This window comes from Chlamydotis macqueenii, chromosome 1 (assembly GCF_036417535.1).
Source record: "Chlamydotis macqueenii isolate bChlMac1 chromosome 1, bChlMac1.mat, whole genome shotgun sequence".
NCBI lineage: Eukaryota > Metazoa > Chordata > Aves > Otidiformes > Otididae > Chlamydotis > Chlamydotis macqueenii.
Genome location: NC_141556.1, coordinates 99,090,532 through 99,214,983, shown reverse-complemented (window position 1 = coordinate 99,214,983; position 124,452 = coordinate 99,090,532). Strand labels below are relative to the sequence as shown.

At 41.8% G+C, this 124,452-nt stretch overlaps 3 protein-coding genes across 4 annotated transcripts; 1 reads left to right on the top strand and 2 right to left on the bottom strand.

Annotated features, from left to right (window-relative positions):
• Nucleotides 1–6,543: 6,543 nt before the first annotated feature.
• Nucleotides 6,544–12,990, bottom strand: LOC147602223 (ADP-ribosylation factor-like protein 13B). Its single transcript, XM_086751293.1, is given in 9 exon segments — nucleotides 6,544–6,648; nucleotides 6,651–6,803; nucleotides 7,859–7,952; nucleotides 8,805–9,007; nucleotides 9,484–9,589; nucleotides 10,166–10,415; nucleotides 11,563–11,633; nucleotides 12,497–12,640; nucleotides 12,950–12,990. Coding segments are annotated over 8 exon segments (1,041 nt in total). The 5' UTR covers nucleotides 12,556–12,640; nucleotides 12,950–12,990.
• An 8,278-nt stretch (nucleotides 12,991–21,268) lies between these two features.
• LOC147602222 (ADP-ribosylation factor-like protein 13B) lies at nucleotides 21,269–27,717 on the bottom strand. The gene is given in 9 exon segments (XM_086751195.1): nucleotides 21,269–21,373; nucleotides 21,376–21,528; nucleotides 22,585–22,678; nucleotides 23,530–23,732; nucleotides 24,209–24,314; nucleotides 24,891–25,140; nucleotides 26,288–26,358; nucleotides 27,225–27,368; nucleotides 27,677–27,717. Coding segments are annotated over 8 exon segments (1,041 nt in total). The 5' UTR covers nucleotides 27,284–27,368; nucleotides 27,677–27,717.
• Nucleotides 27,718–30,410: 2,693 nt separating this feature from the next.
• Nucleotides 30,411–64,638, top strand: PROS1 (protein S). 2 transcript variants are annotated; one of them, XM_086763065.1, is made up of 15 exons: nucleotides 30,411–30,563; nucleotides 34,787–34,944; nucleotides 36,015–36,039; nucleotides 36,368–36,454; nucleotides 40,287–40,409; nucleotides 40,563–40,685; nucleotides 42,522–42,647; nucleotides 49,514–49,635; nucleotides 52,157–52,275; nucleotides 54,950–55,139; nucleotides 56,057–56,224; nucleotides 57,269–57,437; nucleotides 58,964–59,112; nucleotides 59,922–60,135; nucleotides 63,283–64,638. In XM_086763065.1, exons 1-15 carry the CDS (start codon nucleotides 30,485–30,487, stop codon nucleotides 63,426–63,428), a joined length of 1,998 nt encoding a protein of 665 aa, XP_086619191.1. In that variant the 5' UTR covers nucleotides 30,411–30,484; the 3' UTR covers nucleotides 63,429–64,638. The 2 variants fall into 2 exon arrangements, 1 of the variants encoding a protein (XP_086619191.1); XR_015260652.1 differs by lacking the exon at nucleotides 58,964–59,112 and having other exon boundaries at nucleotides 63,283–63,404.
• Nucleotides 64,639–124,452: the final 59,814 nt, after the last annotated feature.

The window sequence follows — 124,452 nt, the reverse complement described above, 5'->3', positions numbered from 1 at the left end:
CGGAGCCCCGCTCATGCTGAGCCGCTCACTGGTCGAAGCCGAGATGTCCGAGGCACCGGCGACGCGTAACCAGGCCGGTAACCCCTGGCCACCGCTAAGCGGAGGCTGTCATGGACCGGCCGCTCGGCAACAGCGGAACCCGAGGGCGCACAGGCGAGGGCAAGCCCGCGGCTAGCCAATAGGAGGTTACCACCCCGCGGAGGACCAGCCAATCAGCTGTAAGGGGGCGAGGCCAGAACGCCCGCCCCTCCCGGTCCCGCTGTCCGAAGGGAAGCACAGGCGCCACCCCTCAGGCGTGCGCGGGGGCGTGGCCTGTCCGCGCAGGTGCGCGTCCGTCCGCGGTGGGCGCTGTCCCGCTCGCTGTGCGCGGCGCCGCGGTAGTAGTGCTGCAGCACGGGCCCTCCATGGGCCACAGCCTCTTTCAGGCATCCGCCTGCCCCAGTGTGGGGTCCTCCCCGGGCTGCAAGGGGACAACCGGCCTCACCACGGGCTGCACCACGGGCTGCGGGGGAATCTTGGCCGGGACCCGCGTTACTCCTCCCCCTCCTTCTTCACTGACCTTGGCACCTGCAGCCGTTCCTCTCACCAGAAATTCCCCACCATCAGGCTCGGGCAGACGCCTCCTAGGGTCTCTTCACATCCCATCTCCTCTCCACTTCTTGCAGCCAGGCCGGGCCCAGTCGGCCGCCCAGAGGGAGGCCAGGGGGTGAGGGCCGCAAGGCCCACCAGGCTTGCGTCTCCCCGTCTTTGCCCACGCTCAGCATCCTCACATGTTGTTATTTTTTTCTTTCCTGTTCTTCCCCTTCTTAAATACACGGTGGCAGAGGCTTTGGCAGGGAACATTCTGTCACCAGCTGGCTCGGCCCTGGCCAGCAGCAGGTCTGCCCTGGGCCGGGCCCAGTCCACTGGACAAAAGGGAAACAACTTGTTACAGAAGCTGCCACCGTAGCCTCCCTCGCTCGATAAACCCAGGACAATTCTATAGGAAGCTGACAGACAGTTTGGCAAAGTTCCTGGGTAGCATGCTGAAGCAACAGTACAAAGTTTTCAACTCAAAGACTGGAATATCTTAGTGGAACAAATACTGTTCGAATTTTATTCAAAAAAAAAAAAAAACCAAACCTGTGCTGCTTGCTTTGTTAGTGTCCATCAGTCTTTTCTAATGTGACATCATTCTATCCAAAAAGAACTGTTCTGAGGAAGTCTGCTGGTTTCTACTGGAGAAGAAAATGGTCAGGAGAACACTCCTGGCAACCTGATTTGAAAAGTCCTCTGAAACAGCCAAGCTGAGAAACCTATTTTGAAGTGACAGACAGGCCTCCAGAGGACAGAGTTACAGATCTTGGGGTCTCAGGGAAAGGATAATCACCACAGCCTTTCTCAAGCTCACACAGAAGGTGAAAGAGAACGTGGGCTTAGAGCCTCTTGCACAGGGGCTTCTCGGCCCCGCTGGTGGCCAGTGGCCAGCGGGGTGACTGATGTGCTTGAGGATGGCCAGTACCACTTGCCTCGTGGCCCTCTCTGCGGATGCCGTGCTGTTTCCATCTTGATCCTCATCAGCAGGGCTCACAAGGGGGCCATGAGAAAGCTGGCATCTTGTAAAGCTGGCGGTAACACAGCTAAAGACAGCAAGATCCAGATTGCACACATCCGCTTTTATGCAACCCCCTCCCTCCACTTCCTGGTGTGTTGGTGTGAAGTTAAAATGATGAAATCTTGAGAATAATCAAATCAAACTGACTGTGTTGTGCTACTAGAATACAACGAAAGTATTCCCGTCCTGACGGTCACACACAAATGGTTTCATCCTCACACGGAACTAGCAGATTTGGAACATTCCTCTCCACCCATTCCAAACATCCCATTCTTACGACGGATTTCCCCCTCCCCCCCCACATAGACCCTTCACAAATCTCAGGTAATAATTTCATTTGGATTGATAGGGTAGGTATTTATTTGTGTAACACACTGCTCTCAGGGGGACCTGGCAAAGATTTCTCATGCCAAAGTGCTGAATATAAACATTGCATTGCTTTGCTAGCTACCAAAATCTGTTGGTAATACCATGGGATGGAGGACTGGGGTGTAGCAGGAGATCAAGGAATGCTTCTTCCAGAATCCCTTTGAAAGAGGGTTTCCATCCTTGCTGTAAGCAGGCGGCATAACGCTGTGGGGTAACGTTCGCAGACTGGTGGGTGTTGCACGGCAGAACTTGCAGCTTCGCAACAAGGCTCCGAGCGGGGCTGGGCTGCACGTGCACGGGAAGGGCTGCGAGCGGGGCTGCACGTGCACAGGAAGGTCCGCGGCGATTTGCGCGCGAGGCGCGGATAGGTCCATGGGCGCAGGGGGCGGGTGTGTTCGCGGGCGCAGGGGGTGTTCGGGTAGATAATGCTGTGTTGCGCAGCATTAAATTGAAAGCTTGGCTCAACGGCAGCCGTGTGACGCCTTGCTTTCCCCGCAGCGGGGCTCCGGTGCATCGTGGGGCAGACAGCCGGACAGAGAGCCGGCATAACGCTGTCCTCGCAAGCAAGAGACCCATGGCTGTCTCCCAGGGAAGAGGAAAAGCATTTAAATAGGCACAGATGCAATTGTAACCCTCGTTGTTTATGTGTCACTTCTCTGTGATTTTTAACATGCAAAACTAACACATGACATGGAAGTATTCTGTAAGTCCTTAAAAATCTGGGGCTTCTTTTGTTTTCAAGATGGCATTTTAGTCTTATCGAGATGAAAAAGCGCAGGAGCTTATCTGCTGCTCTGCACAGCTTCTAGCGGCCTTCCAGTACCTCAAGGGGGCCTACAGGGAAGATGGGGAGAAACTCTTCAGCAGGGCCTGTTGTGACGGGACAAGGGGTAATGGTTTCAAAGTAGAGGGAGGTAGATTCAGATGAGATATCAGGACACAATTTTTGACACTGAGGGTGGTGGAGCACTGGCACAGGTTGGCCAGAGCGGTGGTGGATGCCCCATCCCTGGAAACGTTCAAGGCCAGGTTGCAGGGGACTCTGAGCAACCTGATCTGGTTGGAGATGTCCCTGCTCCTTGCAGGGGGGTTGGACTGGATGACCTTCAAAGGCCCCTTCCAGCCCTAACAGTTCTATGATTCGCTACCAGTTAATGCAGTTTTCCATCAGAGCTGATGACTGAATTAGTGCAAAACTGTCACTGTGTGCAATTTTCCGGGACGTTGTAGTAGACTACACACGATTCAGCTCTGTTTTCTCAACTGAATTTCTACCTATGCCCAACTCAGGTAACAAAACAAAGAAAACCACACATGGGAAGATTTCAGATGATTCAAAATAGCACGTATTGGTAGAAAACGTATTTCTCTTAAACTTCCCTGTCTAACTTCCTCCCCCTTCACATTGCCAGAAATAGGAAGTCTGCGTCTGGTCATGTCATCCCTCAGGAGAGGAATTGCTGCTGTAAGAGAAATGGAAGAGTCAAACATCCTCTGCTTGTATGCATTTGACCATCAGCGTTCTCATGCTTTCTAGGTATCATTTTATTGGCCGTAGGTACGTCTGTCCACTCAAACTTTCAACTAATTCTATAAAAAGTTAGAAAAACAGACTCCATAGTTGTTGCATGACCTTCCTATGTTCACCCCATCATACGTGAATCCTACCAAATGCTTTAGAACCATTGATGAGCTGCAAAAATACCAAGCACTGCGCAGCACCTGGAGAAAGGTCTTGGTGAGCACATACGGTCCAGGATCATGGCATCCTGAAGGTATTTTTCTTCAGGTTTACAGCTGTGTATTTGCACAAGTGAACCCACTGCGTGTTCAATACCATGTTCACATGAGCATCCATGGACACACAGACCTTTCCTGATTTCACGCTAAGTCCTGAAGAAGAGCTGGTGATGTGAGAAGTGAATCACAAAGTCTGAACAACTAGGATAGAACAAACTCCATTTTAATGGTCATAACATCATTTGGCAAAAGCTAACACTGTCATTTTAAAAAACATCTCTGAATTTTTTTTTTTGTAAATTTTTTTAAATGCTGTTTGAGAACCAGTTATGCAATAACATTGTGGGAATCACTGCTGGGTCTTTGGCACAGAGTCTGCGGGAGAGGTTTTCCATAGAAATCTGTGGAAGAAATGTCAGAGAAGAAAAACACATTAATCTCTGTAGACTTACCATCTACCTTGCTTCCAGGCCATTGAAATAAGGAAAATTCTTGCTTCCTGAATGAAAGTCAGGTAGCCTAGAAGTTTAGAGCGAATTCCGACAAGCAACTTTCAGACAGTGCTATTGAATGTCGGGAGGTATATTGACCAAAACAGGTTTAACTCCATTTTGTTCTACGTGCATCAGCGTTTGCAAGATCAAGCTCAATGGTAATCTGTAAACATCGCTAACAATAGGAAATGAGACATCCAAAGTGTACAAACAAGAACTGAAAAAAGGAAGTAGCAACATTGGAATGTTGCTGTAGTCAAGTCAGCATTGCAATACAGTTGTAAGTGACAGTAACGCAATGCAGCATCCAGAATTTTGGGACAACTGATGCATGGCAATGCAAGGAGTCAGCTTACACACGGCAAATGTATCCGGAGGTGGCCTGTGGTTCTCAGAACGACAGAAATACACCAGGCCCATCGGGCTTCAGTCTTGTGAAGTGATGAGCACTGGTCAGTGAGAGCAGATCATCAGGTCCATGTGGAAACAAACAGGCAGCTTCATGCAGAAGCAGCCTGGATGTGGAAGTGCCACTACGGATCCCAAATTAATAAGCCCTGCTGGATCTCTGCAGTCCTGCTTGGGTGTGTCTGAGGACCTCAGACTTCTTCCAGTGTGCAGGTAACCCAGCTCCTGTCCCCACTGCATCAGATGACGATGAACTGTCTACAGATGGACAGTGGAAATACACTCTGCCATTTTTATTTTGAATGCAAGATGTATTTGGACAGATTGGCCCTTGAAAATATTCCAATTTTTAATCACTTTTTCATCAGTGACTAGTCAAGTTTCTGACTCGCTTTTGTGAAAGCAATGACATCTTTCCCCACAGAGCAGAGCAAATCAGTACTGCTGGAAGTCCATACCATGAAGTGGGAAAAGGTATCAAAGAGTTCCTGGAGAGTAAGGTTTAGTAGCCGGTCTCTGTAGGAAGACCATTCCTGTTCCATCATTCCCAAATGTTTAAACGACGAATAACCACCAATTGAGACATCAGTTCTTGTTTGTTAGTACACCTACCCGGTAGAAGAGCTGCTGCTGGTATACAATTTAGGGAACCACTGTCCTCTGTGTTGAAAGGTGTTACTTTGTGGTGTCTTTTGAATTTGGGGATTTTAATTTTTCTCTTCCTGTTACCTATACCAAACAGAAATAAAGCATTACGTATCATCCAGTTCTATTCAGAGAATCTCTTACGTCATCTTTTAATACCATTGAACTGCTGGAAGTCCATACCATGAAGTGGGAAAAAGTACCAAAGAGTTCCTAGAGAGTTTTAGTAGCCTGTCTCTGTAGGAAGACCATTCTTGTTCCATCATTCCCAAATGAAAGTTTTAAACGACGAATAACCACCAATTGAGACATCAGTTCTTGTTTGTTAGTACACGTACCCCGTAGAAGTGCTGGTGCTGGTGCTGGTGTAGGGTTTGGGGAACCAGTGTCCTCTGTGTTGACAGGTGTTACTTTGTGGTGCCTTTTGAAATTGGGGATTTTAATTTTTCTCTTCCTGTTACCTATACCAAAGAGAAATAAAGCATTACCTATCATCCAGTTCTACTCAGAGAATCTCTTACCTCATCTTTTAATACCATTGAACTGCTCAAAGTCCATACCATGAAGTGGGAAAAAGTACCAAAGAGTTCCTAGAGAGTTTTAGTAGCCTGTCTCTGTAGGAAGACCATTCCTGTTCCATCATTCCCAAATGAATGTTTTAAACGACGAATAACCACCAATTGAGACATCAGTTCTTGTTTGTTAGTACACGTACCCCGTAGAAGTGCTGGTGCTGGTGTAGGATTTGGGGAACCAGTGTCCTCTGTGTTGACAGGTGTTACTTTGTGGTGCCTTTTGAAATTGGGGATTTTAATTTTTCTCTTCCTGTTACCTATACCAAACAGAAATAAAGCATTATCTATCATCCAGTTCTACTCAGAGAATCTCTTACCTCATCTTTTAATACCACTGTTGGGATGAGCTACATCAGCATTTTCTGTTTGAACTTAAACACAAATTTGTGTGAAATGTAAAATTTACAGAACATTTTGCTAGAGCAAATAAACCATAAGCATAAAATAGATACAAACTCTATGGTTGAATAAAGAAATTCAACGTAGCCTGGTACTGATGGAAAGTGTACCCCACACTTGATGATGTTCCAAAGGAACCCAGTTTCAGCTACACTACCAGTCACACCAACAAACACACACTTGGTCAAAGCTGATTTTCCAAGACAATCACCTGATGCTGCTTTTTTATGATTTCTGTGGATGACATTGATGTGCGGCATCATGAAAAAAAAGTCAGACATAGGGAAGAACTCTATCAAGAATAACATTAAATGAGACATTAAAAGGAACCAGTTTTATCTGAGACAAGGCCTTTTGAGGCTTCACGCTCGGCCTCTTCTTCGTGCTGCAAAAGCTGCGTAGTTGTAGAATTGCTAGTCATAAAATTTCTCGTTTACCATCATTTGTCTTTTGGCTACTGCTACTTGAGGAGGTCGGGGCATCCATTTGTTCCTGCTCTGCTTCAGCTTTCAGGAGAACTGCAGCCTTCTCAGTCTCCAACTTTGGCTGCTCCTTTTCCTTTTCAATTTGTTTTCCATACTAACAAAAAGTATAAGATGTTTTTAGTAAGTCCTAATGCTGAAAACTCACTAATAAGACAGGGAGTTTATTTTAAAAATCCAAATATTCCTAAAATATTGTTCAGTCCCTCATCTAGCATAGAAAATATTTTCAAATAGGTGAAGAAATTATATTTCCAGTATCTTGTCCAGAGGAAGAAAATACAATTAAGAAAACAAAGAATTAACAGCAAAATAAATTATCTTTAGGTTCATAGCCTCTATTCTTGCTTTCTTTCGAGGCATATAACCAAAAAAACATGCTAGCTATATAAACAGCATCAACAGTCCCGAGCAAAAGGTTAGAAAACTCCTAATTTCTTCAATTATCCCTTTTTTTTTAAAAAAAAAAAAGTGATTTAGTTAAAGTATCCAGAAGGTGCTACCATGATTTGGACAAATACCCCTTGTGTCATACAGACTGAATGCCAGGCTGTTTCCCAGGTGCTAGATCACCAAATCACCATCTCTGCAATACTCCCAGCTGGACCCTTCTCTTCTACTCTGTATGTTATTATAAAGTGTGCTACTGTGCATGGAGCTGACTTTACAAGAGAGAGGGATACGGGTGCTTTTGTCCTGGAGAGAAGCAAATGTTGGAATTACTTAATGGAAAAGTCTGGGGATTAGAGTGTTTCTTGAGATGATGTTCTCTCAAGTCAATCGAATAAAAAAATACGGTACAATAAAAAAGAACACTTTGCAAGAAATTCATACACTTGGAATATTTTCCACTCCTGAATATCCCAGAGTTTAATTAGGAAATGTGTTGAGTCATCTCTTTACAATGCCTTGATGTTACTGTGTCTACAAAAATTTTTGTCCCCAAATCAATACGAGGGGATTTTCTTAACGTGAAAGCTTTGATTCAACGCACACAAAACCAGACTGCCAAGATGAGGGAGAAATAAATAAAATAATGCTGTGCAGACAGACATAGGACAATTCTTGCAATCGAACCATTTTTCTCATTACCTCTCAGACACGTGTTACTGGTAGGTCTAAAAGGATCCAGATTTCCACATCTTCTCCTACCTCAGAGATGACAGCAGATAGATGCTGGAAGGGGTTTCCACAGTTCTCAGGCTCAGGGCTGTCCTCGTCAGATACACGTCCTTCTTCTCTTGCCCTTGGTTGTTGTTGTTGAGTTTATGTAGTTGGTTTAGTGTTTGGGGGGTTTGTTTGTCGGGTTTTTTTGGGGGGGGGAATGGGCATGGAAAGGAAGGGAGATGAACAAAGAGTTATGAAGAAGCCAAGCCATAAATTTTACACAGTAGAGAACACTTATTAGGTCATCTAATTCATTCTCCAGTTTATGCCAGTTGATTTTTACAAGATGCTTCTGGATTTTGAAAAACATTCTCCAAAAATGAAGAGGACAGGCTCACATCACTGAAGCACAAGTATCTGCCGTGGCAGAGGTAGAAACACGTGCTGCTGTGTGCCTGAGTGTTCATCAGCACTTCAAGAATTGGAAGCAATTTCTGGAGATGTGACAGAATACATCTGCAACTGGATAGCCTGCAGTTGATGGAGCACAGTGTTGAATCACGTTTGGCATCTAGTCTTTGATATTCACATGTGGGTTACAAAGTCTAACTTCCGTGAATCAAAGCTGATGTTAGAACACACTTGGAGGGAACAAGATTAAATGACAGGATTTCTTGCTTAGGTTAGCCTCCTGTCAAGTTCTATTAGCAAGGCCCAGTTTGTTCCACAACCACCTTGCCATTCTCATTCAGGGTGCATTTCCAGCACAGAGCCAACAGAATAAAGGGGATGAGCCAGGCAAAAAAAAAGTTTCTGTAGGTCTTAAAGAAAGGCTCTAGCACTCAGGTCTGTACTTTTAATAGGGAGACTCTTGGGTTGTCAGCTTTAAATCCTTGATAGCTTGGTTCTCACAAGGTCTGTGTACAGGAATGAATCCAGTCTCTGAGAGAAAGGGAGGAAGCAGAGGGCGGAAAGATGACAGAGGGAATACCTTTCTTCTCGTATCTTTCTCACTCGCTCAGCCCGTTCTCGTTTCATCTGTTCTTCATAGGCTTTTTGTTCGCTGGTGTCTCTTTGGATGCGCTCTTCTAAGTCCTCAAAATGATTTGCTATGATCCCCAGAAGCCAACAGAAACCTTTTCTAAGTGTTTCATCCATTTTCTTCTGACAGCTAATGATAGTTGAGCAAGGTTCCTATCAACAGAAGGAGAAGGAGGGGAAAATCATTTGCAGTTCAGATCACATTCCTTGGCTGAAAACGAGAAATGAGCCAAACAACTGCTGTTGACTGTGAAGCCTGCAAAAGACTTACAAGTATGGGAAATAAATTTGCATGTAGTTATTTTACACATTTAGGTGCTTTTTGGAATACTAAACTTGCTGTCCAAGTAAACAAGTTTTAAACCACATCAGTAATTATTTTTTTTTACATGGTTTCAGAGTGGACCAGCAGGTACGCTTTGAGAACCGTGTTAGAAAGATTTCTTCAACGGATCCATAAGCAGAACGTCAAGGTGAACAGTCCAATTGCTTGCAAAACAGTAGATGTACTGTGTCGTGGCTGGGATTGCAGGGTTCCAGTTTCGGTTTTACACTCTGTGGCACAATCCCCACCTTCTTGCAAGCATCACCTACCTATTAGAAAATGAAGCATCTTAAAACAGACTTACAATTTGACACAGACACTTGTGTTCATTGGCAAGCTTTTCCAGAGACAAGACTTCGATGATATCTGCTTCTGGCAGAGCTTCTTCTCTGTCCTGCTTATTTGCCAGCCTAAAGAAAAGATGAAAAGAAACAACTTAGCACCCTGACGTGAGAGATTCTCACATCTCCAAAAGCTACATTTTTGAGAAATGGAGGAAGAGGGGGAAGGAGGAGAAAGTCAAGATCAAATGCCTACTTCCAGCTTTAATTCTACTTAATAAACATGTTAGTCCATGCACTGTATTCAGCAGATACTAATAGTCAGTCATTTCTAAGCATCCCTCGGCAAAGCAATTCCGTTTTACACCTGAGAAGGCAGATGGAAAAGACTGTACTGTTCTGCACCTAGAGCTACGCAGCCCCATCTGGTGGAGTCCGGGAATGCAAGCTCAGAACTTTGCAACTTCCCAAACCGTGTGCATTTCCCCACAGAACACTGCTTCACGATCACCTCGGCTCTGCCTGCTCTCCAGAACTTCTCTCCAGTGCCAAACAACTTGATTTGTCATGTTTTGAACTTGCTCTTCATAAGTAACTTTCTACTTACGTTTGTACTAGACAGAAACACTGCTTGAGAAGGTGTACTGAAGGGCAACATTTACCACACTTCAGGCTGTCAGGAGAACATTGCAGAACATTACTTACACTAACATGGGTTTTCCTGATATCTTAGGGTTGTTTAAAACCTCTCTCATGGCTTCTCTGGTTTCTCCCATTCTTGCCACGTCGCTGGAATCCACCACAAATATTACACCGTGGGACTCGGCATAGTAATTTCTCCAGATGTCGCGAATTTCTTTTCCGCCTCCTAAATCAAAGATGGTGACTTCAAAGCGTCCCTGTTTCAGGTTAACCTTGGAAAACCCAACGGTTGGAGCCACGTCTTCAGGAGACTCTGTCAGAGTTCACAGAAAAAATCCTTCAGTCAAAAGTGTCCTGAGTTATTTCAACAGCATTTTACATTGTGATTTGTGTAGCAAAATTCCAGTTTTAAAAACATGGAGGAAACCTGTTCAGTGACAGCATATTGGTAACCACCTATTTTTTTACATTAAGACTTTCCCCTCTCCTCGGGGAATTTCAAATGAAAGCATTGGTCTCTCAACCAGAGTATTTTATATCATTTCACTAATTCAAAGTAATTCTGAATTTAAATGTGGTCTACAGCCTTCAGAGTTTTTGTCCTACACTCTCTTTCACTTCAGGCAACTGATGGAGACAGTCGGCTTCCTTTTAGTGACAATGTTCCTTCAGCTCTTTACTGAGCTACTGAAAAAACCTTCCTCTACTCCCAAAATACACTCTGATGCTCATGAAATTTAAACAAGAACCCAGAACAGATTTTGTTGCCATTTAGCATTCAGCGCAGTTAATAAGACAGGGGTCAACTCAAGGTACAGAAGCATCAAGGGACTCATCATTGGGTCTCGGTGTTCCCCAGATAATTCAGCACCTCTATGCGCCAATTTTTTCCTGTCTCAGTGGAGTAAGGGCTGTAATGCTGCCTGGTGCAACGCCTGAAGAGGCAGCTCTCTCCAGAGTATCTACCTTGCCTCCACACCATCCTATTACCTTTGGCAAAGACGTAGCAGAATGGTAGCCACTTGGTTGAACTACCACGGGTTTGGTCTACGGGAGCTCAACATGATGGTAGGTGCAGTGGCCAACAAGCAAATGCAGCGCTTGCTCTGCTGCTTCTCCTGAGCATTAAGCACGTGATTGGCAGCACCGACCTTTACAGTCACCGCAGTGTGACTTGCCTGATATCAAAAATCAGAATCTTGATCTTACAAAGGTAAGACTCCTTCATTTTTCTCTCATCTGCAGCTCTTCACACAATGGGGCCGGTGACCTGCTCACTTTGGCAACCACCCTTGTCCTACTTTGGGGGGTACCATTACCAGAATTGTCTTTCCACAGTATGGGAGGGAGAGATAAATGAAGAGACGAAGAAACATTTTTAGATTAAAAGGATGGAAAATTAGTAATTACACTCTCTCTTTCAATGCTCCACTGAGGTGATAAACCAATTAATGGCTTACCTCCTTGAATTCCTTGGGTGATAGCAGTTTTGCCAGCATTATCCAGACCCACCATTAACAGAGTCACCTTCCTTCATAAGGAGTAAAAAAGCAAGAAACACATTTCAAACATTTTTCCTCTAGCTAGACATCACTTCTTTCATTCATACACGCCTAGCAAATTTACCACTAAGGAGTAGGAAGAATAGGGATCAAAATACACCATTGTAACAACGCCTGCTGCTTGGTATCTGCTGTTCAAGGTGTCCAACTCTCAGATTAGACAGAACAGCAGAAGAAGGTATGAAATGAGAAGTCTAAGATTGTGCTCCAAGTTTCACAGGAGACACGGATTTTGCTTTCAACCTGTATTTGCCTGCTGAAAGTTAGTTTCACGGTACTGCCAATTTTATCCTTTTCTTTTGGTGTGGTCATGGTCTCAAACAATTTCCGTCATTTCTTTCCCATTCCCCTGTATTTTCACTGTCACTCTGCTTCAAAGTCGTGCCTCTACTCAAAACTCATTTCAGTACACAACACTCGTGTAGACAACAGCAGATGCTGTCAACAAGCGGCACGGGTACTCATTGTGCCTTGGTTTCAAGCAGGAGCAATCTGCACTGCAAATGTGCAAACCAGTGCTGTTGAGCACATAGAACATTTTAGGAAACAGCATCATCCCATAACACTCAACTTGAGGAAACAGTATGTGAAGGCCAAGTATTTTGAAGTTTGTACGTTGCAGAAGTCAGAAACAACACCTGAATTAACTTTTTAAGTTCAGAAGATGTCTTGATTCTCTCTTGGAGAAAAAAAAAAAATACAGGTTTTTGTCTCAGAATTAAAAAATGGGAAATCATGTTATACAGCTAAGACAGCAAAACATAGGTGAGAGGACATGAAATACAGTTTGGGAAGGTCAGCACAGAAGTGTAAAATACTTTCATGCGTTTACCTGACGGGTTCCTGGCGTCGTTTTAACCAGTTCCAGCAGCTGGCCAATAGCCTGAACATCCCTCTTTGTTAGCCAGTCAGAGCCAAGAAGGCTACAGAAACGATGGGGACAGGCCAGGGGAACACAAGAAGACTGGGAGAGAGACTTCAGGATAAAACAAAACAAAACAAAAATGCATAGTTAGCCCCAGTGTATAAGCAAGGCAAGCCATTTCCCTAGCAGCAGCCTGTTTATTCAGAGTGTGTCGTATTCAGTCAGCCCCAGGACAGTCTCATGGTGTCTTTCCCTTTTCCATCCTCTCACTCTTCATCTGCCCCCATTTTACGTATCTGGGCAGCAACAACACGGCACTCTTCCAAAATAAGAAGGCAAGACCACTGCACATAAGGAAACCTGCAAGTTAAAGCAGGAACATACAGGAAGCTCTGAAATCCCAGGGCTTGCCTCACTGACACAAACAGATCCACAACAAGGAAACTGGGTTCTCTGGGTTCCTCTTGCTGAGGTTTCTCTGTGGAGCAAACAATGGAGAATAACGCTGAGATGATGCGCATGTTTCTTTCTTGGTACGCACGCTGAGCTATGAAACACTCCAACTCATAAAAACCGTGCGGTCAAGTGCACAAAGATGCACAAGCTTTGAAAGTCCCTTGGTTATTCAGCTCAAACAACGCTCCTGCAAACAACAGCCGTTGTCCAGGTAAAGGCCTTTCACCGGCAAGCTGTGGGCAATTTTCCTTCCCCAGTTCCCATCCACAGCCTCCCTCCTAGGAGCATGTCACGAGTCTGGCTGCTTTCTTCTGCACCGCACTCCGTGTGAGGCTGTGCTTTGTCTGTTTGGCCAAACCACTGCTGAGAACACACCAATCTTTTGCCTCTCGCTGGACAGTGCTTGCTTCTCTCCTTCCCGCTCTGCCCTGCGCCACTCTCCCCCAGCCAGGAGGCTGGGAGGGGGTACAGCCAGGACAGCTGCCCCAGTGGACCAGAGGGATATTCCATACCAGATGAGATTGTGCTCAGCAAACAGAGCTCAGGGAAAAGAGGAGGAGGGGAAACGTTCGTGGTTGTTGCGCTTGTCTGCACATGCAGTCAGGACGCATGCTGAGGCTCTGCTTGACAGAAGGTGGCTCAGCATCTACCCACTGATGGGCAGCAGTGACCGAATGGCTCTTTTTGTTCTGCTGGAGGACGCAGCTTTTGCTTTCCCCATTCAATGGCCACTATCTCTACCCACAAGTCTTCTCACCCTCCTCCTCTCTTCTCCCTCTCCAGCAAGTCCCTGGCTGTGTCTTTAGCTGTTGGCCAAGGTCAACCCACCACACTCCTTCTTGCTGCCCAAGGTGGGGCCAAGACAATGACAGCTTTGATCTGAGCACGTGAGAGCCATTCAGCCTCAGCTCATAGGCTCCTGTCCTCCGAGGTCCCATTTTGATCAGCAGCTGAAGCTAAAGAACCCCAACTGCATTCCTACCAGAGCAGCCGAGACGCAGACAGATGTTCTCTGCTGCCAGCTTGCCTCCTTGAGCAGATTCACTGAGAGCAGGGATACTGGGAGTTACCAGAGACAGTTTGCTTTTTAAAAACAGACAAATTTTTTTACCTCTTGTAAATGATAACTAACCTCAAGTTAAGGTCATTTCAGATGATGCAGAAAACGGAATCATTAAATAGGAAAACTTTCCAAAGTTGTCATCTTCCCAGTCGAGAGCAAGGAAAGTGGAAAAAACTAGGGGAACCATCCCTCACAGATCTATGTGGTACCTCATCACCTGGGATAACAACCCCTGCTCTTCTGAAGCTTCTGCCTTCACGGGTGCCTTTGCACGGCTCTGCCAGGGCTCCACGGCAGAAACAGGGCAGATTTGTTCCCCAGCAGAGACGGCAGATCCTGTTGAACTACTTAAACCCCGTTCTATGAGATTACCCGAGAAGAGCTTCTCCACAAGCGAGCTCCGTGTGTGCAGAACTGACCGGTCCCTGAAAAGGAGAGCAAGACGGTGACAAGGATCAAAACGGGGCTCCGCAGAAGGCACCGCACTGCCAAAAACCCTCCCGCGCAGGGGCGGACGCTGTCCCAGCCCACGGGTCAGCCCCGGCGGAGCTGGCTCGGAGAGCACGGCCGCGCAAGTTTCCAGCCCGTTCTGCCGAGCGGCGAAATGTAACGGCTCAGCGCGCAGCGCACGGACAGACCGGTCACAGCGCCGGCGCCTGGGCCGCCTCACGGAACCATTTCCCGCCCCTGCCCCCGGCTGCGTGTCGTGGGGGCGGCCCCGCTTCAGCTCCGGCCCTCTCCCGCGGCACCTCCCGACCCCCCGCGGGGCTTGTGGCGCTTTTTGGGCAAACGGGGCCGGGCCGCGCAGCCGGCCGCCTCCCAGCAGCACCGCCAGCAGCGCCAGCAGCAGCTGCCGGCACCAGGCACTCACCGCCGCAGCTCCGCACCGGCCGGCCGCGCGCTCAGGGCTGCCAGCGCGACCGGTGTTGCCCCGGGCGACGGGAGAACGCGGCCGAGCGCGGCGGGCGAGGGGAGTTCGAGGCGGCGGTGGCGGCGGCGTTCCATTTCGGCTTCGCCGCGCCGAACGCGGCGCGCCCGCTCCGGGATCACTGCCCGGAGCCCCGCTCATGCTGAGCCGCTCACTGGTCGAAGCCGAGATGTCCGAGGCACCGGCGACGCGTAACCAGGCCGGTAACCCCTGGCCACCGCTAAGCGGAGGCTGTCATGGACCGGCCGCTCGGCAACAGCGGAACCCGAGGGCGCACAGGCGAGGGCAAGCCCGCGGCTAGCCAATAGGAGGTTACCACCCCGCGGAGGACCAGCCAATCAGCTGTAAGGGGGCGAGGCCAGAACGCCCGCCCCTCCCGGTCCCGCTGTCCGAAGGGAAGCACAGGCGCCACCCCTCAGGCGTGCGCGGGGGCGTGGCCTGTCCGCGCCGGTGCGCGTCCGTCCGCGGTGGGCGCTGTCCCGCTCGCTGTGCGCGGCGCCGCGGTAGTAGTGCTGCAGCACGGGCCCTCCATGGGCCACAGCCTCTTTCAGGCATCCGCCTGCCCCAGTGTGGGGTCCTCCCCGGGCTGCAAGGGGACAACCGGCCTCACCACGGGCTGCACCACGGGCTGCGGGGGAATCTTGGCCGGGACCCGCGTTACTCCTCCCCCTCCTTCTTCACTGACCTTGGCACCTGCAGCCGTTCCTCTCACCAGAAATTCCCCACCATCAGGCTCGGGCAGACGCCTCCTAGGGTCTCTTCACATCCCATCTCCTCTCCACTTCTTGCAGCCAGGCCGGGCCCAGTCGGCCGCCCAGAGGGAGGCCAGGGGGTGAGGGCCGCAAGGCCCACCAGGCTTGCGTCTCCCCCTTTGCCCACGCTCAGCATCCTCACATGTTGTTATTTTTTTCTTTCCTGTTCTTCCCCTTCTTAAATACATGGTGGCAGAGGCTTTGGCAGGGAACATTCTGTCACCAGCTGGCTCGGCCCTGGCCAGCAGCAGGTCTGCCCTGGGCCGGGCCCAGTCCACTGGACAAAAGGGAAACAACTTGTTACAGAAGCTGCCACCGTAGCCTCCCTCGCTCGATAAACCCAGGACAATTCTATAGGAAGCTGACAGACAGTTTGGCAAAGTTCCTGGGTAGCATGCTGAAGCAACAGTACAAAGTTTTCAACTCAAAGACTGGAATATCTTAGTGGAACAAATACTGTTCGAATTTTATTCAAAAAAAAAAACAAAAACAAACCTGTGCTGCTTGCTTTGTTAGTGTCCATCAGTCTTTTCTAATGTGACATCATTCTATCCAAAAAGAACTGTTCTGAGGAAGTCTGCTGGTTTCTACTGGAGAAGAAAATGGTCAGGAGAACACTCCTGGCAACCTGATTTGAAAAGTCCTCTGAAACAGCCAAGCTGAGAAACCTATTTTGAAGTGACAGACAGGCCTCCAGAGGACAGAGTTACAGATCTTGGGGTCTCAGGGAAAGGATAATCACCACAGCCTTTCTCAAGCTCACACAGAAGGTGAAAGAGAACGTGGGCTTAGAGCCTCTTGCACAGGGGCTTCTCGGCCCCGCTGGTGGCCAGTGGCCAGCGGGGTGACTGATGTGCTTGAGGATGGCCAGTACCACTTGCCTCGTGGCCCTCTCTGCGGATGCCGTGCTGTTTCCATCTTGATCCTCATCAGCAGGGCTCACAAGGGGGCCATGAGAAAGCTGGCATCTTGTAAAGCTGGCGGTAACACAGCTAAAGACAGCAAGATCCAGATTGCACACATCCACTTTTATGCAACCCCCTCCCTCCACTTCCTGGTGTGTTGGTGTGAAGTTAAAATGATGAAATCTTGAGAATAATCAAATCAAACTGACTGTGTTGTGCTACTAGAATACAACGAAAGTATTCCCGTCCTGACGGTCACACACAAATGGTTTCATCCTCACACTGAACTAGCAGATTTGGAACATTCCTCTCCACCCATTGCAAACATCCCATTCTTACGACGGATTTCCCCCTCCCCCCCCCACATAGACCCTTCACAAATCTCAGGTAATAATTTCATTTGGATTGATAGGGTAGGTATTTATTTGTGTAACACACTGCTCTCAGGGGGACCTGGCAAAGATTTCTCATGCCAAAGTGCTGAATATAAACATTGCCTTGCTTTGCTAGCTACCAAAATCTGTTGGTAATACCATGGGATGGAGGACTGGGGTGTAGCAGGAGATCAAGGAATGCTTCTTCCAGAATCCCTTTGAAAGAGGGTTTCCATCCTTGCTGTAAGCAGGCGGCATAACGCTGTGGGGTAACGTTCGCAGACTGGTGGGTGTTGCACGGCAGAACTTGCAGCTTCGCAACAAGGCTCCGAGCGGGGCTGGGCTGCACGTGCACGGGAAGGGCTGCGAGCGGGGCTGCACGTGCACAGGAAGGTCCGCGGCGATTTGCGCGCGAGGCGCGGATAGGTCCGTGGGCGCAGGGGGCGGGTGTGTTCGCGGGCGCAGGGGGTGTTCGGGTAGATAATGCTGTGTTGCGCAGCATTAAATTGAAAGCTTGGCTCAACGGCAGCCGTGTGACGCCTTGCTTTCCCCGCAGCGGGGCTCCGGTGCATCGTGGGGCAGACAGCCGGACAGAGAGCCGGCATAACGCTGTCCTCGCAAGCAAGAGACCCATGGCTGTCTCCCAGGGAAGAGGAAAAGCATTTAAATAGGCACAGATGCAATTGTAACCCTCGTTGTTTATGTGTCACTTCTCTGTGATTTTTAACATGCAAAACTAACACATGACATGGAAGTATTCTGTAAGTCCTTAAAAATCTGGGGCTTCTTTTGTTTTCAAGATGGCATTTCAGTCTTATCGAGATGAAAAAGCGCAGGAGCTTATCTGCTGCTCTGCACAGCTTCTAGCGGCCTTCCAGTACCTCAAGGGGGCCTACAGGGAAGATGGGGAGAAACTCTTCAGCAGGGCCTGTTGTGACGGGACAAGGGGTAATGGTTTCAAAGTAGAGGGAGGTAGATTCAGATGAGATATCAGGACACAATTTTTGACACTGAGGGTGGTGGAGCACTGGCACAGGTTGGCCAGAGCGGTGGTGGATGCCCCATCCCTGGAAACGTTCAAGGCCAGGTTGCAGGGGACTCTGAGCAACCTGATCTGGTTGGAGATGTCCCTGCTCCTTGCAGGGGGGTTGGACTGGATGACCTTCAAAGGCCCCTTCCAGCCCTAACAGTTCTATGATTCGCTACCAGTTAATGCAGTTTTCCATCAGAGCTGATGACTGAATTACTGCAAAACTGTCACTGTGTGCAATTTTCCGGGACGTTGTAGTAGACTACACACGATTCAGCTCTGTTTTCTCAACTGAATTTCTACCTGTGCCCAACTCAGGTAACAAAACAAAGAAAACCACACATGGGAAGATTTCAGATGATTCAAAATAGCACGTATTGGTAGAAAACGTATTTCTCTTAAACTTCCCTGTCTAACTTCCTCCCCCTTCACATTGCCAGAAATAGGAAGTCTGCGTCTGGTCATGTCATCCCTCAGGAGAGGAATTGCTGCTGTAAGAGAAATGGAAGAGTCAAACATCCTCTGCTTGTATGCATTTGACCATCAGCGTTCTCATGCTTTCTAGGTATCATTTTATTGGCCGTAGGTACGTCTGTCCACTCAAACTTTCAACTAATTCTATAAAAAGTTAGAAAAACAGACTCCATAGTTGTTGCATGACCTTCCTATGTTCACCCTATCATACGTGAATCCTACCAAATGCTTTAGAACCATTGATGAGCTGCAAAAATACCAAGCACTGCGCAGCACCTGGAGAAAGGTCTTGGTGAGCACATACGGTCCAGGATCATGGCATCTTGAAGGTATTTTTCTTCAGGTTTACAGCTGTGTATTTGCACAAGTGAACCCACTGCGTGTTCAATACCATGTTCACATGAGCATCCATGGACACACAGACTTTTCCTGATTTCACGCTAAGTCCTGAAGAAGAGCTGGTGATGTGAGAAGTGAATCACAAAGTCTGAACAACTAGGATAGAACAAACTCCATTTTAATGGTCATAACATCATTTGGCAAAAGCTAACACTGTCATTTTAAAAAACATCTCTGAATTTTTTTTTTTGTAAATTTTTTAAAATGCTGTTTGAGAACCAGTTATGCAATAACATTGTGGGAATCACTGCTGGGTCTTTGGCACAGAGTCTGCGGGAGAGGTTTTCCATAGAAATCTGTGGAAGAAATGTCAGAGAAGAAAAACACATTAATCTCTGTAGACTTACCATCTACCTTGCTTCCAGGCCATTGAAATAAGGAAAATTCTTGCTTCCTGAATGAAAGTCAGGTAGCCTAGAAGTTTAGAGCGAATTCCGACAAGCAACTTTCAGACAGTGCTATTGAATGTCGGGAGGTATATTGACCAAAACAGGTTTAACTCCATTTTGTTCTACGTGCATCAGCGTTTGCAAGATCAAGCTCAATGGTAATCTGTAAACATCGCTAACAATAGGAAATGAGACATCCAAAGTGTACAAACAAGAACTGAAAAAAGGAAGTAGCAACATTGGAATGTTGCTGTAGTCAAGTCAGCATTGCAATACAGTTGTAAGTGACAGTAACGCAATGCAGCATCCAGAATTTTGGGACAACGGATGCATGGCAATGCAAGGAGTCAGCTTACACACGGCAAATGTATCCGGAGGTGGCCTGTGGTTCTCAGAACGACAGAAATACACCAGGCCCATCGGGCTTCAGTCTTGTGAAGTGATGAGCACTGGTCAGTGAGAGCAGATCATCAGGTCCGTGTGGAAACAAACAGGCAGCTTCATGCAGAAGCAGCCTGGATGTGGAAGTGCCACTACGGATCCCAAATTAATAAGCCCTGCTGGATCTCTGCAGTCCTGCTTGGGTGTGTCTGAGGACCTCAGACTTCTTCCAGTGTGCAGGTAACCCAGCTCCTGTCCCCACTGCATCAGATGACGATGAACTGTCTACAGATGGACAGTGGAAATACACTCTGCCATTTTTATTTTGAATGCAAGATGTATTTGGACAGATTGGCCCTTGAAAATATTCCAATTTTTAATCACTTTTTCATCAGTGACTAGTCAAGTTTCTGACTCGCTTTTGTGAAAGCAATGACATCTTTCCCCACAGAGCAGAGCAAATCAGTACTGCTGGAAGTCCATACCATGAAGTGGGAAAAGGTATCAAAGAGTTCCTGGAGAGTAAGGTTTAGTAGCCGGTCTCTGTAGGAAGACCATTCCTGTTCCATCATTCCCAAATGTTTAAACGACGAATAACCACCAATTGAGCCATCAGTTCTTGTTTGTTAGTACACCTACCCGGTAGAAGAGCTGCTGCTGGTATACAATTTAGGGAACCACTGTCCTCTGTGTTGAAAGGTGTTACTTTGTGGTGTCTTTTGAATTTGGGGATTTTAATTTTTCTCTTCCTGTTACCTATACCAAACAGAAATAAAGCATTACCTATCATCCAGTTCTATTCAGAGAATCTCTTACCTCATCTTTTAATACCATTGAACTGCTGGAAGTCCATACCATGAAGTGGGAAAAAGTACCAAAGAGTTCCTAGAGAGTTTTAGTAGCCTGTCTCTGTAGGAAGACCATTCTTGTTCCATCATTCCCAAATGAATGTTTTAAACGACGAATAACCACCAATTGAGACATCAGTTCTTGTTTGTTAGTACACGTACCCCGTAGAAGTGCTGGTGCTGGTGTAGGGTTTGGGGAACCAGTGTCCTCTGTGTTGACAGGTGTTACTTTGTGGTGCCTTTTGAAATTGGGGATTTTAATTTTTCTCTTCCTGTTACCTATACCAAAGAGAAATAAAGCATTACCTATCATCCAGTTCTACTCAGAGAATCTCTTACCTCATCTTTTAATACCACTGTTGGGATGAGCTACATCAGCATTTTCTGTTTGAACTTAAACACAAATTTGTGTGAAATGTAAAATTTACAGAACATTTTGCTAGAGCAAATAAACCATAAGCATAAAATAGATACAAACTCTATGGTTGAATAAAGAAATTCAACGTAGCCTGGTACTGATGGAAAGTGTACCCCACACTTGATGATGTTCCAAAGGAACCCAGTTTCAGCTACACTACCAGTCACACCAACAAACACACACTTGGTCAAAGCTGATTTTCCAAGACAATCACCTGATGCTGCTTTTTTATGATTTCTGTGGATGACATTGATGTGCGGCATCATGAAAAAAAAGTCAGACATAGGGAAGAACTCTATCAAGAATAACATTAAATGAGACATTAAAAGGAACCAGTTTTATCTGAGACAAGGCCTTTTGAGGCTTCACGCTCGGCCTCTTCTTCGTGCTGCAAAAGCTGCGTAGTTGTAGAATTGCTAGTCATAAAATTTCTCGTTTACCATCATTTGTCTTTTGGCTACTGCTACTTGAGGAGGTCGGGGCATCCATTTGTTCCTGCTCTGCTTCAGCTTTCAGGAGAACTGCAGCCTTCTCAGTCTCCAACTTTGGCTGCTCCTTTTCCTTTTCAATTTGTTTTCCATACTAACAAAAAGTATAAGATGTTTTTAGTAAGTCCTAATGCTGAAAACTCACTAATAAGACAGGGAGTTTATTTTAAAAATCCAAATATTCCTAAAATATTGTTCAGTCCCTCATCTAGCATAGAAAATATTTTCAAATAGGTGAAGAAATTATATTTCCAGTATCTTGTCCAGAGGAAGAAAATAAAATTAAGAAAACAAAGAATTAACAGCAAAATAAATTATCTTTAGGTTCATAGCCTCTATTCTTGCTTTCTTTCGAGGCATATGACCAAAAAAACATGCTAGCTATATAAACAGCATCAACAGTCCCGAGCAAAAGGTTAGAAAACTCCTAATTTCTTCAATTATCCCTTTTTTTTTTTTTAAAAAAAAAGTGATTTAGTTAAAGTATCCAGAAGGTGCTACCATGATTTGGACAAATACCCCTTGTGTCATACAGACTGAATGCCAGGCTGTTTCCCAGGTGCTAGATCACCAAATCACCATCTCTGCAATACTCCCAGCTGGACCCTTCTCTTCTACTCTGTATGTTATTATAAAGTGTGTTACTGTGCATGGAGCTGACTTTACAAGAGAGAGGGATACGGGTGCTTTTGTCCTGGAGAGAAGCAAATGTTGGAATTACTTAATGGAAAAGTCTGGGGATTAGAGTGTTTCTTGAGATGATGTTCTCTCAAGTCAATCGAATAAAAAAATACGGTACAATAAAAAAGAACACTTTGCAAGAAATTCATACACTTGGAATATTTTCCACTCCTGAATATCCCAGAGTTTAATTAGGAAATGTGTTGAGTCATCTCTTTACAATGCCTTGATGTTACTGTGTCTACAAAAATTTTTGTCCCCAAATCAATACGAGGGGATTTTCTTAACGTGAAAGCTTTGATTCAACGCACACAAAACCAGACTGCCAAGATGAGGGAGAAATAAATAAAATAATGCTGTGCAGACAGACATAGGACAATTCTTGCAATCGAACCATTTTTCTCATTACCTCTCAGACACGTGTTACTGGTAGGTCTAAAAGGAGCCAGATTTCCACATCTTCTCCTACCTCAGAGATGACAGCAGATAGAGGCTGGAAGGGGTTTCCACAGTTCTCAGGCTCAGGGCTGTCCTCGTCAGATACACGTCCTTCTTCTCTTGCCCTTGGTTGTTGTTGTTGAGTTTATGTAGTTGGTTTAGTGTTTTGGGGGTTTGTTTGTGGGGTTTTTTTGGGGGGGGAATGGGCATGGAAAGGAAGGGAGATGAACAAAGAGTTATGAAGAAGCCAAGCCATAAATTTTACACAGTAGAGAACACTTATTAGGTCATCTAATTCATTCTCCAGTTTATGCCAGCTGATTTTTACAAGATGCTTCTGGATTTTGAAAAACATTCTCCAAAAATCAAGAGGACAGGCTCACATCACTGAAGCACAAGTATCTGCCGTGGCAGAGGTAGAAACACATGCTGCTGTGTGCCTGAGTGTTCATCAGCACTTCAAGAATTGGAAGCAATTTCTGGAGATGTGACAGAATACATCTGCAACTGGATAGCCTGCAGTTGATGGAGCACAGTGTTGAATCACGTTTGGCATCTAGTCTTTGATATTCACATGTGGGTTACAAAGTCTAACTTCCGTGAATCAAAGCTGATGTTAGAACACACTTGGAGGGAACAAGATTAAATGACAGGATTTCTTTCTTAGGTTAGCCTCCTGTCAAGTTCTATTAGCAAGGCCCAGTTTGTTCCACAACCACCTTGCCATTCTCATTCAGGGTGCATTTCCAGCACAGAGCCAACAGAATAAAGGGGATGAGCCAGGCAAAAAAAAAGTTTCTGTAGGTCTTAAAGAAAGGCTCTAGCACTCAGGTCTGTACTTTTAATAGGGAGACTCTTGGGTTGTCAGCTTTAAATCCTTGATAGCTTGGTTCTCACAAGGTCTGTGTACAGGAATGAATCCAGTCTCTGAGAGAAAGGGAGGAAGCAGAGGGCGGAAAGATGACAGAGAGAATACCTTTCTTCTCGTATCTTTCTCACTCGCTCAGCCCGTTCTCGTTTCATCTGTTCTTCATAGGCTTTTTGTTCGCTGGTGTCTCTTTGGATGCGCTCTTCTAAGTCCTCAAAATGATTTGCTATGATCCCCAGAAGCCAACAGAAACCTTTTCTAAGTGTTTCATCCATTTTCTTCTGACAGCTAATGATAGTTGAGCAAGGTTCCTATCAACAGAAGGAGAAGGAGGGGAAAATCATTTGCAGTTCAGATCACATTCCTTGGCTGAAAACGAGAAACGAGCCAAACAATTGCTGTTGACTGTGAAGCCTGCAAAAGACTTACAAGTATGGGAAATAAATTTGCATGTAGTTATTTTACACATTTAGGTGCTTTTTGGAATACTAAACTTGCTGTCCAAGTAAACAAGTTTTAAACCACATCAGTAATTATTTTTTTTTACATGGTTTCAGAGTGGACCAGCAGGTACGCTTTGAGAACCGTGTTAGAAAGATTTCTTCAACGGATCCATAAGCAGAACGTCAAGGTGAACAGTCCAATTGCTTGCAAAACAGTAGACGTACTGTGTCGTGGCTGGGATTGCAGGGTTCCAGTTTCGGTTTTACACTCTGTGGCACAATCCCCACCTTCTTGCAAGCATCACCTACCTATTAGAAAATGAAGCATCTTAAAACAGACTTACAATTTGACACAGACACTTGTGTTCATTGGCAAGCTTTTCCAGAGATAAGACTTCGATGATATCTGCTTCTGGCAGAGCTTCTTCTCTGTCCTGCTTATTTGCCAGCCTAAAGAAAAGATGAAAAGAAACAACTTAGCACCCTGACGTGAGAGATTCTCACATCTCCAAAAGCTACATTTTTGACAAATGGAGGAAGAGGGGGAAGGAGGAGAAAGTCAAGATCAAATGCCTACTTCCAGCTTTAATTCTACTTAATAAACATGTTAGTCCATGCACTGTATTCAGCAGATACTAATAGTCAGTCATTTCTAAGCATCCCTCGGCAAAGCAATTCCGTTTTACACCTGAGAAGGCAGATGGAAAAGACTGTACTGTTCTGCACCTAGAGCTACGCAGCCCCATCTGGTGGAGTCCGGGAATGCAAGCTCAGAACTTTGCAACTTCCCAAACCGTGTGCATTTCCCCACAGAACACTGCTTCACGATCACCTCGGCTCTGCCTGCTCTCCAGAACTTCTCTCCAGTGCCAAACAACTTGATTTGTCATGTTTTGAACTTGCTCTTCATAAGTAACTTTCTACTTACGTTTGTACTAGACAGAAACACTGCTTGAGAAGGTGTACTGAAGGGCAACATTTACCACACTTCAGGCTGTCAGGAGAACATTGCAGAACATTACTTACACTAACATGGGTTTTCCTGATATCTTAGGGTTGTTTAAAACCTCTCTCATGGCTTCTCTGGTTTCTCCCATTCTTGCCACGTCGCTGGAATCCACCACAAATATTACACCGTGGGACTCGGCATAGTAATTTCTCCAGATGTCGCGAATTTCTTTTCCGCCTCCTAAATCAAAGATGGTGACTTCAAAGCGTCCCTGTTTCAGGTTAACCTTGGAAAACCCAACGGTTGGAGCCACGTCTTCAGGAGACTCTGTCAGAGTTCACAGAAAAAATCCTTCAGTCAAAAGTGTCCTGAGTTATTTCAACAGCATTTTACATTGTGATTTGTGTAGCAAAATTCCAGTTTTAAAAACATGGAGCAAACCTGTTCAGTGACAGCATATTGGTAACCACCTATTTTTTTACATTAAGACTTTCCCCTCTCCTCGGGGAATTTCAAATGAAAGCATTGGTCTCTCAACCAGAGTATTTTATATCATTTCACTAATTCAAAGTAATTCTGAATTTAAATGTGGTCTACAGCCTTCAGAGTTTTTGTCCTACACTTTCTTTCACTTCAGGCAACTGATGGAGACAGTCGCCTTCCTTTTAGTGACAATGTTCCTTCAGCTCTTTACTGAGCTACTGAAAAAACCTTCCTCTACTCCCAAAATACACTCTGATGCTCATGAAATTTAAACAAGAACCCAGAACAGATTTTGTTGCCATTTAGCATTCAGCGCAGTTAATAAGACAGGGGTCAACTCAAGGTACAGAAGCATCAAGGGACTCATCATTGGGTCTCGGTGTTCCCCAGATAATTCAGCACCTCTATGCGCCAATTTTTTCCTGTCTCAGTGGAGTAAGGGCTGTAATGCTGCCTGGTGCAACGCCTGAAGAGGCAGCTCTCTCCAGAGTATCTACCTTGCCTCCACACCATCCTATTACCTTTGGCAAAGACGTAGCAGAATGGTAGCCATTTGGTTGAACTACCACGGGTTTGGTCTACGGGAGCTCAACATGATGGTAGGTGCAGTGGCCAACAAGCAAATGCAGCGCTTGCTCTGCTGCTTCTCCTGAGCATTAAGCACGTGATTGGCAGCACCGACCTTTACAGTCACCCCAGCGTGACTTGCCTGATATCAAAAATCAGAATCTTGATCTTACAAAGGTAAGACTCCTTCATTTTTCTCTCATCTGCAGCTCTTCACACAATGGGGCCGGTGACCTGCTCACTTTGGCAACCACCCTTGTCCTACTTTGGGGGGTACCATTACCAGAATTGTCTTTCCACAGTATGGGAGGGAGAGATAAATGAAGAGACGAAGAAACATTTTTAGATTAAAAGGATGGAAAATTAGTAATTACACTCTCTCTTTCAATGCTCCACTGAGGTGATAAACCAATTAATGGCTTACCTCCTTGAATTCCTTGGGTGATAGCAGTTTTGCCAGCATTATCCAGACCCACCATTAACAGAGTCACCTTCCTTCATAAGGAGTAAAAAAGCAAGAAACACATTTCAAACATTTTTCCTCTAGCTAGACATCACTTCTTTCATTCATACACGCCTAGCAAATTTACCACTAAGGAGTAGGAAGAATAGGGACCAAAATACACCATTGTAACAACGCCTGCTGCTTGGTATCTGCTGTTCAAGGTGTCCAACTCTCAGATTAGACAGAACAGCAGAAGAAGGTATGAAATGAGAAGTCTAAGATTGTGCTCCAAGTTTCACAGGAGACACGGATTTTGCTTTCAACCTGTATTTGCCTGCTGAAAGTTAGTTTCACGGTACTGCCAATTTTATCCTTTTCTTTTGGTGTGGTCATGGTCTCAAACAATTTCCGTCATTTCTTTCCCATTCCCCTGTATTTTCACTGTCACTCTGCTTCAAAGTCGTGCCTCTACTCAAAACTCATTTCAGTACACAACACTCGTGTAGACAACAGCAGATGCTGTCAACAAGCGGCACTGGTACTCATTGTGCCTTGGTTTCAAGCAGGAGCAATCTGCACTGCAAATGTGCAAACCAGTGCTGTTGAGCACATACAACATTTTAGGAAACAGCATCATCCCATAATGCTCAACTTGAGCAAACAGTATGTGAAGGCCAAGTATTTTGAAGTTTGTACGTTGCAGAAGTCAGAAACAACACCTGAATTAACTTTTTAAGTTCAGAAGATGTCTTGATTCTCTCTCGGAGAAAAAAAAAAAAAAATACAGGTTTTTGTCTCAGAATTAAAAAATGGGAAATCATGTTATACAGCTAAGACAGCAAAACATAGGTGAGAGGACATGAAATACAGTTTGGGAAGGTCAGCACAGAAGTGTAAAATTCTTTCATGCGTTTACCTGACGGGTTCCTGGCGTCGTTTTAACCAGTTCCAGCAGCTGGCCAATAGCCTGAACATCCCTCTTTGTTAGCCAGTCAGAGCCAAGAAGGCTACAGAAACGATGGGGACAGGCCAGGGGAACACAAGAAGACTGGGAGAGAGACTTCAGGATAAAACAACAAAAAAAAAAATGCATAGTTAGCCCCAGTGTATAAGCGAGGCGAGCCATTTCCCTAGCAGCAGCCTGTTTATTCAGAGTGTGTCGTATTCAGTCAGCCCCAGGACAGTCTCATGGTGTCTTTCCCTTTTCCATCCTCTCACTCTTCATCTGCCCCCATTTTACGTATCTGGGCAGCAACAACACGGCACTCTTCCAAAATAAGAAGGCAAGACCACTGCACATAAGGAAACCTGCAAGTTAAAGCAGGAACATACAGGAAGCTCTGAAATCCCAGGGCTTGCCTCACTGACACAAACAGATCCACAACAAGGAAACTGGGTTCTCTGGGTTCCTCTTGCTGAGGTTTCTCTGTGGAGCAAACAATGGAGAATAACGCTGAGATGATGCGCATGTTTCTTTCTTGGTACGCACGCTGAGCTATGAAACACTCCAACTCATAAAAACTGTGCGGTCAAGTGCACAAAGATGCACAAGCTTTGAAAGTCCCTTGGTTATTCAGCTCAAACAACGCTCCTGCTAACAACAGCCGTTGTCCAGGTAAAGGCCTTTCACCGGCAAGCTCTGGGCAATTTTCCTTCCCCAGTTCCCATCCACAGCCTCCCTCCTAGGAGCATGTCACGAGTCTGGCTGCTTTCTTCTGCACCGCACTCCGTGTGAGGCTGTGCTTTGTCTGTTTGGCCAAACCACTGCTGAGAACACACCAATCTTTTGCCTCTCGCTGGACAGTGCTTGCTTCTCTCCTTCCCGCTCTGCCCTGCGCCACTCTCCCCCAGCCAGGAGGCTGGGAGGGGGTACAGCCAGGACAGCTGCCCCAATGGACCAGAGGGATATTCCATACCAGATGAGATTGTGCTCAGCAAACAGAGCTCAGGGAAAAGAGGAGGAGGGGAAACGTTCGTGGTTGTTGCGCTTGTCTGCACATGCAGTCAGGACGCATGCTGAGGCTCTGCTTGACAGAAGGTGGCTCAGCATCTACCCACTGATGGGCAGCAGTGACCGAATGGCTCTTTTTGTTCTGCTGGAGGACACAGCTTTTGCTTTCCCCATTCAATGGCCACTATCTCTACCCACAAGTCTTCTCACCCTCCTCCTCTCTTCTCCCTCTCCAGCAAGTCCCTGGCTGTGTCTTTAGCTGTTGGCCAAGGTCAACCCACCACACTCCTTCTTGCTGCCCAAGGTGGGGCCAAGACAATGACAGCTTTGATCTGAGCAGGTGAGAGCCATTCAGCCTCAGCTCATAGGCTCCTGTCCTCCGAGGTCCCATTTTGATCAGCAGCTGAAGCTAAAGAACCCCAACTGCATTCCTACCAGAGCAGCCGAGACGCAGACAGATGTTCTCTGCTGCCAGCTTGCCTCCATGAGCAGATTCACTGAGAGCAGGGATACTGGGAGTTACCAGAGACAGTTTGCTTTTTAAAAACAGACAAATTTTTTTACCTCTTGTAAATGATAACTAACCTGAAGTTAAGGTCATTTCAGATGATGCAGAAAACGGAATCATTAAATAGGAAAACTTTCCAAAGTTGTCATCTTCCCAGTCGAGAGCAAGGAAAGTGGAAAAAACTAGGGGAACCATCCCTCACAGATCTATGTGGTACCTCATCACCTGGGATAACAACCCCTGCTCTTCTGAAGCTTCTGCCTTCACGGGTGCCTTTGCACGGCTCTGCCAGGGCTCCACGGCAGAAACAGGGCAGATTTGTTCCCCAGCAGAGACGGCAGATCCTGTTGAACTACTTAAACCCCGTTCTATGAGATTACCCGAGAAGAGCTTCTCCACAAGCGAGCTCCGTGTGTGCAGAACTGACCGGTCCCTGAAAAGGAGAGCAAGACGGTGACAAGGATCAAAACGGGGCTCCGCAGAAGGCACCGCACTGCCAAAAACCCTCCCGCGCAGGGGCGGACGCTGTCCCAGCCCACGGGTCAGCCCCGGCGGAGCTGGCTCGGAGAGCACGGCCGCGCAAGTTTCCAGCCCGTTCTGCCGAGCGGCGAAATGTAACGGCTCAGCGCGCAGCGCACGGACAGACCGGTCACAGCGCCGGCGCCTGGGCCGCCCCACGGAACCATTTCCCGCCCCTGCCCCCGGCTGCGTGTCGTGGGGGCGGCCCCGCTTCAGCTCCGGCCCTCTCCCGCGGCGCCTCCCGACCCCCCGCGGGGCTTGTGGCGCTTTTTGGGCAAACGGGGCCGGGCCGCGCAGCCGGCCGCCTCCCAGCAGCACCGCCAGCAGCGCCAGCAGCAGCTGCCGGCACCAGGCACTCACCGCCGCAGCTCCGCACCGGCCGGCCGCGCGCTCAGGGCTGCCAGCGCGACCGGTGTTGCCCCGGGCGACGGGAGAACGCGGCCGAGCGCGGCGGGCGAGGGGAGTTCGAGGCGGCGGTGGCGGCGGCGTTCCATTTCGGCTTCGCCGCGCCGAACGCGGCGCGCCCGCTCCGGGATCACTGCCCGGAGCCCCGCTCATGCTGAGCCGCTCACTGGTCGAAGCCGAGATGTCCGAGGCACCGGCGACGCGTAACCAGGCCGGTAACCCCTGGCCACCGCTAAGCGGAGGCTGTCAGGGCCGCCTGCTCGGCGAGGGCGGAACCCGAGGGCGGACAAGCGGCTAGCTCGCGGCTAGCCAATAGGAGGTTACCACCCCGCGGAGGACCAGCCAATCAGCTGTAAGGGGCCGGGGCCAGAAGACCCGCCCCTCCCGGTCCCGCTGTCCGAAGGGAAGCGCCGGCGCCTCCCCTCAGGCGTGCGCGGGGGCGTGGCCTGTCCGCGCAGGTGCGCGTCCCTCCGCGGTGGGCGCTGTCGCGCTCGCTGTGCGCGGTGCTCCGGCAGTCGCTCCGGGGGAGGATGGCCGCACACCCCCGTGTCCCCGACTGTCGCCGCCTCTTGGTCGGGAGTCAGGCCCGAACCGCCCCCCTCCGCGCAGCCGCCGGCCGCCTGTTGACGCTCCCGCAGGGCAACGCTGCCCGACGCTGCCCAGCCTCCCTCCAGCCCGCCCCCCTGCCCCTCCGTCCCGCCCCCAGAGCCTCGCTCGGCCCCGCCGCTCAGAGTTGCAGCCGCGCGGTTGCAGCCGCGGTTCTGGTCCCGGTGGCTGCCGCTCTCTGGTAGCGATGAGGCCGCGGGGCAGGCGGTACCTGCCGGTGCTGGCGGGCCTGGCGGTGGCCGTCGCCCTGGCAGAGGCCGTGACCTGTGAGTGAGGCGAGGGGGGAGGGGCGGGGGGGGCGAGCGAGCTGGGCCGGGGTTCGCGGCCGGGCCCCCTTCGCGCTCCCAACCGCCCACTCCTCAGCGGCTGGGGCGCTGGGGTCCGGGGCCGAGCTGCCGGCCGGGGAGCGGGGACAGGGGTGGCGCAGGTAGCCGCCGTGGCGAAGGGGCGAGCCGGAATGGGGCGGTGGGGGCGGCCCTGCCCACCGCCCCGCTGCATCGCGCCCTGCCCTCCCGGCTGGGTGCCGGCAGGCGCGGCGGCGGCGGGGCGGCGTGCTCCCGCCGGTGTTGGCGGCCTTCTCGAAGCCAGCCGGTACTGGAGGGGCAGCGGAGCTGCGCCTGGGAGGCTGCTCGGAGGCTGCTGGCGGCCGAAATGTTCCCCCTGCAGCTGAGGGGAAATTTCGCTTGGTTGGCACCGAAGGAAAACACTCGCTAGGTTTTGGTTTCGGGAGAGCGGCTGCGTTGTGGAGTCCGGGCAAGCGGCCCTGACTGCTGGAGATGGTCAGACAGAGCATCCTAGGCCAGAACTACTTGCTCTCATGTATATAGGAAAAAAAAAAAAAACCAAACAAAAAAACCAACCAAAACCAAAGCTGATGTCTTTGGCACGAAAGTCTTTGATCTTGGTACTAAAGGAAGACAGGATGTGTCTGGAACGAGCAGAATTGCAGCTCACAGGAAGCCTGTTTTTGATGTGTTTTATTAATGATTAAACAGGCACAAGAAAAACTTCATGTTTACTATTTGGGGTTCTGTTGGAATGCTAGGGAAAGATGAAAGTTCATTTTATATCTTCTTTTTGACCAGGTCCTAGAAATAAAACTTGTAATAAATTTTTGCTTTTTGCTGTGGTCCGTGCACTCCGCTTACCTGTCCCTGGCTCTGAACAATGCCGGAGATTTCCGGGATGGGGGAAAAAACCAGCAAGCAGAAAGATCTTGCTAATGCAGACGGTATCATTCAATAATCATACTGGAAAATTGCCTCTCTGCGAGGCCGTGCAGCTGTGTTTGGTCTGACATCCAGTGACGAACAAGGTTTGGATCAGCTGCAGAAGGAACAGGCAAACATGAGCAGTTGGTTGGCTTTACTTGGTTGGCTGCGTAAAGCTGCTGTCACTGAGGAGCATTCCAGGAGGCTCCGGTCGCTGGATTTCTGGAGCTGATTGCAGCTGTACAAATAAGATAGCGCTGCTTTCTACGGTGGCATCGCATTTCCTTCTTGTTCAGTTTATGGGGTTTTCTGAGTTTCTGAGAGGGAGCGTGAGCCGGCTACCACTACTTTCCACAGCTGGGGTACTGGGTAAGCAGCTCTAAGCGGTGTTTAACCGGCCCACTTGAGACAGGTTTAGAATTGAATCTGCGCTACGAAACAGCTGTAAGGAACCACTGAATCTCATGCCCTCCCCCTATATTTTTGTTTTGTTTTGTTTTTCAATAGCATTAATTCTAAACAAGTGCTTGATAAGTAATCACTGCACAATGTCTGTACAACGTCGATTGAAATAAGGATATTGAACTCCATCAGGCTTCAGTGACAAGCAAAGGAAACACACTGAAGTCATTAAAGGTTAACTATTGGTTTGGCAGGGTCAGAAGTGGGCTGAAGTTTCCTGTAATCAAACCGGCAGCAGTAGCAGTCAGGGTTGTTTGTTTTTTTTTTTTAGTAAAGGTCCTATAATAATCTTTGTAAGTAAAAAAGCATTTTAATAAATACACTGCTAACTCTGTGCATGAGAACTGAAGTATTTGCACTAAAAATATGGAATTTGCATTGAGTTACATTGAGTTGTATTTAAACTCAGAAGTCACAGGAAATCAGCTTAGGAGAAGGCTGAACTGCTGTGATGTGGAGGAAAAGACCTGTTTCCATTACCACACTGTACTGAAGGCATGAGGAAAGCGCTATTGTATCTGGTGTAACATCCTCAAGAAGTTTGCACACTCTTGGAATTTTCTTACGCTTTAGTTATTGAAAAACTGTGTTGAAATGAGAATGGTGTAGCTAAAGGTCAAAACAAGATGATTTAAAGTCAGCTATAAATTAAGCTTTATCTACACCACAGAGCCTCTGCCCCAAAGCTGTATCACCATGCTTGTGCTGGTAGACACCTCCAATGTAAACAAAATCAGCAGCTGTTGAGCACCGTTTTACTATTTGGTTGTCACTCCTTTTCCTGAGAAGAGATGGACTTTCTGCAACCTTATTAGTCTGTTTTTATGGAATGACAAATGCAGCCACTTACCCAAATGAGTGAGAATGACACTGCTAGTAACAGTTGATGATAAATAAATGATCTAAATGTTTTTCTGGGTATGCTTTCCAGTACAGTTAGGGCTCAGAAGGGCTCTTCTGAGGCCCTTCTGGTCCTGTGATCTTGCTGTGCTTTTTTCCATTTTCCTAGCAGATCTGTTAGTGGTGGGCTCGAGAATTGAGGAAAAAGGTCTAGGAGATCCACAGTTGCAGCAGTTTCCAATTCATTGCTCCTCCTAACTGCTGTATGGAGGATAAGTAACAACAGAGAATTCAAATCCATCTCCCGAAGGACGTTGTTAACAGCCCTTGAGATGTACTTCTGTTGTACCTTAAGATCTGTGAAAGTGGAAAACAGTAGAAGAGGAAAGCAGGCTTGAATTGTTTCTTTTGTGGCAAGAATTTCTGGGAGTGGGGCCCTAGAAAGTAAAAGGCAACTTTTATTTTTCTGAGCAGTTTTATTGAGCATCAGTCTTCACCTCACAGAGTTCTGTCCATTCTCCAGTAAGACCACCACATAGGTCAACGTGTATAAGAAGAAATGAATCCGCAAATACCGGACTGCTTGCCTGCTTGTATACTTAGTAGTGGGGAAGGGCAGAAGCTGACTTCTGCTCCTTGCATTTCTAAGCAACTTGCTGGTTGCTTTCTGAGATAAAGGGTGTGCTTCAAAACTTTGGAGGTATGCTGTAGTAGGATCCACCTTATGCTCAGGAAATCTTACCTGTTGCCTTTCCAGAAAGATTAGTCTTACCAGAATGAGAGCAAGTAGATCAGTTTGAAGTGACAAGCTCGTCCCACCTCAGATACATTTAGGATGCTCTAACGGATAGGTTTCTTCAGGTCATCCAATGCTGTAGCACTTTGAAGTGCTTCGGTTGTGTTCCCCATCACTTGATAGAGACCTTTGAAACCATGCCATCCTAAACACATTACGAGTTACGTTTTTCACCTGAAAGCTATTCTCACTTCAAGTTCTGGGCCTCATTAGCTGCTCTTTGTAATAAGCCTTTTAAGTTTTTTCTTTCCTGTTAGTGCACAGACAGTGGCAGGCTGCTGGCATGTCTCATAAAAGGTCTCTGAGTCTGAGGTATCAGGTGCTTATAAACAGCATTGAATTGACTGTGTCTACTTGAATTGATCTTTGTAGACATCTGTGTCCGAAAATTACACCAACAAGGCGGTTTAATTTAGTTGCTGCTCCTGTAGTAGTGTTACCTGGTCTACAAAGAACATTGAAGCAAACAGCCATCTTTCATTTTTAACATAATTTCTCAACTCACTTATTTGTTCACAATTTGTTTAGTAGTCAATAAAAAGACAATAACAAGATACATGAAAATTAAATAATGACACATAACACAATGGCTCTGAAATATAAAAGTTAGCTAGGATTGTATTTTATCTTGGTAAAATGTGAATGTATTTGTAGATTGTCTGCCTTGATGCTTCTCAGGATGTCATAACATTTATGTTACTTACATATAACAGCCTGATTTTGTAAGATACATTTTTGGTCTAATGCAGGTTAAATAGGATCAGACTATTTACTTCTAGGTCACCGAAACAGCTTTACTTTTCACACTGAAAAGGCTTCACGGCTTTTTTTCTGCTTATTGGTCACATATTTCACTTTAGAATATCCATAGCTAAAAAAAAAAAAAAAATCTTGTTCTGAATATGACATTTAAATTATGCTTCAGACATAGCATTGCACAATCTTTTTTTTTCTGACTTGGGATTTTTTTTTTTTTTTGTCTGAAACAGCTATCCCACATACAGAACACAGAATCCTAGGATTTCTTGCCCACATTTCCCAAAATGATCACAAACAGCAACTCCTGACTAAGCTTTTAGTTCAAATTTTTGTGTTAGATTCTCGTATTTGTTCAGTGCTTACAGTGTTTTTCAGCTGTTAAAAAAAAAAATAACAACAGAGCTCCTTTGTTTCTACAAAGTTTTATCCCAGCAGTATGCCTCTCAGTTCCTGGTGAGGAAACGTCGAGCAAATTCTTTTATGGAAGAAAGTAAAAAGGGAAATTTAGAAAGAGAGTGCATTGAAGAATTATGCAATAAGGAAGAAGCCAGGGAAATCTTTGAAAATAATCCTGAAACTGTAAGTATTTGGTGAATATCTATGAGGTAGATAGATAGTAGTTTTTTGCAGAGGGAAAGGAAGAAGTAGATAGAATTCACACTGCGAAGCTAAAAAAATCCCACCACTATGCAGACCAAGAACTGGTTTGAAATTCTTTTGTGTATAGAACCTACACAATTAATAATGAAGACAAAGCAAAGAGAACAGTTGAGTAGAGGTTATTTTAATTTCTGGTATGGATCATCAGTTTTAGACCACAGTTGTCCGCAAGCATTCCATGTGGGGAAACTTTGTTGGCTTCAATTAAAATTTTACAGGGAGGATGTATAGCAGTGCGGCCCTTTTAATGAGGGGATCACATATCACTCCCAGCTTTTTTCCTAGTGGGGAGAGCTCTGTTCCTCAGTTCATTCCCATTGCACATTATTTAGTGTTAGGTATATTTTATTCAGCTTTCTACTGTAAAAGGGTTATTACAAAATATATATGGTTAAAATTAATTCTTGTTTTGCAAACAATGTGGATTCTATGTTCTGTGCTTGATAACATTGCATGTATTTGGATGTACTGTTTGTTGAGATTAGTCAGTTTCTGTAATCAATAATTAGTTGTTGTTAACCCTTTCTATTTTAGTAACACTTTTCACTTTGAAATGAATTGCATGTGAGATAGTCAACCTATTCCAGAGCTTTTTGTTTATTTTAGGGTGCAAAAGGGAAATAGAGGAGGCTGCTCTGCATCCAGTAACAACATTGGGCAAGATCCTCCCATTTAAAGAGACAATGTTCAAAGTCATTTTCACACCCAATTCGTTTTCGTTGCCTTCACCTTGAAGGTGTCTGATTCAGTGCAGTATCTTAATGTCTCCACTGAGACTTGTGTTTATTAAGTAATCTGCTGTCTTAGACTAAATAATAGTGATATAGAAAACTTGGTCTAAATTCTATGAATCAAAGTGACTTTTTATCTTTTGCTTCTTTTGTAGTTATAATACCAATATATTTTAGAATGTATTCAGTGATCTATTTTGCTGTAATTCTATCTACCTTAATTTTTTCTTACTCTTTATTCTTCTTTTCTTTCTGCAGGAGTATTTTTATCCCAAATATTTAAGTAAGTACAAAAAACCTGAACAACTCTAGTATATCATTCACTGGTCTTCTTATTTGGATAATACTAGTTTAGTTATTCTGCCCATAGCACTTGAATTATTTCCGTGCTGATTATAACGCATAGTAGCTCCTGGGCGGTTCTGTGTGCTAGATCCTAGCAGAGGCACTCAAGGCTGGTCTGTGGTCGGCTGTCCTTAATATGCCCAGACAAGTTTTCTGTTTCAAGCTGTGAGAACAGACTCTTTGAAGATGCCATGCATAAGCTGTTGTAATTTCTGTCTAAATAAGTGTTTGTACCGTAAGGAGATTGTGTGGGTTTCCATTTGCAGGCTGCCTTGCCTCCCACCGAGCAGGAGTTTTCAGGGTTACTGCAGTCACTCCAGATTCTCCAGCTGACCTGAGGGCTTGTGTCAATGGTAAGTGCTGCTGTTAGATACTTTACCTAATGCACACCTGTGTGGCTTGAAAGCAATTCACATAAGCAGAAAAGGAGACAAATCTCCATTTAATTCAGGCAAACTCAATAATCTGGAACAGAAATTGACAAAAAAATATGTGAGACATATTTCAGAGCAAGTGGTGTAAGTGGCTGTTTCTAACTTTATCAGTTGTACTGGAAAAGAAACATAATTAAATGCGAAATGGAAGGCAGAATTCTTCCGGAAACACAGAAGTGTGTCCTACACCAACCCACCAATGTTCCCTAGTATGTCTTCTGTACTCTGCCGTATCTTTAATAGATGCCTGGCATCTTAATAGATGCCTGACTCTTTGCATCTAGCAAATCCTGTTCTGTCACTTAAGGGAAGAGACCATGTGGTTAATTCTCCTTTGTGCCATTCTTTGGCTCATAGTTAGACTGTAGCCCTTCATGAAGTGAGTAACATTATCAGCTGAAAAACTGAAATATTAGCTGGAAGACATAGTCATTGACTACTGACACAAGAACGTCATAAAGCATGAAACGTGTGATGTTGCTCAAATAGTATTTTTTTTTTTTAAATGCCTATACATTCGTAAGTCCAGTGTGAATTGTGGTTTTTCTTGTAAGTTCACAGGAAATAATCTGTACTGTATTCCCCACTTGCCAGAGTTTAAACATCTCTCTAAACCTCTTAAACGTTTACAGCCTGGTTACATCAAAGAAGCTTTTAGTTAGTTTGAATAGGGATACTTATCCTTAATCATGTGACACTGTTTTTGTCATTGAAAACAATTGAAGGCAGAAAAATCCATAATAATTACACTGCACATGGTCATAGATGAACATATTTTCCAGATCACTTGGCCAGTGTGACTGCTATCGCAAACTAAAATGTACTCCCATTCATATCATGCTTTCTGACTCTCATTAGAGGTGCTGGGAGGAGAGGATATACCAAGAGTTATGTGAATGTGCAGTGTTTCTGTATTACTCAGTGAAAACAACTAGTTTACTTGATAGTCATTGTATTTCTCCATTTGGGTTCCCATAGTAAAATAAAATTAAATAAACTGTTACTCTTGGTCAGTGACCAGGATGAAGGAGAAGTAAAGAGAGTATGCATAAAATTTTCAAGTGTTTGTAAGGCTTAAATGTTCAGCAAAATTTATACACAAAGTGAAATTTTAAATTCACGTTAAAACTATATAGCATTTTTTTTAAACTGTGTTTTCATTGAGACAAGGATTTTGTGATACTGGTATCAACAGATTTTGTATTAATTTTAAAAGTTTTGTCTTTCTGAACTTATCAATCCAAACTGTTTTGATATTGTCAAAATGAAAAATCCAATTTTCCTAATGAGAAATCATTAAATAATTATAAGAATTAGTTTATAGTAATATAGTAACTAGTTTGAATCTCAAGCTGAAAAAAATCAAGGAATAACAATGCAAACAGAATTGAAAAATAATTTCATAGTTTTCATATTTGTCCAAATGACTTATTTCAGAACACAAGTGAACACACATTTAAGGTGACACGTTTCTGGATAAACAATTACCAAAATTTGGGAATATATTGACTTTTTAATCCCCGACTAGGAAGGAAAAGGAAAATTTTCACAGGAATAAGACCCTTTTTCATACTTTTCTAATTCAAGCAGGTATCTAAGCTGCATCTTTAAGTTTTTAAACATCTGTATCCCATACATCTGCATACTTAATTGCTTTTTAAAATAAACACTTGAAAAATCCCTGCATTTACATCTGTCCAGCTCAGCATGACACATCTCAAGGATACCAGAGCCTCTGAGTGGCAGATGATACAGGTACCACAATACATTTCTTGCCACCTACCCTTTCTATTGCAGGCTGAGTGTATCTTATCCAAAAGCATTGCTAGGTAGTAGGTCAGAAACCACCCTGAACTGGGAAAAGAGAAACACCAGGCCCGATTTTGGAACAAATGGACGCTATGTGACTGTTCCCTGCAGTGGAATCTTAATCATTTATCTGTGGACATATGCTGTGTGTTCATCCAGTCCTATCCATCCTGTCTTGTCTTCTTCTAGTGTATTTCACTTTTTTCCTTCCTTAGTTTCCCCAGTTTTCTTGCCCTTTATTAATTTACCTCATTCCATCTACTTGTGTTTTACACTGCTAGCCGCATCCATCTTCTCTCAGTTCAGACTCTCACAAGCCATCGGTGCCTTTTGCTCAGAAACATTTACAGTCAAGTTTGTTCCCCAGTTGCACACTCTGAGGGTAACTCCATATGTATCATTTATGAAATTCTTTGCTTGTGCCAAGCTTATACCACACTTGTTCCTGGGCCTACAAAAGCAGTAAATAATCAAAAAAGAGAAAAAAGTGTAGGGAGTTCTAGAACTTACATTTAGAAATTGCTGTGAAGGGTCCATACATAAACTCCATTCCTTTTATTTCTTCTGAACGAGTTCTTCTGTAGGTCTTCCACTGCAACTTGAGTCCTTTGGCCTGCAATAAGAATATTTCGTGACATGCAGCATCTATTCTAAAGGTGCACTTTAGCGTTTTGGAGCTTGGCTGGCCGCTAGGTTTTTGGATTTACTTGCAGCAGAATTTAATTAGAGGTAGATTTAATTGACAAGTATACTAACAGAGATTTTGTTAAGCTTTCTTTGTCACAGAAAGCTAGACTTTCTATGGGACTCAGTTCTTTAGTTCTTTTGAGTGAACTTAAGAAACATAAGAAATCCAGTGAGGCCTTAGGTACAGAATCCTAGCAACTTTAGATCTTCAGGAACATTGCCTTTCATTCACTTTTTTGAATCTGAACCTCACAAAATCCTTTATTCTTCTTTTCATTCTGCTATCTGTTCTTTTAGGACATTACTGTTTGGGGTTGTTTTTAAAGCATGCCTCAGAATGACATTCCAGAGCTTTACAAGAACATAACTTTAAAGCAGAAACAAAATATTTGGAATGTTTGGAGGCCTGCAGAAAAATAATCCATTTAAGCTACCAGCATATTCAGAAGATGCAAATAGAATGATTCTTTATGTAGTATGCTGATGTAAAATCATGAAAATGGTGGGAAAAGTTAAAAAATTTTTATATTTTGGTTAGAGCAAAAAGGGCAGTGAATTCTGTGTTCTCTGCCCCAGTCTATATATTTTGAGCCTTGCTTTCTGAGATCTTGCTAGCACATACAAAAAGTCTTCAGTCACTCTTTACGATCCAAATTCCTTTGTCATTGAAGTTAAATATTTGTAAAAGGTAGGAGTATTAGACACTGATGTATCCAGTCTACTTACAGGACCTGAACAGCCAAAGCAACCTGATGTAATAGTTTCTCTCTAGGTGTGACCCTCCTTGAATGGAGAAACTGTTCTCTGTAATCTTGAATTCTTGCTATTCTTGAAACTTTGGTATTTCTGCTGAAATTTGTGGTCATATGATGGGGCAGAGCACTCTTTAAAAAGTGAAATACATCATTAAAATTTAATGAAAATAATGAGTTTGTATTTGGTCACATCTTGCAGAGATTAACATGGCTTAGTGAGTAATTTGTTTTCTAGTTGTTTTCTTTCTGTTAAAGTACTGATGGCTTTGCTTTTTCTTGGTCACTTGCAGATTCTTGCTGACAGAACTAGCAGCAAGATGGTTGTAGGGTACTTGATGTTATGCATCAAGCCCTTTCCTATTTTGTGAAAGGTGAAAGTTACCTGTGTGAAGAGAAGAAGAAAGACTTCCCACAGGTCCTGGAAGAAAAATAACTTCCCACTGATCCTTGAGAAAAAATAACCCCAAATAACAAGTATTTCCAATGTTTCCATCCCACAGAAATTTCAAACCAGTGTAGCCCTCTGCCATGCCATAAAGATGGATATAAGGATTGCATAGATGGACAAGCCAAATATACATGTGTCTGTAAACCAGGATGGCAAGGAGAGAGATGTGAAGAAGGTATAGTCTCTAATCTTATTACAATGTTAGTTCTCAGGAACACAATTACAGTTCTACTAGTATTGAACAGTATCAGATTTTTAAGTATACACACACAGTTGGTCAGCTCATGCCTTCCCCTGAGTAGAGATTTTTATTTTGTTTTCCTTCTAGATATAAATGAATGTCAAGACTTAAATGGAGGTTGTAGCCAACGCTGTTCTAATTTACCTGGAAGCTACCGTTGTTTATGTGAAGATGGCTACTTCATGCATTCAAATAAACGGGATTGCGGAGGTAGGAAGTGAGACTTAAGGAGGACATCATTACATGACAGTACATTGCCTGTTGACTAGAGAGGAAAGAATTTAGTCCAGTAGTTCTACTAATGGTCTAAGTCAGCAGAAGTTTGTATTCCCTCTGAAATATGCAGTCCTGCTTCAACCTGGCTGCTCGGTCCGCCTGCAGCCTTACACCACTGCAAGCATTTGTGCAACTGTATAGAGAACCAGATCAAGGAACTGAGGTGGGCTGAAACCAGTTCAGGAAAGGAAAAAAAGAAGCAGCAAAAAGACAAATACTATATATTAGATTCTGCTTGCTTCCTTGTTTTGGTCACTAACGAGTTTCACATACCCTTTAAGCCTGCTGAAACAAGAATCTGCAGTGTTGTGACCAGCTAACACTGTTATCATGGAAATTCTGTCTAGTAAACATTGATTTAGGCTGAATCATTCCTAATTAGTGGTGCTGCTCTTTTGGGAGTTTGAAGTTAATTGGAGAAGAAACTATTAATGAATCTGAAAATGCTCTTAATGGAGAGAAAGATTTGTCTTGTACTCAGTCAGCATAATTTTTTCTATACATGCTTGTGTCTGTTATTATTAACTATGACCTACGTGCCTCATTCCATTCCAGATAAAGACTATATATTAACATAATTAGCAATTCTTACTGCATAGTTAGAAAAAAATACCACCTCATTCCATTTTAATGTACATATGTTTTATTACTGGACTATGCCAACAGTTTTGGATAATGTCAAATACTATAAGAGGCTGGACTTGAGGGCTATCTCCTCCTGTCCCTTCCTTTAGTGTTTTTTTTTTTGTTTTGTTTGTTTTGTTTTGTTTGTGTTTTTGTTTTGTTTTGGTTTGTTTTTTTTTTTTTAATAAATAATTTCCAAAGAAATTCCAGAAGAACAGAAGATTGCTGTTTTGTCAAAAACGGCAAAAAGATAAGCTGGTTAGAATCTCTGTAATTCTTGGAAAGATACTGGAAAGGTTGGTTAGAAAAATAATAAAAAACAAAAGCACACTAATATACCTTATTACCTAGAGTACTAGTTTGGACTTTTTATTAACTAGATTTAAGTGTTTCATTACATCCAGCTACAAAATTATTTACCCAGGAGTTTGGAGTGCACATGGTAACTGTAGAAAAGTAGGCCAAATTCAAGACAGCTTTGACTTAAAAAATGTTTTGGTGGTCCTAACAAGCCAGTGTCAGAATCTGTTCTCCCTGCACCGCACCATTTCCAGAACTACTACAAAAACTAGAGAGAAAACTAGAATGATCCCTGAACATACAAGTGGGATCTAATATTTTTCTGTCTACAAGACATTTGGTAAGATTGATACTATATGCTGCATCCAGTTGTCACAGCTGCATTTTGAAAATGACGTTGAAAAATTGGAAACAACACAGAAGATAGACACTAAAATGGTTTGAGGGATGGAGAGACAGTGAGGGACTTGAATACCTGTCAGCATAGCCAATTAAAAGATGATTGTGACATGAAATGATCGTAGCACGTAAGAAACTGTTGATGGGATTATCTCTTGTCTTTCTGGATGTCTTTTTTCTAAGATAGGATTTTATTATGCAGTCTGGTTTAGCTTATAGGAAATCTGCAGACTGTTTTTTCTCTCTGCCTTCCTGGACCTGCATCCCTTTTCTTGTTATCCACAGAGTACATGAGAGAATGAGAAAGGTAGGCAGGCAGATAATTATTTTCACTAAGAGCATGCAGAATTGCCTTTTAGAGACCTTATGGCTATAGCTACAGTCTGCTTTGAAAAAAATGGTATGCGGGAGAGTGACTTGTTTTTAATAACTTGTTTGTATTTCTAGATATAAATGAATGTGTGTTACATCCAAACATCTGTGGGACAGCCATCTGTAAGAACACCCTGGGGAAATACGAATGCGAATGTGCAGAAGGCTACACATATAATTCAACTTCCAAGAATTGTGAAGGTAGGTCACAATTTCCCCCTCCATCTCCCGTTTTCTCTTTTTTTTTTCTTTTTTTAATCTTCCTTTTTTTTTTTTTTCGTTTGTTTTAATCCACTGCTAACCAAACTCCAGCATCTCATCTAGTGGCGTGTTTCTTAATCTTCATATTGTCTATTACAATATCACTCAGCTGTTTGTTCTTTCAGAGGTTCAGTCAGGCTGTATTACATGTAGTATATGCAGTTGCAATGACTTACTCCCAGCTGCTGGAGGGTTTTACAGTACACTCCTGTGTCCTGCCTTATGCCAGATAACTTTCTCAGTTCATAGGAGCTCTCCTGTCCCACTGTAGAGAGGACTTCCTGTCCAAGCTCTCTAACAGGCTAGCATGTTTCTTTCCGATAACTTGGAACAACGTGTTGAGCATCCAGACGTTACCTTGTCTTGTACCTTCTTTTTAAGCGTCATTACAGTTATAAGGATGGAGTATTGGATGTCAATCAGTGTAATACATGCCCCTAACTCAAGATAGGTTATAGCAAAAGCAATTTAAATTACTTATTTGGCAATTCCAAACCGGGCGAGACAGTTAGGAAGATTTATAAAGAGACAATTGTCAGAAATAAAAACTGTGGTTAATCAAGTTGCGTCAAAAACCTAAAAAGCTTGTCTTTATCCCTCTGATAGGCTGATAGTTGCTTATTTATCCCTCATGGCCAGGGGCTCAGTCTCTGTCCTTTATATGTCCTTAGATCTCAGATATTGGAAAGAGCCTTTCACTGGGGTAATTGAATTCCATTTAAAATAACATCCAAGTTTCTAATCCTTCCTCGGGGGTATCTAGTTATGCTAGAAAATATCAGCATTAGAGTGAACTGATTTCCATTTTAGGCTGTAAGTGACATCATGACAGTTGTATAAAAGATTTTGTACAAAGACCACACATTTAAAATAAAAGTGTTCCTAAATATCCAGAAAAGGAGCTGTGGAAAAAAGGAGCTGCACCAAAGGAATCTTTCCTCAGGAGTATTCTTTTTTTAAAAAATGAATATCTGTAATAAAGAACTTCAAGACAAGGTTCTGTAACAATTACAGCGAAGTTGAAAATTACTGCTTGCTAGTGGTAAAGCAGTAAGCTATTCATAGACAGGCTATCATAAAATAACTTCTTCAAGTATTGAAAGTATTTGCATAATTACCCTAGAACGTATTTTATTTCTCTCTACTTGTTAAAGCTTCTGTTTAGTACACACATCAAAAATTAAATTTCAGTTGTAGAAGAGACATATAAGCTCAAAGAGTTTATTTTCTACATTGCCAGTTTACGAAAAATGTGTCAGTGATCTATTTTTATTTTAAATGCTGCCTTTATGTTGTTGCTCAAAAGGACACAAAAGTGGCTTCTTGCTGGCTATGGATCTTTGGCTCCATGGCTTTCCACGCAGTTTTCTTGTAACAAAACTCTGCATAGTGGTGCTGATTACATATTCAGATGTCTGCCCTATGTCCAGTTACTATGGAATTAAAATGTTACTGACTCTTTTGTGTCCCTGCATGCACTAAAATGAGAAAAACTTCACAGTAATTAATCTAATTCTCACCTCTCTTAGTACTTTCTGCAGATACATGGGTTGCGCCAAATTGAATTTAAGTGTTGTTTTTCTTCTGAAAGATGGATTCCAGAAGGTTGCAAGATGAAGACATTAAAATGAGCAAAGTCTTACCTCCTAGAAGGAGGATTATACTGCTAAGCTTTCAGACCTTGTAACCACATTAAATGAGTCACCAAATCCTGTCTAAGGACAGGATTGTGCAGACTGACAGGAATGTAGCCTTACAGAAATACTAAACGGCATTAGCTTTTCATTGTCATATTGCATGTAGGTGGCCAAATGTAATTATGCTTAGTAGAAAAATCAGGTTTATATACGTTTCTGCACAACTGTCTCTATGGTGACAGATACAATTAGAGTGGAATAGAAGAGAGTTTGCTTTTTTTTCCCCTGTCACTGATTCCTAGGAGAATGTTGCTACAGTTCTTCATCTCTGCCTTTTGGGAGACACTATCAGTGGAAGATATCTGCACAGTCTAGTCTTTGTTTCATAGAAGACATACAACTCTAGGTACAGAATTTGATTATCTTCTTCTCACCATCTTTGCAATTTCAAACACCTTGCCAAAAAAAAAAAAAAAAAGGAGTAGTAGGAATAACTAAGTATGCTTATTGTGCTAGAGGGGGTCTGTCTTGCAGTTAGTATCAAGGAGAGAAACCAAACTGAACCTATATTTTAAAGAATTACCTAAGTTTTGGCATGTCTTTCCTCATATTGTTCTTCCTGCTCTGAAGGGGGAACTTCTCTTAAAGAAGTAACTGAACCAGTTAATCAAACAGCACAGAGTATATATGTATTTCAGGTATTAGTCCCTCCCTAGAACATAGTCTGAAAATTTGACCCAAGGAATGACAGTTTCCCCTTCCCACCTGAACTGTTTAACACACACAAAACCCTGCTTACCCGCATCCATGCCCTGGGGAAATCACCATTATTTCTCTAGCGTTACATAGAGTAGCTCCCTTCTAGGATGTCGTATGCAGCTCCTCTGTGGCTCGTTTTCTTATACCTTAACAACTTATCCAAAGCAGGCTATTTTTAGCCTTCCACTGAAAGCAGCTGTATGAACCCAGGATGCTGCTGAGATTCATGGGTTTGTGCAGATAGCTTCTGCTGACTGTTTTATGATGTGGGACTGACGTTTGGGTAGATCCCTGAGAAGCCTTTGAAAAAGCTCAAACAAACATGCAAAGATGCTGACTACAACTTGGAAGAAGAAAAGAGCAGGATAATTATAGCAAAAATGATTAAAACTGCCAAAACAATTGGTCCCTTCCAGCCTGTGCATGTCAGCATTTCTTTAGCAGGACAGTTAGCTTAGCACGGGAAGATCCTGCCGTTTGGACTGACCAAGGATTCCAGAACGTCTGCTGAGGAAGGAGACTTCATTGCCTGTCCCTCTGCTGCTACAGTGTACTCTGGAGGGAGACCTTACCCTTGAGCAATGGGTTCATTTTGGGTAATGGATATTTATACCCCTCCAAGACTGGTGCAAGTCTCTGAATAATTGATTTAGTGATAGAAATTCATCTGTCTAAGTGCGTGATAAGCTTTCGTAATAAGGTCATAAGTCTCTGTTTGTCTGCAGGCCCTGGGCCTGAGGAATGTACTCAAATGTAACTGCTGCTTTCAGAGAATTCAGCACTCGGATTTGCTCTAGTGCTACTGGTTAACCAGTGCTTGTAGCTTTACTTTTGTACTGCTAGATGTTCAAGTACTAGAAGGGCTACAGGATCTTTCACAGAGAACAGTACCTCCTGAAGTGTCTACGCAGAGTGATGCACCTCTGGGAAGGGCATGGGAAGAGACGTGCTTCTCAGAGTCTTTCTACTCCAATTACTCTTGGGAGGTGTTGATTTTTTTATTTCCTTCTACATCTCCACAGGGAAGCAGCCTATAGGATTGGGTGTTTTGTAGGTTTTGTTTTTGTTTGTTTTTTTTTTTTTCCTTCTTGTCTCTGCCTGCTTAGGCCTAGGTGGATTTCTTGGCCTTTTCCGATCCCAAAATGATTGTAACTAGAATGATTTCCATCCCCCACCTCCAACCCAGACAGGATAGGAAAGGACACCAAGTGTTCTCCTAACCCATTGCATGATATGGCTAGGCTGTGTTTTGGATTTTGTCATTGCCTCATTTGCATGTTTGCTAGGATGCAAAAACAACAGTGACCAAACCGGCTTCACATTGTAACACATCATCTAGTAATCTTAGTTTTAAATAGAAATCAGATTGACAGTCACCAGAAATTATTAGGAAGTGACTTTCACAGCAGACCCCTTTCACCAAGCTGAGCTTGCAATCTGCTGGGTTAGGCAGCCTCCATCAAGACCATAAACATTTTAATGATTTCTAAATGGAAAGGAGTACACATGCCAAACTTAAGCATAAGAGGTAATCAGCTGTGGTAGCTGGGTGAAATGGAGGGGCCAATCAGTTGCATGGTGAAATATTTTGTAACAACTGACCAAATCCTGCCACCTGACCAACGTGCAAGGATATGGGAAGAAGTTTGAATAAGACTCCAAAATACACACTTAGATGTTGCAACCCACCCTTGTATCTTACTCCCCTAAGTAGTACTACAGGTGACAAAGGCCAAAATGAATGAAATAGGAATTAAACCATGAGTTAGAGGGTTGGTAATTTACAGTTGCAGGAGTCTGCGCATGTGTGCATACATAAGTACATACAGAGTAAGACTTTTAAGTCAGACAGCTTTCTCAAATCTGAGTAAAGATAAAACTCTTAACACTACCAAACATTCACCTCTGCAGAGACTGTAATTTCAGACCCAGTCACAGTTTAATTGATACGCTCATTATTTAAAAAGAATTCGAGTTATGAGGATGCAACACAAAATATTTGCAAAATGTCAGATCAACTTGAAGAAACATCCAGTACTATATTTATATATTAACAATTCCTTTTACTCACTTTGCTGATGTTTGGGATGGATAAGGCACTTGAAGGAGTAGGGAGAAGCAGAAGAATTTCCCATATATGTAGCCTTTTCTGCAGCTATTTACCTAAGACCAGTTAGAACCTAAACAATCCAAAAAGCCAGTCATCAGCTCTCCAGTTATATTTTAGGAACTAGCTCCCAGTATGTATCAAACCTTTCTCCAGAACAGGAAAACATGCTGGCAGCACTTGCTGGTCAAAGTCTTGAGGTCTTCCATGTGTCTTTATGACCCCGTGTATCCACAGAGAGCTCTCCCGGGACAGCGTACAGAGCAGTTGGGTTTGAGCTCACTGCTTATAGAAGTGCTGTGATCTTAATGCAGAGAACTTCCATCTTGTTTCTTTTCCCATCCCTCACCCCCTTGCAGGAGAGAGAGCTCTTCTAGTGAAATGGAAGCAAGGAAGTGGTGGAGCTGGCTGTAGAGTGCTAATGGCATGTTGAATTCTACACACCTTGAACATACTACAGATTTCTGTATTGCATCCTATGCCCTTCAGTAGAATGGCCAAGACACTTGATAGGCTTCTAGCATGTAGTGCAATCATTCTTAAACTTGCTAAGCTAACTCAGAATGCCATTGAAACTCTTTCCAAAAAGAGGTGAAGGATAACCTCACTGTTGTAGCCCATCAGTCTGCTGCACAGCAGGAGATGGTTCTCAGCTTGACGGAGCAGAGGTAAGCGATCATTCTGGAGCCAACAGAAGTGACTCAGAAGAGTCCTCAGTACTTCATGCAAAGAGTGAACGTGAAAGTTGGTATCAAACAGACCAGCCTATATAAAGAGCCATCCAGCTTCTGAAGATCGGAGGGTAGAATGGGAGATGAGTGGAAAGAGGTAGAAATTACACAAACACCAGCAGAAGACTGTATTTGAATCCTATATCTTACACAGCCACACATCAGATGGCTGCGTCAGCAGGAAAACTGACACAGCACGTGACCGGATCTCAAGCAGAACTTTAGTTCTGGCTGTATTAGCTGCAGTACAGAACAGTACAGCTTTTTCTTCTGATAACATCATGTATGAGGGCGTGTAAGTCTGAGGAAAGATCCTTTGCACTGATGACTTACAGCAAAGGTGAGGAAGAGGAGACGTTTTAGTAATAGGGAACTCTTCAGCCAAACATGAGACCAGTTTCTTCAACTTATTCATTAATTGTTGTCCATTTAAATAATGTAGAAACTGCTAGCACTTGCCAGGAAAACAGCTTGCCCATGATCGTTAACTGCAGCAGAGGTAGAAATCAGAATGGCATCCACAAAACATAGTATCCTGTTTTGGAAGGAAATTATGCATACTCACTACAAAAAAACCAGTTTCTCCAATAAGGTCGTTTTTTTTTTTTTTTTCTTGTCTTGTTTTTGTAGTTTTACTTTTTTTTTCTTTTCCCCTCTCCTCCCCCAAGCAACAGAAAAAAAGTATTTTAATCTTAAAAAAACCTGCCATAGTATAAACCAGATTTTTTTTAAATGCACACATTTGTACAAAATTGTTTATTTGCACTAGGAGAGCCATTTGTTTCAAGGCAAAGTATTTGTTCCAAGAATAAGTATTGTGTTTTCTTTAATGTGAGGCTCAAAATCACCCTCATTAGAGTCTCTTATCCAGGAGAAATTTTACTTGTTTCTATATTAGAAGTGTAATGGTTACATTGGCCTTTTACACAGCGTGTCATTTCTAGATTATTTATCGTGTACAGCCTACTAAATAGAAAAATAAAGTTCCTTCAGTTGTTTTAGCTTATTCGCAACTGAAATCAGATTGATCTCCACAAATAGTTGCTGTCTGAAACTCAGTTATTTGTAAGATTATAGTATGTTATATTAAAGGGTATTTTGCCCTGAGATTATTTTGGCTTTAAAGCATGACTTTTCTCCACATGCTTGGCATATATACTCTTAATACTCTAAGTTCTCATGCCATCTATAGGGAAAGGAAGATATCTGGCCCAGAATGGCATTTCTGCCATAAGTGGTAATGATTTATTGATGTCTCTTTCACTAATTCAACCACCTTACAGCTTAGCGTCTTACTGCCTTACAAATCAGGCCAAATTTTCCCCAGCTCTGCACACAAGGCCTCTCTGTCAGATTACTAGGTCTTGTACACCCAGCAGGTAATTCTGGATTGTAAATTTTACATAGGAGACATGCACTAGCATTAGTTTAGCTCTGCAGCGGTCACCTCTGGGATTAATGTTAGCCAGAGAACCCATCTTGTCCATTATTCCATTAATTTATTTTGTTAGTTTTCAGTCTATGCCATAAGTAATCCGAATAAATCTTTCTGTGTGCTTCCATTTCTCCTAGATATTGATGAATGTGCTGAAAATGTTTGTGCTCAACTCTGTGTAAACTCTCCAGGAAGTTATAGCTGCTATTGTGATGGCAAGAAAGGGTTCAAGCTCTCCAGGGACATGAAGAATTGTGAGGTAAAACTGCATTATGTAAAACTCCATGTGGAAAATCACAAAGTCAGTCATTTCTTGATGACAGGATGTTAGATTATGGAAAATAGGAAGCTATTTGAGAACTGGTTCTAAAATCGCTGAGAAAGTGCTGGGGACTCTGAGCTGTGGTTTGGCTCACAAAGCAGACCCGGTAAGGATTTGGATGCCATGCAGTTCATGCATGCTTGTTTACAGGAAATCCTGTCAAGAGACACTTGACTTAGCCAGTCAACTTTATGCCCTGCTTCTTCCAAAATAACCCCCAGCTTTCTCCTATCAAACAAATAATTCCTATTCAGCCTACTCAGAGCCAGAATACTCCATTTGTCCATATGTTCCCAGGTTTTCCTTAGACTGCACAAAAGTTTTCACTTGCTCTTTCCGAATTACTCTATACTTCGCCTGTTTGGTTTGAAAAAAAATGGATTATTTTCCACAGTTCTCATTTGCCATAGCTTAAGAAAAAGCATTTAGCAATACTTGCCAATTGAAGAACATCTCACAGCCAAAATCAGGTATTCTTGCTCACTTTGAAAATTTACACTTCTTAGTAGCAGACAATTTGAAACTCTGGAAAATCCCAGTTTGAGGATTTTCTTGTGAGTGATTCTCTCCATACCTTGAAAGATTCCGACAGGCTGAGACTTGTAAAGTGAGGTGAGCTCAGATAACTACCAGCAGAAAACACCTCTAACACAGTGTAACAAAATTGGGCTTAAACTGTAGAAACCAGGTCTGATGCAAGTTCTAGCATGTGTGTCTTAGATCTTGTTTGTGCTTTCTGAAATCTGATATCTGAACAATGCTTGCAGTCATTATATTTCATTTTGCTTTTTCATGAAATAGGAAGAGCATCTTCTAGCCTCATTACATGTTATTTTCAATACTGTTGTTTGAAAGTGATTAACTCTAAGTTAGTTTCAGCCCTTTTAACTGGAAAAAAATAATAGTTTAATCATTTGAAAATATATGCAGTCCAAAGACTAATGACACTAGCAGACATAAAGTGAAGTAGCCATAAAATTCAGGATGAATACCGATATATTTAATGAAACTGCTACATCGTGAATACAGAAGTCAGAGTTTGGGAGCTGCATTGTTAACTTTTACCAAAGTACAGTATGTCTTGAGAACAGAATAGCCTTTCACATCTGTTCTTGATTGTTCTTTTCTATAAGACTACTATACTACCATCATATAGAAGATATACAAGGAGTGTTTTGAGGTATAACTTCAGATCAAAGAGACTTTTAGGCTTCTACTAGTCAATGAGAAAGGTGCTCTAAGCCACATTCTGGAAGAGTCTTCCCACCTCTTTCCATGTGCAGAGCCTAGTTCCCTCTAGCATCTGAGTGCTTTACTTTTTAAACAAAACTGTAGATATCGTCACGGTTTCAGAAGACAAAGAAGTCAAGAGTGTCTTAGAATGCTTACCTGACATTCTGATCTTATCAGAAGAAAAAGCTGTACTGTTCTATACTGCATTTGTTTGCCAAATGTTTTACAGTTTAAACTTGCCCTACACATAAAATAGACATTAATCTTGAATATAAATGCCTTTGTTTAAAACTTCAGGTAGATGAATACCTGAAAGAATAAGCACCATTTTATTCCCCTCTTATTGGCACTGGACTTGGCTGACTGTGATTACTCACACTGAGATTGGCTAGAGCGTTAGGATTAATCGTAGTTTTACATACTGTTCTAGGCCTTTCAGTTGCCACAAATATTTAGAACTTCTTTTACAGTTTTCCTGAGAATGTCGTCTTAAAAGCTTCATATCCCCAGTAAGAGTTCTCAGAAATATTAATTCAGTGCTATTCCAGCAGGAATTGTGGTGTGGATTTCATGAACATTTATTTCCAAAGCTCAAATAGGCCAATTACATTCAAGAAACAGTCAGACAGAAACATTTTCTATTAATTTGTTACTTAATCCCTTAGTAAATTGTTACTTTTTATTCCAGATAAATGATTCTAGTAGTACTAGAGATTGTTTAGCTATGAGTAAGTTGTACATCAATATTGATAGAGAAAATAGAAGGGTTTTTTTTTTTTTTTATAATTAAATCTTTTCAAGACACAGCACAGGCCCCTTTCACTTCTAACACCTGATCAGGTTTAGATTCAAGACAACTTTAATGATGAATCATGGCAGGTCCCTAGTTGGTGGGTGTCACAGGTCCTTGGTGAGAGGAAAGTGCCTGATGAAAGATTTGAATTCTTGATTCAAATACTAAATATTTAAATATTAGTTGCAATCCACCAGAACTGTGTTTCAACCTGAATTATCCTCTAACAGCTTAAATAAATGGACAGTTCAAGCAAAAATAAAAACATACCCCTTCATTTGTACATACGTATTCAAGTTTAAAAAAAGAAAAAACAGAGGTAAGCCATTGCTTTAAAAAAAGACAAAGGACAGGCTAACAGCCGACAATAGGAGTTGCTTCATGAACTATCACAATGCATTGACAGCTTTTTTTATCCTCTGCCATTTTCAGGCTGTTACTGCGTGTATCCCACTGAATCTTGAAAAGAATTATGAACTGCTTTACCTCGCAGAGCAATTTACCGGAATTCCCGTTCTGTACTTAAAGTTTAAATTGCCAAATGTCACAAGGTAAGCATTTGCTATTGATAAAAGTATGCATTGACATTATGGACATTTGTTTCTATTAATTTTCTGAGGGTTTAGAAAGAGTGCATTGCATGCATAAATTATACCACTGTCTCCCCACTGGTTAAGATAGCTTTATATAAAGAGTGAATTAACTTGAGTTCCTACATATACTAGCACTTAGAGGAAGCTGGAGTCACTTGAAAGTAGACTGGCAGGAGTGACGTGTGTGGAGTCAGTTTACAGCATCTCTTATTGGTCGTACCATGTCCTTGAGCCACCTCATCAGTACAGACGGCAGCTCTCTTACATGGCAAAACTAGAAGGTCAGCAAATTTCTTCCAGATATCTCAGAAGCAGGTAGCAGGCAGTAGCAGCTGTATCCTGGCCAGCAAACACTGCACAGCTAGGTCAAGACATGCACCATTGGCATTCAGATCCTATCACATCTATGAATAACAGAGTTGGACTCTTCCAGCCGTGACAGTCCTGGTTACCAGTGCTGTTGCAGGGAGAGGTATATGGCCTGGGAGAAAGAGTTCAAAGAGATCCAGACTTGGATGGGCAAAAAAGGAAGAGGATTGAGGGCAGAAGTTTAATAGGCAGTTGCTCCTCTTGTTTTGTGGGCAAGAGAGCAAAAAGATTGGTGCTTCCTTGTGACAGAAGCTTACTCTTCCCCTGAAGGAAAGAGCAAGGGCTATGGAAGGTGGGAGGCAGTGATACAGATACAGGAAGGCATTTAAAATTCTCAGCATCCTCAAAAATTATCTTTCAGATGTTATAGGAAAATAATTACTGTACAGCTTCCACTTATATACGGGAATGGCTTTTGTTTGGATGTTGCTGCTGCTTCGCTTCTGCTCTGGGTAGAAGCTGTGACATGCTACACGTGTGCTGCTGAGAAACAAAACCAGTCCAGTGCTTCCCACCCCACCCCAATGCTTCCTTTCACAGGGTATTCCAAGGACACCGATAGAGCACAGTACTTTGTCTAGAGTGTCATCTGTATGATTTCCTTTGCAGCTGTCAGAACAATTGCTAATCTTATTGACCCCTTTACTACTCTTGGTCTTCTTCACTGCAGCAGCTGAAATTGCAGTGTTCCTTGACTTACTGACCAAACAATTTGAGGGTAACAGCAGCAGCAGCTGTTGAGCTGCTGATCCCCAGAGCCTCAGAACCTTACAGAAAGACATAGAATCATAGAATGGTTAGGGTTGGAAGGGACCTTCAAAGGTCATCTAGTCCAGCCCCCCTGCAAGGAGCAGGGACATCCCTGACTAGGTCAGGTTGCTCAGAGCCTCATCCAGCCTAGCCTTGAACGTTTCCAGGGATGGGGCCTCCACCACCTTTCTGGGCAACCTGTTCCAGTGTTCTATAACTCGCATCGTAAAAAATTTTTTTCTAATTTCTAATCTAAATCTACCCCCCTCTATTTTAAAACCATTACCTCTCGTCCTATCGCAACAGGCCCTACTAAACAGCCTTTCCCCATCTTTCTTGTAGGCCCCCTTGAGGTACTGGAAGACCGCTATCAGGTCTCCCCGGAGCCTCCTCTTCTGCAGGCTGAACAGCCCCAACTCTCTCAGCCTGTCCTCATAAGAGAGGTGCTCCAGCCCTTTTATCATCTTTGTGGCCCTCCTCTGGACCTTCTCCAACTGGTCCATGTCCTTCTTGTGCTGGGGGCTCCAGAACTGGACACAGTACTCCAGGTGGGGTCTCACCAGGGCAGAGTAGAGGGGGAGAATCAAGAACTTTTTCCTCTGGCGCTATTCCGAGTTGACCAGGCATTAAGGCTTTCCTGGAAGACCCTTCCAAAATGGTCAATGTTTGAAGCTATCTTAATAGTCTCTCTGTAAATGCAGAATGATTTTTCTGTGGGTCTGCGTGAGAGACAATGACATCTAGTGGACAAAGAACAAGACAGAGTGAAAGCAACTGGAGTTCTTAATTGCGACTCCCTTGTTTCTTTTGTTGCCCTCAGCAAATCTGAACTTGCCAATGTTTTGTTTTTTCCTTTCATCCTTAATTTATTTTATCTAGACCAAAAGTTCTAGGAGACAAGGATGTATTTTTGCTACACTTGGACTCTCTGTCTTCCACTGTACTGGTACTATAATGTATACCATAATCTTGCTACATACACATGTTCAACCAGCTGCCAAAATCCAGACAACAAATCCTCAAATTAGAGAATGGCATGTAGAAGGCAGCAGTAACCAAAACAAATTGCTAGGTTATAATTGTTGTAGGATAACACTTGGCAACCTTGTTGTACTGAAGCACATCACAGATCATGTGTTTTTTCCACATCGCATCTCCATGAAATGCAACAGGAATATTACGTCTGTCTTCTTACTCGAAGGGATGTCATAACCTTCACATGTAAATCTCATAGATGATTTGGGAACTGAACCAAGGCTCTTTCAAATCCCATCTTAGGGCATTAATCTCAAAACTTTTAACTAGATTGGATGAACAAGGCTTACAGTAGATTCTGCTTTTAACTGATTTTGTGCAAATATGACAACTGCTCAGATACAGAGTTACCAAAAGGTTAATATCTATGAACTTTTTTTTTTTTTTTTTTTTTTTTACCCTATTAGTGAGTTGCCCTGGGCTATACAGTATTTCATGTTTCGGGTCTTCTCATTAAGATTCCTTCTTCACTACTCAGATTTACAGCAGAATTTGATTTCCGGACATATGATGCAGAGGGAGTTATACTGTATGCAGAATCCTTTGACAGTACAGCATGGATCTTGCTTGCTCTTCGTGATGGGAAGATTGAAATTCAATTCAAGAATGAATTTGGAACAAAAGTCACCAGTGGGGGGAAAGCCATTAATGATGGACTGTGGCATATAGTAAGCTGGGTTTTCCTCTCCCCTTTCCTTCCTTTAACCCACTATGGGAATGTTCTGTCTTGATAAGTGAAATAGGGAGAAACTAAGCAGCTATTAAAAAGGATTAAAATGATGCCCTCGAATCCCAGATTTAAAAATCAACCAAGAAATGCACAAGAATGCCTTACATCTGGGAAATCGTGGCACCTGTTTACAATTGAGAAAGAGGTAATTACCACTAGCTCGCAACATAAGAATTATTCTTTGTAATCATGAAAAAGGAAGCAGCAGAATATTTTAAAGTGTGATTGCATGGTCAAGTGCATGGCTATTACTTTTTCTAGAGAGCAAGTTTTACATTTGCTAGACCAGAAGTCCATCTTATTCTTCAAGTTTGCATACCTAAGATGAAAGGCCTTGCTCACTTACGCTGTCTATAAATCACATCACATTATTAATATCAGTTAGGTTTTGCTTTTTTTTGTTTTTAAAAGGGGGGCAAGAGAAGCTAGGATTCTGCATAGACCACCTGTTTCAGTTCAGTACAAGTTCTTTGAGATTAAAAATCTACTTTGATGCCTAATAATAGTGGCAGCAAGCATTGAACTTGCTCGTATTTTGTCTACATCCCCTCTGAAGATTCAGTCCTCTGTAGCAGGTTGCAGAGACCTGGAGAACTGTATGCCAAATGGAGATTGGATATAGAGCAATTGCAGAAATCAGCTTCTTGCAAACTCTGTAGTGCAAAAGCAAACTAATCAGCTGCATGAGTATTCCCAGGGGTAGGAAGGGGGTGGAATAGATATGGACCTATTTTACAAGTTAAAAGTTTAGAGAAACATTAGCAACACTTTGTACAGATATATGTAATTAGTATTTAAAATATTCTACCTGTTTGTGTGTGTATATATATATAAATTATTCTTACTTACTTCTAGATATCAGTTGAAGAACTAGAACACAGCATCAGTGTAAAAATAGCTAAAGAAGCCGTGATGAGTATTAACAGCCCAGGAACACTTTTTAAACAATCACAGGGTTTCTTGGAAACTAAGGTGTACATCGCAGGGTTACCTCGCAAAGTGGGCAACACTCTTGTTAAACAGGTAACTAAACAAGAGTCATGTTAGTTAATACCGTTTTGTTATTTGTTTGCTTTTGTATTGTTTACTTAGTAGTCACAGAGGAAGGAAGAGTGGCTTGGAATCCATTTAGAAAATGAAAATCAAGTTATTAAACCATTGTTTTGAGAATGAACATGCATGAAGCTTTGTAGTCTGTCTTCACTTAGGTTTCAGTTCTGAAAACACAGCACTTACAGGATTCTGTAGCTTGTTTTCTAATATAGCTTTAAGATTCCTTACATCACCACCATTTCTACTGCGAAAGCATTTCAGGGTGATTTATATTTCTGGTGCTGGCTTTCGCTGGGCTCTGAATAGGTACGGAATTCACTGTGCAGGCTGCACAATAAGCCTTCATTTTTAATAGGTTTTATAATAACCCAGGCTAGACAAGGCCCATGATTGTTTCAGTCTTCCATCCTCAACAGCTCACTCTTATGCTCAGGATGGGTAGAGAGAAGTTGTTGCGATTGACTGCTTCTCGGTCCAGGAGCCTTCAGACTAATTGGCAGTCTAAACAGAGAGGCAAAAAGTAACTGTGCAGTAGAGGCTACATTTTTTTTTAATTAAAAAAATCCATTTTTACTCAAAAGTGAAGCAGAGAGAAGAAAAAAAGTGAAGCAATACTACATCCCCTTAACCAATAGAAAATAATTGCAGAAATTCCTATGTGCTTTGGTACAAGGAGAAGATGAAACGTTGAACAAGGAACAGTGCTAGTGATCATTGTCTTTAAGCTATAGAAAAGCTGTTGTGACCTAAACAAAAGGAGAGCATGAGCTTTAAAAACTGAAGCAATTTATTTTGTACAGATCACTGGCATCAAAATGGAAAATGTTATTAAATGAGAAATACCTTTTGAAGGCTGAGGTACTGAATGCATGCCTTTTGTTTTCTCTAATCTATAGCGTTGGTAAGGCTGTTACTGGCTACCCAGAAAAAAGTTGGTATGTAAAGAAATGCCTTGTTATTAACATTTTTGAAACAACTTTGAATGCAAACACTAGTGCTGTAATTCTTCTACAGATTAACCCTCGGCTAGATGGGTGCATTCGTGCCTGGAACCTGATGAATCAGGGACATTCAGGTGTAAAAGAAGTTATTCAAGAAAAACAAAGCAAACACTGTTTAGTGGGAGTGGGGAGAGGATCCTACTACCCTGGCACTGGAATGGCAAAGTTTCAGATAAACTATAGTGAGTATTTTTCTGTCTATTCCTATGGTTTTTTTTGCTTCACTGGTGATGGAACTGATGAATTGTTAAAGAAAAAGAAAGAAAGAGAGAGACACAAAATAAGTTATACACCACTACATCCAGCAACAATTCCCATAACTTCTGTTAGAAATTTGCTTGAATGAGAATTCTGATCCCATTGGTGTAGTCCGTTTATTTCTGAAGTGCTTTAGGTTAGGAAGCGTATTTGCAAAGGATGGGCACTGTTGAAGACATTCACTTCCCAAAGATCTAATTCTGTCCCGTGTTTATCAGTGGGGTAAATTATCATATTACTGAGAGAAAAAGATGACTGGGGATGGAGAAAAGGATCGCTGCTAGTTTTGTATATGCGATCCTGCTTCGAAACGAACTTCCTATCTAGAGGTTCCTTTTATCTCCTTCCTGAACCCAGAACTTTGTTTCCTGACCTCCTGCCCTAGTTTCAGAATTGCCAATCCAGGATCTCCTTGTGTACATCTGAGAGCCCCAAATGAGACATTTCTTGAGCATCATCCCAAATCCTGTTGTCATTATACTCTTCCCCATCTCAAATGCAATGCTACCCTTCAGCCCTGCTTTGAGCCCCAGTCCTTTTCATCCCAGGACTTGCTATTCTTTCCCAGGTCTTTTCTTTAAATTCCCTAACTCACTTCAGAAAATTTCTCCAGCTTTTTATATTCTATGCTTCCAACCAGTTTATATCAGAGTTTCCGACGCCACACAAGTTTCCTCCACTTTCCTCCCATTCATTAACTAACATCATGCTGCCATGACTCCTCCTGACCTTTGTGTTTGGAGCTGCTGCCATGACTTCACCCCCTCTCCTTTCTGTTCTCACCTCCCCACACACTCCTAAGTCAGAGAGGCTGCCCACACCTACTGCTGCCCTCCTATGAGCTGCTACAGCACACTTTCTCCCTGCCCATTTGGCTTTGTTTAGGAATATGACCTCGCCTCATGTTTTAGGAACATGAGCTGGGGAAGAGACACCAGAAGAAAAGATACAAAAGATGACAAATGCCTTTTTAAATAGTAATTTTTATATTAGTTTCACTATGAATGCATCATATGAAATTATATTTGCACTATCTGCATATTCACTTTATGTACCTGCATATTCATATTTTAATAGTGGAACTGCTTTGGAATGTGAAGTGTACAAGAACTGCCAATCTTCTACTGAGAGTCAGCAGTTTATGAGTAAATTAGGTTTTTGGGTTTAATTTTGAACTGACCTCTAATGAATGTGGCACCTGTTCCATATTATAATGGAGAAAGCAGCAAAAAAAAAATCCAATAAGCATAGAAGATTAGGGAGGATGAAGGATTAAAGTTTTTCTTTTAGACTTAAAATTTTTTATAAAGGTCTGAAGTTCACAGTTTTTTTCTGGAGATTAGTACTAATTTGTCTACAGTGGGAACAGATTGAATACTAATTATTAACACCATATTAATTTTTCATTAGCAGATGGACTTATTAATTTTAATTTTTTTTTTTAAAACAGATAATCTTGACAGTGCTGAAGATTGGCTAATAAATGTGACTCTGACTATCCGCCCATCCGCAGACACTGGTGTTATGTTTGCCTTGGTTTCTAACGAAACAGTGCCTCTTGCTTTGTCCATAGTGGACTCTAACTCCTCTGACTCACAGGTGATCTTACAGTTACCATAGCAGCTGATATGCATATAAGTTACACCGCCTAGTTTTGTCTCATTTAACTTACTACTCCATTTGTGAAAAATCAAACTAAAAAAAAGCTACTCACGCTTACTTGCAGTGGAGCTGGTAGGCTGAATTAATATTTTGAAAAGCACTTTGATCATTTAGCGATGTGCAGAAAACGTATTAATATTAATGATTGCTACAGCGGAGACTAAACACTAAGCGCTCTTACATCAGGTACTACCCATTACATCATGTCTTCTTTAACCTTTCCTTCCAAATGCATAAAGCAGAAAGGGGAATATGGCAGAAGTGGGATGATGATATTGTAGTAATTTCATCATAGCAGTTCCAGTTTATAAACAGATCTTTTTGTCCTTAAGTTTCCATTTACACCTGTTTACATCAGACATCACAAGATAGAGCATGATTATACACCAATGGCTAATCCATGCTTTTGCCTGCAATAAGGACCTGTAGCGAACACTTGGTTAGCTTTGAAGCTGTAGCAGTACTCCTTTTGCGTTTAAGAGAAACAAAATTTCACCTCAGAACCGTAGCCAAAGATTTTTTACAGTGAACATTCTCACTTATAAATTTAAGAATATGAATGAATGGCATTCGTCACCAAAGGCGATGGTTATACATCAACTCTGACAACTTTCCCAGCTTAAGGTACCTGTTTTTAAAATGTGGCTCTAACATTTCCTTTTCTTCTACTTCCCAGTATAAAATGCATCAGAACTAAGTATACTTGTGTGTGAAAGTTACATGTGACCTACCATTCTTCCATTTAGAAAATCATTGTGACCATTGGAAACATCACTGTTGCGCATCTGGAATCCAAGAAGTTATGTACACCCAGAAGAGTGCTGGTTGCACTTCTAGTAACCAGACAGCAACTTGAACTGTCTGTTGATTCACAGATAGACAGAAGCAATTCAGAGCAACTGTCTATTCTGCATCAAGCAATGATGGCAAATGTTGTTACCTACTTGGGCGGCCTGCCAGGTGAATTATATTTATTTTTATTAATTTGATTGTTTGTACAAGCTTGATTATATTCAGCCCTACTGTACAAGAAAAAAACATTTCCCTCCCTCCCCAAGTGCTGCTTCTTTCATCTAGTCTATTGAGCTTTTGAGGGAGCCTGCTTTTCAACAGTAGCATTATTAGGCCCATTGACAGGCATGAGTCTCTCTAGAGGTTTGATTTTGGAAAAGGTCTTAATTTTTGAGCTGAGGAGGAGTATTTTGCATGTTTCTGAAATGCCACCAGCTGGCACAATTTAGTAACTGCATCAAGCATGTAAGAAAACCAGGCATTTGTAAGTAAATTAAGAATTAGAAGTGCAGAAGAAGTCAGGAATATGATTTCAGAAATTAAACTCTGGGCAATAGGTGATTGCCATTCTTTATGAGACAGAAAGTGTGTTGAAATAGCAAATACTTTGTTCAAAGCAAGCTGCAGGTGTATCCCCTGTCTTAAGATGTATGCAAGCATTATTTGGTACAGGAAGTGTACACATGCTTATCTATAAAATAGTTTGACTTCAGGGTGAATCATGAAGAAAAGTAGCATTGCCACCCATGAGGAATTTTCAAAGCCTAAGCTCCTCAAACTTGAAAAGTGGTAGGGGAAAAGACACCATGGTTACAATGTTACTACTGGCAGAGCTTTTCTGTATCCTTTATTAAGGTTATTTTAGGGAGAAAAAGTCAGAATTCCTAAGGAAACTCTAAGAGTCTGACCAACCTAGTCTTGAGTGGACATCCATTTTACACGTAGGCTGCAGTGTCATAGCACTGCCCCAGATCTAGCTGATCTTCATCTGCAGCGTTTCTTCTGCAGGAGACAAGGGTGCACAGGAGTAGAAAGAGGCGAGGAACTACATGTCCATCGGAGATAATCTCTTTAAACATTTTTTCCAAGGTAGTGTACACAGGGGAGGTTGGAATTATGATTCCACCCTCTAGACTTGCTTGTCAGAATAGAAATTGGGTGTTTAGGGCAGCACTGCAAGTACTACAGCCTCTGTCCGAAGCGATAATTGCCTCAGTATCCAGGCCCGTATGCTGGAACATAGCTTTTCTCTACAAGTTCTTCATATACTGCTAATCAAGGATGTAACAAGATTTGGAACGGCCTGCCCAGGGAGGTGGTGGAGTCTCCGTCCCTGGCAGTGTTCAAGAGGCGGCTTGATGAGAAGCTACAGGATATGGTTTAGTAGCTGTGGCAGCAATGGTAGTGGGAAGACGGTTGGACTAGATGATCTTATAGGTCCCATCCAACCATGTGATTCTATGATTCTATGATTAGGCACCAAATAGGACAATTTCTCCTCCAATTTTGTTTTTGAATGGATATGCAATATCGTGGAAACCAGATAACCAGGTGAATTCAATTCAAATTGAATGTGTAGAATGGTAAGAGTGCACTGATGGTACAGTACCATCACGTGCCACAATAGGTAAGGGCCAGTGTTTTTGTTATACCTCCTCACTTTTAAGAGAGAGACGAAGACAGTATTTACATAGAAGAGGTGAGTCAGTAGGTTAACTGAGCCATAGTAACTTGGCTAAGATTCCAGTTATTTTTTAGTCCTCTTCACCTTTGCGATGTTTACATGATTCTTTCTAGTATGTTGCCAGCCACAGGGTAGTTGGCATCTTAAGACCTAAGACCTTGGCTTATGTCATGCATCTCAAGTAGATAAGGAGCAAGTATTAGTTAGTTGCTGCTCCTTAAAAGTAAGTGTAATCTCTCAGTTTTAAAAGGTATCTTCAACATGCAAATTAAAAAAAAACCTCTGTATGCGTAAACAGTTTCTATTGAGAGGTCTCAAAAAAGCAACAAAAAAACCCCCATGTTATCCAAAGGAGCCTCTTCTACAACAGCCTCTGTTACCAAAGAGATAAAAAGTAATATAGGAAAACTGCTTTAGGTCCCTATGTACAGCCAGTTTGGCCTACACAGATTCATTTGCTCACTGTAACTCACCCATGAGAAGCATCTGGGATTACTAAACAGTATGGAAAGGTGGGTAAAGATCCCCACACTGACGTACAGTGCACAGAACTGCATGGTTGAAAGGCATCTAACAAAAAATACACATATCATGAAGACCAGAAGTCCCCATTTTGGATACATATTTCTTCAAACTAGTAACAGCGTTGGGAGTATGCCTCTTTGTTAATTAATTCAGCACAACCATTGCAGGCTAAATGAGACTTATGCAGTTCTATCATCAGCAGTGATTACCATCACTGGAGTAAAAAGAGCAGACAGGCACAATTCTACAAGACTGCTCTTGCAGTACCTCAGCTTACAGCAAAATAAAATCACAAGGAAGCAACAATTCTGTTCCCCAGACAATCAAGTCTGTCTTCTAGGAGGGACAGGATGATTACCATCTGAAAAAAAAAAAAATAAAAAAAGATGCTGCTCTTGAGATCAGCTTCTAGGCATCCGCATTCTAGTTGCTGAAGGTACTTGAGTCACGTGTCTACCTTGTACGAGTCCAGTTGCACCCTAAGCCCGCAGAGCAATGCTTGCTTGATTTTGTGCTTAACATATTGTTTCCTGGAAGCGTATCCATGATCTGATGTTGTCATAACCCAAACAATACCTAAATGAGCAAAAGATAAAGTTTTTTACAGAGAATTCACTTGGAAGAAGCAGTAAGGAAGCAGTAAAATGTGTGGCATTCCCAGGGGTCCCCTATCTGAGAACTTGCAGATTTCAATCCAGAATAGCTTTCTGGCAAAAGCAAGGTGGTTCTTTCTGTGACTTCTAATCCAATAAACATCTGTTTTTAGGTCAGGTCAAGAACAGTGGACTTCAGGAGACAACCTGTTGGTTCGTTGTTGTTAATATAGAAAATGCTACTATGAAAAACATTCATGTAGTTAGGTTTCTGGACAGGAATAGACTTCTAATGCATATTTCAATTTTTACTGACCTCTTTCAATTTTCTGACTTTATCTCAATCTTAAAGAAAAGGGAGAAGAACTCAAGCGTTTCCTGCCAGATTGCTCTTTTGTTCCCATGGTTGGCTAACGGATGGGGAGTGAAGTATTCCCTATGTTTTTGCTAATCTGAAAAACACGCAAAAATTTGCATGCCTTGGCCTAATAAACTGGATGTGTTTCTGTGCAGATGTTCCTCTGGGTGCTACGCTAGTAACTGCTTTTTATGATGGCTGCATGGAGGTGAAGGTCAACAACAGACAGCTGGATCTGGATGAAGCCATTTCTAAACACAATGACATTAGATCTCATTCGTGCCCACTGATTATGCAGTAACCATTCAATTCTTAATTTGACTTTTTTCTTTCAGATATAATTTGCGTAATCAATCTCATGCCATAATGAAGCCTGTATTATTTTATTCAACATGTGCCAGGAAAATAATAAAGTAGTTTTCCTGCCTTTTATATAGAATGGGGGAAAAAATCCCCTCTTTTTTCAGCTATAAAGAGACAATCAAGATGAAAATTCTGTAAAATGTTCTTTTATTCATATCAGTGATAAATCTTAAAGCCAGATTTATCTTCCGTGTTCATACTATGCCTTTGATACGTTTAGTTTGGAGAGGAAGTTCTGTTTAGAACCAATTTTATTTCTTATTTGTCATCTATCAACACAAAGTTACAAGTTGCAAAATTTGGTAATGTATTTGAATCTAAACAAAGCCAGTGTCATTAAACTTTTCCAAGTGTAACATACAAGGAAAAATCTCTACAGGTTTTGTAATATGTGCTTTTGGTAAAGGAAAAGATATCCCAGAATCCAGAGCCCAAGCTCTCTGTGAATGTGTTTACAAGCTGTATTGATATTGGCAAAGCAACTTCAAAATGGAAACTTTTTTGTAAGTAGCTCAATTTTTGAAAATGGCTCTTGTTATACTCTACCAGCTTTAATTCTTCTATCTTAGGAACCCGGTTAACAGAGTTCTGCAGCAGCTCAGGTAATTTACTTTCAAAGTCAATTAAAATACACCCCAGGCAATTTTGCAAAATAGAGGAGATGGCTTGAAAGAAGGAGATGTGGTCTTCATCACTGGACGTCAAACGGGAATTTGCTAAGTAAGGCTGAGAAATTGCAGCAAACATTTCTTCCATTTGTGACAAATCTAGCAGTCCTCAATGTGACCACCCTCTAGTGGTCCATTATATTCCCTTTACTGAGGTCAACCTTGCATTCACAGAGACCTAGAAGAGATTTATTTGTGAGCCCTGTTGCAGCTGCTTTTCTGATGTATTCAAAAGCCTATATTTTGCCAGTAACAGAATGTAAAGCCATATTCTGCTCAGCTGACTTTAATGGAACAGGTAATTAGAAAAGTGTTGTCTTCCTCAGGTGTGCTCATTTCAAGCATTTCTAATATTTCTTTAGCATCATTTGTGTGTTCTTTCCACTTCCAGCCTCATTTTCACACAAGCAGAAGCCTCCCTGTGCAGCTCACCTAGTGGTTTTGTAATCCCAAACCAAATAAATAGCAAGAGAATTGTGATGTAGGTGATGATTATATGCTCTCATCCATCAACAAGAGAGACATTTATCTGCCAAGATTCTTGATCTGAGGTTTGCTTTCTTTGCTTGAGACACTGAAGTGGAAATATGTATACAAAAGGATGGATTGTGACAATATTCATTTTGAGGATTGCCTTTCTCCAGAGATATTCCCAGTGACATTAGCGAGGTTTCTTTCATTGTTGAGTACTAACATTAGTACATTGGGATTGCAGAATCTGAGCCCATCTTTCAACATTATTGCTTTGTTGGAGGTTATTGTTAACTTTACTTCCCATTCGTGGAATGTAGTACAGTATTTGCTCTGACCTTCACACCAGCCTGCCTCAGTACAGTCTCTGAATCTGTCCAGCACTGGTTCATACATAGCTGCTGATCAGCAGGAATACCATATGACTGACACCCAGGGGCTAATTGCCACTGAGCTGCTAGTTCACTTTTCTAGGATGGCATGTGGAAAAAAAAAAAAAAAAAAACAAACCAACTTTTATTTCTCCAGACTCCATGGAGGGGAAGTAACTGCACGAAAGCATCCCTCCCTACTCTCTTCCCATCCCAACATGCACATTCTTCATTTGGGCCCGAGCTGAAGAATAATTTGGCTGAAATAAGCAGGTTTAGCATGTAAGGCAGAGCTGAACTGGGACTCCTGACATCAAATACACATGTGATCACTTCATTTATAGTGTCTGAGCAGCACCCACTGAATTCTGGAAAGCCCTTGGGTCAGCCTCTGCCTTGTACAACAAACACAGACATGAGGAACATAAAGTGTCAGCAATACTATAAATGGCCTGTGTGAACAGGAGAAAAAGTTTGGGGTCTTTTATTTTTTTTAGGTTTCAGGTTTTTTTTTAAAGTGTAATAAATGGTATAGAGGTGAAATTAAATTAAAAAAAAATACCACACAGACACCATTTCTTTTTGTTTTCATGGAATAATATTTTAGGGTATTGTAGTTGTAATGAAACCTCTGCACTTTTTTTTTAATGTAAAAGTGCCTCCCTATTGTAAGAAATAAATAAAGCAGCATTTGCAAGTTTATTTTCATTTTAAGTTGTATTTGCATATCTTTGTCCATTTTCACAGTGCAAGATTTGTTCTAGTGGTTGAATGGCTTACGCAGGAGATTGTGATAATCTCCAGCATCAAAGAAAAAAATTATCTCAAATTAATATGCTATCCAAATAGGCAGCCATATTTTCTACATAGTTATTAAAGTTTATTAATTGATTAATATTGCCTGAGGAAATAAAGCTTTGCTTAAAACTATCTGTGGAAGAAAGGAGATCCATGAAAGTTATTGATTCCTATTGTCTGCTTCATCGGAAGTATTTCAATGTATTTTTAGACATAATCATTTCAGCAAGGGCTGCTCAGTGTTTATACAGAGTATAGCTGGACTTGCTCTGTGCTTTTTCAGCTCCTGTGCCCCAAGTAAGTGTTACAAATCAGTGTGGCCTAATTTCCTTGAAAATGAAATCTAGTCATGGAATTGGTTCTCATTTATACTAGAGCAGCTTCCTGCTTACATGCCTGATCAAAGCTTACTTTATGTGCTTTAATGCCTGCATGTCTCCAGCTGGAGATAACTGGCTAGATTGAGTGCAGACACCTTCGCTGTTGATATTCAAGATTAGCTCTAGAGCTGTCATCTTTAAAAAGAAAGAGAGGCCAAACTCATTTTCAGTCATTCCAGTCCCGTTTATCGCTGAACGTAGCACTGATGTTGGTCCTTCAGTGTCATACACACATGCTTAATATTTTGCTGCCTCAGCAGCCTTGTTATATCAAAATAACCTCCTTGATTTGGGAGCAATTTCATCTACCAAAAAGAATGGTTATGTACCAGAAAAATTAGGTACAAGGGAGATGGTAAGAGCTAATACCAAAGAGGTAAGCAATGCATCACTTTGTGAGTAAAAAGAGAACTGAGATATTTGGGCTCTGGTTTCATCCCACATTCTTTTCCTGACCACAGTCTTGCATCAGCAGTTCAGAGCGAAACGACCCTGGCTCCTGTCATTTTTAGATGGCTTATTACCTGGCATGCTGGTGCAAAAGTGCCAAGAAGACGGAAATGCTGTTGTACTATCATTGGAAATCAAAAGGAGCATCTACAGAAATCGCCATCCAGACTGCCTACAAAACCTTCACAGTAACAGGGTTTACCCTTCATGTTTTTAAAAAATGCTTCCTATCCACAAGTGACTGGACCCCCATTGTTACGCTGGGCACATCCTTCTGCTGTAAGGGTAGTTATATGTCCGGAGTACATGAATAAGCAGCTAAATCGTAAGCTAGCTCCAAGTAAGGGAACTAGTAAGTTGCTTGTAGACAAATCAATCTTACAGGAAATGCGATGCCATATAAAGCAGAAAGCACACACCACAGCCCCATCCCAAAGCAGTTCGGTGCATTTTGGGAAAGTCAGACATGCGAAAATACTTTTTAAAGTACTGTTTGCATAATAAACATTTTCATACGCAGACATTAACATAAAAGCATTCTATGTAGCAATCCGTGCCAGAAGATTTTCAAAGTATCATAGTGCTTTGTTCCTGCCTCTTCATTTTCAAAGCACCAAAAAGACAGAACCTCAGTCCACCTTGGTGCTCTGGCTCCTGTCTCGCGTAGCTGAGCACTTCAGGGGGGGACACGTACAATAACAAAACCCCTACCAAAACAAACACTAGCAAAAACAAAAATACCCCACCCACAAAACAACACACACCCCCCAAAAAACACAAGCCATTTTGATCCAACAGACGTTTTAACCTCCTTTCCTCTCTTCCACTCCACCCCCTCCAAACACATAAACAACTCTTCCAAAAAAAAAACATACCTCACTTTTTATCCTCACTTGACAATTTTATGTCATTCAGCATTGCAACAGTTTGTTCAAAATTCAGGGCTGTGTCCCCCCTCCCAAAGGCCAGCTTTATAAATGCAGATACTGGACCGGGCACACTTGCGCGTAAACTGAAGCTTAGACAAGGACGTGAGCTGCCCTTGAGTGTCTGTCGTTTGAAGAGTGACGGAAGGCATTGAAAGGACAAGACTCTGGTTTGTTATGCCAGACCTGCTATGCATCAAATCTCTTGCTCACCTTTCCTCATAAGAAAAATCAGTCCTTGAAGCACTTCTGGAAGTGATCTTGCTTTACTTTCACAAGCCTAAACAGTTCCATGCAAAGCAGTGCTTTGTTTCTTAATGCTCATTAAGAAGCTGTATTTCCCCTCCCTCTCATCCCCTGGGTTACGAGGTAAATAAAAAAACAACCCAACAATACACTTACTCTGCAGTTACAAAAAAGCCCTACAATTAACTTTTCTAGATACAGGACCAGAATCGGCCTCATTCTCTGACCTGGCCAAGCTTCCTCTGCTGAAGGCCCACCACAGTGCTGGTGGGGAAGCGCGTGCTAACAGCAATGCTGACGCTCACCACGAGTGAGCTGCAGAGGCGGAGAGGGCCACGGACTGGAGAGCCATGCTTCTAGAAGTTACTAGTGGTTTTATCTATGATAGCATAAAGAAGACATTAGTTTATAAAGGTAAAGTCTTAATTAATAGGGTGTAAGAAGACCACTGTAAGACACGTGCTAAGTTACATGTAAATTGCTACAAACTTGGGGTAGCACAGGAGATAGAGAATAAAAATGTCTTTGCTTAAAACAAACCCTAAGAAAGAACATTTTTATGTATAAAACAGGCACCATTTCTGATTGCCATTCAGCAGTAGCTTACCTTTCCAGGAAAGGCTTTTCCCTTCTTCAGTTTCTGGTATGATTCTCATCAACCAAAACACTGTTTAAAATTTAAAAATAAAGCTGTCAGTAGAGCATGCATCACTTTTTTCTAGCCTATCAAGGAGAGCATGAGCATTCCCACCAGCTGTTCACAGACTCCTGTTAATGTAGCCCATTGAATAGCAATCTTCTCTTCTATACTTGGGTGGAAGCCAGCCTTTTGCTTAAAGAGTTTATTCGGGAGCAGAAGGTCATGTAGATTTAACAAACCTGTTTGCCTGGAACAGGCAAAGCCTATCACCTTGTAATTCATGACTTTATATTACCACAGTGGACAGCAGAGGCATGAAGCAAGCTGCACAGAGGAACTGAAGTTTGTGTCTCGGTGAAGGTTTACACACGCTCATGCAGCCTTTCAGAGGATTCTTAAGTAGTTCATTGGCAGCTTCACAAAATCCTCATAGTGAAGTCATTATGCTTTTGCCTTTTTCCACAGATGTGAACCAGGATAACATCAGTATCTGCCCCAAACTGTCCTTCTGTACGCTGGGGTGGGCCAAAAACCCCAGTCCTTGGGGTGCTCCACCCCATATGGAGAATTAGGTTAGTCTGGGTCAAACAGTCGAGAGAGGGACCAGTGTCGTGTCTTCACAAGCGAAGGCTGCTTTTTATACGCACTTAGCGTTTCAGGCAAAGATAAACAATATTTCCAGGCATGCTCCATACAAAAAAAAAAAGATTTTTCTCTTTAAATGAATGATGGATAAGAACCAACATTTCAAGTAAGATGAGTGCAGTTACTGCAGGTCTTGTTTCACAGCAAGATGAGCCTTGCATCATTATTTTCCAAACTTTATTTACATTGGGGAGATTTTAAATAAATAACCCAACAAAACATTAGAAATACAGGCTTTTTTTTTTTTTTTTTCAAACAGGCAGACAGAATGTAATCACAATAATTTTGGGCAAGATGTGTTGGTAAGTTCTTTACACATCACTGAAAAGCCTGACCATTGATTTAAATGATGTGAATATTCTTTTTGTATTTTCCTCCTGCAGGAAAAAAAAAGCTTTTTTACAGCTCTTGTAAAGCAAGAAATGGTTACTCTCTCACCTGTTTGCACTCTGTAGCAACCTTTCTTCTGAACCGGCTTTGGACTTTTATCAAAAGTTGAAGATACCATGAGTCCCAGGTTCCCCACCAGCAACGATGCTAGCAGTTGATGCATTCGGCAGCTCCTTGCTCTATTTTGGGTGTCAGTGATGTCATCAGCCGAAGTTGGAGAAGCAGAGCTATGACCTATGATCTCAAGGGCTGAAAATGTAGTTTAGCTCATCTGTAAGAACACAGGAAGAAGCTTTGACAATATTTCAAACATCCAGCTACCGTGACAAGCTTGAAAAAGGATGAAATGAATTTAATGAGTCTTACTTTACAGCTTGTTGTAGGTCTTGATATAAAAAAACACCCTTGACCCCCTCAAAAACCCCAACCAGCGAAACTCTGAAAGTGGACGTTATTTCCTCAGGAATCTGCACAATGAATATTAAACAGACCCTCAAAGCACTTTGTGTCTTTGCCCAGAACCAATTGTTTTTTTCTTCATTAAGTGCACTGATTTTTCTGCTGCTAATGCTGGGTTTCATTCTAAACTTGTAGAGTGTATGTGTGTATGGGCAGAAGCAAAACAGTAGACAAAGGAACAATCTCCAACGGCACAAAGGGACATCAGGCGTCCGCCTACTGTTGGAAGTCAACCGCTCCACTACTTTTCGTGCTTCTGAAAAATCTGTCCTGTTACACAGACAGAAGAGCCTGACTGACACAGTATCTCAAAGTCAAACCTTAAATTGTTACCAGAAAAAAGATCCACCTGGGCACAAATACAGAGGTTTATGTTTGCAGTCAGAGGAGAAATGCAGTAGGTTCAAACAAAAATAAAACACGTTTGTGACAGTACTGCACTAGAAGACCAATTTTAACCTGTCCCTGCTAAGTAGGATGTATACAGAGAGTGGGAAAGTAATTTTCTAGACAATCCAGAAATCTGATGACTTCCTATGTCTGTTGTATATCGTACTATTCAAATGCATAGCGTTATACATTTTAAAGTGATAAACATAAGCCACATTTCTTCTACGCAGCAATGCTAAGTTCAAACTCCTGCTAGAAACTTTCTATCCAGACTTTCAGTTCCCAGTGAGAAAAAAAATGTTTCAATGGCACTAATACCTTTGGCAAACTGCAGCTAGGTTTATACTCCAACGCCGCAGTGAGAGTGTTGGGGACTCCAGTGTGCCAGGAAAATTAATCTCCACATCCGTTCCACCAGAGTTTGAAAGTCCAGTCGCTCAACGTGGCTGTGTCCGAGCCTTGGAGGAGAGCTAGCTGGCTGTCACTCAGTCAGCCTAGCAGAAAGGAGATGCTGGCTGGCTGAAGCAAGCAGAGGAGAGAGAGCAGACAGTAGGTGTGTGGGGCTTGTGTTCAACCATTGTTACGAAGGCCTGCCTTCTAGAGGTACCGTTGGATGCTCAACTGTTGTGCAGTGCAGAGAGCAGAGGACGTGCAGCCTATAGATGATACATCTACACTCCAGGAAACAATGATTATGTTACAACAGCCTATCTTCCTTTAAACAAGCTGTATTTGACACCAGCATGGAGCGTGGTGCAAGCCCATTTGCTCTGCTTCCGAAGGAGGAGAGAAGGTCCAGGTAGCACTGCAGCTATTCAGTTACCGGTTCATTGACTCCACAGATGTTGCAATGTTTGTGGGTTTATTTGCAAGTATACTTACAGACATTCTGTGTGTTCATGTTATCTACAAAGATCCATCTTCGTGAAGGCTTTGGCTTTGTGCTGCTGGTCACAAGGCTGACTTTTCACTAGCGTACAATGCCAGTTTTTTCATGCTGCCTTATGGGGCAAAATCCAATTCTGCCCCCCAACCTTTTTATTTTGCCTTTATAGCAAGAAAATGTTTACACATTGCCCTGAAGTAAAATTCTCTACTCTGTGGAGGTCCCCTCCTCCTGCATATTAGGTTTCCCATCCGTCATCCACATCAGCAAAAGCAGATGTGTAGATGTGCTGCTGCTCGTGTCCAAGTTCATCTGAATACAAGCAAAGCATTTTGAGGTTCCAGTGACTGTATGTGTTTGACTTGCTTACTTTAGCAATAAAATAATGACTATGGTAACTGCCATGCAGCAGCTTTGCTTGTGGTGTAAAATGGGCACACTGGTGTCTCACAGGCACTCATTCTCTTGTGACCGAGTTGGCCATAGAGGACTCTACCTGCATTTGTAAAACCTCCTCATTTCTAGACCTTTCATTAAATTTTTATTTCAATATCAGACTCTTCAAGTCTCCTCATGCTTCTAGTTGAGGAAATGCCTACCTGACCCTCCTTTTCTGATTTGTGTCACACTTGTTTCCCTGCCCCTGTTGTTGATCACAAAGTAAGATTTTAAGCATCTGGTGCCATGCGACAACATTTTAGTCCTAAGACTTAGGTTATACAGTTCTGCAAAGCTGTACTTGTGCTTGTGGGAGAACTTGATACCTTGCTGTTCCCCTGGACAAGTCTGTGGGCTACCAGAAAGGAATTTTCTACTTCTAGGGTTACTCTGAGGTGCCATATCATTCTGCGATGTAGTTTTGAAGAAAGTGGTGTTAGCTATCACGGAAAGCCTGAATTTTGAGCACTCCCAGGGTGATGACAGTGCAGCCAGGCTCCTGTCCAGTCCTCTGAGGTGACATCACCAGCTGTGGTTGGGTTCAGGTCTGACTGTAGCTGGACCCACCTTCATAGCTGCATTTCCACCTAGCCTGTGTGCAGGGAGTTGCTATGAGACGCTTGCTTTCAGGTTCTCTGACGCTGGTCTTGGGAACTTTTGCTTCTTTGCTGAGGGGTTGAGCCCTTGTTTCAGAAAACACAGGTCTTGGCTTGACCCTTCCAGCACTCTGCTACCCTGGCAAAAGAGACCCTAACATCAGCATTGGCGTTGGACAGGTTCCTGCACAGCACTGCAGGAGAGGAGTGTTCTTCTCCTGCTGCTGACCTGTTGGAGTCCAGCTCTTCATGTACTGTTGGTGAAGTGCTGCTCTTCAACAAACATAAGGAGAAAGCCGGCGGTTTTGATCCATTACTGGAAACAATCTGTAGATGGTTAGCTGGTCATGCAAATAGCGTTGTTGCTACACTTATTGAATATCTAATTATCTGCTTTGGAACGTTATCACTAGACCTGCCCTCTGCTTTTCCTACCTGCTGAGGGCAGAGGAGGAGAATTAAACAATATACTCTCATCCTTCCAGGAAACACAAATCTGAAGTTGATGATCTTACAGCTGTTTGTTTATTGTTTCTCTAGAAATCTTTGTCTTGTTTCCAGTAAAACACTTTCTATCATAGGTTTGCTCCATTTCCTTAAGACTGGGGCACTGTTCTTCATTTCTATTCTCTGTTTCCCTGCCAAACATTGCGTTACAACCAGAGAAAGCTTGCAGGAATGCAGCAGCGTACTGGGGTAGAAAATAAACATTCTAGTTTAGATATCACAAGTATTTCCAAAGCAAGCAATGCATCCTCAGCAGGGTCAGAATTAAAGTTCATCTGAAAAGGAACACAAACACATGACGGTTTGAGACAGCACAAATAGGATTTGTTATACAAAGCACTGCCTTGTGGGGCAGGCGAGCTTCTGCTTGCAGCGTGACAAAAGGTGATGGCCCCTATTAAGATGCATCTGCCATGTTGCACTCTTGTCTGCATCTATCAGCTGCAGTGACCTGTCCACTCCGCCTTTGCCTCACTGGCCAAATATGTTTAATTCAGATCCTAAAATCAGTGAGGAATGGCTGTTTCTCACATGGCTAATTACCAATGTGCTGCCAGTGGAGTGTGCATGTGTGGTGAATCAGATATTTTAAGAACAAAACATGCCCTCCCCTCCTCCCCCAGACAATTTCTACCTTAGCTGACAAAAATCCTTTCACATCAAGCTGCATTATTTTGGATGACCTATTGACAGTTTCTCACCCAATGATGTTTCGATAAAATTTGATACACCAAGTCTTAGAGAAATGCTCACATCCATTTTGTTTATGGAAGCTGTTAAAACCAACGTCGTTACCAACGAACACACGAGCTAGGCTTATGTAAAATATTTGCTAATACAGTTATCAGCGTGGTAACATCCACTTGGAATTTGGTAGGCTTTCCATGTGCTTGTCCGTGATGACTTACAGCTATCCATTCATTTGCTGTTCCATAAATCAGGTTTCCAGACACAAAGTCACTTTCTAAAGGTTGTGCAAGATCTGCTGCAGAGAAAATGCATGAACATGCATTGCTCTCTGTGAAACAGCCCTTTGACTTTCCTCCAAAATCCTTTTTTTTTTTTTGTATTGCAGATGAAATCCAGAAATGTGAAAGAATTACAGAGGAGTGGAAGCTTTGTGAAGTTCAGCTTTGGAGGCAATATTATGCTGTGATGAAGGATGATTTTCAGAGATGGGGAGCTGGGCACTGGGTTTGCTGGGCAGGCAGGGTGGGAGTTGACCCCTGCCTCTTCTCCCTCAAGATGGGATGGCTCTCGGGGTGCCCACCTGGGTATGGGGCTCTGAAGGCCCAGAGGTGTTAGCAACATTTTGTTTCCTGCTAAATCACAAGAGGAGATGTTTGGTTCCTCAGCCAGGAAATCCCCAGTCAACTCCAGCTAGAAGAGATGAGCCTGTCAGTGGGGTAAAGAGAAGCAAGAAAAGGCAGATCTTCTGAATAATCATAGAATCACCAGAGCTGGAAGGGACCTTCGATGCTCATCTAGTCCAGCCCCCCTGCAAGGAGCAGGGACATCTCCAACCAGATCAGGTTGCTCAGAGCCCCATCCAACCTGGCCTTGAATGTTTCCAGGGATGGGGCATCCACCACCTCGCTGGGCAACCTGTTCCAGTGTTCTACAACTGTCATTGTAAAAATTATTTTCCTAATATCTCATCTGAATCTACCTCCCTCTAGTTTGAAACCATGACCCCTCAACCTGTCACAACAGCCCCTGCTGAAGGGTTTCTGGGTAAGGCCTTACTAAACGCAGCTCAAACACCCTGCAAAGGCCCGTTACGCATTTTCAGGGTTTTATTTCGCTGCGCCCCGCGGGTCAGGAGCACCAAGGCGCACACGGGTCACCCCTGCCCGCCCACTCGCGGCGCGAACCCGCGGTCCCCCGGGCGGGCGCGGAGCGCCTGCAGGAGCGGCCGGGAGGCGCAGGGTGGCGCTGCGGCACCGCCAGAGCCGGGCGGGAAGGGGCCGAGCCGCCCCCCCCTCCGCCCCCCTCCGCTGCGGCACCGCCGTGGTTTAAGCAAGAAAAAGATGAGGACAAAACGGCGATTTCTTCTCTTTACAGAAACGCTGCCAAGTGAAACCGACTGCATGCCGTCTTCCAGAGGAATTGCAGCATAATTAAAAAAAAAAAACAAAAAAGAGAAAAGGATGTTCTATAAAGTCACAGTGAACAAATTATTTATTTATGGGCAAACAGGATTTCTCCTCACCGTTTTAAAAAGCAGACATTTAGTTTGGATGAACAGTTGAAATGGTATTTGAAAACTTTGTGGAGTAAGTGTAGCTTACTATATATATGTACCAAGTGTAGTAAGATCTGAAGCGATCTGAGTAAATTCATCCTCCCTTCCAGCAGTAGTAGTATCTCTGAATCAAAGGGAATTAAAAACGTTCTGTCTCAGAGTTTTAACTATTACAAATTACATATAAAATCAGGGAAAAAAACCCCTATATATTGCAAATAAGGAGAAAAGCAGAGAATTCATTAGTCTGGATAGCTACAATCTTCATAAATGAAAAATAAATATTTCAAGTGTATTGGGCGGAAACTACTTGGTTTTATCTTTCAGCTAACCCAAATTTTTCATTAAAAAGTATCAGCAATATACTCTGATGGTAATCTCAGACAACTAGGAGATCCTCTCCAGTTATATTTTCAAATGTCTCTAAATGGTCTGGTGATTCCTGATAGCTTTTCAGGCAATTTTAGCACCTGCAGCACCCAAACTAAGGTTTTGTATCTGACCGTAAAGGATGTATTTACAGTTACATGGCTCCATATGCTATTCATATCTAAAGCAAAAAAAAAAAAAAAGAAAAAAAGAAAAAAAGCAATAATGGGTCAGAAGTCAATATTTAAGAGCCTATTAGGTGCAGTTGGATTGCCATCCACCATTTCTGATAAAGGTCTCCTGTATGTTCAGATAGGTCTGTCAAGCTTTCTAGCTGGAAATAACTACCCTGTTTCTGACAGCTACACCAAGACCCTGGCATGAAAAGTAAAATGAAACCCGAACTCAAATTGAAAGTAGCAAGTCCACGTATTATCATCAACAACATTCAAAATAGTCAAAATGTGCTGGCATGAAATGAGCAGATCTGCTTTATGACAACAGGCACTTTGGGTAGCATTTTCGCATGCAAAAAGTCTCTGAAGTCATAGCCCTGTACCCCACAGATAATAAGAACAGTTTTATTGCACAGCAGTCGGAGCTTTGACCCTGCTATTACTGAACACAGCCCTACCAACACAGGTCTTACCTATGCACAGGTCTTATGGATATTTATGTACAGTCTGTTTATGCCACTGACTGTAAAAAAGAGGACAAAAAAAGGCCACCTGAAGTCATTTTACATGCAGAAACTTCTTAGGAGGCACAAGATGGGCAGAAATTTTTTTTTTTTTTCCCCACAAATGTGCTTCAGTCCCCCATGCAGATGGCAGATTTTGCACCAAGGAACAGAAGAGGGAGTGCTGAAGAAAAGAGGAGATGAAGTGCACAGCTCTAGGCTTTTTCATTGCTTTCCAAAGCTCCAAAGGAACCAGGGGAAATGCGTTATAAACTGGCTGTTCTGACTTATGCTGGTGATCAGGCAGGGACCAGGTGGCCCTTGTATGTCTTAACCAAAAATATCACTTACAATAACCTTAATCCTTATTTTTCCCCTGAGTACTACAGATGGGGAGCAGAGCTGAGGCCCATCTTTGAAATCAGCCACACTAATACTACAGGGAAGTGGGAACACCAGCTTTTCTCCCAGACGTGCGAACCACCAAACATCTCACAGTCCCTGTTCGATTTTTAGGTAGTTTTACTTCTTCCTTTCCAACTGTGCAGTGCGTGAATCTGATTTAGACTGAAGGACCTGGTAAGACTTCAAGGTAGAACAGGAGGTAGTCTCCTGTAAAAAGTCAAGCAATGCTAAAAAACTAGCATTACCTTTCAACTGAATTTGAAACAATTATCCACACAAAAGAAAAGCGGATGGAAATTTGGTCTGTTTTGCTCTGTAATAAGCATGGATTTGGGTTTTTTCCTTATTGTTGTTGTTTTGGTTTCGTTTTGACCTATAACAAGAGAAGATTATACCAGTTTGGAAATATGGAAGTCTCACACATGTTTGTAGTTTCCTGGTTGTCCTGAAGCATTTTGAAAAGCAGCATCAGATGCAGAATGTCACAGATCTCTAAAACAAGGCTGACTTAGGTGCTAAAATGCAAGAACAGTTGATTCCTCTTTGAGTTTCTTTAGAGCTTAGAGTTGCACATTTACAGTGTGTCCCTTGGCCATGTTGTTGTGCTGATTTATTCTCATTCCCTTTCCTATCAAACCACTTCAGTATCAGCAGTTCCTCAGGACAGTCCCCAACAATTGGCTCAAATAGGGAAACTTCTTTTAGCCTCTCCATAACGAGCATTCACAAAGGGCCTGTTCTGATAGGATAAGAGGTAATGGTTTCAAAATAGAAGGAGGTAGATTCAGACTGGATGTAAGGAAAATAATTTTTACAGTGAGGGTGGTAGAATACTGGCACAGGTTGCCCAGAGAGGTGATGGATGCCCCATCCCTGAAACATTCAAGGCCAAGTTGGAGGGTCCTCTGAGCAACCTGATCTGGTTGGAGATGTCCCTGCTCCTTGCAGGGGGGTTGGAGTAGGTGACCTTTAAAGGTCCCTTCCAACCCAAACTATTCCATGACTCTATGTAATACTTCCAAGCTTTTCTGCTACAGATTTGTCCTTTACAGCAGTCTTTTTACATTTCAGTAATATATTGGCCCCATCAACTTGCTGGCAAACTTCCTGCTTCTGGTGTACGTGAAAAAAGTTTTTATTGTTAGATTTTGCACCCTTGATCCTCAGAATCTTTTTTTTAGCCAGCTTTATTATGGCTTCATGTTTAGCTTGCCAGAAAGTTTATTATCTTTTCTATGATGTTCTTCATTTGGACTTCCACTTATTGAAGGATATCTTTTTTTTTTTATGTCTAATAACCTCCTTAGTTTGCCTTTAGCCATACTGGTGTCCCTTCTTATCCTCAAGTTCTCTTAGACTATAAGAGTATTGGACCAGATTCCAAACACTGTCTCTGAAAATGCTACAAGAAAAAGAAAAAAGCACCCAGTTTCTTGAAAGGTGCTAGAATGATATATTTTTTTAAATCAAGTTTGAAACTGAAAAGCATGCCCGCCCTGTAGCAGAAAACTAAGGTTCAAAGTAACCTACTCCCTCTTAGATCCCTCTCTAAAGTCATCATAGTTTTCCATGATGAAAACAGAAGCATCTGAAAAGTTTATGGAGAATACCTTTCATGTGAGGAACCCCAGGAGGCAGAAAGATTTAGGTATGAGATTAAGTTCTTCAATATGCAAAACATCTACTTGCAGGTCTGAAAGGTTTAATCAGATTGTATGAAGTGATGTAAGTTCAAATAATTTAACATGGGCATGTACTGCAGTGCTTAGGAAAAATACTGTGATGCTGATAATGCAAGAAGCTCTGAAGTGAATAATTATCAAAGCATGTGCATGGAGCTGGCAAAGACCGTGCCCTTAAAACAGTGGTTGAGAGGGAATGTGTGATTTAGTAAATCAGTCAAGCAGTGAGCTTTCATCTTTGGAGCCCTGGTTTATAACTTACTTAAGGCATTAATTATAAGTGTCTTGGGTATCTGTTCCTCACTTAATTAATCTCCGCACTTACATGAAGTGTGAATCCAGATCATAACCAAAAGCTCTTCTTGCACTGATGTCCTCATCTGACTGGTGGAGAAGGAAAGTCACCCTGGGATCCAGATACAGTGGAAAGACAACTCACACACTTTAAGACTTAGAAATACTTATGCACCAGAGATGGTAAAATATTTCACTTTTTCACTCAGCAGTGATCTTCCAAGTCTGAGGATCCTGGTCTAAACAGAGATCCTTAAATACTGCTACGCAGTGTAACTTCTCTTCAAAGAAGGTTTTGCAGGATTTAGTGGGCATCTCTTCTGCAGGCTTTTCTTAGTAGGTTACGTTAGCTCATGCCGATTCTTAGGGTGGCTAGGCCTGTAGGCCTGTATGGTTAACCAAGCAGGATAGCTCAAAGCTAGCGTAGATACCTACATTCTTGTCTTGCAACTACAGAGCAGACACGTCTGTAACCTTTTGGTGTCTGGACCTTCATTGTGCAGTGGTGATAAATTTCTGATTCAAAGAATGTTCTTCATTGAAACTTCATTGATGAAAAGATAAGGAAGCTGAAAGCAGTAAGAAAGGTAATATGAAGATCAGAGAGAAGAGAGATAGGGGAAGAATCAGGTACCAACAAGAGAAACAGACCTTGGAGAGAAAAATATGAAAAGCAGAAGACACGTCAAAGGCAATAAGATTGATTTAAATGCTTCAAAACCTGGACTTTTCTCAAAAAGCGCGTTAAATGGAGAAACACTGGCAAACAAGGTTTGTTTCACTGCACTACACAAAGTACTCACTAATTAAAAATAAATAAATCAAAATTTAGATTTCTGTGCACATCCCAGTCTTGTTTACCCATGTAACTTGATTTTTAAAGATTTTTTTATGTCTTCTAGTGATGAGTTCATATAGAATAAAGCATTAGTGGATTAAAAAGAAAAGACAAAAACCTTTTTAACTTACCATTGTTCATTTCAACCAACTACCGCATGAACATTCTTCCTATAATTAGTTTTACACGTGAGTTAAAGATATAATTCCATAATGGACTCATCAGGTTACAGGAGCTTCCACGTGTAACATCGATGCTAACTGTTTATTATTGAAAAGGTAAGGTAGAGATGCACATCCATTATGGCAAAGCATTACTAACCATTGCAACAACATTTAAACATTAGATGGTAGTAGTTATTTTAATTCTTTAAGAATTTTCTGGTTTAGTTACTCTGTACACGGTCAATCTTAAATTAAGATTACAGTTAACTGAGTGACCCTATGTCTGGATCATTGTTTCAATTTAAAAGCTCATTTGTGTCTATGTTCTAGAGTACTACAACACAACAGCATTCAGAAGTTAAAAATTTGTAGATCAGGGATTATTATATGGAATATCTGACTTTTTTTCCCTCGTAAAGGATGGCTATTTCTCAGATAGTACAATCTTTGCCTCCAGACCCACTGAATTTGGCCCTGCAACGCCAGGTGATGGTCATTCTTGATGAAAAATCACAGATTTAACATCCTCAATCCAGCTTCACTTCTGTTCAACACTTGCACCGGATAAAGTGTAGTTAAGTAGAAAACACTGCTATTGAGTAGTTTTATCATGAAGATATTTTTCCTGACTGTGACTGGATAAATTTTACTACTTACAATAAAGATATAGTTTTACTATTTTTATTCTAATAGAGAATACAACAACTTTTCCACTTTTTGAACAGAACCAAATGTGTTACAGAGGCATCTGTTTATAATTGTTAAAGGTCTGGCTTCACAGCAAGTGCGAAATCACCAATAACTAACATACCTGAAAATTCTAGTCACCTTTTTTTTTTATAGAAACAAACTGGTTGATGATGCAGAAGTGCAACGTAGAAAAAAGGCATGGGGTTTGCCACAAGAGACCTGCCTAGAATTCATCAGATAACCTAGAAGAAATATTTTTGCAGAAGTACAATTATTACTAAAACACAGTAAAATATACATTTGCCATATCACCCTCAAGGTTGTTGAAAAAAACTTGGAAATGTACAGTTTAATAGCTTAACAACTGAATCCAAATAGATAGTGTTCTGGTTTTGTTAGTGAGGGGGGGCCTAAGGTGGTAGCTTCTGTAGGAAACTGCTAGAAGTCGCTCCCCTTTGTTCAGTGGACTCGGCCGGGCCTAGGGTGGACCCGCTGCTGGCCAAGGCTGAGCCGATTGGTAGCAGAATGTCCCATGATAACACCTCTGTGATAACGTATTTAAGTAGGGGAAAACAGGAAAAAGAGGAGGAGAAGATGTGAAGCAGCTGAGCAGGGGGGCAGAGAGGGGGAGGCACGAGCCTCATGGGCCTTGCAGGCCTCACCCTCTGGCCTCCTGCCGGGCAGCCGACTGGGCCCAACTCGGCCCGGCCTGGCTGCAAGAAGTGGAGAGGAGATGAGAAGTGAATAAGATGTAAAAAGGATCCTGAGAGGCGTCTGCCAGCCTGTTGTGAGGAACGGCTGCAGACGCCAAGGTCAGTGAAGAAGGAGGGGGAGGAGTAACATGGCTCCTGGCCAAGATTCCTCTGCAACTCGTGGTGAAGACCATGGTGGAGCGGGTTGTCCCCCTGCAGCCCATGGAGGTCCACGGAGGGGCAGAGATCCACCTGCAGCCCGTGGAGGACCCCACGCCGGAGCAGGTGGAGGCCTGAAGGAGGCTGTGGCCCGTGGAGGGCCCGCTGGGACAGCTGTTCTAGAGGGACTGCACCCCATGGAAGAGATGACCCACGCTGGAGCAGTTTCACGAAGGACTGTGGCCCGTGGGAGGGACCCCACGCTGGAGCAGAGGAGGAATGCGAGGAGTTCTTCCCCCGACGATGACACAGCGGCGTAAAACAACGCGTGATGAACTGACCGCGACCCCCATTCCCTTTCCCCGCCCCGTGCCGCTCGGGAGGGGAAGGTAGTAGAGATAATGTTAAGCCCGGGAAGAGGGAGGGGTGGGGGGAGGTTATCTTGTTCCCTGTCTCATTCTCCTGCTAATTTTAGAAATAAATGAATAGTTTTCCCCAAGTCGAGTCTGTTTTGCCCGTGACGGTAACTTTAAGGATTTCTCCCCGTCCTTATCTCAAACCTTGAGCCGTTTTTCTTATATCATCTCCCCCTATTCTCTCGGAGGGTGGGGGGAGCGAGAGAGAGACTGCGTAGTCTGGTCCCGATCGGGGCTGAACTTCGACAGATAGCATCTCTTTTTATTTTATTTAAAACTTCTGATTTGGAGTTGATGTCCTAGAGTTTAAGGACTAGCTTTTGGGTAGGGAGTACTTGAGAGTGCTGTTATTTTAATTTCTTTTTTTCCAGTTAAGAGTAACCAAAATCTATCTTGCTACATCTAATTTCTTCTCATTGCTGTAAGCTCCGTGTGTGCAGACACATATAGAGGATCATAGCTTCCTCTGGCTCTTATGGACCCAAAGAGCTTCAGAGGAACAATTTGAAACATCATTACCTTTAGGAATCTTTTTGATGCAAAAACATAAAGTTCCAGCTGCATTGTAAAATTACGAAGCTAAAGTGAATCTCAATTTTATTTTGCTTGGAACTCCATGGGAAATCTTTGGTACAGAAATTAACTAGATGAAGGATCATGAATTCATGGCTTTTGAGTCTCTTGTGGTTCACCAACAATTCAAGTGTGGCTCAAGCATGCAGCAAAGTTATGAAACAACAGCCATGTCATGGTGATGCTAGCCCTACGGTAATTCACACACTTAGAGAGATGATGGAGTGGTCTAATGGGGAGCGTTTACTCAGTTCATTGGTTCATCCCCACCCTTGGAGAGGGAGGTGGCTCCTTCTGTACTTCTGTCGTGTGGTACTTCTCACATGACAAAGCTTTCCTGGAGCGCTCTTCCCAAGTTTGGCTTTCTGGCTCCCGGTTCGTAATGGTACTCCTAACATCAACAACATCAACAACATCAAGAAAGGTGTTTGCTTCACCACTGAATATGTCTTCCATTTTGGTTTTGACCCCCGAGTCAAATAAAAATCATGTATCAGCAGGGATCTTGCTGGACATGAGTGTTATAGATGCAAAAAGTACGAGTTCTTTAAGAAAAAAAGAAAAAGACATAGAATATACTAAGACTGTTTTCTGCATGCCCTTACTCAAAGTGTGAAGACTCTGCCATTTAGATTGCTACAGGGATTTAGAAGACTCTGTAGAATGAGTGGGACACAAGGAGATAAAACACTTTCATCACTTAATCTGGAAAGCTAATGAGACTTCCCATTCTACATGGGGAAAACAAATAGGAGACTCTTAAAAAATAAAAGCTTCATGTAAATGAGTAAGTGCTCAAAAAAAAAGAGTAAGATTTTTTTTTCCACTTAAATGGATTATATTTAAATGTCACTCACCGAAATACACCATTTCAAATAGTTCACATAGTCCACCCAAAACATGGGCAGAAATCCCACAGTCTTAATTAACATGGGTTTTTTTTCTACATTTTTTGTCTACATTTCTGCTTGTTTTGTTGGGGTACCACGAAGCAGGGGTGTGATACTGCTGGGAGTTGGGTAGGGGCGGCAGCTTAAAGAAGAGCCATCACTGTGAGAGCAGTCTGACACTCATTTCAATTGCATGGCTTCCTGATGGGGATAGACATCTGATGGCCTTATTTCCATATGAGAGCAGCAGATATTTTAATAGCCATGTCATTTTTCACCAGCAGGCTATGAATATTCAATAAAAAATATTTCCTACAGTATTTCTCATCTTGGCCTTTTTTTTTCTCTCGAAATGAAATTAAAAACAAAATGAGGAAAAAGTCACAGCTCCTTGCTCTACATTCCCATTTTCCAACTTTGTTGCTGTTGTTTTGCATAACACTACGACTCTCCCATGATCACAAGAAATCCTGGGTTGCAACAGGATTCACATCTTTTGTTCTGCTCTAAATGCTTACCCTTAAGGACTTAAAAGAGGCCCAGAAAGCGGTAACCACCACTGCTGTGTCCGTCATGTTAACCTCTTCTTTGGGGCTGTTTGACAGAGTATAAAAGAAGGTGTAAATTGTACTAGCCTGATACCAGAAGAATAGGATTCAGTGTAAAATTAATGAGGAAAAAATTACTTTTGCACCTTTATCAGACTTGTAATCAGAGAAACCAGTGATGGCAGGAGCAGAGGAACTGAGATCTGTGTGGATACCCAGCTGCTGTCCCATAAGATTTGTACTTGGGCAATGACGATGGTCTTGTTTTACCTCTACTATGCCACCTGAATATATAAATAGATTAGAGCCATCCATATAGCATCTGCCCAGAAGTACAAATATTTAGGAACTGACGTTACTCCTACAGAAGTCAATGGATGTATTACTGATGATTTTTAATGAATGTTGGACCAGGTTCAGGGACAGGGAAAGAAAAGATTTTGTTCCTGTAAGTACCTTAGGCCTATTCTGATCTCCACTGTAATGTTTTATTTTTTTCCAAGCATTTAGCAGGAACAAATATTTGCATAGGTGTTAGACAATCGTGCTATGGGGAAATGTTGAATTACAAAATAAACTGCATTCCTGACAAATTGTAATTACTGCCCAGGAGAGTGAACACCAAGAAACTGCTTCCTCTCAGTTGTGGGAACCAGGCGTGTGCTGTGCACCTGATCAGAATAAAGGAAATAAATCCCCCCAAATTAAAAAAAAAATAAAAATTCCCACAACCAGAGAACTTGCACAGATTCACACCAACATGTTTGGGATTTCAAGAGTTCTGCACAGATGTCAGATAGGAGACTGGGATAAGAGGGACTGGGGTCTGGTAATTATGGTTGCAAGAGCTGACATAAAGGAAATTTGAGATTAGAAACTTTCCCCCAAGTCCAGAGGCCACAGGTATACCTCCTGTTTAGCAGAAGTAATCCTTTTCACTGCCATGGTACGGCTCCAGATAGATATAACACATGCGAAGGGCAGGACCTGGCCTCTTGCTTTTTCCACAGTGCTGTATCAAGAGTTTCAAAGACATGTCACCATCACCGTAAAGTGTTAAAAAACCCCTCAACTTTATGTCAAGCCTCAAAATTCCTGAGATATGCTAAAAAAATATACTTAATAAATGCTTTGCCCTTTTAATTTGGCAACCCCCTTTCATAGTATGTAAAGTTCACGTATTTCAGATTTTTCTCTAAAGCCACAAAGGCCAAAAAATGTATTTCTTTTCCAATAAAAACCGAGACCCTCAGGTGAAAACCAGACTGCAGTCCATACTGTGAAATTCCTGAAGCTGAAGGGCTCAGCAGTGGCAAAGTGACAGACTCCAGAGCAAGAGGTGGGTGGCCAGCCGCAATGAGCAGGGGCTGATCCTTCTTAAGAGCCAGACAAAACTAAACTGGAGCCAATGGATTCATTGCATGGTAAGCATGACCCAAGATCACATTCATACCGGATGCCCCCGCATCCTGCCACAGAGGCAAGACCATTGCTGCCATCAGTTCCTCAGCATGTGCCCTCACCTACTCCAACACACCTAATTCCCCTCATCTGGGCCCTTGCCAGGCTAATGGGGATTGATGTGGTCTTCCCGTGGTGTCTATGGTCCTCCCAGGGCCTGCCCACCTCCCCGGAGGGTGCAGAGTGTCTTTTAGAGTCTCCGCGTAGGGCCCCAAAGACGTCGTGATGGCTCACCCGCTTTCCCCACCAAGCCCAGGGCTTACACACCCCCTCTGCTAGAGCTCAAGCCTCTGCTTACCCCAGGTCATACAAACAACTCTCTATGGCAAAATGAAAGTTGAGGGGCACAAGTGAACGGGTCTTCAACAAATGACTCTTAGAAGCATGTGAGATATAAGGCTGTGGATCAATAAAACAGGCACATCTTTTTCTGTTTCTTCATTCAAGTGGAGCATCCTTGAACTTAAGGCAAAGTTCTCAGAGATGTCCTCAGTCATCTTCTTACAGTTCATAATTTTTCTCAGAATCACGGAGTGACAGTCCGACAGTCAGACAGTCTGTCTGTTTCTCCCCTGTCCCAGCTAATTTTGTTTGATCTTGTCTGGACACATAGTTAAATAAAAACAAGTTCCTCAGCCCCTGCTTCCTGCAGTACCTTTTCTCTTCAAATCAGGAGGCTTTGCTTCTCCAGCCACTCTGGATTTTTCATTTCTGTCTGTGGGGAAAGAGGGATACCGACTCTACCAGTCCACCTCTTGGATAAGCTACAGGAATCAGTTCCCATAGTTTCAGCCAATCTCTTGTCTTCCACCCGAGTTTCCAGATAAATATGAGGTGAGTAAGGCTCACTAATATACCATTACCTCCAGCTTCTCACCTGGGAGAAGATCAGAATGAAGACTAACATGCTTTAGCAACAGAGGAGCCATGCTGAAAAACTATCAGTCTTGTATGGATGTCAAAGTCTTCCCAATGGGGCAAAGGTTGAGGGAATGACTTTTCTTTTGTGCCACTACAGCCTCTTCCAACTGACCATCTCTCACCTCTCTCTGTAATAGCCCCATTCAGAAAGGCTGAGACACTAATGTATTTATCCTCGCAGTTTTCCCAGAAGCAGGGAATCGCAACTGTAAAATAAATGGGAAACTGAGGTGCAGACAGAATGAGTAGCACACCAAAGGCCAAAGGACATCTGTGGGGTAGGAGACCAGGGTCTCCAAGGGCACTCTCGAGTGCCTCAGCCACTCAACCACTTCTCCTTCAGTCAGGTTTGGAGCCAAGAGATGATGTCTGAACACCCTTTTAATAAAAAGAAAACCAGGTATAGCTTTCAGCTACAGATGCAAAAGTCAAGCTTTAATTCTCTACAGAAGCTCAGTTTGCTCCAGTTTCAGGCAAGAACAGCTAAAGAAAACCTTTTGGGCCACATCCTCCACTCATTCAACCCTACACAAAATCACTCAAAACCCAGACAGCTTCACCAAAGTTGCCCACATATCTGATTTCTTTCTCACTCCTTGGATGTAGCCTTTACCCAGATGAGACTGAACCATGTAAAACAGAAAAAGAAAACATTGATTATGAAAAACTGAGAAAGAGAGGGTAGATCAGCAAAGCCGTTTCCTCCCCACTTTTTCTTTAAAATCATTGCTAGCATATTACTTTAGCAAATGAAGGGAGTATGGCTCACAACTGGGATGAAGTTCAGCCTCCACCTGTAGTTGATGACTGGACCAGTTCTCCAGTGCAGCCAGTTTGTTAACACTTGTAACTTGTCCTAAGCAAAAGCATACCAAAGACAATGGGAAATTCAGACGTTGGGCTGGGTAACAAGTATTTAAATAGCTTTCCAATTCAATGAGGCATTTTAAGATTTTCATTAGCAGTAATTATGCAAGAAGCAGAGGTCACCACCAGAAATTTTACAGAGATTAAAGAGGCAAGATTCAAAACGAATTTAAAGTTAGAAATTAGATTGCACATTAACACAAGAGGCAGAAAGATGGAAGCTATTGCTACTGTGAATCATTGTCTTGAAAAATTAATTGCCTTTTTTTTTCCCTTATGTTGCTTTTTTGCAACTTTTGACTATTAAAGCACAAAAGTTTTAGGTTCGAGGTGCTATTAACAGGACTCAGTGAGGTAAATGAAGAGAAACATCATGTTGAATTAGCCTCCTAAATGATCATGCAACTATTCACTTATGATTTCAGACTGGGAACAATAAAAATTCTATATTTTGGCAAAGAAGATCTTTCCCTTGTTCTTTCTATCTACTACATTGGGCCAAGTCAACCCAGAGAAAACTGGAGATTTTGGTTACTGATGTAGAAATCGAAGTTCTCTACCCCAAAGTGCTTCCATGCAGATGGATTCTGAGCAGCGACATTTATAGGATCACAGCCCTTTTGTAAGTTGCTGCCTTTCTCTCTGCTAATATTCCAGGAGTAGCAGCAGAAGGGCTGTAACACAGCTGGAGGCCCTGGAAACCATTCTGATTTACTAAAGTAGCTGCATTCATCGCTGTGAAGCTGACCCTTGTGCTCCTTCGAGAGCAAGCCTGTACTTAGAAAATCCATCTTTCATTTTCTCACCACATGGTTCAGAATCCCTGAGGGACCACAGGTTTTCAAAATGCAATTCACCTACTCTTCGAAGGGTCGGGGTGTACAAAGCCAGCCTTGGTGCTCAGCGTGAGTGCTAATGCTGGGCTTTCCACCCAGTGTGCTTCCTCGCTCTGGGGGCAGCTACAGCCTCATTAGGAACAAATGCTGATTGTGCCCATGCACACACATCAAGTAGGAGGATGAAGGCCAGCAAAGACTTCTTGAGCTTTTGCCCTGTGGCTCGCATCTCTGTAGAGACAAGCTACATATTGGTTGCCCAGATCAGATTCTTAAGAGGTATTTGAACCTTTAACTAAGCAAAGTTTCACAGAGAGATGTAATCAAGGGCCTCTCTCAACATGGAAGTAGCTCACTGATGGGAAACATGGAAGCATTATTCCCCACAAGGAGAAGGACAACCTGTTTGATGTTACGAGCATACAGATTCTTCAGAGAGCAGCCAAGACACCTGTGATGGGCCTGTGCTCTAAATGTCACTGCTGTCCATCCAGAGGAACTTCAAATATCGGTGATGTGATTATTCTAGGTTGGCAGTGCTGAACAAGTACGTACGAACTGGCTCACTGGTTTTCTTTATCTATTTTTGATTCAGGAGTTGAGAGTTTCAAATGGACTGAGAAACTCAGGAACACACATTTGAAACCATCAGGAGGACATGCTCCAAAATCACGGAGCACATCAAATGTCTTGCTCTGCAGGAACCATAAGAGGCCAAGTCTTCCACAAACTCTGCTAACAAGTGAAACTCATTTGGCTTTGGGAGCAATACACTGATATCTAGCAGCTGCCAAACTGTCCATAATGGCTTTAAAATACACTGTAATACAACAGGATGAAAGTCACAACATATTTTTATAGAGCTGCAGAAGCTGTAATTTCGTGTTCAAGCTGCAAGAGTCCGGATTCCTTTAGAAATGGATGTGAGTTCACTTCCTGGCCATGCTAGTAAAAGATCTGTGTGATTACAGGGCACAGGAGAACTGAGGCTCTATAAATGTATAGTAATAAACTTTCCTTACCTAAATAATATAGGGGCTGCGTGCTCCCGTTTGAACTACAAGCTCCGATGGTGCAAGTTAAAGCAGAGTATGAATTAATTCATTCAGGGGCTGCTACTGGATAAATAATACATAATAATGGCAACAATACTTCACAAAAGGCATGCAATGAGTTAAAGAATGTGGATTGTCCTCAAATACAGAGAATTGCCTGCTCATAAGAAGTCTTTAGTTTTGATTAATCATTTGTAATCTGATAAAATGGAAGAAAGCAAACTGCCTGGTGCAAATGACTGTTTTCCCTTTTTTAACAGCTGACCCAACAATTGGACACCTTTCTGGGTTGAGGAACAAATTAATATTCCTCAAGTGACTTGAAAGCATTCAAAGACTGAAACAGGCTGCATATGGGGATGTAGCTAAAAGAGGGTTGAGTAGTAAGCAATTAGCTGCATATAAACCATGAATCAATCTGCTCTGATGATAATACTGTAATGTCAGCTTTTGCCTTTTCAGTATGTTTCACAAACACAATAGGCAGGCTTATACTGAAATGCAAGCAAAATACAACTCTTTGTTGAGTGAACACATTTCTTTTTCCTGCCTTACTGCTCTCTAGGAATTGGGAGGAAGGTTCAGTGCAGCGTTACAGATGTTTTCTGAAGTTGTGCTTTTATGATCAAGCCCTTCAAGAAACACAAGGAAAAGATTCACATGAGCGTTCGAGTGTCCCGTAGGGAAATGAAAGACATCACCAATATGATCAGCAGATCAGACTTGCTGTGTGATATCATGCTTTTAAGTAGTTCAGTGCAACTGTCCATAAAAAGTTGGTGGGTACTAAACAGATTATTTCTTCTAGCTAGAATTTTCCCCCTTCCTAAATTGTAAGTAAGGCTTGTCTTTTATTTTCGTTTGTCAAGTTTGTTGGGTTTTTATTATTACAATACAAAAAAAAATACTTACACCTCTACCTGAATTCACAGAGTAAAGTTACTACTGATATTTGAAAAGGAGACTAGAGGTAACACAAAAGTGCAAGAAACACCAGATGAGGAATGCATTGATCTGGGGAATGCAAGAAAAAACGTTCTTCAGATTCATCTTAGAGTTTTTGTCCCAAACTATTTTAATTGGAGCCATTTTATGGTTCAACTCACTTGCACTCCTTGATTTGAAAGACAACATCAGAGGCCTGGTCTATCCCTTAATTAGCAACATAAAATATGATCAAAAACACTGGATTACACAGGGACCAGTGTTAAAAGAAAGTTAGGCTGAAACAGAGTGTAGCCATGGCCATTTTAACCAGTAACCACATCAGGCTAATTCGAACAATGATTTTATAAGGCTTTATTTTTTTTTTTTTATGTGATGATTTTTATTCCTTGGGCTTTCTCCCAAATTTCCTTCTACTCAGAGGATTTCAGGTTAAAAACTGTCCTCTGGCTGGCTGGAGAGAAATGGTAGATAGAGGCACAGGAGATGTTCTAGGGGGACCCGTTCACCAAAGCCAGTTGCAGCACTGTAATTTGTGACAGATTCCTACATTAATTACGTCAGCACTTTATGCGGGAAATATATGGTCAAATTGTGCGTATTTCTTTCCTACTGCGTATACACAGGAAAATGCCCTTTCTACAATGATGGAATCAAGGATAAAAAGGGAAACAATTTTTCAGAGATGCAAACCTTCACCTCTGCTTTTCTTTGGCCTCTCAAAATTTCGTGTCTTACTTTTGACCACTAGCTTTCTTATTGCTCCTACTCTGTTACATAGGCATGCATCTCTGAACCACTAATGACAGTTATTTATATTTATAGTGCAGTTGTGAGCCTAGCCTGGGCAGTATCTCACAAACAAATAATGGCATTTCAGAGGGTTACCCATGGTTAGGCTGAGCCCAAACTGTGCAAAAAGAGAGCTCAAACTCTTATGCAATGTTGCAATGGGGGTTCTGGCCCCTGTCACAGACCTGAATTGTGTTGTAAGAATACAGAGATCTACTTCCTTTTTATTTACAAAATCAAGGTAACTACACTAAGAATAAAACATGAAAGAGACTATGCTTCTCAGCAAACATAGCAGTAGGGTCTAGAGGATAGGAACGCCTTTTCCTTCTCTTCTTCATGAATTTCCTTCTGTTCATAGCACGTTGGGACAGCAACACCAAAGATTGCAAGGACTTATTGTCAGTTTGGTGGATAACGGGCAGATAAGGGAGCAAGCGTGTCTGGAGCGAAGAATAAAGCGAAGACTTACTGGCTGTACTTCACACCAAACTGCTATAAATTAATAACACAACTGGGCCACTTAGTCATCTTTTGTTCCGAGAACAGTTTTCTCTACTTGAGTCAACCAAATGATCAGACCATTTAGTGCATGGATACACTGATTCCTGACCTCTTCTCAGAGTTTTTCTCTGCATGCTGATGCCTGGATATGGCTGTGGGCTTGGAGCAGGCTCAAAATGGACCATCTATCCTATCTTCTGTCTAGTCATGAACATACATGAACTTGTATTGCCGAATATTGGTTTTTAAAAACAATTTTATCATGCATAATGCAATCACGTTAAGCCTGAGTGAGTTCTGGAACACATTCTGGTAGTCAGATAGAGCCAGGAGCATTTTGGAGATGGTTCTTCTCCTTCAGAGAAGATACTAGCAGGAAAGTTAACTAGAAGTTTAGTACCTTAGTCCTGGTTTACCGATGGAGAAATAATCTTACCTTGATAGCATTTTAAGGAAGCATTTACAGGAGAAATAGAATAGATAAAACTACTCGTTGGGTGTTTCTCTTGCAGAAAAAGCTTAAGAAGTTTGATAGGAATTTAATACATGAATATATAGATGTTTACTATAGTTGAATAGAAGTGACTTATAAAGGCCTGCAGCTATTAAAGCACTCCTACCTCCAGTGGAGAAAGGCCAGCTGAGAGACTGTTGGTATAACACAGAATGAAATAATTTCTCTTTTCAACCATCCTATAGAGTCCTATGCGTGTGATGTAATTCTCTATTCAATTCCACAGAGAAGGTATAATTTCCTATTAAAGTCCATTGGGTGTTTGTATGTAGGTTTCCTTTCACAGATCCCTTAGCATAGCCAGAAATTTCATTTTCTGTGTAAACTAAATGGTGTAGCTCTTTTTCCTCTGAAGTCATATGATGTCTGTCACCACAAAAATAGCCTACATGCAGCTGTATCTTGTTTTGGAGCCTAAACTCTTGCATATGGTTTCTACATGGAGGCAAATATGACTGCAACAGAGCTATTTAACTAATATATTTTCACACAATGATTAATCTATCTTTTATTTTCAGCGTGAAAGTCTGTGACATAGACCCCCATATGGTAAAATAATAGGCTGAAAGATTAGCCACTAAAACCATCTGTTAGTCGTCCCCGATTTCACTCCCTCTTTCAAGGGCTGATTGCAATTTCAAAATCTTTCATTGAATGACTCTATTTTCTTTCAAGTTATTACCTAGATGACTCCAGTAATTTTATATAGATGGGGCCTGAAAAAGAAATGCTGAGAGCAGTGAACGCGCGTAGTATATTTGCATAATACAGTGGAAGAGAGGGTGCTGTGAAAGGAAATTCGCAGGGCTGGCGTCTTGATTCACCCATCAGTGTTTACAGGAGTGTAACTCCATTGCTTGCTTTGGAGTCACTCCAGAGAGCCACGCCGCTGCTGCAAGAGAAATGAGGTCTTCAGTGTCCCATTTCTTACCAAAGTCATTCACTGTGTATAACAGGTGAGAGATAATAAACAATTTCTTCTTTTAGTATGCCTATGTATTACATACTGTTTTCTTTAGATGAGTACTTAGGTCTATATAGATGAACATATTATGTCCAAAGCATAGGAAAGTCAATGGGAGAGGGGAGGAAGGAAGGACAAAGAAAGCCAAACAAAGAAGAGCAGGACTATCTTAGGTAAGCAAGAAGGGGAAACCAATAAAAAAGCATTCTGTGGTCAAGATCCCCACTAATTTGTATCACTGACAGGCTCCAAATCAAATAAATACACACTGTAGCTTCGTCATGCAGCCCTTCAAAACGCATGCCAACCTTAGCAGAAGAACCTTTGCCGTTGGAAGGCTTGGCGCTGCTGGCACAGCGGGCACTGGTTGTGCTGTGCTGTGCTTTGTGGCAAGCATGAATCAAGCATGAAACACACATGTTTAGCCTGTGGTAAATCCTACTGAAAGCAGAAAGAATCCACACTACCACTTTTTTTTTTTTTCCTATGGGAAACACTATGAAGTCATAAGCTGCATCTCCACATTTTACCAGCAGCAACATTGGTAACACTACTGCTGTTTCTGAAACAGGAGTAGAAACAAAGAGCATTTCTGATAATGGCTCTATTTATGTTCCCATTTGAGAAGGAAAAAAATCCCTGCATTTGGACAATGTTTTATTTAGAGATGCCCTCTTCCTCCTCTGTCTCTGTGTGCAAGTTCCAGGTGGGGACCCCACCTTAAGGCTGCAAGGTTTTCCCTGTTCAAATTCTAAAACTATGCATACATGGTGGCATCAATGAAGAGTGATATTTTTCTACGATATGGGGAAAAATGTTCATCTTGTTTAGCAATGAAATAACATTTCACTATCAAATTTTCAGTTTTGAGCGAGCAGTTGCTTTATTCCAGGCTATCATTAAAAACACTGAGACTACAAGATCTGCCTGTGTTAACGCCCTTCTTTTTACACAAGCATAGAAAAATGTTTAACTTGCAGCTTTTTACTCCATGCTGTCAGCTGAATGAATGGTCAAGTGTTATGACTGGCCTGCATTCGCTCCACAAGCTGATTCAAATCACACGTGCTCTGAGATACTGGGGTGCGGACACATGGCAACTGTGAAATCCCGCTCTTCTCCTTAGCCTGGCCTTGGGTCTCATTGCCTGGAACATGCCCTGGCAGCTTTACTTTCTACATTAGACTTCAGGCATATGAAAATTACTTTCCTGATTGTAGAGTGCCTAGCATATCATCAGGAAGCAATAAACAAAAACCTCCAAGAGGTACCTTGTGCCACATGGAGTGAACTTTGTTTTCTAGATCCGTCACTTCAATTGTTTGCCACAGGATACCATGCCAGATTCTCAGTGGAAGTAAATCAGCGCAGCTTTGCTATGCGTGACAGAGCAGCCCCAAAACTGAGCTACTAATGTTTATGTGGAGGAACAGGCTAAATGTCACTCTTCTGTCTGACTCATGATTCAGAAGACCATAACTGTTTGACATAGCCCATATATTTGTTATTTTAAGGGGCTGGTTGGAAGGAGATGGCAAAGGTTTAGGAGTCAATGATCTTCATCAGCTCTACAAACAAGGCAAGACTGCTGGGCTTTGTTTTCTTTTGGGAACTTTCCAAGCATCAGTACTTTGCAAGTTACCCCCATAGGCAATTCAGTGTCTGTTTCAAGTTAATGTGCTTTGTTTTTCAGGCCACAAATACAATCAGAACAAAGCAAAAGTTCAGATTTGCTTGAAAACAACCCAAATTGTGTACCGTGTGAAAAGAAAGGTAAAAAGAGGGTCAGGGAAGCTGGGAGTGGAGAGGGCATGGGACAGGGAAAATCTCTCCAGAGGAGGGAAAGTGATTTTTAACACACAGAAAAAGAATAAATTGAAGAGAGGAGAAAAAGATAGTAGTTAAGAAGTCTATGAGAAAATCACTTTGAGATACTGAAGCTCCCTTTTCCTAGTGAGGTTCTGGTCTCACTCATAAGTGGGTCAAAGGGACTGAAACTGCTAGCTCTCATGTTACCATTGTATTAGAGGCCCATGAAGCAGATGACAGCAACACAATCAAGATACCAGGCCAAATTCTGCCCTTGATCACAGTCATTCAACTAATTTGAGAACCTTGTTTAATGTGATCTTTTAATTCTCTGATTCCTGAAAAAGCTACAGCAACAACTGAGGAGTTGTATTAATCAGATATCAAATGCACAGATACCTTTGTTAAAACAAACATAACCATAGAAGGATTTAGAGGGAATTTTTTTTTTCCATGACAGTGAAGAACTGTTAAGGGAGGTACCTTGGCTTCCAAATCTGTGAATATGATGCTGTGTTAGCTGATTTCCCTCCTGCCTTGTACTTGCTTTCATCCCACAGCTCTTTTCGCAAGGATGGCACCAGAGTTAGGCTGCTAAGGGTTTGGAAGACCCAGTTTTACAATTCTCTGTCCCTTTACAAGTATTGGATGAATCTGAGGACAGTGGTCCCCATCTTCCAGGTGGGGATTACATCTTCCCTAAAACATAAATAGGGGAAAGAGAAGAAAATGTTCCTTTGGTGAGGAGCTCTGTAAGTACCTTTTCTGGATTAATATATTTTCTCTCCTGTGTTGGATGCATTGCTTTGTGAAGTCAGCCTCAAAAATTTCCATTGACTACCATGGAAACTGCATTGGGCCAGTAGTAGCCATAGTGATGTCAGATGGTAAGAAGCTATGCATATGATTGCGATAGAGAATTGCTCACTGAATACTAAATTCAGATGACTGCGTTGCATCCAAAGTAATCAGAGTTGAAAACAAAAGCAGACAGGGAACCACCCCCTAACACCAAACCTAGTTAAAAATGATGCAAGTATTTTGTGAGAAATTAAAGCAGGGTAAAACTATATTCAGTGATACAACCACTTGTCCACTATTAGTGGGCTAGTTTTACCCTTTGATCTACTGGATGGGTTCATCTTTTTGTGAAGGTATGCCAAAGAAAGGAAAAGAGAAAAAAATGTCAGAAAGAGCTGACTTGACAAGATGAACGCCAAGAAACAGACTGACAAGGTCAAAGAACTATAAATAAGAAATGAAACGTTTGAAATCCACAACACCACTTCAAGACTGGCTTCAAATTAGTGGTGACCCACGGCCATTATAATACCTGGGTGAGACTTTGCTAGCCTCCATGAAATGAGTGTGGGTTCTTAATCCAGTTAAGAGCAGATGTTCACATCAAGCAATTCAAAACCCAAACCTGCACTCTCAGGCAACTGGAAGAAATGAAAAAACGAAGTCTCATTTGTGACATTGAAAGGAATTGTGTCCTTCTCAAAAGCCAGAAATTAACAGAGCCAGGACTTCCTTCCTGTACTGTTCTGTTTAATAGTAAACTTCAGTGCCTGGATAATACAATGAGGATAGCCAAGGAGAAATTCAAGACAGATGAATGTGTTAGCTGTCATCTAGGATAAAAAGTTATAGAATAGAATGAAATTTTTATTCCTCCTGTAAATTTTGTGGCTATGCTTTGCACTTTTTTTTGTTGTTGATTTGTTTTTCTCTGGAAACAACTCAGAAAACTGCTTGTGCAGAAAACCAGCACAAACAATGTAGACTTCACCAGGGAGGGGAAAATTTGCAATGTCCAGTTACCACCTTGCCCAAGCATTTGATTTCCTTTGCAAGAGGTAAAGAAACAGGCCTTTTCCTTTCAAAAGAGGTCTTGCTAGCACCAATGAAGAGATGCAACTGAAAAGCAAAGCAACATTTTAGACAGGTGCCCTTCACGATAAAGTTTCAAGGTTTTCTCATATAAGTAAGAAGCAGTGGTAGACAAGGAGAGAAGGATACAACACTCTCCTCTTGGATGGTTAAAAATAGATTAGAAAAAAAAGCTATTTCAGTAAAGCTACAATGGGAAAAAGGAAGCTTTACATGCCATGGATACAGCTAGAGGAGCAGTCAACAAGGCGTGATTAACAACAGATTGAAAATGTTTCTCCACACACAAATTGAATGCATGAGGGAATATATTTTCACTATTGCTCTTAAAATCAGTCTGCAGATGATCTTCCCAGATGAGCTAGGCACCTACTCAATGTCTAACTGTATTTATTTCCACAAGAAGAGACACTGATATAGTGGCAATTTTGTGCAATGCAAATCACACTAAGCCATTGATTTTTTAAAGTTCAGCAGCTGATCTTGCGTGGTTGCTTACAAATGCAGGCAAAGAGACCACACTGATTGCAGCAGTAAACTGAACTCATATCTCACATTGGCTTGAAGATGCAGTTTGACAAGTGCTGCTTAAACAAACCTGAGCACGTCAGTTATTTTCAAATGATTTACTTGCTACCGTTGCTCACAACATAAAAGCTGACTATCAGTCATTAGCACACAGCAGAGGAAATTTTCCCAGGGTATTATGTGTCGTGTTTGGACAGTTAGAACTCACCGCTATTATTTATTCACGCCACTATAAATTATTCTTCTCAAAATGAACCCAAGTCACGTAAATGCTGACTTGGAAACTACCAGAGGCCTCTCTTTTCCTGCAGCCTGTGTATTTCCTTTCTAATAAACTTCCTGGCTAAAAATGGAAGACCAAAGGCCAGGGGAGCTTAGATGTTTAAAATGAATGCACTGGAGGCACGGGGGAAAGCACTTTGGTTAACATTTGCTGTGTCCCTTTTAAGGCTCTAAATTTGTTGAGGGCTTAAATTGCTCCAGCGCTGCCAAACAGTGTGGCTGAAACATGTGGATAACTTTCATACTGGTGTAAGCATCAGACTATTCGTCACATGCTTTTTCCTTTCTCTTTTTTTTTTTTTTTAATACTTTTTTTTTTTTGGCCTGTCAAAAAATACCCAGCTAGGCACTCCAGACACTCAGCAGTTTTGAGTAACTACGCCCAGTGTCACTTATAGCAAGGAAACCAGAAGCAGTCAACCAGACCGAGTCAGCCCTCTGTGCAGTGAAAAGGCTTTTGAGACACAGATGCTGTTCATATTCCCAGTGTGATGCCGTTTACTAGAAACTGGATGGTAACACCAGTTCATTTTACCCAGGCCTCCTGACAGGTAACGATGTTGTCTCGTGGACATTGTTAACAGGGATTGAATTTAAACCAGGGAAAATGAGGTCTGAAAAGCTCCCTGGGAGTCATTATAACCAGCTAGAAACTGGTACCAAGTTATTATTAAATTGAAGCCATTTCAGGGTGTCTCTGTGGTGGTTCGTTCCCATAGACACTTCCACAAATAGCGGATGAAAGAAAGTTTTCCCCTGCTAGAAGTGGGGAAAAAAAGCCCCAAACCAAAAAAGACCCCCAAAAAAATACCTTCTGCCCCATTTTGGAAGCACATGATTTTGAAAGACATCTAGTCAGAGGTATAGAGGATGAACTCACAGGAGAGAAACTGAGTTGCGCCCACGGGTCCAAGGGCTCCTCTCGGGCTCCTCCTGCTCCCACTGAAATAAATGAACAATGCAATGCCCTCTGAAGTTACCAACATTGTTGCAGAGTTAAAGCCAAACTTTTTCAAGAGACGACCCTTAAGCATAGATCATGTTATGCCCCTCAGCTTCCACAAGAGCTCTAGTGGTACCCCCAGCGTGTTGTGGGGAGTGAGTATCCCACTTAGGCTGATCCAAACCATAAACAAGTTGGAAATCTTCAGTAGAAAGTTCTATTTCTCATGGCCTTTAGTACTTACCTTAAATTACAAGAAATGTAAACATAAGCAAAATTTTGGTCAGTCTTTGAAGAACGCAGCAGACTGTCTCAGCTCTAACATGCTCTGAGATATTTGTGCTACAACTTCCGTGCCTGACTTAAGCAAACACACAGGTCAGAAGCACTGCGTTCTGGGGCTAACTGCCTGCTCAAATCTGTGACAGCTTTATTGTCATACCATGGGAGAAGTAGATACCTCCTTTGAAAATAACTTGAAAATGACTTTGTCGCTATTTTAGGCATCACTGACATTTCTTTGGGATTTTCTGTCTGCAGCTCCACCAGATGCTGCTGAGAGAGATGCAATTCTATTGACATGTTGCCCCTGGAGCATGCTGTAAATGGGATCTTGTACCTCACTTAGACATTCTAGAGATACCTTCTTGTTTCATTTATTTAGCAAAATTTATCTCACAGATGCAGGAAACATATATATTGAAGAAAATAGTTATTGTTATTTAACTCACATAAACACTGTTGAAGGTATTGGCACTAATTGTTGCTGCCACAAAATGTCTTTGGAGAATTGTTTCTCCAGACCCTTCAGCAATATGAGACAAGTAGTTTTGACTTAATCATAAATATGTATGTATTTAAATGTTTTGATAATTTCTTCTATGCTTAGACACATCTTTCTCCTTTTTCTTTCAAGACAAGACCAAAACCAGCCAGCCATTGTCAGTCAGGTTATTCTAGTGTTATCTTTATCTGTCGTCAAAGCTTGAAGAGACAGAAGTTCCTACAGACTGAAATCAAACAAGATCAATTTTTGCAAGCTCAAGAAGATCAAATAATATGAACAAGCATTGAGAGACAGATCTTTGATGGATACAAGTCGTAACCAACGGTGTACACAAATTAAGGGCATGGCCCTTGAGCTTTGGTATTTCTTCTGCAGGATCTTAGCTTTGAACTCCTGAGGTCTCTATTTACCCATTTCCTTGCAGAGAATGTTTCCCACTTAAATAAACATTCTCAGGGCTCTTTGCGTAGGACAGGAAGTCCAGGATTCAGATTCACTCATGATCTTGCTGAAATAAGGCAATTATTCTTTCAATTAATTATTCAGCTATACTTATATGTTTGCTATCTTTCTACTGGGTTTTGATCTCTTTTTTTTTTTTTTTTTTTTTTTCCCCATTCTCAGGACATGATCCTTGCAGGAAAGGGCTGCACAACCGAGACAGCTGCTAAAGAATGATGTCACTCAGTTTCACACCAGAAAAGTAAATATGCTAGCAAATGTCTTGCACGCCTGTGTTTATTTGTGAGCAACAACTAGTTTGGAGAATGTCTACAGCTGTGACTGAAGTGCAATAAACCAAAACATGACAAATGTCAACACCTTGGTTGACAAACGCAAAGCAAAACAAATGGCTTTATCCTACATTGGAAGTCCCTTTATGCACCTAGGAGAATGCCTGCAGTTCCTCTTGCCGCAGTAGAAAGCCGGGAGTGCAGCGACTGAGAACTCCAGCCACATCTCACAGAGCTAAGAGTTTGTCTTCCCATCACTGAGCTGGGTGGGATGCAGCTGCCTAGATGTTTGTTTATGAAACTCCCAAGCTTTCCTCATCAGGCTATGCTGCTTGAGCTAACAGCCAAGTCCTTCCCCATGACCCATCTGAGCGACTTCTGGAGCCTGTGGGGAGCCAGGAGAGGGAAGACTTTTTCCCCCTATGGTGAATAACAGCTCAATTTTCAGCACTTCATTAACCATTGCAGCTGCAGCAGAATCACTTTAAGTGGGGAAAAGAAAAAAAAAACAAACAAAACACTCACAATCCCCAACAGACCTCCAAACTCAACTATAAGCTCTGCAGGGTGTTTTAGCCAGTGGCTCTTCTCCCTCCTCTGCTTCCCCTGTCGAAGAGCTCTCGCAGACACAACAGAGCAGGGCGTGCCTGGAGCCATGCAGAGCTCAGTCCCTAATACTTGCTCTCGTCACACAGGAGACCCTTCCTGGCCATGCTGCCAGCAGAGACAGCTGTACTGGCAGAGTAGAGGCCACTTGGTAGCATCTCTTCAAGAGATGTAAGCAGCACTCCTACCTTTCTTCTGAAGTACTAGGAGACACAGATCCTGCATATAAGCCCAAAGCCATCTGAAATGTCTTTGTTTACAGAGCAGATACCATCAGTGCTGCATCAGTTGCTGCATCCATCACTAAGGAGAGCAGAGTTCTTCACACCATTTTCAAACCTCTTAAAAACATCCTCTTCAACCCAACATTTATAGCTAAAAGACATAGCAGATCTAGCAAGACACCACCTTTCCCCATCTCTCCAAGTTTCAGTATTAAATCAGTCACTGTGGTCTGGGTTTCTTGAAAACGTGAATTTCAGAACGTACCACAACCTTCTGCACTCTGCCTGCCCCACTGGCACATGGTCCATAATCAAAACCAGCTCTTGACAGACCTGTTAGCATATCTAGTTTATGTCTCATCAGGTTTTGAATTTTCCCTGATCCCTTTGACTTCAGGCCATAAAATAACACTGACCATTACAGGCAAAGGCAGTGCAACAGCACACACTTCTCTCATACTCTCCCTCAAAGGCAGCCCATCTTCAACCTGCCAGCATCATCTTCACTGGATGCAGAAAACCAGCCAGTGGCTTGGTCTATGCAAACATTCTGGCTGTGGCTCCTCTATTATTACTGTCAGTAGGATATTAATTCCAGGGTTTTAGTAAGAGGGTTTTGTGATTTCCTGGCTACTATAAGCTGAGGTAAATTGGAACTGTGAATACATAATAGCTTAAAAAAAAAACAAAACAAAACCAAACCAAAAAACCTTAGATCAAGTGATATCAATGCGTTTAGATAATCAGAACATGAAGCTTAAGCTAGTAGCCACTTCTCAGGATAATAAAACTAAGCGGTTTGCTTCAGAGCAGACAATAAGTTGACGTGCATGTACGAAACAAGTGCAGGACTGTGAACTTTCAAACATTTAACTATTCAGCAAAGAACTTGAGTTTTTCAGGGGTTTTAGGGGTTTTGCGTTTTGTTTGGGCTTTTTGTTTTGTTTTTTTTTTTTTAATAAGAGCTGTTGCCTGAACTGTTCAATTTGCATTAGTAAATGAATTATGCACACTAGCTGAGAATCGCACTGTGAAGCTATGCTTTGAATAGAACACAGGATGTGTTGGATTAGAGAACCTTCAGACTACACAAAATCTCACTTGTTTCTTTCAGTAAATTTGCTGCAACAGGACTTATTTCCTAATCCTACCAGCTGAGACTTTCAGAGCCCTCATCCTTAAAGCCGTTCTCATTATTTTATAATAAGAACAAAAATCTTATAAACCTTATTTGAATACAGAACAAGGCAATTTAGAGATTTTCCTGTCACTTACGAGTGCACCTCTTTAAACGACTGTTAAAGCATCCAGCCACATATGGCGGCAACATAGGAATCTACAGAGCCGGTATCTTAGGCACAGCCAGCTACCAGCAGTGGTAGCAATAAGAAGAAAAGGAAATCACCAAGGTGGTTCTCACAGGAAGTTTTAATCTGCTGCTCACCTTTAAGTGGTGCAAGTATAGAATTGCAGTTGTATATACACACCTGCCAAATTATGATTGGATAAATGAACTTCTCCTATAGGGAGTTGCACCATTCAGTGAATCTACTGGGATAAAAGATGAAGATGGTGACGCTAATTATGGAAATAAACAAAGCCAAATAAAATATATACTTAAATTTGAAAGAGACCCAAATGGAATGACCTCTGCTAGCTGTTCTAAGCTGAGGAAGTACCCCTTTAATGGAAACTAAATGAGTTCAAAGAGCATATTTATTTTTACTGTGTCTCTCATACACACAAAAAAACTCCCAACAATCAAGCTGTGTTTATCTCTGCTAACTTCTTTTCGATTTTGACAGTCCAATTTTTCTTTATTTGATCTTGATATTTGCTAAGAGCACCCAACTGGCAACCGCAGAAGGACAAGTATCCTGATTCTCAAGCAAACGGACGGCATCGTGCTGGCAATGGCCATCTTTTCCACATTGACCTAGAAGGGAGAAATCTTGGGGGAAGAGGGTGGAACATAATGTCACACGAATGCCATATTTTTGCAGCTGAACTGCACATCATTCTCTGCACACTGTGTTTTTGCAGCTGGAATACCTAATTTGTCTTATTATCCACACCATATAGAATCTCACGCAGAATGCTGTTATGGATGTATCGAGCAATATGAATGTATAAGCTATTAGAGTACATTTTGCTTTCATTTTTTTTTGTTGTCATAGGGAAAAATTGGCTCATTCTTCCTGATGCAGGGCAGAGAATCACCTACGAAAGGTATGTGTCTGCTGTAGTGACACTAACTGCCTAACCACCTTACTGAGCTGGTTACCCCACTGGATAACTTAGGTACCAGTAGCTGTACTAGTTACCCAAGGATTCGGCACATGCACTGACTTGGCTTAATGTGGGCCAAAAATCTTAGTGAGGGACTCTAAACACACGGTTTGACTCTCAGCTAAACAGCAATAGGGAACAGGAGGCTTGGCAGAGGAGAAGATTCAGCCGCAGTGCTCAAACCCTGAAGCTTCAGATTTAACTGCATGGTAGTGTGGAGGAACCCGCTGCAGGCAATATATGGCAGCGATTGCAGATTTTGCAGAACGGAAGGCTATCAGATTGGAATTTGTTCTTTCCTCTCACCCTCACTTTAAACCAAAACACTTTAGAAAGGATTAGAAATACTGTTCTCAAGGACCAGGAAATTTCTATTCCAATTCAGAGTTTTCCTGTGGCTTAGAAGTGTCCCATTCATCGTGAGCTTGTACTGAGCCTCAAGGGCACCAGCCTGAGAAATGGGAGCACAGTGCTAGTGTTTTTTGGGAAATTTCTCTAAGCTCAGGTTTATACCTGTGGTTGATCTTCAGAAAAACAATACAGAACCTGTGGGTTTTGGGTCTCTGATGCTCCATCTGCACAAATAACCAAATGCTAATCATGATTTTCCTGTTGCTAAAGGAATATCCATTGATCTGAGCGCTGCACAAACATGTTATAGACGACAATTGAAATGTCACATTGCATAAAACCATCTGCTTACCTACGAAAAATCAGCAGTTCTTGCCCGCTCCAAATTTCTGGGCACACTCTGTCAGCCCCTAATTAAAAAAAAAAACAAACCAAACAAAACATGAAGATGGCTATATCTATTTATCATTGCCTAAACACGATTCAGTTTAAAAGCAAAGCTCAAGGAATTTTGTGAAAGAACACAATTTTGTGCCAGATGTTGTTTCTGTTGTTTCTGTAGTAAAAGCGGCGTCTCTTGCTGTGGTGAGCTCATCCCACTTATGGGACAGTGCCACCACTGCAGGATAGAGGGTGTGCAACTGAGTCACTTCTGCACTGCTGGGAGCCTCATTTGTCACTCAAATTTCAGAGAAAGATACAGATCATAGATGTGCATTTGTTTAAGCTGTGTTGCCATAAGGAAAAAGAGCTTGTGAAGCTACACGGACAGTGGAAAATGAAGAACATCCTTTCCTGGCCATTTACTACTCTGTAGCATTAGCAGAAAACATTAAAGAGCACCCAAAACTCACTCACACCAGCATCTAGCTGCCCAGTCATTGCCAGAGATCCTTCAAGTCAGGGTAACAGTCTGTTCCTCAAAATGTACCTTGGGAGGAAAAAAACTCCACCAAAACAAACAAACCCCAGACCTATTTAAAAAAATCTACATTGCTATCTGCTTATCTTCACTCTTCACCCAGATTCTCATCTTGTTTAGGCCACTATAGAGACTGCACAGTTTTCAATTTGCAAACAGAAGATTGTAGTACTGAAGGCAAATTGGATCTTGACAGACTGGGAGCCTCCCAAGTATCTTTTTACAGACTCATAGAAACATTTACCAGACATGGGAAGAGACTGAAACTTGTGAAAAACAGGGGGAAATCCCCTTCCCAATTCCCCTGGTTTCTATTGGAAGACAAGAAATATATTTTACTTTACAAATAACTGGTTTGAGAAACATAATCAGGTTTGAGTTTGGTTTTTTCCCTACCCATTTCCAGCTTTTCCCATTCAGAAAATAGAAGGGTCTCACGGACAGATGTAAAAAACTCCTCAGACCTGAAAATGCTAGCTCTTTTTTTTCCCCCTTTGCTCCAATATGACAGTGAATTTCTCCGAGGGCCTCTAGCTTCAGCCTCACACACTCTTATCCTCTTGATTCTCTGCTACACCTCTGATGTGAATTCAGAAGCTGCATCTAATTTTAGATGCAAGAAGAAGAGAGTGCCTGAATAAAAGGTTATATAGAAAAGGGCGAACCAGACTCCTTCAGCCTCTGAAAAAGGGATGACAGCTCTTACACTGTCACATGGCAGATGGAGGGAGTGCAATGCACAGCCAAACCAGAAGATGTACAGCAGGTTCTCACTTTCTGTACTATGACTATTAATCTCTTTTATAGAGACAAAGCTCTTTCAGAGCTGACATCAATATGAATTTTGCAGGAGACTCTGCTGTTCCTGGCTTAGCACCACTAATTAATAGGTCTTCGGCTAAGTGGCAGGCTGAGGCCCTGTGGTTATTAGCATGGCAGCTCTAGCTTGAGGACGTGATGCCAAGTCATTACGTACTGTGATATTATAGGCTCAGCGTCTCCAGTCCACTGGCCCGACGTCCAGGAGCCAAAGTCTGAGAGTGCTAGCATCAGCAAGTCTGCCTTGTTAGTCTGATGCCAGAGCCATCGCGTCATTACTGGCTCAGCACTTCTGCTTGCTGAGATAAGGTCCACGCACGCGTCTCACCGAGGTCCCTTGCTCAGCACACTAGTCCCGCTGAGTTAAGGCAAAGTGCTTGTGGTTTCTTGCTGAACACATGTAGTTTACTGTTTTGATGCCAAGAGGTTAACAAACCTTGACAGCTCAGCTCGTCCTTCCTGAGACGCAACAAGTCCACGGACATGGCTGGCACACACCGCCTGTAGCACTGAGGGCAAGACTTACTGACAATGGATATGCTTTCAAGTGAGTAACCCTCACTGCTTCTAAGGGATTTAGCGCTTAGAGTGCTCTAGGTAGAAAAGCAAACCCTGAGCATGAACTGCAACCTGTACTGCACTCTCTGCCAAGAGACTACATCACCTGACAGCGGGATTACCTGGAAGCTACAAGCCTCTCCTAAAACTGTTTTTCAAACTGCAATTTTATACCACTTGAGACGGAGCAGACAAACCTCTGTATACCTGAGGCAAGTCCAATATCGCATCTCAATGGCCTAATCCCCATCAAGCCTAGACGTGTAGAGCCCCCCGAACTCCTTGCCCAGGGTTACTCGCAAGTGCCCTTCCAACCTGTTCTTCAGGGCAGCCAGCCTTGCCAGTGGATTTTTTTCTTTTCTGTGTATGTGTACATGCCCTTACACATGCTGGAAAGTGTAATATTTAAGATGTAACTTCTATGTTCAAAGGAAAACATAACATTTGCTATGTTTACATACTAGTTTTCAGAAAAAGAAACAAATGTCATTTCTCTCTCAAACATTTTAACAAATCAACAATTCCAAGCACTTTCCTGTGACAGCAGGGAAAACAAAAACCTGGAGCACCTTTCTCCTTATTTGCTTGCTTCTGATGTTTGATGTGATGACTAATTATCTGCATTCATTTATTCAGTCTAAACTGGGAGAAAGGCTTCCTGTTGCAGGTGGTGGATGGAGCACATTAGGACGTGTCCTGAAGGTCTGGAGCCTGCCAGGGGCTGACCACTGAAGGCACCTACTCCTGCTAAACACCACCAGTGTGACCTCTCCGTTCACCTCAGTAAAGACCTGTTTGTAGATGAACGCAGAAGAACCCAGCTAGAGGCAGTTTTTAATCTATTGAGAACGGCTGGATGGAAAAACGCCTTGCACATCTCAAAGCCAGCATGGACTGCTACAGTTGTCTGCTCTAAGGCTGTGAGTACCACCCTGATGACCACACTAGAAAGTCTTGTTTCTAGATGATGATTTCTTATTAGACTATAAAAAAATCTGTTAGAAAGTTATCAAGTCTTGCTTAGTAAACTAAGCATAGAGGGAAGTTGTTCTGGTAGTTACTTACATTCAGCATTAAATTTCCCACCAAATTTCAAGTTCAAACTCTCATTTCCCAAGCTTCCAGAAGCTGCATCTTGAAATACTTCTGCTAAATCAGACAGTTTGTTAGGATCAGAGAGATCCTCTACCAGGATGGCGTTATCTGCCATCTGCTGTGGAAGAGGCAGGTCTGGCGTTTTGAGAATGCTCTGCAGACTCGGGGAATCGTGTCTGAAGCTGCCTGCTCATGCCCAGCCAGCTATTGCTAGGCAAGGAGGTTACTCACAAGCAGGAAAGAAAGATGATGTAACAAATGGTAACATTTCATGGGGAATTTCAAGGCATAAGGAGAGAGAAGGGACAAAACACACTCTATCAGGGTTTATTTGTTGTTGTTTTTCAGGGCAGAAAGAGATGCATTAGTTTCATTTAATCTACAAACCTTTCCTGGGAAACAGTGTGAGAATTTCCATCCTCACTGCTGGTCCACTCTTCACAGCACCTTTCCAAATATTCTGGATCAGACAGCCCCCACTGAATACCTGTGTAGACCAAGCACGAATCTGGAACAACCCCGAAGCTGTGAAAGGGAGGTGGGTCCCCACTCCCTTTACTGTTCAGCTGGAAGTGCAGCACATTGTGGGGGAGAAAGCTTGAAAGTGGAAAGTAAAATATAGTAATGGAAAAGATTTAATGAATTGCAGATGATTCACCGACCGCTCGGCTAGAAATGCAGAGGGGAACTGACAGACAGAGAAGGAAATGCAAATTAGATAAACAGTAAAGCAGCAGAGCTGCGCGGCTGCAAACTCTCTTCAGATTTCTCAGAAGTCGGAGTGTTTAGAGTTGACTTTGAGTTGACATAATGGGCACATTTTACTTGATGTCTTACTAGCAACTGAGCCAAATCACAGTGCACTTTAGCACTCCAGTGTTCTAATAAGCATTAGCTTCAAAGCAGCAGTTCAGATCTCCCTGTGAATTTTGTCAAGTACACATCATATCAAAGGATAAGCATTTGCCAAAGCCTTTCTTCAGCCACAAAGCTGGGGGAAGGTTTGTTTAAAGAATGTCAAGTTGCACCTGCTGGCTCACACTGGGAAGATGAAAGGAATGACTGGAATTTGTCACTGTTGAATTTTACTTTTCATTTCTTAAAGTATTTTTATCAACGTGAAAAGACTTGTTGTATTACAAAAGCAGAATGTTGCTGTAAGCCTATTCAGAGCCCTTCAAACGGGAAGATAATAGATTTGTGGCTAATAAAGTGGTACTTGTCTGCGAAGCAAAAGAGTGGAATTAGGCTGGCATGTTAACAAGGCACGGATGCTATGCATGCTAAAGCAGCCTGAAGTACTCCACAGCCTTTACTATGTCTAGGCTCAGACTTTCAATACATTAGCCCATGAGCTTGCAGTAAACATGAGATTGCCCTTTTGCCTGCATGGGCAGAGCAGTCAGTGCCCACAGCCCTCGTGGGGTAAACTTCCCACTAGATCCAGAATCACAGAATGGTTTGGGTTGGAAGGGAACTTTAAAGGCCATCTAGTCCAACCCCCCGGCAAGGAGCAGGGACATCTCCAGCCAGATCAGGTTGCTCAGAGCCCCATATGATGGGAGAGAGGAAATTTTGTTTCTACCCTTTAGCTTCATCCAGAGCCATTTGACCAGCACAGAAGAGCAAGCAGTAGGGAGTGGCTGCAGATGACATCCCCCTCTCAGGGCTGGCAGGGAAGCATGGCTCTGCAACAGAGCATGGCTGAGACCTGCCCTTTGTACAAAGTAAAGTCAAAGGCATGTAGCGTAAACCAACATACAACTTCAGGTGTCCACGTTCCCTGAGCTCAGTGTCTGTTTGTGGTATAAATTATGAGCACATGCACAGAATAAAACAGTTGTTTCTATAAAACAATAGTTTCTAGAGGAAAAAGAAGGGTAGACTCGTGTGAGCATGGGTGTGCTTGCATGGGCTTAGTCCTTCTGTGCCTGTTTCCATTTTGTTAGCCAGGGAGAACATCACCTCCATTCCTGGTGTAGGGGTTTGGCAGTGTGAACTCTGAGAAGAATGAGGTGCTGAGGTCCTTTTGCAGCTGAGCCCAGCTCCACAGCAAAGAGTCAGATTAAGTAGGGTAGTCTACAGTGAGATGCAGATACTAGACCTATTTAGTCAGCCTAGGCTGCTGTCACAAAAGCACAGGGAAGGTCAGAGAGTAGAAAACAGAGCTGCATTTCCTGCAGACCCGCAACAATTTCTCCTTCACTGTGCAGCAAGGGATTATGAAGAGTGGGAAGTAACACTAGGCAGCACAACCCCATCAGCTGGTCTGAGAACAAGGGACTCCGAAAACCAATTAGAGAGGCTTCTCTGGTTTTTGTCATCTAGGTTAACAATTGCCTTCAAAACTTTTTCCCGTGTTTTGTCCTTTTGCAGTTATGAAGTCCATTTTCAAGTTATTGCCCCTTTTCATCCATACATACATTGGGAAAGAACAAGTTGCTCCTGGTTTGCAAACAACTACTTAAAAGCTACTGATTACTTCAGAGGATACTTTGCCTTCATTTATCAGGAGACTGTGCATAAGAAGCATCTCCTAAGTCCAGTCAGTTATTAGGAGATGAACAAGAGTTACCAAATCAAATAGCATTTTTTTTCCTTCTCAAGTGTTAAAATGGAGAGCTATAAGCAGCCCTCAGAGACCAGCTGTGCCCTGGAGACAGTTTATCTTTTCTAAAATACCAGCAGAGGAGATAGGTAACACAGAACTACTGATGGCAACACACAGAGCATTTCTCTGTTAAGTTACTAGCCCTAATTAGAACTTGGCTCAAGCCGAGCCCTTGGATCAGGTACAGCAAAACTCTGCTGCGTTTTGAATCCAGATGCAATGTTTAGACATGATCCAATTCCCAGTTCAGCCTAGCATTGTGCTCAGTTGGACTCATCTCTAATTCATGCCAGCCTGATCGGAGGCTATCCAAAGTTGCCATCTGCTGCCTGATCTGTGGCCTGCTGAGAAAAAGTTTGCTGTTCTGTCTTGCTCTTCCAGAAGAAGGGTGAAGTACCAGCAATTTCTGCAGCTGGTAAAAGAAAAAAAAAAAAAAAAAAAGGTAAAAGCCCCAATCTAAATAGTTATACTTACATCTAGTTTATCCAGCATTGCTTTTTACTCTTTCAGATTTATAAACAGGCTAAAACATATCCCTCACAATCTCCACATCTTGGTCTCTTGAATCCATTCCAAACATGTTTACATTTCTAACCATGCATGGAAAATATTCCAGAATTCAGTCTGGGATTACATATTTCATTCATCCACATCCCCTTCAGTTTTTTAAAAATAAACATTATTGCAAATGCCTAAACTGAGAACTACTGTCATGAATTTGTCAAGCTAACAGCGTTATAGGCTGTCACATAGTGGACATCTCTTGCCATCTCTCATACCCCATCGCCTTCCCCTCAGCGCAGCGTCCTGCACTGCAGGTTGCAAGGCGTCCTCTTCCCTAGGCTTCCTAAGGGACAAAAAAAGGCCCCTCTTTTCGCTCCACCTCCCAACCCATATCACATTGCTGTTTGCTACGTGCTACCCTGTACAGCCTAATTTACACCTCACATATTAAGGTGAGTGAAGCTACACTTCACCCTACGGTGCCTGCCAAGGGGCACAGCCCTGGCCCAAACAGCAAGATTCTGCATATTTTCTGTTTTTCTCTGTGGAGACCCAGAAAACCCACGTCCATTGTTACAACCTTGGCAATGTGTGCCCAGGGGTACCAGGCTAATGGGAATGGGATGAGTGGCTTCTAAAAAGTACTTGTAGCAGAAAGTAAGGATAATAGAGGTGGAAGGGGAAGGAAGGAATTTGAAAACAGCAAAATAGACCAGAAACCCGGTGACTCTTCTTGCCCTGCTGTTCCTGGTTGTACTGAAAAGCGAGAAGCAGAGAAAAAATCTCCCCTGCAGCTGATGTGGTTTTTTTGGTTTGGTTTTTTTTTTTAAGTGCAACTATGTATTTTTTTCTGTTTCTGACAAGCTCAGATGTTTTTAGTAAGTCACTTTGATGTCGAATGACATTCATTAAACTTTTCTGTTTGTAATCTAAATTCCTCTGGTTGAAAGGCTTGCATGACTCGGTGTTCCCAGACTGCTTTTAGCATCCACCAGACAGTTTCGTCAAGCTGTGCCAAGGATGCAGGGAAACTAAAGGGAATACCAAAAGTGCATACTATAGTAATGAGACTCTTTAAATAGACAAGAGAAGCTTTATTAGCATCCTCATTAAGAGAAAGCATGCAATGTCACCCCACAGCTTAAAACATACCGTAGAGCAGAGGAACCTTAACATGACTCAGTCATGGGACAAGCTTTGGCTGAAGCTCACAATGTATTTGGTAAGCAGTTCAATCAGCCAGGGAGTCTCAGACAAATGTGAAAGTATTTTAATTAACCTCAATCTGCACTGAGGGTGAGGAGTGGGAAGGAACCAAAGAATTAATGGGAAAATACCAGCCAGTTCTGGTTTGCTCACACGTCTGTGTTATCTTCAAGCTTATAATCATGGTAACTGAATGCATGACTTGATGCTTTTTAAAAATGTTTTTTGCACCTTTTTTTTTCCCATTTTTTTTTTTCTCCAGTGACAACAGTTTAAGCAACTGTGTCTCCCATTCCAGCTCCACTTTTAAATTACATGTACGATTTTGGAGGGTTTTTCTAAAGAGAGATATTTCCAGCATTCTAGCTTGTAGCATCACAGAACACCACATCTCGAGTTCCGACACAGTTTAACAGTCAGCAAACTGCACCACGGGATCTGAAATCCACGAGTTAGCTGCTTTAATAAAGAAAAGTCCCATGGGAGTACATCCTGTGACAAGTCCACTTTCCTAAGGCATTCCCAGCTTTTATGAACTACTCCATCTTTAATTCCTTTTAAAACTACTGTATCTTCTTGTTTTTTTTATATATAAATTTCTGGGTTTGAGACCATCAAGGAACAACTAGTTTTGTTGATAAGTTAAGGAAATAGATATAAAATATTGTGAAGTTCTAGCATTTTCTTTTAACAATCTCCAAGCATTTGTTGAAAAATTTATTCTCATTTTACCCTTTTAATCCTGTTTGGTTTTCCTTACAAGTCCATAACTAAATAAAAAAGTATTTAGGTCAGTCACATGCTCATCCAACAACCTTTTTCTAAATGATGATGGAGTAATTCTATTTCAATTGCAACTCTTTCAAGGACCTTATTTTCAGCTATTTTACACTGGGCTCCTAGATAGCCATTTGCACATTTTTAACTCTTCCTTGTGGCAAATTCAACCTATATATTCAGAGAGAACGCTCATCCACTATTTCCAAGCGTCTGGCAAATGGGCCATGGCAAACAACAAAACACCTCAGCCTAGACAAAATTTATATCTAGGGACTTAAGTAAGGAAGCCCTGAAAAAAAGGATATTTCCATATTTACGCACTTTAGATGGCCTATACTGGAATGTGCCTACCTATACAAGAATGTTTGATTGCACACATAAATCAGGCATCTATACACACAGACAACCAGCCAGACTTCCGTATGTCCAGTTAGTAGATACACAGAGGGTACTTGCTTATGTAAGTTAAGAGCATGCAAGGTGAAAATTAAAATTAAAGGGCCTGTCCCCGAAAATGTGGCTTGTACCGATTATCCTACACAACTTCATTAGACAGAGCTAGGCATTTTCCATTTTATCTTTAAGAACATAATTTCTGATAGGAACCATTTGTTTTCTCTTGGTCTGGGATAATGGACTCATGTTAGGATTAAAACTGAAAAATCAAGAGATGCACTTTTTTCTTCTTTTTTTTTAAACATTTTAATTAGAAGAGTTGCCAAGCTCACAATGCAATAAAAAAAAAGTAATTTGTCCAAAACAGAGGAGACATTGCTAAATTAATTTTTATGCTGTAAAAACCCTAGGGACACCAGGGGGATCAATCAAGGGTCACCAAACTGTTTGTTTGTTACCATTGTGCAGATTTTAACACAAAATTACATCCCTCAGAGACTGACTGAGAAGCTGATGATTATGTGAAGTTGTCATTGTGTCAAATAAAGAACATTTCTATTTTTCAGTAGTACTCATAGTCTGATTTCATTTATTTCTAACAAGTATGAAGAGCTCCCTTCGGGGATTTGTTTGTTTTGCTGCCTTTCCAACAAGAAAATAACAAAAACTCAAAATTTTTAAACTGAAAGGTGGGATTTTCTTCTGTTTTCAATTACAAGAGATCTTCTGGTGAGTTGCTATCAGAGATTATGAGCAACTTTTAAAGTCCAAATGAAAGTAGGGTGCTTACATGACAACTTGGAAATTCAATAGGACAACTGGTAGCTATAGTCTCCAAATATTTTCAGTGTTTTAAGGAATTTTTATGAAAGCAGAATTGAAAAAAAACCTCAACCACATAATAAGTATTACCATATGCATGAGAAAACATGATAGATGCATTGTATTTATGATTTCTGAATCTCACATTTCCTCTAATTTATTTTTGGTGACTTAACGGGGACAAGTACTTACTGATAATTTATCCTATTTGAAATTTACTGAAGATGACTGTGTTGCAGCATAGTTTCTGGCAGCAACTGGCTCCATGATCATTAAAATCTATTCTAGTCTAAGTTACAGAAATTAATGTTAATCCTTTGCAGAGTATTTCTCGCCTATTTGTTCTTCAACACCTATAACACAAAAGCCTGCATTTTTCTTCATATAGATTCGGATTTTTGCTACCTCCTTCTTAGGGATTTAAAACCTTTTACTGTCAGTTTGGCCTTTAAAGGGAGCTACAACTTTTACACTGATGGCATAGTGGACAACCTACAGACCAAGATCCTTCTGTGCTACTTAAAGAGATTTAAACATTTTCAAAGTGCTATTAGCAGCTGTATCAGCCTTTCTGTTTCTAGGAAGTCGATGAGTGTGGACAGATTGGGAGATGCTTGGAAACTTGCTTGGTGAGTTTTGATTCAGAAAGCTAATATTTGCTGGATTGGGAAAAGTAGAAATAGTAAAAAAAAAAAAAAAAGAATGATGAAGGTTATATCACTTTTACTGCTTTGGCTGGATAACACTAGAATTAATACTTTCAACCTGTAGTAATTATTTAGTGTTTGATCAAAACACATGCTTGGTGTTCTGTCTTAATGTAAATAGGAATTATACACACACACATAAACTGCTCCCCCCAACTTACTCCTACATTAAAACTAAAAGCAAAGTATATGAATTACAGTTGCCCTTTGCGATGTTGACTCAGCCTCACTGATAACATTAGTATTATGATACAGTCTGTAATTACATACTCTATTTTCTCCCCTAATAGGATACTGCCCATATTCATTACACAGGACAGAGGTGTCATTAAGGATTGACTGTTTGACTTTTCCTGTATCCTTGCTATTTGGAATATGGCCCTGTGTTGCTTTCATTGCATATTTTTAAAATTCTCCTTCAAGTCTACCCATATTTTTTTTTTTTTAAAAAACTCTGTACTTCATTAAAACACATTACTAGATACAGATTAAAAGATCATCAAAGCTAGTCCACTATAGATGTAGGCATTTATTTATTTTAGCAGTAACATGTCTGGTTTGGTCTCATTGCTTCTACTGGAGGGTACTGCATGATTTCACCGCTCTTCTAGCTTTCAGTCAAAATATTATTATGAACAGTTTATCTCCATTCCTTTTTGTGCACTGTTCTTTCACCCTAAAGAGGTTTTTTCCCTCCCGGATTTAAAGCAAATAAAGTTATAGACAGCAAGAATAGCTCCTGTCAAAACAGTAAACAAGATTAATCCCAAACTAATCCAGAAAGATTCACCTCTAATCTGCACTGTAATCCACCTTTCAACAATGCCTGCCATTTTATAATCTGTTTATGATTCATTTACATTACAATTTATTTCACAATTCTCCTATTAAATATGCTTTTTCCATTTTTTTACTAGTTTTCGTGACTGAAATTTATGAATGTCAGGCTGATGCACTATGCTAGACAAAGGATATATAGTCACTGTATGAGTTTATCAGAGTGATTAATCTGGTTTGAACTACACCTTAAAGGCTGTGCTATAATGCAAAACCTTTTCTATGTATTTCAATGTGTTTAACTGTTCCTTCAATATTTTATTTTTTTTTTTATCCCTCAATACTACAGATGTATGCAGATACATGGATAATTTTTCTCCATTTTAAATATAAGTGTTATATTTGCTGTTTTCCAGGTGTATCTGGCAGTGTCACAGTCTTCGCTACTGGGCTTACATTTTCCTTATCTAGTTTTTTCACTCTCTTAGGACAGAGGTTGTTCAGTTTACCTAAGCTGATTACCTCCTTTAGTTTTAGGGAGTGGGGGAAGTCAAAGCAAAATGTCCACTTTTTTTTTTTTTTTTTTAATATCACATCCAAAGCAAAACCTGTGCTGTCACTGCAGGATGAAAGTAGCTCAGTTTATTTCTTTTTTTTTATACAGCTGAAAAGCCTTTTCTTACCTGTTTTAAATATACAAATTCTAGATGAGTTAGACTTCATCAACTCTTTATCTTTAGATATACCACCAACAAAGATTAAGGAGATGAGAGTGTCCTCATATCCCCAGAACCTCACATGGATCACAACACTGGCGTAATTACAGACATTCTGGGTCCACCTAATATTAGAATGCCAAGTGTTAATTTAAACTTTGTATCATTTAGCCTACTAACATTTGCCTTCCTCAAAAGAGTGCTCCGCTATTTATTAATTTTTCAATTTAAATTAAGCAAAAGTCAGCCATCAATGATTTAATTATTAAGTTATTTTCTATACCCAACTCTTTTAATGCTCTCACCACTGTATGGCAAAGGATGATGAAGTTTATAGACAGAAAAGCTGTCTCTAGACACCAATGACATAGAGATTATCCTAATTTTTAAACTCCAGATAATATTTGTTCCTAAGAGTACTTCGTATCCTATGCTTAATACAAGAGAAACAATGCTGTCACAGTTTAATTCCACTTACAGACAAGGAACAGAGTGTGAGTAGCTGAGCAAATTTTCCCTGAGAGGAAAGGTTTTGAAAGTTACAGATAGGTTCCACAAAGGAGTCTTTCACATCTTTACAAGCAGGTGATAGTAGAGACTTAGTCTATGACAAGTATCTAAAGAATACAAGAGAATTGCAAAAGACCAATATAAACTGTGTACAACACATACTTTTCCCTCAAAGGACAAATTAAAAAAAATATTATTTATATAATCTTTATGTACAGTTCAGGGCCCATAATTTAAATAAGCATTTTGTTGTGATGAACTTCATGTAAACGTACAATGAGACATAATTCCCCACTCAGTGAGATTTCATTTCAAATGAGGCGAAAGACAAAGAGTTGGAGGTGAGGCAAGTCGTGAAGGCCACAGGCAACTGGGCAGCATCAAGGTGGCAAAACCCAGCTCAACCCACCACTTTGGTGCCCTACTCTACACGCATACACAAAACGTGCAAGATGCTGTCTGTGTTACAGCAAGCAGAATGCACATGAAGTACGCATGCTTTCTCACTGGAAAGTTTATAGGTTCTGTTGCCATGGAATTTTATTTTTTTTACATGTTGTCAATAGCATTGGTCAAAAACACTTGTAAAAGCAGCTGATCTACAGTACCTACTCTATATGTTTCTCCCCTCCTCAGTGAAGTTTATTTACTTGAGGGAAAGTTAAGTCAATTAAAGGAAACCATTTTCTTTTCCAGCGGAATGGATGGCATCCCTAATACATTCCAGGAGTAGACACCACTGCTCAAACCATCTGCGAGAAAGCTCTGTTCCTGCTGCCTGTTAGTTTCTGTTTTACACCTAGCATTTCTATTATTCCATAGCTGTTGTGGTCAGGCATGCTCCTGTAGAGGGAAGCAGCTCCCCAGGTATCTAGAAACGGGCTCCAGAAGGGTTTGGAACAGGACTACATTCTTAGACTTAATTTTTCCCTCAGATTTTTCTTCTGGTGCTGAATAAGATGTCTGTTGTGATTTTTGCATTCTAACCCTCATATTATTTGATATACTGCTTTGACTTGACTGTCTCCCTTTTCAGAATATAGATACAGGCAGAACAACCTTTTATGAAAAGACTATAGTTTAACTCTCTGGCAGGATTTTTTTCCTACCTTAAAAATCTATGTATCATTCAGATTTGGTGATTAATGGCATAAAATAAATATGTGGAGCATTAACTAGCTCACCAGATGACAACTTGACGGGACAAGAGGAACACTGTTTTCCCTCTCCAGGAGGGAATATTACTACTTCTACTCTGAGAGCTGGTATAAGAAAACATATCTCTATGTGTATGTGTGGGAAGGCGGGATAGATTTGCTGTCAGAGGACTGTATAATGCCAGAGTTCATGGAAAATAATACTACTCACATGCTAGAGCATAACTTGGGTCAATAGTCATTGGCAGTGTAAAGATAAACAAGAAGTCATACATGAAAAAGTATGAGAAACTCCAGTGGACTGATTGTCTTCTGGCCCAGTACCTAGCAAATGAGTTTGGCTCCGTCCATACGATCCTTGCTACATTCAGTATTCCCTGTACGGGACAACAGAAGTGATCTAGAATTGCCTTCAGGACTAACACACACAATTTCCACATAGGCTTCAGTTCACAACATTTTATGCAAGGAAATAAACAGATAACTAGGCACATGATAAGCATTTGCAGAATTGACTACTGTGTGTGCTACCCTGTCACATCTTATCACTACTATAAACCATATTCAATGGACAGTTAAGAAGAATTAATGATTGTTCCCATTTCAGACTTCTAATTCAAATTTAGTTATAGCTGACAAAATTGAGTGTTTGCACCTGCGAACTTCAGACCACTGTGGATCTAGAGGTAGAACAAGAAGTCAAGTCACAACTACTGCAACTTGTTCATATACCAGTGTTTCTGACAGCTGGGTTAAGAATAACTGAAGCTAATAATAATAAATAAATAAAAACAATAGGAAAAAAGACTCCAAGCCAAACAAGCCCTAAGACATTGCAATAAACCTTGTACTACAAAAAGAAGAAGTCATCAACTGATCAGAGTTCACCTTCAGAATGAAAACTGAAGAACTGGTTACTAAAAAGTGAAAATTGAAGAACTGGTTACTAAAAACTGAGTGCAAAAGGATTCTCTTCAGTGCATTTCATCTACCCTTCTGTTAATCTCCCAAGGTAATTCTTCCCAATGAGGTCTAGGAAGCTAAAAACTCGACAATGAGCTCGATGCTAACTCTAAGAGCAAAAGAAACTACTTAGCTTCACACGTACACACATACTTATACATATCTTCATATATACATATTTTATGTCATTCTTTTTCTCCACCACCTTTGCTTTTCCTGACATTTAATTAACAGCATGTCTCTGATGTCAAAACAAAAATAAAATATAGCTGCTTGTAGAGAACGCAAACTCTAATTAAGATGAAATTTTGGACATATCATAAGACAAGCTTTGCATTTTCATTGGGAAAATACTCCAGTTTATAAAATATTCCCAGATGTGCTTTTGACTCTCTAAATCTCTTTCAGTCTTGAAAAAGTACAGCTGAAATTAAAAACTGCAATATTCATCTTCTGTGAAGGAAGTTTCCTTCTTGGAATTTTAGACAATGTTTACCACTGGCCTGATTCCACTGCCTTTGGTGAAGCTCAGGATGAGATAGAGCACAGCATCTTGAAAGCATTAAACTTGTGGGAAATAAATTCAAAAAGAATTAATTTTTCTTTTAATTTACACTAAGGAGCAATGATCTTGATTTTGGACATCTTGAATCCACTACAGGGAACTTCAGAGATAAGAAATTCAAAACAATAAAAAAGTCAACATTTATTTATGGTCAGATTCCAAAACTCAATATTGAATCTACTTCTTCCTTTCCAGTTCAGCAGGACTCTTCATCAAATAAAATCTTACTTAGCAGGAGTACATCACAAGCTAGTCTGTGTCATTCTATCATTAAAAAAAAAATCTGTGCAAAGACTGCTAGTTGTTTGAATATAACTGGTTACAAGCACTAGGTAAAAAGCAAACCTGAGCCCTCTGTCCTCAGGGAAACCACGGAAATGGACTTCCAAATTTTCCTCAAGACTCCAGAACAAATCCCTTCTTCTTCAGAAATGTGACTGAAGATTTTATTTAGATTCTTTGCATTTGTTGTCTTAATGCTGTAGCAAATCTGAATGAAGGTCTGCAGGGTCCTACGCGAAGATCCCTTATACGTTATTAAAAAACACCTGTGTGTGTACCCCTGGTGAAATGCCTTCTAATGGAAAACACTTGTGGTAAGCATACTGTGCATCCCAAAGGAGGAATAATTAAAACCAGTTACTTACCAAAAGTAAATGGAAAATTTTAAGGCAGAGCATCCTGATGACAGTGTGCAGCCTTTGTTTTTGTTTATTCACATGGATATGAAGCAGTGATCTTGTGCTTACTTTAATATGCCGAGACCACCATCCTAACCCTAAGAAAGTCCTGAGCCCAGAGAAGGTACAAAAAGGTCTCCGCACTACCTGCTTTTGTTTCTTCTATATGAGCTAAGTGAACTTCAAAAATTGTGCTAAGACAAAGGTAGTAATACCTCTGCATTTCTGTTTAAATTTTTGTGCTGAAATGTCAAGTAGCAAATATACTGAGATTTATTAATGCGTTCTCCCCTTCACTTGCCCTTCGGATGGAAAAGTCAAAAACTCCATGGGGACACGATAGTGCTATCAGCAAACACAGTCTGAGCTCTTCACATACGCTTCAGGACACCCAGTCAATCCAGCAGTGCAATTGTCTAAGCATGCCCAAGGGAGCCTAATAATTTGACTTATACCCTGTACTCTTCTTGTGAAAATAACTCATGCAAAGCTCTGTTTTTCATCAGGCTTAACAGGAAATTTTGCAAGTCTTCAAAGAGATCTTGGTTCTGATGGGAACCCTTTTGAGACCAAGGGTTTAAGAACAAGGCATGTGGTATTAAGCTGGGTGTCCTAGCCAGGCTTTGTATATGCTTGCTCTTTTACCTAGTATTTATAATTGCAAATGGAAATCTGTTTTTCCCCATTGCTGTTCACCATGGTATGGCAACTGCATAACATTAAGAACTGCAGAACGAAAGGGACCTTTCGGCCCCAGCTCATACATATAGACTTCATCTAAGCTAGAAAATCAGAGACAAACACCCTTGTTGTATTATCCTGTTGCCGCTCCTCTTGGTCAGAGTAAAGCAGACATGTGCTTCAGCCTTGTCTTCACAAATTGTCCACCGTGCCTTTCATGAGAGTTGTGGAAGAGCGATTCCCAATATGCTGATAATTTCATAATTTCACGGGATTTTTAAGTGTCTGTAAATCATATATATATTATCTCTGAACAATGATACAGAACTTAGAGAAATTAAAATGCAAATCTACTGGGCATTTTCAATATTGAACGTTTAGCTTTATGTAATTGATAACTTGGGGAATTCTAGAAATTAATGAAGGAAATATAATTTGCAGTTAGAAAAGATTTAACATTCACGATCCAAGATTGCCTAAGGATACAGTTCAGTTTTGGGTCAGATTTGTAGGCAGTAGATATGAATGCTATTGTCATAGAGACAGTGACCTAAAATAGGATAATTCTGATGAGATCAGGCCACACAGACAGAATTTGATGATCTTGAACTGAGTAAACTAGTTGTAAACCCAGCCTCTTTCATAAGGCTTGAGCACACACAGATGAGATTTAAGATCCTTAGGCTTTTAAATTGAAAGACTGTAAAAAACAGACTCAACACTCAGCTTCACCATATTAAAAAAAAAAAAAGTTTTGATTTCAGATTCTGGTTTTGATCCATCAACCAACTGATGTTAATCAAACTTAGCAGAATAATTCTTTTTCAAAGATCAGCTTTTCAGCCTGCTCTGTCTCTTTCAAAAACACACTGGAAGACTGCAGGAGAAAAATATTTACTGATTCAAATTGACTCTTGACAGCAATATTTTATGCCAGCTGCACAGAACAGAAATACTAACTCTGTGCTGAATAACCTACTGTTCTAAACTATTCTGAATTGAACTGGGAAAATAAACCAGTAGGGAATTTTCTAACAATTGCTCTTCTACAAATTCAAAGATTAATGTCAGGCTTCAAATTATTTTTTGACTCATTCCTCTTTGAATTAATACCAAAGGCACTTGAGAACATCTCCTACAGTTACTTCTGTAATCTTCACATAATTGAACTTCTCAAAGGAACGGTGAAAACTCTGCCCACAAACTAGAGATGATTATAAGAGTGGATTTAGTGAGATCTACCTTCTCCCTCTCTCCATCCTTCAAAGCACTGCAGATAACTTTTGCAATAGAAAGACAGTCCTTAATAGCGGGACAAGAGTAGCCCAATCACATTTAAGTTGTTTAAAGAGCTGTTTTTTTCAGTCAGGTTTCTAAGTGCCTAAACTCCCAAAACAGAGGGCCTAACCCCTCAAATCACTGTTACTATCATGATCATCACCTGCCTGATGGCTATTTTTTTTTCTGAGAATGCTGAAGAAGCACCAAGAATAAAATGTACCCCGAGGTGTAGAGCTGGTTACTTTGCCTCATTCCAAGGCAAGACGTCATCACATGCCGAAATACGGCAGCCAGCAGTTCTATTAGAAACAACTCAGCAGCCGAACTACAAAATACACACTCCAGAGAATGAAATTCAGGCAATCCAAAGCTTCTCAGAAGGATTTATTAACAAAAATTCAGTGTGTTACTATTCGTGCCTACCTGACTATTGTTTGGAGTTACGGCTTGTGGGCCAAATGAAAGCAATTACTACAAATATTCCCTGTTTTGTATTTTTAGGATATTTCCAAATTTGAGTGTCTTAAATTTGAAATAATTTATATAACACTACACCAGCTGTGGGTTTCAGTGACGAAACTGGAAGAATACATTTTGTAATACTGCAGGACAATTTCAGTTAGGTGTTGATCTGAAATTTAAATACAGCCAATCATTACATACTCAATCACTGGTTTACTGAAATTTGCGTTTTATAGGCATGTTCACTATTTCTTAGAAGCATCAGTATCTTGCTACTGATCTCAGTTGTGTCCTGTCCTGCCACAATCTGAATTCAGAAAAATCATTAAATCTATATGGATTATCAATGAATTTAAGGTCCACTTTGTGCACATCAAAGGATGATGGCAGTGATGTGAAAAATTTTAGTCAAACTACGTGCTTAATTAGCTTATTGGTTGGAAGAGAGAGATGAAATACTGATGACATCACTCATTTAGCTACTTCCTCCCCCTTTGCTTCTGGGCAAAAAGATCTGCACCTTCAAGAGCGGAACATAGGACTAGAACAACATATTTAATTACTTCTAGTACACATACATTAAAATAAAGTTATGTTCATTATTGAACCTTAGTGGCTGAAGTTCATTCTTTTAAAAAATCTGATCTTTCAGCTATGGATTAATTTTAATTCAAAAAAAATTATCCCATTTCTAATTATAGAGAAAAGATTTAAACTATGTCTTTATTAAAATGACAAAATGGCCAGTGAGACAAAATTTGTGGGAAGATGTAGTATCTTTTACGGTATCAATTAATAGGTCAAAAAAAGTTGATGCTAGCAAATCATTCTTCAAACCTTCTAATTGTATCAGTAGGTCTGGTAGAAAGCATAACTTCATTTGAAATTTTATGGATCTTCTATCTAGCTCAGAAATAACAACTCAGCTAACACAGCATGGGAAATAATTGCCAGAGAAATTACTGACTAGTGGTTGTAATTACTGTCTGTGTAAGGGTCAGTCAACATATGTAACTTGAATCAATTTACAGACTCCTATGATCCATATCGCAAATGAAAAACTAAGTTTTCAAATATAATTTAGCTACTATGAAATAAATTTTGAGGAAAAAAGTAATTTTTTTTCAATGGTCAAAATAAGATATTAATGTATCATATGAAAATCTATCATTTGGCTGATGGTAGAGATAAAATTGTTTGAGGTGCAATAAAAGATTGCATTGTTTGGCTAATCTTTAGAAGAAGGACTTTCCTTTTGGTTAGAAGGAAAATTAGTAGAAGTTATTTTGCAACGTGAAATTCATGGTCATCAATAATGGTTCTTAGGACTTGTCTGTGGCCTTATATGCCCCAAGACTATATACAGATTTGACCTTTGACATCAGAGAAAAACCACCTAAATCAGACTTTCTTATTTATTTTTGGATCTTTATTTTTGTAATTGTTTGGGAAATCATCAACTAAAACAAGGATTGTATTTGCCTGTAAGCAAGAACAAAGCAGTTTCCTTCAGAGGAAAAAATGGTTTGGCATACACGTTAGTCCTTTCAGGTATCCTCTGTGGAGGTGTAACTCTATTAGAGCAGTGATTCAGTTTGTGCAACTGTCACTGCTGAGAAAGTCAAATGTAGAAGATGCAGATGTTTCAGTAAAACATTCTGGATAAGAACAGGAACAAAGCACCTTGTCCTAAACCACAGCTCTTTGTAGTATGTCTTCTCTGGCTTCTTCCAGAAGACTTCTCAGTGTATCAGCTACAGGGTCAGGCCAAGAGATCCAATAAAGAGCCCAATATCTTGTCTCTCGGGATGACCAACAGTGGATAGTTAAGGGAAGTATTGAAAAATCAAAGCAAATGTACCATGTTCCTTATCTTATCACTGAACAGCAGATTAGGGACTCCACTCTGGTGAATCATTGTGTTTTATAGCTCATGATTCCTTTGCAAGTTTGCCTAACCCTTTTCTGCTTTTTGTTTCTAAAACATCCTGATATGATAAAGTTAATTTGCATTCAGCAAACTTACTTTTGTTTAGTGACAGCAAAATTTGGAGGTACCCAGTGCTATAATAAGCACTGTATTCCAGTCATTTATTGGATGTCCTTCAACCCAATCTCCTCACCAGAAAAAATGGACAATATACCAAAAATATTCACACTTGAAAGAGTAAGCATAGAAACTCAGGAAACCAGAAACTCTAAAAGAACAGTATGCTTCCCTTTTGTCCTGTGGCTTGATCATCACTATATGTGATAGTATTAAGAGAAAAACTACAAAATGCACAGTTGATCTCATATCACTCTGAACATAGGGCTTTTACCCAGTTTAGCTGTTTCCTGACATACTATTCAATGCATTATTTCAAACTTAACCCGAGATGAAAACTTCATCACTTCTGCTGCTATTCCCCATTCAGTTGTGATTCTTTGTGATCATCTAACTTCATAGTTTAGGGCAAAGGTTGCAATTAATACAAAAGCAAATTCATCCCTTGATATAAGTAAATTTATGCCTAAGAGTGGACGGGAACAAATGAGACTGAGCTTATTCAGTAAAAATCCGTAACAGATTTAGCAACAGAGTTCAGGTGACACCAGGAGCGTACTGTATTACTCTGTACATTCTTGAGTGTTTTACTGGATCAAGCAAAGTTGATTAACAGCTTGCTGAATTAATTTTTAAGTAGTGCTATTGGGAGAACTCAAGTAGATGCCTCAATGCTTTGCTACCCAGATTATAAAACATAGAGTGTGTCTAAGTGGTCTGTTGTACGAAAAATAAAATTAATATTGTGTTTTGTTTTCCATATTGTACCTTCTCTCTGTAAGATTAGTTATTAGCAGTTGCCTGCTTTCTAACTACATCAAGGACTTGAATAATTTGTGTAAGTATTCCTGAATTTCGAGAAATAAAAAAGTTTGCCAGTGATTGCTCCTTCTTACTCTGACGTAGCATCTATGTATTTATATAACACAAAATCTGTTCCTTCTTTGACCACTTTCATTGGAAAGGTTCATTGGCAGCCTGGGGTTGTAAAAACCTCATTGCATTGGGTGCAAAGTGATCTGGAAGATGGCAACAGAACTGGTTCCTATCTTTCACTATCTATTGCATTTGTCTTTTCTGCTAACTTGCTAAATTATATGTTCAATGATATTTATATAATATAAAAATACACAGTTTATTATTGATTATACAGATTTGATTTGTATCTGGTTCTGGAAATGTCAGAAGGTGACACAAAATCTTCTGTTTTGAGACTGCATATAAGTTCAGTTAGATCTTCCGGGTTCTCAGGTTCTCTCCCAAAAGTAAACTGGGAGAAAGCATTAAGGTTGCTATTTGCATTTAAATATTTTGATGCACGGAGACTAGAAGCAAAGAATTCCACCCCACCCTCACTTGTCAATTCCTGTGGGGAAAAATAGAATATGGAATGGATAACAATATTTCAGCAAATAACACTTACAGGCTGTTAATGTGTTTGAAAAGAGGTACACAAAATACTGCCTATGAAGCAATGGTGGAACTGGAGCTTT

What these genes read in the sequence shown, in the direction of transcription:
- PROS1 (XM_086763065.1), top strand. Translation starts at nt 30,485, where the DNA reads ATGAGGCCGCGGGGCAGGCGGTACCTGCCGGTGCTGGCGGGCCTGGCG. An exon ending in CCTGAGGGCTTGTGTCAATG is followed by an intron (nt 36,455 to 40,286) that starts GTAAGTGCTGCT and finishes TCCATCCCACAG; the next exon opens with AAATTTCAAACCAGTGTAGC. An exon ending in AACTTCCAAGAATTGTGAAG is followed by an intron (nt 42,648 to 49,513) that starts GTAGGTCACAAT and finishes CATTTCTCCTAG; the next exon opens with ATATTGATGAATGTGCTGAA.